The 132118-nt window shown below is 38.8% G+C and overlaps 1 long non-coding RNA gene across 1 annotated transcript; it reads left to right on the top strand.

The window, feature by feature from the left end:
* Positions 1-17142: 17142 nt before the first annotated feature.
* On the top strand, positions 17143-108859 carry LOC121522799. Its single transcript, XR_005993001.1, has 4 exons — positions 17143-17471; positions 90072-90214; positions 90417-90526; positions 108102-108859. It is a non-coding gene; the product is annotated as an uncharacterized LOC121522799 (long non-coding RNA).
* Positions 108860-132118: the final 23259 nt, after the last annotated feature.

Genomic DNA, 132118 nt, shown 5'->3' with positions numbered 1-132118 from the left:
GGCACCTGTGTCCTGTCCATCAACAAAAATATATAGATTTTTAAACTAGCAGGACTTCCAATTAAACTGGAGATATGATACACTAGAGAGAGAGAAGGAGAGAGAGAGAATAACACGGCATTAACTGTGACTGAAAATGTAGTAGTAGTAGTAGTAGTAGTAATAATAATAATAATAATAATAATAATAATAAAACTAATGATGGTGTAGTAGTGATAACATATTACATTGAACTGATGGTAAAAGAAATATAAAGATACTCCAAATTTCAACCGTAAAAGTTCTAAAAATTTAGACACATATGTCAGATTTTCAATGGTTATTTTAATCACAAATAAAGTGCCCGGAGTGCATGAACATGTAAAATTAGTGTCAAATCAAAAAATCATAGAGGAAAACCCGCCAGACCCTGAGGTCTGTACTGTGCCCTGACTATTAGTATTTTTTACTTTGTAGTTATCTCAAATCATCTTCACTGAATTCCTCTTAACATTTCACTGCGCAGTGCTAAAATCCTGTGCTAAAATGACTGAGTAAGCTTGATTGTCTCTGATGATGATGAAGGGCTAGGGTGCCAAAATGGCTAGAGCTTTCCTTTTTGGTAGATGCTGGCCATTGCATTTGAAAGGAGATCGTGCAAAAAGTTTTTTTAAACAGTATTTTGAAGAAGAAGAAGAAGAAGAAGAAAAAGACACCCCCATCTCCACTAGGCTGGCTACAGGCCTTAAATTTCTTTTCAAGCAGCTCCATAACCTAAGCTAGGCTAATGTTATCCAGCAAGCTAACACTCAAATGGCATCTGATGGGGGCTTATGCTTCTTTCAAATGATGTAATTTATCCATAATTTATTTTTCTTATTTCTTTGTTTATGTGTTTATTTGTTAATCTACAAAAGGCTGGATTTTGTTGATTTATCTACTGTCAAATTTAGTTAGAGCAGGAGACAACGTATTTGTAGAGGACTATTTTCAGTCGCGGATTGATAGATGTCAACCTCTGGCTCTCTTGCTGGCAGTACGACAGTGAATAATGGAACAAGAAAATACGCGCTAGGGTGCTATGTGAATGGCAAGGAAGAAACATGTCACCCACAGCATCAGTTTAGCCTGGTTTGCTACAAATTTACACCAACTTTTCAACTTTTAGGCAATAATTTTGTTGGTGGGCGCGTGAGTAGACAGTCCTGTTAGGCGCTGCTAGCATGTCCTAGCAGCAGACTGCAGAGAGCACAGGTAAGTGTTTGAATGACACTGTAAATATAAAATCTAGTTTTCTAGATAAGAATGCACATCTTCTGATTACAGAAACTCTCGAATGTAAAAAGTCGACATCCACACAGCCATCCGTGGCTGAAACCCCTCCTTTCATTGATCATGCATGTTGTCATAGCCTCTGATGCGCGTGGATTTATGGCAGCTCTTATGTGTTAGTGATATTGATATAATTGTAAGTATAATAGATGACTCCCTCCTCTTGGCATGATTTAGAGGGCTTGGCCAAAACGCTGCTCTCCTCCTTCCTCGTGTGAGAGATAGCTCAGTGATGTGAGAAAATCTAAAGTAACTCATACATTACCCCAGCCTTGACTACAATGCTCCAGTATCAAAAAGTATTAGTGCCTCTACCCTTTTCTCTGATGCTCATATGGATTTCTTTCACGGCGTTTTCTATGTGAAATTATGAGTGAATAAATTGCATCTTCATTTATCTTGGAAAAAGCCTTCTGTGCTGACTGCGATACTCAGCTCTCAGCGCTTTACATAATTATATTAGTCTTCTGCTACACCACCAAATTGATTGCCCAAGAAAATGAACCTGGCTTTGCTATAAATTACACCTATGGATCATAAGAAATGTGTTATTTTGTTTAAAATAGTACCTAATATAATTAGAGCTCTAATTCATGGCGAGCTACAAGTGTGCCTATTACAGTAACAGGGTTTGGAATTTAATCTGTCGGCTGGATAAAGAATGATCCTGTGTGGTTTTCATTTGTAATCCTAGACACATTATTCCAGTAAAATAGTCTGTGACTGTTAGATATGAGAGATGGATCGTTGAATGAATAACTATATATTCATAAGTTTCTGTATTAAAGTTAACAATTCATGCAGGGAAGGAAGTTTCAACACCAGTCCAGCCGTGTGTCCAGTGGAACTTTTCCCTTTGAGGTAGAGGCCTTCGTGGATACTCGAGCCGGCTGCTTTGGAGGTCTTGACTCTAGGATTTAAGGTAGATCTCCATCAGTCCGACACATGGGATATTTACAGAAAGGTACTGAAGGCTGAAATACAGCACTCTGAATGAAAAGGTCAATAGGAAATATGGACTTTCTTGGCCTTTGTGGCATTAAAATCAATAGAAAATAACACCCAATACAAATACTGACGCCAGTGGTGTTAGTTTGTCTTTTTAAAATGTCCCCAAGCCTATTTGTTCCAATTGAAGACGTAAAATCTTTACTTTTCTTTAAAAAAACAATGACAGTTGTACAGTTTGATCACCATAAAAATCATAATAAATCTAAAAAACAGCTTTCTTTGTGGTAACTTTCGAAATCTTGCAAAATATACTGTATGTGAACACTCTTTTTTTTGGAGGGACTATTTTCTTTTGCACGTTTGGTTTAAAAGCAAGTATTCACAAAGGTATGTGTGGCATGGATTTTAAATAAACTACTGTTTCCAAATTCATGACCCACTTAAATGCTTTTGTTAGTGATGCAGAGAATTAGTCATGCAAGCAACAGGCAGTGCTTTTCACTTGGCCTGACCATAATGATGCAATAGCACTAGAGCTCTTCTGTGGTGAGCTGGGATGTACTAGGACTGAAATTCAACCCAGGACATTGATGCACGTTTTTCACATGATGCCAAATGTTTGATTATTTCCATGAAAAATAACATTTCATGAAGTTTAACATATGTAAACTCATGCAATTTCTGTATGATTGACCTTAGAAATTATATTGACTCAACCTTATCATGTCTAATTCTACCAAGTTACTTTCCTCTTGCACTGGGACAGCCCACAATACGCCCACCTGTCTTGTCACTGCTGCAGTCCAGCCTCATCAGTGGCCCAGCTCATGGCCACAGAAACCTTGGCTCCTCCATCACGTAAAGTGTTAGATAATTTTGCATATTGTGCATTTTTTTAAGTCCAACTCTCTCAGCAACACCCTTTCTTTTCATCTCTCCATTTTTGCTAGTTTAAGTTTCAAGATGTCAGACTCTGGAAACATGTGCTGATGAGCCCTCATGAGCCAATCAGATTTGGACAAAATTAAGGATCAGTCCAAATTGGAAGGGGTTGCTCATATCATCCCCTCAATATTTGATGTCTTCGGCTTTTCTTTGGTTTCGATCCATACAGCAATTACTGACACTAGAAAGTGAAAAATCAAAACTCTATGACCATCAGCCTGTTTTGGCCTGGAATAGGTTGGCTGTTTGGCAGTCTTCTTGAGTCTCCCAGTACCCCATCCCTGTTGGTGAAAGGTAGCATGGAAGGGGGCTCATAGGAAACTGGAGCTATGTAACTATTGAACCATCCAAAGCTGTCCTGGGCCTGACTTCAGCCATACGAAACACTGGTGAGGTGTCCATATGATGACTCTGTTGATGTGTTGATTTTCACCACTAATCTGGGTTCATGGTTGATTCATGGTAACCTAACAAAGCAGACGGATTTGCCAGACTCCATCCTTGTCTGCCATCAGGCAAATCCATCTTGCAAAGCTCCAATCCAGTTTCTGCCAAACTGAAAACGGATCAGACCAATCGGTGTCATTTGAGGAGAATGAGGCAGCAGCTACGGGCGAGGTTAAGTTGTACTGTAATCTGTTCGCAATGGCTGCCACCAATTAGCTTGGATGTAGTTATAGTATAGCTGCAGCTTTATCACCACATTTCTTAATGAAATAAAGTGCACAGAAAGGCACTGAAAGCTGTTCATGGTGGAAATGATGTTTTTGATTCTGTGCCAACCTGCTTTGGCATGAGTTTGCAGTGTTATGGGGGGTGGGGGTTGTGGTTTGTACGAGTTGGTGTATACTGGTGGTGGAGTGACTAGCTCAGCTGTAGCAACAGTGGCAGTGTTTTTCAGAGCTGGACCACATTTCAAGAGCAAAGAACCAAACGGAAAGCTTTTCATGATGGAAAAGATGTTTGCCTTCTTCTCTTGACCTGCTTGGGCATGAATTTTGGATTGTTACGGGTGAGGTTGAGTGGCATTGTGAGATGGTGAGTACAATAGCAGTGATTAGCTGTAGAAAAGCGACATTTTAATCAGACCCCAACTACATTTCTCTGTTACAACAAAAGCAAAGAGCCACCCTTATAGCTTCTGTTAGCAGGGAGGATGTTTTTGCATGTCTTTGGATAGGCTTCGGCATGACTTTCTACCACCAACAACATGGAGAAATGTACAGCCTTAACGTCCATGTGTAGTGATAAACAATCTTTTATTTTTTTTGGTTTGTTGTATGACAGGCCACTTTGTTATAATCAAAAACAAATTTTAGTCATGAAAAACATCTCTACGTTTATCAAATGAGGTAGTAAAATCTGCTCTAGGATGTTGTTGACAACGAACAGAGAAATACAATCCTCTTAAATTGGGAAAAAAATGCGTCTGATTGGAGTGCAGCTGTCTGGCTCTGTGCAAGAGCAGAGAGGCAGAAGTTGGGGATTAAATTTACTGTTTTCTGGTACAAATATTTCTGTTCTGATACTTTTGATGACCCATAGTCCACCATGGCTGAGCAATTTTGGAAATTTACCTCACAATGAACAAAAACACAGCATGTAGCTTGCTGTTAACTTTCAGTGAAGGCAGTGCCATCAGCTAACAGCAGACTGTACTGAGATGAACTGCTCAGTGATTTTATATTGTTGTAAAGTTAGGGGGTCGGGGTTATTCCCAGTCAAGACCGGTAATGTCATGGGCTCAGATTTTTTGCTCTGCTCAAATTAAACCAAGCCAGGAAAGAGGCGAACACCTTTTTAACGGTCTAAATGCAAAATTCAGTCTCACATAGAGCTCAGTGTTGTCACATGTTCACAACAACCTTATGTTAGACTAACACAAAGGAACAGGATCTACTGTGATACAAAACAATTCCTCATTCTAGCATAAATTCTCTGTTCCGAATCTGGATTTGAATCCTACCTTCTAAAAATACCAAAATTCAAAGACCCATTTTTTACCTCTATTGTTCTCCTACCTACAGCCCCCTGAATTATAATCTAAAATCCAGGAGCACAGTGGCAGCGCGCAGGGTTAAGTAATTCTGCACCATTGAGAAAGACATTTGATTTCATTTGTAGTGTGTCTTGCAGCGGGCGGAGGTGAGCCCACCTTTGGCTGCAGGAGGAGTGAAGCGGCACACATATCTAGTGCTGGGAGACACAAAATTGACAATGCATTTATCTTTGAATAATGTAAATGTCCTGAGAATACGGTGGCAGTGGTCCTGGTGTGTCCACTGAGGGCACGAGGCTGTCAGACGCTGAGCTTTCTGGCCCTGCTGCAGCATAATGTAGCTTCCAGCTCCCCTGGAGCATCCCGCTGCTCTGCTCTCGCTCTGCCTCAGGCCCACATTCCTGCTCCGGCACACTGCACTAGCTCCCCTCTTAATTTACGCTCTGGTAGGAGAGGGAGTTAATGCAGAGAAGGCTGCCAAGAAGAATCTTATCTGGTCTCTCTCTCTGGAGCTGAGCAAGTCTAGAGCACAATAGAGGAGTGGGAGATGATGGTACTTTCACAGCATATCCCTTCTGCTCATTTCTATGTTACATATTCTTTAAATCTAAATTCATTAAGCAGAAAATGCAAGCTTTGCAATGAGAGAACAGTGTTTTCCTGTTTTTTTTAAGCTCCTATTATTCAAAGTAGCTGGCGTAACTTGAATGGTTCTATGAATTCTGTTATTGTTTCCAAGAAAATGTGCAGCATGGTGACTAAAACGTGTATTGTTTAAAATGGATGGCTCCTGGCAGGCTGACAGTGCTGTTCAGTGAGGCAAAGTGCCAGTAAATTGTTTGTCTTCTGCAGAGCTGCCCTATAATTCTTCTGGGAACCGATGGCATTGTGTTTGCCAAAGAGAATAATGATAAATGGGATAAAATCAAACCGGAGGATTTTGGGATGCTCTCTGACCACCAGGCCAAATCTGAATACGTTTTGTTGGGAATTGTTTCTGCCTCTTGTCTGTCTGGGATGGAATTTAATTTATAGGTAATTTTTAGCTGTGTGCTCTTGAGATAATTATTCAAATGGATGCATTTCTTGTCATTTAGAGTTTGTTTAATGTCTGATTTTATTCACCTGTACATTGTGGTGATGGCCAACAAGGGCAAACCTGAGGCAATAGGGCATAGGAAACCGCCATTGGCATATTACCAGAGGGGAAAATGCCTGGACAAAAAAGATGCCATTGAGCTTGACCTTCACTGCCTAGTGACACACGTGTGTCAACGTATACATTCCCCCTTGCACCTGGGCTGCGGCACATCTGGTCCCAAGATGAATCCTTAGCGCCCTACATGCCTTAAAACTTCAAAGAAAAAATGATCTGCAAATATTCTTGGGTGGATGTAAATATACCTGGGCGGCCAACCCATGTGTTATCTATGTGGGAGCACAGACTGTAGAAAGAATTGGACAAAGCCTGTGTGACGTCAGCCGTCTGCTTACAATAGGCAGACTCAAACTACTTTGGAAGCCAATTTGCGGCGGCTTCCACATTGAAATCGGTGTCTCAACTGAACTTTGAATCTACCTAATGGCCTGCCCACTTAGCTCGATTTCCTGTCAGCTAGCTAGCTAGCATTCTGGTTGACATAAATGTAGCTTCTGCCTGTCGAGCTGTCTGTCAATCAAATGAGACACTCCAATCATTGCACAACAAGGTTTTTCCTTAATATAATCTAATGATTGTGGTACAAAAAATCCACCCCCTGTACAGTGAGAGCACATGAAGACATTAGCTAATGAGACACGTTCTGTTTTTTGAACCAGGCTGTAAACCAGTTTATTTCTAGTATAAAAACATGTGTCCAGACAGGACTTCGGTATTCCTGCAGCCAGCCTCAAGTGGACACTCACTGTATTGCAGTTTATTGCATTTCTGCGTTGGCTTCATTTTTCAGCACCGGAGGTTGCCGCTTGTGTGGGAGAGACACTAACAGTTTCTCAAAGCCAAGGAAGGGTCCTCGAACGGCCTTTTTTGAAGGATGCTACGTCATCAACTGCTATCGGAGGACTGTTCCGATGTCGAGGATTCTCAAAATTTTTCCAAAGACTGAGTCCTTCAAACAGAGAATTTCCAAGGATGCACATGTGTATCCTCTGCTTGCAGGAATTACCCACAATCCAATGCGCATTGTTGTCCTTCACTTAAAAAAAAAAAATAAATAGTGTAATATCAGGAGAAAGCCAGGTCCTAGAGTGCTCAATACAATTTTAAATGCCTGATTTCCACTGTAAATATGCTTTCATCATTATTTCAAATCATCAAAATAAAGCTGGATGGGTAAAAGTAACACCATATAATATGATTGTATTAAATAATCAATATATTTATACGATCATATTATACACAGTGCTTAACAAATTTATTAGACCACCTGTCATATTTGTCTCAGAGACATCCAGCATCATGAAGTGCTTTAATGCGGACTCTTTCATTTTCACTGAGCTCTCCACATTTTACCATTTTGAACAGGAACGAGGGATTTCAAACTGAATTCACCCAATTTTGAGCCGGCTCACTGGGCTTCTCTGTGAAGTCAGAAATGAATCAAGCATAACATTCAACCACTAAAACAAATTTTTCTATTCCGGAATGCGAGTAAATAACTATAATTTGATCGAGAAATAATAATGTGCTTTACTATTTTCTCAGGGTTTTTTTGTAAATCAGTAAATTTGAAAATTCATGGATAACAATAATAATTATATTTTAGCATTAAAGATATCATTTTGGTTAAAGAGCTTCTATATATTGGTGTATTAACCATTGCAGAAACATAAAAAATGATTTTAGTAATTACCAATGCTGTTAATTTAGGGCAGCTGTGGCATAAACCTTACTTTGGTTAGGGTTAGGGTGGTCTAATGAGTTTGTTAAGCACTGTATATCATGGTTATATGATGTTGTGATAACTTATTAGATGGCACTGGGTAAAACTTGTGAAAGTTCTTGTTAGTACCCCTCCCATTTTGATTTCTGATGCCGGCATATATATGGGCATCCCTTCCTACGTATTCACACACATCGCTAGCTAAATGTGTGTTTAAGAGTTGCCTGGGAGGACTCTGGCCTCGCCTCCAAGGGACCTGACTCAGGAGGATCCTTCCCAAAGAGGAAGGATCCTGGACTTTGAGAAACAGCTTCTGTTTTCACTGCTATCCTGCCATTTTAACAGCTAAATGGTTCTATTGGCATAGGACAGAAACAGTTCATACCAGCACAGACACAAGCACATCATCCTAACTTCAACAATATTATTTATCCACTGATGCTGTAACAGCTGTATTTAGCTATGTTAACTAAACTGTGCTCCATGTAGATTTCTTTTTGAGTGTTTTTGACGTCTAGACTAGTCAACTTGTCTGAAATTACGTTTTTAAGTAACAAACATTGAAATTAGTGGATAAAAACATCCTGACCAGTCCAAAAGATTAATGAAGAGAATCTGCTTGCACATTCAAAAGTCAAAAACAATTTGCCTTCTTTTTGAATCCGCAGCATATCTTTCAGGTCTTATTTTGGCCAATGCAATTCCTTTGCTGTAGTCAGCCACTGTGCATTATTGCTCTAAATGTATGGGTATCTGACGTGACTGTACCACACTAATATGTGTTGGCTCCAGTGATGCATTTTACTGCTTATAAAACACTAGTTTTAATATCTCTGGTGCTCAGGCGTGAATGTAAATGTGCAATCTGCCTGTTCAAGTGTCCTGTTGGCCCTACAACAGGAGCACATCCCCATCTGTTCCCTCTCTGGAGTGCCCAGACAATACATTCCCCCCTGCCAGACCTTCCCATTTACCGGAGCAGAGGTTTCCCAGCCATTTCTGAGGTTACAGGCAGGATAAACGCCTCCACCATGTGTTCACTGTTCTCTGATCGGAACTAGTAGCTCCTCATTTGCAGGTAGAGCGTGGCTAGTTTTCTGATGCCAAGTTATATTTAAATGTGCTGTCCTTGTCTTCTAAGCCCTGCAGTTGCTGTTGCTGCAGTTCCACAGGATGCGAGCAGAGAAAGATGAGTGTTGGATGTCAGCGGAGTGTGATTTGTTGCAAGCCCAGCCTTGCCAACTGTGAGGCACTGAGGTGTGACCACAGAGATGCCGAACATCTCCAGTTGCCTCAGGGCCAGCCAGTCAATTACACAATACGGCCTACCCAGAGCGATGACATGTGCTAAATAATGGACCAAAGTCACATCTCAAACCAGTTTACACCATTGGCTACAAGATTATTACTATATTTTTTTGTATTATCTGTCTTCGGATGGTGTTGTCAGCTGTTAAAAGGCAAACATTTGGGTCTTATTTGTTCCTATGGTCTTTAACCTTGTGATCAAATTTCAATCTATGAATTTGACTTGGCAACAAAATGTATTGCTTTGGTTTCAGTAATTTTCCCATTTCTGCTATATATTTGGCTGCTATAACCACATTAACTATCTTTTTGTTATGCTAAGGCTGCAGCAAGAGTGGTCTGGTTGCAGACCATATAACTCTGACGGCCACTCTCACAGACCATATATCTGAAACACAGTATAGCTCAAAAAGGAAGTCCCGTGCTTTGCTGGGACAATGTATTTTCAGTTTTAGATTTTTTTAAAATTCAACTTTATTAAATTAAATTATGCATACACTGGTTTTAAATGTAGTAACACAAACAGTGGCTTACTTTAGCTCTGTTAGCTTTAGCTAAAGGTAACATAGCTACACTAGCTACATAATTAATGTTACCACATAAGCCAATGTAGCTAAGTTAGCTTTAGCAATGTGAGCTTTAGCAAATATAGCTAAATCTAATGTAGCAGCATTGATAACCTACCTGCGTAGCTCAAACAGCTGCTTTGTGAGCTTAGCTACATTTACTACAATGCTACTTTAGCTCTGTAGCAGCATATGCTATATATCTCCATCATCTATAGCTTAGTTTGCTTTAGCAATGGAAGCTTTAGCAATCATAGCTAAAGCTAACCTAGCTACGTAGATAACTTTAGGCAACCTTACACCTAATGACTTTTCCTCTGATTTCAAAGTCACAGACAAAATCCCAAAGTCGGAGTAAAATCATGAGAGTCTTGCTAAAGTCGCAGCTTGCACCCATTGTCTTAGTCGTTAGTGTAAGGTGGCCATAAGACTCGATTTAGGCCATTTTAATGTGGTCTTTCTTCAGTCTTGGCACATTACGGTTATTTTAAATGTGTTTGATATTGTCATAAGCCTCAAGTCTGGTCATATGCAAATCGTGTCCCTCAGTTACATGACCGTCCATGACCAATGGGAGCTGGTGTTGCGCGTAAGCACAGTACTACACTTTATTCTTCAAAATATGTCCGTGGGCGTAGATCGATCTAGAGCTGCTGAATGTCCACTCATAACTCAAGAGAATGAAAAACTTCTCTGCTCAGAGCTGCAGTCAGATCTCTGCACCTGTGTGTTTGTGTGCCTTGTCTGTCTATTCATTCCAGGCTGACATGACAGGTACGGTTAACCTCCACTGGGATTTTCAAAGTAAAAGCCTGATCAGTTTATTTCTGTGGTGAGACGACTCGCGTTTTCATACGGTGCTTTTTCCTGAAGTGTTTCTGGGATAGTTCCTCGGTTGTTGCAGTAACGTGCAAAGTTGCTTTGGTGTTTAACTTTCCTCTTGTTTCTACGCAATGTAAATGATTTTAAAACATCGGACTATTAGAGCTATTGACTCAAATGCGATCTCCATCTCCTTCTACATCTTGTTCTCTGCTCAAAAAATGTTGTGAATTTCCGCCAGATGCAAGATGGGAAATATCTCACAATGAATCGTATTCTAGTCTTGTAGGTAGTGACCCACAGTCTTTGCAAAATCTTAGTCTGAGACTAAAAACTCAATGGCTTGCCGACAAATTGTCTTTAGATGTGAGAGGATCTCAGGTGCTAGTCTTTTTAGAATCTTTGAAGAGTTTTAGCAAAGTCCTCTGGTGTAAGGCCAGCCTTAGATATGTAGTTTACATAGCTACATCGTGAGCTTAGCCTTAGCTACATTAGCTGGATACACCTGGTAGACCTCCACAGGGAGGTGGCCAGGAGGCATCTTGATCAGATGCCTGAACCACCTCAACCTGCTCTTGGCAAAGGAGCCAGCTCTATCTCAGCTCCTTCTGGATGTCTGAGCCCCTCACCCTTATCTAAGGCTGAGCCCAGCCCCCTCCTGAGGAATATCATTTTGACTGCTTGAACCTGCAATCTTAATCTTTTGGTCATTACCTAGAACTTATGACCATAGATGAGGGTTGGAATATAGATCAATCGGTAAATGGAGAGCTTAGCCTTGCGACTTAGCTCCCTCTTCACTACAATGGTAGAGTGCAACATCCGTAATACTGCCGATGCCACACCAATCAGCCTGTTGATCTTGCTGCCCATTCTACCCTCTCTTGTGAACAAGATCCCAAGATACTAGCACTACTTCACTTTGGCCAAAAACACCCTCCCCACCCGGAGGGAGTAATCCACCGTACTCCTCGGACTTGGAGGTGTTGACCCTCATCCTGACCAGCTGCAAAATGCCCAACAATGTGTTTTGACAAGTCACCGCTGAAAAAGATGTTTATCTAAAATAGTTTTTTGTGTCTTTTATACCACCTTACCCAGAATTAAAAGAACTCAAAATGACATTTTTAAGTGCTGATCCTTCAGTTTTCTTGTCATATTTTATCACACTAACAACTGAAACAAGACTGATGTCCCTTAAGCGTGATTTCTTTACACCAATTGATGACAAATTTTGTAAAGCTCATGATGAGTGTTTAGAGTTGAAGCTACATTTTGAATTGTGAAATCTGCAAGCATTTTAAACGCACTGGCATTATTACAGTAGCCATATTTTTTTGCAGAACTTGGGAGATACAAATAAATTATGATGGTTATAATTTGCTAATTTAAAATAATTTGTTCCACCTTATTATAGTAGCTACATGGTGTTTGAATAAATAGCTTACATGTATTCAGTTCTAGTCAAATACTTTTTCAGTCCATTTCTAGATAAGTTGTAAGTTGATGCAGTCTTCCTTTTTAGTGCATTCCTCCAAAATTCATGGATATTTCAGTTGCATGTATATTTTTCCACTGACTTTCTCAAAGACTAACATTTTGGTTTTGTCTGCAGCTCAACTGTTTATGAGGACCATGTGTGAGAAACTCCAAGAGGGTCCCCCGTTCAAAGAAACCTGGCTCTCCTTTGTGAAACACTTTATCGTGTGGATGCAGATGTGCTTTTTGTTGGAACCTTGCACCTCATCCATTACCCCCGGCCTGCCAGAGAGATAGCACAGTGAATCCATTCAAAAGGACCATGACAGAGCCGGCTGCCCGGATGAACTTTCCATGAACTAGGCTCCACAGCAGGATCCATGCATCAAAAAAATAAGTAATTTCTCTTTGCTGCTCTGGCCTGTGTTCCATACAGATTGCTACTATCAACACGTCCGACATGCTCATGTATCAATCTGTCAATCTGATATTCTTTTGGGCGCTGTATCTGTCTCTGAAGATTCAATTCAGTAGAGACTAAGAGTGAGCTGGGAGTTTTGTGACTATCATGTCTTGCTGAATCAAGATTTTACTGCACAGGCTGTAAAGATACATAAAACACACACATCGGCACAGCGTGTCAGGGAAGAGGCTAAGATTGTAAAAACAGACAGGAAAAGGGAGCCTTTTACTTGATCTGGAGAAGATTTATTGTTGTATATAATCAAATAGTGGTTTAAAGGCATTTGTAGGCCTTTTAATATGATTATCTTATACATGTAATGCTATTACAACTTAGACCTTTAATGCAGGTTTTTTTTTTCCTGTTTGGACAACTGATAGTGGATAGTAGTCTTACTGTTCTACTAATTTACACAATGGAGTTTGATGCCACAAGATTTTACAAGTCCAACATTAGCTATGGGTAATTGGACATATTAGGATTCACACTTATTTTCTATTTATGTTGTAACCAAGGCTTTCCATAAAGGAGGGTAAATTTTCTGGGGCCCAGCCACATGAACATTAGCAAAAACGCGGTCTCTCCTGAATTGAAGCAATGATCACTAAGTATTATTTTAGAGAATAATTACTCAACTTCACTCACTTGATGAGCAAACATACATTTAAAAAACAAGTATATCTTATAATGGTATGAGCTTATTTTTCCTTTTGTGATAAAAAAATGCCACCTGACTTAACTGTTAGGTAATCTTATTTAGTTTTGGACTCCATATGGCCATGCTGGGACTTGAACAAAAGTGGGGATGCTTGAAAGGAAAACCCCTAGACAATGCTGAGAAAGTCTGGCCTGAAACATCCCCTATTTGAGGGGATTGTGGACAGGCCAGGGCACATATTTTTGTTAGAAAAGTCTGAAAAAGTGATTTTTGCATAATATGTCCCTTTTAAAGTCAAAAACCTGACCAGCAAAACCTAATAACAAAACGTTTAATAAAGCTGAGTAAACAGTCTGCTTAGGGGAAAAAAGCCTCCATGAAAACACTTTAAAAGAGCTAACATAGCCAAGGCTAAAGCTAACAAAGCTATGTCAGCCACATAGGTAACATAGCTGAAAGGTGACATATTATGCAAAATACACTTTTTCAGGCTTTTCTAGCAAAAATATGTGTCCCTGGCCTGTCCACAACCCCCCCAAGAATCAGACAAGTCTGGCCCTAGAAGTTAATGGTAGCCAGGGAGTTGGTGCTAATGTTGCTGATCCATGCTCTTATATTTTGAAGACAGATTTGAGGAAGGCCCTGCATTTGGACCTTGGAAAAAAAACTAAAACTATGTTAAGCCTACTGTCATCTGGTGTGGTGTCTACATATATTAGCCAGCAAAGCTAAAGGGACATTACACATATTTTGGTGGTGTTATCCAGCAACAGTAAATACTCTTTGTTACCTCTTTTTCTATTGATGTTTACATCAATAGAAAAGTGTTTGCTATTTGTTACATTATCGTCAAGGGAGCTCACATTAGGGAGACAGAAGGCTCTGCTTTTATACTAACCATAGTCCCAGGAGACAAATTATGATTTAAAATTACCTTCATTTGTGGTCTCAGTATCTTCTCTGTATTTATCTTTCACATGTAGTTAAATGCACCTCTAGTTTTAAAGAAATGGCATCCTTATCTGTATTTATTTTTCCCAGATATGTTGTAAAATAAAGAACAGAAGTTCCTTGTTTCCTTTGCTAACATTAAGAGCCTAATGTAGTGAATATCTGGAACAAACTCACAGAATACAGCAGGTTTGCTGAGACTCTTAAAGCTGCCTTTTGTTAAATTATTTTAGTACGTTATCTTAATATCTATTTTAACTGTATAACACTGCACTGTTTAAGTGTACATCACCGGAATATATGCGTAAACATATATGAATATGTTTACGCATGCATTTTAAAACTGCCCCTTCTACTTCAGTATTTGTTCTGCCGTTATTTTATCCTTTTAAAATTATTTACAGTGATTTCTTTGATTTGAAGTATCCTCTTTTGATTTATTTCTGTGATTTGATTTCCTTCATTTGTCATGATGCATTTAATGTCTTTAAATTTCCTTGCTGCTGACGCTAGATTAGGGAATATCTCAATAAATGTAGTTCCTCATCTTTTGTACTGAAATGAAGGACAACTGTTCTGGATAACTGTAATGTCATGGTCTCAACCTCAGATGTGTTTTTTTTTTTTTTTTTGTTATTTTTGATTTATTTGTTCTCATTATTAAGACAAAGGCTGTCGTGTGGGTTGTCTTTACAAGATATTTTCTCTTGAAATGTTGATGTTCTTGATTTATAAGAAATTTTTTAAGTGCTACAGAGATAAAGGAAACTGAAACGCTGACATGTGGACTACAAACAAAAAGGCTTATTTTCCTCTGCTCAGTAATGCTAGTGAAACTCTGGCACTGTTGACATAGACCTTGGGTTGTTATATGAAAAGTCCATGGACACAATTTAATTTCTGTCACAAGTCAGGCTCCACAGCCTCAATGGATTTCTTTTATGCCCTAGCCTCTGACTCTCAGTGAACATCTGTGTGTGCTGGAAACACAGCTCCCCTCCTCCACCCACTGCCTCTGCCCTTAAGGTGCATTTCATCCACATAGAAAATGAAGTTATATCTGAACTTCGACCAATAGTCTCACTAGCCCAGGGGAAAGCACTGCAAGGAGGCTGCCTATGACCAGGCAGCACAGACCGCACAAGGCTGCACAAGTCCATCAATCTCCTTCTGCTCCACAGTACCCCTAATGACTGCATACATAACAAAACCATCTCCTCCAGCTGGGAAGTTCTGCTGATGTGAAATTGTGCTTTTTCTCTGGTCCAAATAACGCTGAACTATAGTATTTTAACTGCTGTTTGGTAGTAAGTTGCCTTACTTAATATAGTTGTCACAGAACCAGAGCTTACACTTTTGTAGGGTACTACAAAAGTGTTAGCTCAATCAGTGTATTTCAGTAGGCTACCTATTTTGATACAACTGCTGCAAAAAGTGGCCTAGAAGTCCTACAGGAACCAAACATTGGTAATTTTGTGTTTTTAATCTCTGAAAAATTGTGGATGAACTCCTGCACAAATATGAACCAGACATATATCATGCAGTTACTTAGAAAGATAAAACATTGTTAAGGTAAATGCAGTTTTAAATGCATTAATCCTCTTTGCTTCGCACCTTGCTGATGAATGTGTAGGTTATTTTTAAGCTGTGGCATTTTTCAATAGCATCAATAATTAAAATAATAGTTCTTACCATTTGTAAGAAGGTATGCAAATTTTTTTTTACAACCTTAAGGCCAACCAAAAGGGGAGATATAGTGGAGAGCTTTCTGGGGCCCAGCAAAACTGGGGGGCCATGAAGGTCAGCAGAATCATTGTTCTCTGTAAAGTTAAGCTGTGACAACCATATTTTATTTTTTACCTGAATAATAACCACTATTATCAAAGCAACAGTTTTTCATATATTTATTCCGCCTCGACAAAATTGAAACCCTTTTCTAAAAAGAGATTTAAAATGGGTTAACATGGGCAAAAAAATAGTCTGAAAGTGACTAAAATGGGCAGAAAAAGTGAAATAGAGGACGAAAGTGGCAAAAACAGGTTAACGGAAGCACAAAATTGGCTGGAAGTGGCAACAGTTGGTTTGATAAGGCAAAAATAAAAGGCAAACAGGTGGTTTTAAGTGGCCAAAGAAGGCAGAAAAAGTGGTGAAAATCAACTAGAAGTGGCAAAAATAGGCATAAAACTTGCTAGTTGTATTTAGAGATGGAAAAAAGTGGGCATAAATGTGGTGTTGAAAAGGGGTTAATAGTGACAAGATTGGTTAACAGAGACAACAGGAGGTTCATTGTGACAGATATAGGCAGAAAAAGTGGTGAAAGAGGATTCAAAAGTGGCAAAAAAAAAGGCCAAAAGAGGCAAAAAAGGGAAAAATGGGTAAAAAAAAAGTGTGATGAAACATGATTAAAAAGTTCCAAAAACACTTTACCAGAGGCAGAAAAATCGCCAGAGTGGCAATAGTATAAAGTGCCAAAATGGACAGTAAAAGTGTGTAAAATTGATGAAGGAGCAACAACACTAGCACCAATTCTACACATCCAACACACATATATTGATGCTTTCAAGAAGTCAGGGGCCCAGTCAAAACCTTCAAATGTATTGGAAGACAATATTTAGGCAATGGAGTCAAAAAACAAACAAACAAACAAACAAAAAAAAAAAACAGGCTTTGGGGTAATGGACCTAAAGGGCAACTTATGCATAATATACTTAATTAGAAATGACCTTTCTCAGTTAATCTTAAAAAGTCAAATTCATATATTGGTGGTGTACCAGATGATGACGTCTTTTTTAACAGGCTAACTTTGACCGCTAGGCATTAGTGTTGGAAGTCTGCTAAAGTCGTTGGACAATATTGTAAAGATAATCATTTCTACTTTTGTAGCCGCTAAAGGTAACTATTTTTTCGGTTAAATGTGAACCGTGGAACTACTCCGTGGATTAAAGACCGTGTCGCTTTTGTGATTAAAGGAGAGCTGATGATGTTTGTAGCGCCCATAAATGCTGACTCACTCCAAGGACGGATGCTAATAGCTAACGCTGTAGAGGACTTTCCGTTTTGCCTCAAACTAAGGAAAACGAAGGCAATGGGGTTCACAGAAAGGACATGGACTATCTAAAAGAGCTGCATTAACTCGGTAAGTGTTTCTGTAGTAAGCTAATAATGCTTGTTCAGTGAGCTTAAAGCTAGTGTTCTTCAAACTTTAGCAAACGGCTGCTAGCTTGTAATGTTAGCATGGCAGTGGCAATGGTAAAGTCGTTGGTACCCATAGCTGAGTAAATGTGTAAGTTTACAGTTGTTTTATGGTGATTTTGAGTTGTTTTTAATGTTTCTGGTTGTTTTCTAGCTTTTTATTTCGGTCGTCTAACAGATTGAGTTGTGCTTGTTTGTACGTTTAGTCGATATCTGTACTCAGGTTGATTGAATATCGTTTGTTCTGTTATATTATCATTTGTTCATGGTCAAAAATGTACTTGTACTAATCCCACACGGTTTAACACTTAGACCTCTTGTTCTGAAGCAGCATGCTTGAGGGTTGGGTTATGTCCAAAAGCTTTGCTTATGAAAAATGTGTTGCTGACAGGCTGCATGCAGTAGCTCTTAAAATGTGACTTTTTCTCATTGTAATGGCATGTAGCAGAGGAGTGTGTTCATGGTGACTGACAGCACTCCAGTCAGCTCCGACTGACAGGATAATAAATGAAGGGATTTTCTTCTTGGGAAGTGCTGACATTAGACTTCTTCAGTCAGGGCTTTGAGGAATGTGATTTTCTACTAATGTGACTCATGCTCTGAGCAGTTTCCTCACTGTGGATCTGTGCAGTGAGCTACTCCACATCATATTTTGTGCCATTAAGCATGGATTTGTCATGCCCAATGTACTCTGAGACTGACCAGTCCTGTGCTGTCAGTGGTTTTGATTTCTGGCACCAAGAATCATTTCTAGAGCAGTTAGAAGTTAATAGTAAAAAAAAACATCTTTATGACATGGCCTCTGAATTACTGAATCATTATGGTTCAGAGCAAGTTTTTCAAATATCTTGAAGCCCAGTATTTTGGATTTAAGAGAAAATTAACTACATTTAAAGTGAATTTCCTTTAAAGTGTTGATTTTGACAGAGAAGCCAGGATACACTGGGTGCAAGGAGCTGCAGAATTGATCTGGCTTTATACTTTGCCTTGATAGAAATATATATTAAGTATGGTGGAATTTTTGAGGACACCATCTTTCTAGTCCATAACCAAGTTTTGAAGCATTTGCAATACTGTGAGGTGTTTTTAAAACAAAATACCAAACTTAGATTTAGAGACATTAGAAAAGCAGCAGCAGCAGGCACGCTGTTTTCAGAAAAGCTCTTTAAACGGTTTGTAATTCTCCCAGCAGTAAGTGACAGACAAAGAAAGCCACTAATCTCAATGTTAGGAACATGAGTGAGTGATACAGTAAATGTAGGAGTAGGATGACATTTTGAGCTCACAAGACAAACTGATGCACAACATCAGGTTCACAAGGATGAGAACAAATCACGTTTTACACATTTTTTTCAAGAAAACTGACAATTTATATGACAAGACAAAGTTGTCCTTTACTTGTCAAAAAAATGCAAAACAATACAGTAGAGCTGACAGCCTCAAGTCGGTAGGTCAATTAATTGGTCGATGACCTCACGTTCGACCAAAATCCAATCGGTCAAACAATCGCACGTGGTACTTTAATTGGAAGAATCCATTTTTTGCAGGGGTGAGAAGGGAGACATCATGTGTTTTTATTTTTTCAGTTATCTAGTGTTACAAAATATGATTTACAAAAAAAAAAACTATGAATATAACTATTCAAATATAATTTACTCGTGCCTTTAAGGGTAATTAATTACAGGTTAAATACCCAGAAAGTCAAAACAATGTCACTAGGACCCTCCCACCTTAGAGGAGAGCAAAGCCTATGAAGCAGTTTATACTCCCTTTCCCGTTAATTGACAACATGTCGAAAAAGTCAGCGGTGTGGCAACATTTTGTTAAAAAGGATTAGCCTATTATTTAATTACAACATAAGGTGGTTGTACTGCAAAAAATCATAAGATTTTTAAGTTCATTTTGGTTTCATTTTGAATTTTAAGTACCACTTAAATGCACTGAATACATTGTTAGTGATAAGTTTGATGTAGAAATAACATGAAGGTTTTTTGTTTGTTTGTTTGTTTGTTTGTTTTTGGTCCGTCCCATGACCAATCGATTAGGCTAATTGATGATCTGGTGCGATTTTGGACGAGCAAGTTTTTCTTTGGTTGACTACAGCCCTACAGTACAGGTCCATTTTGGAATGTTTAAGCCTATGATAATCTTGTGATGAATGCCACTGCTATTGTTATGTCTTGTCAAGTCTTGACGCTAACTGTGCATTTTAACAGCACATCTAATCAAAATGCATTTCCATTCTTTTTGATAGTATCTCAGCCTTAACCTTTCACCATGTACTCATTGATACAATTCAGTAATATTGGTACAAGCAGTTAGATAACCTTGAACTATCTTGAATTTGGTCAGGGACATTCATGTCTTAGATTTGACCATTCATTGCAAAATGGAAACAGTTAAACTTGGAGCTTATGGCTATGCTATTGAGATGCTCCCTGATTTAGCTTAGCAGCATGTCAAAGCTTTGCAGGAAGTGCAATGCTAAACCCCCCATGTGAGGGTGAACAAAAAGCTTTAGGCCATAGAAAAGACTAGTACAATTTTATATCAATCTGCAGATCAAGTGTAAACTGAATTAAGGAGCTAGGAACAGAATTGATTGCAGATGAGTGGGGACCTGCTTCTAGCTGCTACACAAACTAAAGTGCTGTGGAAAAGTATTTGCCCCCTTCCTGAGTTCTTATTTCTTATGCATTATATTTTTCACATCTAAATGTGTCAGATCCTCAAACAAAATTTAATATTAGACAAAGATAACCTGGGTAATACACAATGCAGTTTATAAATGATATCATTTATTAGGGAAAAAGCCATCCAAACTTACTTGCCCCCTAAACCTGGTAACTGGTTGTGTCATCTTTGGTGGAAAGAACTGCAAGCAAGCATTTGCAACAACAGGCAATGATTCTTTCACATTGCTGTGGAGGAATTTTGACCCATTCTTCTTTGCAGAATTGTTTTTATTCAGCCACATTGGAGGATTTTCAAGCAAGATCAGTCTGTTTAATTTAATGTCACCGCATCTCATTTGGATTCAAGTTGCGACTTTGATGGATTACTCTAAAACCTTCATTTTTAAGCCATTCAGAGGTGGACTTGCTGGTGTGTCTTGGTTCATTGTTTTGCTGCATAACCCAAGTGTGCTTGAACTTCAGGTCACATACTGATGGTCGGACATTACCTTCAGGATTTTCTGGTAGAAAGCAGAGTTCATGGGTCCATCGATAACGGCAAGTGGCCCAGGTCATAAAGCAACAAAGCAACCCAAGACATCACACTACAGTCACCATGTTTGTTGGTATGATGTTCTTTTTATGACATGCTGTGCTAGTTTTACACCAGATGAAAAAAACTTCAACCTTTGTCTCACCAGTCCACAGTATATTTTCCCAGAAGTCTTAGGGATCATCAAGATGCTTTTTGGCAAATGTGGGACGAGCCTTTGTGTTCTTTTAGGTCAGCAGTGGTTTTGGCTTTGGAACTCTCCCATGATGCCATTTTTGCCCAGTCTCTTTCTTATTGTTGAATCTTGAACACTGACATCAAATGAGTCCAGTGAGGCCAGAGGTCTGTAGATGTTGTTCTGGGTTTTTTGTTACCTCCTTGATGAGTCATCAATGTGCTCTTGGAGTAATTTTGGTCAGCCATCCACTCCTGGGAAAGTTTACTGCTGTTCTATGTTTTCTATTTTTGTGGATAATGGCTCTCACTGTGGTTTACTGGAGTCCCAAAGCCTTAGCAATGACTTTGTAACCCTTTCCAGACTGATAGGTGTGTTGCTTTTTGAGATCTTTCAGTCTACTTTAGTTTGTCAGACAGGTTCTATTTAAGAGATTTCTTGATTCAACAGGTCTGGCAGTCATCAGGCCTGGGTGTGTTTATGAAATATAAGTCAGCTTTCCAAAAAAAGTTCATCACATCTAAAGTGGGGTACACACATAAAAATAATCGGGCTGTTTTTGTCCGATTTTCCCCCTTCCTGACCAAGGACGGCAAACGCCCGATTATCTTAGGTCTTATAAGATTATCTTATAAGATTATCCTGTGGTCTGCGGTGTGTTAAGAGTGAATTTGTCCCGATAATTGGCTCAGAAAACAGTTGGGGCCGACGATCGTAAATGTTAAACTTGTTCAATATTTAAGACCAAATATCTTCTTGTGTGGGGCAAGCCGACGACTCCCGAGTCATGACTCCGTGAATTGTGACGTGGAACAGAATGTAGCCAATCAAGAAGCGAGCTGACTGACAACAACCATAGACATTAATACGTTTATGCATATATAATATCTATGACAACAACTCACCTCTAACTCGCCCAGTAGACTATAAAGTCCATGTCCGCACTGTCTCCAGGATTTTTTCCACAGTCTTCTTTTTTTTTTTTTTTTTGTTCGTGATTTTTTGGTTAAAAATAGTCCCAAGAACACCATCATTCCCTGTTCTTGTATGTCCTCTTCCATGTTGTGTTTTCCGGTTGTCGCTATCAGTTGTTGCCGTGGGTTGTTGCTATGCTTCTTCTTCCTCGTTTTTATTAGATCACATGTGATCACGCAAGATTTCTTGCTTGGAGGACGAGATTCTAGATCGGTGGTGGAACAGAATCAAGATGTGTGTGGTGTGTTGAGATTATCGTAGCATACCACACAGTACGATTAAAACTATTCAATGCCTGATTTTTTATCTTCATGTGTGGGGTCTCTTACAGATAAAAAATCTCTTAAGATTTAGAAAATCCTTATGTGTGTACCCCGCTTAAGTCTTGATTTTACAAGGGGGGAATTACTTTTTCACATAGGGCCAGGTAGGTTTAGATGGGCTTTCCCTTTATGAATAAAATATCATTAAAAACTGTATTTTTTAATCTACTCAGGTTATTTTTGACTATTAAAACTTGTTGGATGATCTAAAATGCTTGAGTGTGACAAATATGCTAGAAAAACAGGAAGGGGGCAAATATTTCTTCACAGCAGATTGTTTAAAAATGGTGGGCGCATCTTCCAAGATAATTTCAAGCTGAGCATCTTGCTCTGTTGTGGTAGCAGCTGATCTGTGCCTTTGTACCAACATCATAAGACAGTTTTCACCTGCACTAGAAATACTGAAATGTTCTTGCATCCCGAGGCATCCCTAATAAGTATGGATTTGTATCTGCTGCATGTGCTTAATTCCACAGATAGTGCAAGTTAGGTAGACACATGTAATTATTTAGGTAATCCATATGCCTTCCTCTGCTACGAACAGGAACACATCATATGCTCACTGCTGTGCCTGTCATGAAAAGAAGGATGCAGGTCTTAGCTTAAGACTCCAAGAAAAAGACTAAACCTAGATCCCTCACAAATGATGGTTATCACATGTTGTTCATCACAGTCTTAACAAAAATTGTACCTTGCTTTCCTCTTAAGGCTTCTCTAGATAAGATGAGCCATGGTGAAGCTTAACAACAAATCAAGAATGACGAATGGCAAACTGTGACAATGACAATATAAACTCAAAAGGCTGACTTATATGCCAGTCTTTTAGTTTGTTTCGTTTACCTAAGAGGTCGGGGGATGGAAGAATTTGCAACTTCACTAATGTGAAGTTTGTCAGGATTCATAAGACATTTGATGTGTGGAGCTATAAAAATCAGTTTGCCTTTATTGTTGGTATAGAGGCATGGGCACAGTTTTGATGCTACAAACTGTGAAGAGAAATCTATGTTGCTTTTTTCCTGTGGTACTGTGAGGTCTCATTAATGACATGTTGCCAACTTTTTCTCATTAGTCATCTCATTATAAATCACACCACCTACCAGCATCAAACTAATACAACCACCTGTGTTGTTGCTGTTTCTTAGATTCAGATACATATCTGTGCATGTAACTGTATTGTCATCTAGTTCCTCCTTATCACAGTGTCTCCTCTCTGTCTGGGTTTTTGTCCAGCTGGCTGTCACATAATGTGGGAGAGCAAACTTAGAGATGACGTGCCCTTTCACATCATTTGTTATAATTTAAGTTTGATGAAATATGGGTCTATTTACAGTTCTATCTTGCAGCTTATAAATAAAACATTGTACTGTAGCAGTTCACACAGATATCTAAAGGAGTGTTTATTTTAGCTTTATGCAAATAATATTTAAAAAAATGATGTGGGGAAAAATAATTCATGAAAACATTGGTTGTTTTTGGATGATTTAAAGAAGCAGACCTTTTCCCATGGACTGATAATTTGACATCATATCTGTTTGTAGAGAACAGCTAGTGTGAGCCAAGACTAGCACAAAGAGACAATGCATGCCCTGTTTGTTAGAGCCTTGAGTCTCTTAGATTATTATTGATAAATTTGTAACTCTGCGTCATCCCCCAACAGTTTCCTACTGAACTAAAAGAAAAACTTTAACTGCAAAAATAATGACATCCATAAAATGCCCTGAAGAAGAATTATAAACTCATAATCACTGCATACACTTCTTCTTTATTATTAATGATAATTCAGAGGAAGCATTTGTGGACACAAGGATTGGATATCCAACTTAAAATATGATTGAAACGCCCCAAAAATGTCCTGTGTTGTATGATATTACTGCCACGTGATTAAAGTTCAAGTGAAGTGTGGCCATTTTGATAGTATTCTTCTTCATTGGTTTTTGTTGCTCTGGCCTGACCTGTTGCCTACAATGCTCAACACTGCCCCCATGATTGGCAGTGGTATTACAACTTTTGGTCCGTATCTGTAAGCTTTGAGAGAATGTGGACAAGTTTCTGATAAATACCTTTGCGCTTTAGCTCACACCTTTTAATCTTGTTGAAATATTTTGCAATTTAAGCACAAATTACTTTTTTTGCTATAATTGCAATTCCATGATTAAAAAACGCCACAAATATTCTATAAAGGCTTTTTTGTAAGATTTTACTAAGATTTCTAATGTCAAAAATAACATACAGCCCCTAATGCAGCAGACTGGAGCAGTTGCTGAAATGATCACCTCTTATAAGATTTAGGGAGTTTTGTGAATTGAATCGTGACCCCAGAATTGAAATTAAATTGAATCTTGAGGTGCTTAAAGATTTATGTCTTTACTACTTGGTAGAAAATTACTACTACATCATATGATTTTGTTGTTTTGATTGTGCTGTAATGAAACCTATACACACATCTGATGAGTAAGAAAGATCAATACATGATAAAATCATAATCTAATAACTAAGAGTTTATGATTAAATCTTGAGTCATGAAGTGAATTCTTTAAGTATTTTTTGCTTGATATGAATATCCCAGGCTCTGTTGTTCAAAGTGTACTTAATGTTAGCATCAAGTATTCTGGTCTGAGTCCTGATCATAATAAACCAGAGGGTTTAGAATTAAACTTGTTAATGAAAAATTCTATTTCAAAGTAAGTTAGCTCTCAATGTCTCTGAGTTTTTGTTTGTTTAATAAATCTTACAAAAGTTTGTCAGGCTCCATGATCAGTGCCGTGACAGTTGATAGTAGTGGCAGATTTATGGCTTTGCATGTAAAATCCATCACATTGGTATGCTTTATTATTTTAGAGAAAAATAACAGTTGGTTGTTGTAAAAATCCATCCAGTGTGGCTGTTTAAAAACCTGGCAAGCCATCTGCTAAAAGACTTTTTGTGTAGTTTAATGATAGCAGGCCAGTTTCTCCTATGTTTGTTATATTTGAATGCTAACATCACTTTTACTGTATGTTGATAGTCGTAGACATGTAGAGTTAATTTCTCGATTAAAGCTAACTCTTCATGGAGCTCATGGTATACAGCAGCCTAAAGGTTTTATGAGGACACATGTTAAATGTAAATTGGCCTCTTAATGTTGTTAAGTATAAAGATAAGTTTTTAAACCAACATATTTCTCATCCTTGATAGAAACCTTTGATTTGGAGCAGGGTTTAAACTACTTAGCAGACCTTCTGTACATCTGAGGTGCCCCAGCTCTGATTATCAGGCTACTGTTTTTTGTAACATATAGCATTTTAATGCTTTTAAAGAACCCTCTGTTTTTTATCTTTCTATGATAGCTAATTATAAATGTTAATAACGAACCAACACTAATTCTCTCTGACTCTAACTGTGCTTTTAAATTCATCTTTGTAACCTGTGATGATGAATTTGCAAATGGAAGAACTTTTATGAGGTGCAAATTACAGGTGAGGGTCATTAAAGATGATGGAGGGTGATCTGATGAGTTTAATGCTCACCTTTGTCTAATATTGGGATATTACCCTCCACCCAACTAGCTTTTTAATGTTCCTGCCTTTCAGCCTTTAACACAAATTAGCCAAACTTACCCTGACCTCAATATCTCTTAATTTGCAGGAGGACAGACCTTCAGTGAATCGCTGCTCACACTAGCTTTTAGCTACATTATAAACCATGTCATATTTAATCATAGTGTGCAGTTTTGTACTTCTTTTGTCTGGAATGTAAAAATTGAACTCACTTTAGGCTCAAATGAGAACAGTTTTAATTTTTTAAAATTGTGCCGCAAAAACAAGTCATTGATTTTATGTTGGATGTTGTATAAAGCATGCTGGAGCTGTTTTGTTGACTTAAATAAAATAAAAGATATCTGAAGTTTTTAATTAAACTAACCGCAAATCACAACAAAAGTTGTGAGCTTTTGATTTGTTAAACTCAGTAGTAAACTGGAAATACATCAGTAAAAAGTATGTGGAAAGTAAAAGGATGTAGAGGCATCATATATTTGACATGGATTCAGCAACATTTCGGTTTACCTTTGTAATCAGCTGATATTGACCTTCATGACAAATATTAAGTGATCTCTATCCTGATGACATACAGTGGCTATTGGAAAACAATGTGCTAAGTTTTATCTGTTGTGTCCAAACTGCTGAATAATAATTTTAAATATATATATATATCTATATATAACGCAGAAGAAATCCCCTGTTGGACAAAGTCTGATCTATTTTTATGGTATAGGAAAGAAAAAATTGGATTTTGGACATTTTGGAGTCTTACATCAAAAGAAGAAATTAAAAAGTAACATTTGTAGTAGTATTGGCAAAATTTATATTTTACATATCGATCATGAGCCTGAATTTTCACAGTGAGTACATTTCTATTAATCACATATGAATAGAATTAAATATGCTTATTTTGTGAAGGAGATGTTAGGGGTGTTTGTAGTGACTAGTTTCACTTTTGTTTAAATGCAAATTTATATTCAGACTACTCAAAAAAAGCACTCAGAAAAACAGTAAAACTGAGTACTATTTAGGGCACTAATGGGCTTATTTTTAGGAGTTGCGTCGCCTTTCTTGTGCATTAACAGAAGGAATGAACAGAATGCATCTTTCTCTCTTTTCTCTCTCATCATCCACTGCTATCTGCAACTACAGGTGTCAGACACTAACCCTCAACATATGTGCTTAGGGGCGAGTGAGGCTAGATTGTTGAATACTTTATTGATCTTTACTGGCAATGTTATACATTTTAGATGGAAAAAATAAGGTCAGCAGATACACTTGGACATAGGTACTGCCTATTGGAAATAGTTGTAACAACATGCATGCATGTAGCAAGATCAGCTGCAAAATGCAGTGTGCAGTGCACTATATCGTCATTTTCTATGGAATATAAAAAGAATGCATTATGTGTGATTTTGCTGTTATACAGCCCCTCAGCATTTTCACTCAGAAATATCAGTAAATTCAGAACTAATACATAATCCTCTTATCCAGTGTAAATGTGCTTTATTGAACACTGGTGTCAATTTAACAGAGGTCCCCAGGTAATACTAATCCCATGCAAACAATTGCTTAGAATCTGACTGGCCTTCCAGAACTGAAATTATAAAGATATGAACTGTTTTAGCAGTATTTATGGTGCCTGCAAGTGAGAGTGAATATGTTTTATTGTGTAGTTACTAGTCAGTAAGTAGTACACACCCTATATTCCAATTGATGAATCCATTATATGCTAATTGTCTCATAAAGAAGTCAAAAAAGATTTACAAGTAGTAGGCCACAGAATTGATCTCATTCAGTAGTGTGTATCTGTAAAGAGGCACTGGTTGCTGACAACTAAACTGGAATATCATGTCCTGAAAAATGCATTTTTTGCATAAGGTTTTGCTTGATTTATAGCTAAACCCTCAATGTGAAATAATAATAAGATGTTGTGAAACCAGTGCCGTTTTTTGAAGGGCCACCCTCAGGAGATGGAAACAACGGGCGGCCCTTGTGTCTTACCTGATAGTTTCCCAGCTCAAGACTGTCCTGTTTGAAGTGCATCACTTGTGTTTGAAGACTTTGTTCGGCACAGAGGCTGCAGGAGGGACTTCAGGATCAGACCCTGAGTTCCTTCATTTCATTTACTTTCAGGGAGGGTGAAGGGTAAAGCTGATGAAACTTGGCTACCCAACTCTCATTATTTGTAAGGCCCGCTTGTATGTGTTCACGTTTCCCTTTAACTCTGAGCGCGGGGGGAAATTATAATTAATCTGTTAATGACAGTCGGGGCTGTCATAGGCTCGGGGAGTGTATAATAAATTGCTGTAATAAAAATTAAGATTGCATGCATCATTGAGGCCTTCAGAGGGTTTGTTTAATGTAGTTACAAAAATGGTAGCAGCTGATGTGGCGTCCACTGCTCTACCAGGAGAACGCTAATTTCTGAGTGACACTTAACCTGCTGTAGCTCAACCACGGCTGAGGGAGGTGAGGGGAAACCTAATGAGTTTTTCCTGCGTTCCATTTCAAGAACCACTGAACTGGATGGCCTGGTTTGTATCCAAAGGCAAAAGAAAGAAATAATAACTTGCATTGTTCAGGGGGAAATTAATTAGACCTTTTGAAATTTTGCTAATTCCTACTTCACATAAAGGAATTCATGATTGCCAGAGAATGATTGGTGATCATTGGTCGGGGCTCAAACTTTGAACAAATCACTACATGCTCTGTAAAGTCAGGTCAGGGTTAAAGGTTGGGTTGTTCACTTGTTTCCCTTCCTCTTAACTGGAACATGAAAGATGTTGCATCATCTGTAAAGTGCTCTCCAAGCAGTGTAGGACTTCCTCTTCTTTGATGAAGACAAAGCGCCCTCTGTGGAGCAGGGTCCAACTATAGGACTGACCTTCGCTGTTCGTCTGATCAAACAAAGGACAATTAATAAGCATTACATTGGAAGATTATTGTTTTGGATCATGCGAGATTAGGACATCCCTTTAAGTGTCTGTTTCTGCACATGCTCCAGTTCAGCTACTGACATACCAAACACAGGTTGGCTGACCAGTTTCCTGTCTAGTCACCATGGCTGTGTCACCTCTTCTGGCCCTTTCAACCATAGATATTAGTCAAGAAGCAGCCTTGGAACCTTATCTTTGCTTGTGTTGTTTGGGACACAAGGGGCCTCGTTCAGGGTTTAGCCTGCGGGCAGGCTGCTATAACGCACTTGTAGCCTGACACCAGTTGACACAGCATAGTTGCCCAGGTCACCCTACAAAAACATGGCTCCCTCTCTGGATGAAGACAGCGAACAATGGAGATATTTTTGTTGACAGACATCTCTTGGTTGCTCTAATTGAGACTAAGCTCACTCGTCCCACAGAGGATGGTCTCGTATTGAACTTTAAAGTGATAAAAGCCTTCCTGTCCCTCTGGTCAACTCAGTAGGAAACTTGTCCTGTGGTTGTCAAACTTTTGCTGTAATGAAGCTACTTCAGATTATGTTTTCAGTGAAGTTCCTCCTGCCAAGTACACACATATATTTGTTTGATAAAGACTTACTAGAGAAGTACACAAAAGCACTTTGTCATTAGTGTCTGATTTATATTGGACAACTTTGTAACTCAAAGATTATATTGAGGTGCGCCCTCTTCATGTAACTGTAGTTTTTTTCTTTCAGCAAAAAATAAAACCTGAGAAGTGTTAAAACAAAGAAAAGAAAGTTCTTCCTTAAAGTGACAGTATTTTGTTGGTTCAGTTTTTGCTTTAGTTTGTTGTTGACTTATCATATCTGAGATTGTTCTCTGACTATTACTGCCAATTTCAGTTTTGATCAAATGTAGAAACTTTACAAAATATCCCAACTTCAGCCAGTTTGCTTTTGCTCCAGCTGCCGATTGATTAAATTGGAAAAACTGAATATTAAAGTGTTTTTTTTTTTTTTGCTTAAACCTGTACTTTCCAAATTGATATTCAAAGAATATGTAGGTATCACATCACTTCTCCCCCACGAGTTACTGGAACCCACAAATCCTGTAATTAGATTTGTCAGTAAATTGACATAATGTTATAAAAGTGAACTGATTGTGTTAAACCAAAACTGGACTTTGAAATATTATACTGTATAAGGATGTTTCAAGGTGTCTATTTCCCTGTTTGGCTTAATGCCCATGTAAAATACATTTAACCAACTAGTCTAAAGAGGAGATCATGCTTAGAAAACAGTCAAACTCATCACAGGGTCATTGTGCCGGTGGTTATATGACACCATGACAGCTGGTAGCGATGCCAGAGCATATCCAGTGGACCAGGAAGCACATACAGCTTTTTTTTCCTCCAATATGAGAAATTTATGAATGAAAACAAACATTGGTTTTCTTTTTAGTAAACAGGCCTTAAGAGGTGTCATTTTTATTGAACAGTCTTCAGTTCAAAACAAGAAGTGGTTTTGAGAAGGAGGCCATGGAGGAGGCAGCGATGAGCGGAGCTTCTCTAAACTTATAGCCTTGTGTAGCGATATCCATGCGGTGAGTTTGGGCGATTGAACTCAAAACCTATGGCAACCTCAAGCTAATACACGCAAACCAGGATGTATAAAAACATTGTAATTTAAAATGTTAACAATGAAATAAAGATGAGTGTAGAAAAAGGTGCATAAATGGTTTGAAAGCTTGAAAAGCTATCCTTACTTGACAAATAAAATGAATCACAGTGGATTGTGGGATATGTAGTTTAGGGCTGAACGATTTTGGAAAATAATCTAATTGTGATTTGATATGTGTTTATTCCTTAACTTTCCTTTACTCCTAAACAAGGGCTGAACACTTCTTTAAAAGTGTCTAATTCTGATGATTTTGACTCGTGTTGCAAATTGGATATTAATTGTTGCATTGAAGGGTTTTTGTCATACTTATATTTAATTTAAAAAAAAGTCCAAAAAGAAGAAGGTAGGATTTTTTGTAGACTGTTCTAAAAAATAATGGCACCTGAACGATTGCATGATATGTCATGCATAACATCTCTGCTGCAAAAAACTTTAAAACTGGTATTATGACATAAATTTCAGGTACAAAAATTATTGCACCTTTTGCGATTTGAAAATTGCAGCAGGCCATATTGTGATGTAATCTAATTTTCGATTAATTGCCCAGCCCTAATGTGGTTCCTTCATTGTTATAGAGAAAGATGTACACAGTCTAGTTCTTCCACTCTTTTTCTACATTTTTGAATACAGGTTTTGCACTGAAACAGATGTTTAATAGTTACGATGATTGAGGTTGAAGGTTGGCTCGGTTCACACTCAGCATGCTTTTGTGATACAAATTTTATGAAATGTCTATGGGGGATTTGAATAGAAAATTTTACCTCCGGAACCAGAGCTGCCAAGGAATGTGGGCTGGTACTGTTTAGCTCTGTAAGAAGTAGGGCTACATCAATGAATGCATGAAATAAATATAAACCGGCTATTGAAAGTGTTGGCAACAAAGTTGTTTATTGATTTGTAGTGCTGCGTGATTATAGTGTCACTTAGTGTGATGTGGAGCAGTTTATTTCTCACCCAGACGGCTGATAAACTGTACTTTCACTTAGTTTAGTGCTCCTCTGATAACAATCTAATAATTAACTGAAATAATCAGGAGAAATATTTATCAACAACTATTTCCCATGATGCAGACGAGCCTTGGCGGTCTAAAAATATGTGTCATAAAAACGTGGTTTAGTTTATGAGACTAGATAAAACAGTAGCATTGGGCTGTTGGACAATTAATCTATGATACCTCACTGTGCTCAAATTTGAGCAGGAGAGGAAGGATAAGCTGCAGTCACTGGGTGTCCGCTCATGAATGAGGGCTGCCCTGAAAACAAGCATTAACAAGCTAACGTTAGCTTGGTCAAGCAGTGAATGACAAATGTCTCCCCCTCATCTCTCTATCCCCACTATCTGTCTGTCTCATATCAGACTTGTATGGTAAATGCTGATGTACATTGGCTGGTTAACCAAACAGCAGGACCTACAATATCAGTGAGGAGAAATATGCATTATTTACAAATAAACTTTTACGCAGAAGTTGCTGCAGAGGCTCTCATTTTACCAGTCTTTACCTGTGATGGTTAGTGCGTAATTAGTGAGTGGTTGAGCGAGAAAAAGAGAGAGAGGGTGAGATGGAGCAGAGGGAAATGGGGTATTATGCTAACTGATAGCCTACTTGTACCTAACTTCCTATAGCCCACAGGCCTGCATAAAAGTCTTGATTCTGAAGCTTTTGAGTACAAGTTAAGCCTGAAGTCACAGCTGTGTACCTGCAACCCACAGACCTCACTCTCTGTATGACTCACTGTTGTGACAAGGTAAAATAACTTTGATCACTGACCAGTCTTCGTGTCATGTGTTCAACGTTGTGTTGCACTCTGCAGCCCTGTGTTGTGTTAATGTTGTGTTTGCCAATGTTTTAAGTGGCAGCTTTGACACACTTGTTGGGGGATGGGTGAGTGTTGGCCAGTTCATGCACGGGTTGTGCCATGATTTAGGGATCTTCCTAGAATATTCTCCCAGATATATATGTTCCTCTTTCTCATAAAAAACAGCATCTCAGTCAAATTCAGTGAATTTCCTCAATATTCTGCGTAGTGATGCACGATATTATCAGTCTGGTATCGGCAGATATCAAAATTTCTGCCAATATTTACATCTGATATTTTGCCTGTGTATTTCAGTGTATATCGCCTGTAAATTTTGTCCATATATACTAATAAATTAGTGGAGTTTTAGGCTGAACCAACAGACGTATTTCAGTTGAGGTTTTTTTCTTCATTTATCCTCATTCTTTAAACTTATAAGTGTTTGTTAAGGACTAAAGTTTGTTTCCTTGGCCATCCTCAAATCTTAAAATGTGTCCAAAGGGACTAAAATTTCTTGTCCGAAAATCATATTTAACTAGAAAAGCACTCGGAGGGTGCCATTAGCCCTATCTCCCAATAGTGAAGAATCCTTTAAAAAATTCCTGGATCTGCCCCCATGTGCCCCCCACCACGGCATTCGCCAATTACTCCCTCCTCAGTGGGGTGAACACGCGGTGAGACAAAGCATTGGCTTCACTATGGGTGGACTGTCATGGTAGAAGCATTGCCTGCCGGTGCCAACAGATGCACTGACGGTCTCACTGGACGACTGGAGGTCATGGCAGAGTGTGTATATTCCTCTGTTCCTCCCAGCATTGTGAGTATTCTCTCCACAATTCTCTGTCTTTCTCTCTGTTACGCTTCAACTCGTCTCCTCGACCGGGTGTGCGTATTTTAGACTATAAACTACAAAACTTTCAATAGAAACACACCCAAAATGCTGCTGGGATTGAAGTTACTCATGTCCACCATCTCCTGGTGTAAAGTGGTAACAATGCAGACCTCCGCCATTAGCCCTATCTCCCAATAGTACAGAATCCTTAAAAAGTTCCTGAATCCAGACAGTGATCCGGATTAGTCCCAAAATCTAATCAGTTCTTCCTTATGCCATTTCTGACATTTCCTGAAAATTTCATCAAAATCCATCCTCAACTTTTTGAGCTATGTTGCTAACAAACAAACTAACAAACGAACAAACCCACCTGATCACATAACCTCCTTGGCGGAGGTAAATATCAGTATTGGCCTAAATGAATTTGTAAATATCAGCATATCAGATATTGGCAAAAATCCAGTTATCATGCATCCCTAATTCTGCAATTATCAGTGGATTTCATTTTTGTTAAGCAATTCTGTATATGATTCTATGAAACCAGAATTCACAAGGCCCTAAAATTAAATAATAAGATAATCCTAACTTTGGTAAATGTTGTTTTGTTTCAGAAAAGAAAGTAACAGCAGAATATTTAACCCAACTTCCAAAAGAAGGGATTTGTTCTAAAATTTGAGTTCTAGCTGAAGCGTTCACTGTCAACGCTGTTATCAGAAGTCAGCAGCTGAAACATGGAGCTCGTGAGCTCAGTCTAATGGGGCCTCAGCGGAACAGAGACTTCAGCAGCAGGTCCTCCTCTGTGATTCATCTCTATTGTTTTGCAGGTTTGTTACCTTTATTTCAAAGAGCCTATGGCTCCTGCAGTTCCCATAACAATTATCACTTAATCGTCTGTCAGCCTGTCTGCTCACACTGTGTTGTTGTCTCCAATTTATATTCTTCTCATCTCTGTATTTACCTTCTGGGCTGTGCCATATTAGTTATATATAAACCTTTGATGCATCACCCACTGGCCATGAACGATAATTAGGGACCAAAAGGAGCAATGGGCTTAATTTTCCAAATTAAGTGAAACTTAATAATTCTTGCCTAAGTGCTGGCAGTGATTAATGGCTGTTAGAGGACTAGGCAAAAATGTTACGTACATACAGGTCAACTGCTTTTTTAATGCTGCATAAACAAAGCATTGTTGTTTTCCAGAATGGTACTGGCTATTAATAGACACATAATCCCGTGTTACAAAGAAAGATTCTAACAAGGAGAAGAAATACTACAGCTATACATTATTTTAGTCAAGTAGTTGTTACTGATGGTTAAAAGTTTCCATTGAGGAGTATATAGGAAACAAAAAGCACAATATATTAGACCAAAACAGCTTCCACCCCCAATGGAGCATCCACTTTTTCATACATTTAGGGAAAATATAATCATTCTTTTTAATTACTGCACCTAGGCACTCTATTAAAATTCTAATTCACCTCATCCACCTCGATTGATCTGTTCACAGTGGGTGGCTGTGGTGAATTGCACTGTATAATATTCATGCTGGTACGCCTTGGTTGTGCTGTGTGTCAGAAGCCATCTTGCAGCGAATCCCTCACCCACCTTGGAGCGCAGCCTGTGGAACTGATGAGGTGAAGAGCATTGCTCTGCAGCTCCATGCTAGTAATCACGGGACTGAAGAAACACATACATCATCTGCCACACAGGTTGGCATGGCGAGTGAAAAGCCTTCACATCACGTAAGATGTTGGACAAATGATGGCCATACGCGTGTTTGTCTCCTCACAGATGGCTGTGCATCTTTAGTCAGGAAAAAAGCTGAGCCTGGCACTTATTCCCCTCCCCCAACCCACTCCTCTCTCTCCCTCTTCCTCTCCTCCTCCATCCGTCTTTTGTAGCACGTCCCTTTTTTCCCCTCACTCCTCTGCAGGAGGTTTGATATTGGCAACACAGTTAGTGCCCTCCACGGAAATAACAGTGGAAAAGATGACATAAATTATTTGCCAATTGTTTGACACATGCAGGGCATTGTCCTTGCTATAATCATCAGCACTCTGTCACCTGAAGGTATGAGCGGTGCCACTGCTGCTTTGTGTCTCTGTGTTAAACCTCTTGGGCTGTGTGGGGCTCCTGCTCTCTTCAGTAAAAGTATACGATGTGCCTATCCTCCAAGCAAGGAGGAAGCATGAATCACAATCAGGCTTTTATAGAGAAGGACTACTGCATTCACATTTAGACCTGTGCAAAATTCACAAAGCCTGTCCAGTTATTTAACAATAATGGCAACTAATGCTGCAGTGATCTTATCGACTGAATGACACAGTTTGCTCATCAGTAGCTTAGTTTCACTGCTTGAAAGAACACTTACTTAAATGTCATCATCTCAGTATTGTTTAAGCACCGCTAAATATTTAATAACATGAACTCATGTGGAGCAGCAGGGGCAGATAGCCAACATGCCTCAAGTGGTATTAAACTGACCCTGCTATATCGGCACTGAAGTACAGGGAAACTTCTACACCTTAATTTCTCTCTGGAGACATTGCTACGAATACAGATTTTCTCTGAACAAAGCCATTTCAAACCCTGAAGTTTGCTGTCTTGTTTTCCAATGTTAAAGGTGTTTGTTTTTGAGTTTATTGAGGGATTCACCAACCATATCCGACATGTACATTTCCCTCATAAAAAGCAGAAAGATGGCTTTAAGTCTGTCTTTATTTTCCCTAAAGTATAGGAAACTATAGCGCAGGTGAGTAGAAAAAAAAATCTTTTATTGCGAATTACTTTGACTTTTATTTTATAATATAAAAAGTAATATTTTAATTTTTTAGGAGCACAAATTACAAAATAAGCAAAAATATAACAATAATTTAATGTCTCTACTGTTAAGGTAATGTTTATTCTATTTTTAAATAATAGAATTGAGATGAATAATGTGAAAGCCTCATAATTGTAATTTCGCATGTGCCATATTTGTCTGATTGTCTCTACATCAGTGGTTCCCAACTTTTTTCCTGTGAGCCCCCCTTACTTGTATCGTAGAGGAGCTGAGGACCCCCAGGACCCACACAAAGAAAAGGTGATACATGGATGTCAAAAATAACATAAAATGTAAATGTTTTAATTGTTCAAATCGGTGTAAAGTAGGCTGACACAAATGTTTTCTTATTAACAGACCTTTGCATGAACTATTCATAAGTGTTTCATCTTGATTTTAGTACAAGTGAATCTAATTTTGGCAATCTCAAAGCAGACAGAACTCCCCCCTGAAATCTCTGGTGCCCCCAAGGTGGTCCCAGACCCCAGGTTGGGAACCAATGCTCTACATGATATGTAAATAAAGTTGCTTCCCCAGTGAAGAACCGTGCTCTGAACAGAAAAAAAAAACCTCCAAAAAGTATTAAACACTGAATGTCAGGAGTTAACTCATTCCACTGAATTTTGCACATTTTCATTATGATGTGATTGTTGTCATTGTAGTTTAAGAGACATACTGTACACTCTCAGTCACATGCTTTTATCTCAACTTACACTGATGAATCTGTCCAGGCCTATTTAGCTGTTCACAATGACTGGCATAAAATGTAAAAACAACATCTACTCTTGTCCCTGCAGGCACGTTTATTATTAAGCAGGCTTTTCATTTAGATAACTGTGTTAGCTGCATTCTTACAAGGGAAAAGAAACAGAGAAAACAGATTTTTAAGTACAGGAGTGTAAAGTTTATTTCCAAAGAGTTCACCACCATCATTGTGAAATACATTAGAGTAAGCCTTTTTAGGATTTTTCAATCTATGGGCCATAAATCAAGTTTTAAGATCAGTATTTTCACATGAGATATTGGGTTAAACAGAGGTAAGACTACATGTTTTCATCACATTGGTGTCAGATCTGACAGTCTGACAGGGTTTCAGGACCTGTCAGCCCCAAAATCCCATAATTTCAGCCTGTGTGGTGTGTTATAGTGAACCTCAATCGAGAATAATGTATGACACCTTACAGCCGCAGAGAGAAAGTCTAGCATGTTTGATTTTTGCCCTTACAAATGTAAACAAACCAAACGGTAAAGCAAAAAGGAATGATGAAGAAATGTTGGCAAGAAACAGCAGACACAACTCAACAACCCAGTTAGTATTAGCATCAGGCTAGCATATTATTCATCATAATTTTTGGATAGGCAAACAAATACAGAAGAATAGAGTAAATACATTATGTTTGTTTACAGTCTTTTTTCTGAGTGTTGTCTAGCCCCACATCTCAATGATTGATGGTGTATGTATGGCTCTGTTATCCCTTAATCTGACATTGTGCATAGTGTTTCATGACTTAGTTATAGTGTGCTACTGCAATTATACTGGACAATATTGCGCTTTGTGATTATGGTTTTATACATAAGTAGTATATGTCAACTTGTTTGGTTATCAAGGTAAATGTAGAGAATAGTGGTTTTGAAGTGTATATTTTTAAACTAAAAACAAGTTGCATAAAGAATACAAAACCTGAAGTTTCTACTTACAAAATAATTTGATATAATCCCCCCCCCAAAAAATGTTTTTCCTTTTTGAAAATAAAGTTATTTCTACAAAATGCAAATACAGTGGCACCATTGTAAACTTAAAGGCCTGTCTGCAGACATTTTTTTCAACTACTATTACTTTATAAAAATAATCACAGCCTTATTATGCAATAGGGCTATTGTGATTAGATAAGTTATGCAGCACTGATAGTTAGCACCATAACGGAGAAATATGTGTGAAATCTGACCTTGGCTTTGGACAGTAATTTCTGTATGGATAGAGCTTATTTTGATGCTGAATAGAAAAAGATGTCAGACTTGACAATGGGAAGTTATTTTTTCATTTATATTTCAGCATGAATTTTATTTAACATAGTGTTTTTTCATTCACAATAGGTAGTTTGTTCACTTATTGACTTTGTGAAGCTGGTTGTTAATAAAAGTGCTTGTGTGGCAGGTGGCATTTGGCCTTTGTGGATGTGACTAAGACCGACTTTGTTTTTGTTTTGTCTTTACATGAAAAACCATTGAGATATAATGTATGGCTTGTATCGCCATTCAGTCCAAAGATACCGAGATATGATTTTTGGTCCATATTGCCCAGTCCTAGTAGCATCCAGTAAACAAGAAACCTCCTAGAGGCTTGTTTCATGGAGACTCGGGCACATTGCATGCACTGTACACAACACATTACAGCGCATGGATATGAGAAATAGTCTTGAATCAATACATGATTTAGCAAGATGAAGAATGATGTGCTGCTCAGTGCGAGAAAATACAACAAGAGACAAAACCGGTCCCCTCTCATGAAAAATGCTCATTATCAATGGGGGAGGTGTTTTGTCTGGATGTAATGAGATACTGTCATGCTGTGGTACAGTGCAGAACAAGCAGAGCCACCCCTATGCAGCCTGTACCATTCTATAATGTCCTTGCCCTTGATCAGTTCCCGCTGCCTTCAATTGCACTGAAAGCCATTATAAATTAATCACCTCGTCTCGCAATTTGCATAAAACACACACAGCACCATTTCCATTCACCTCCATCTATGAACTGGATTAGGAGAAACTGCATTAAATGGCACATTAAAGGAGAGGAAGCCGATCTGTAGCGAAAGGCAGTAATTCGGCAACGATGGCAGCGGAGCAATTCCTGTGAGCGCTATAATTAATGTATGCCTTGCAACCATACATGGGGAACAGCTCAGTGCATTTGGGAAGAAATAAAGAGAAATTTCTCCCATGAGTCCTTCAAGTCCCTCAAGAGTTCTGTAAATTCTTCTGCAGAATAAAATACATATTTGCAGCCATGCTTAATGATGTGTTTTTTCATGCAGAATCACAGAGAAAATCACAAAGTAGTGGCAGCAGAATGCAGTTAAAAATGCACCTGCTTACTTAAATTAAAACAGATTTTCTTGGCTGTGATGTATAATCAGCTATTCAAAAATACAGAGCTATAACTCAGATGTTGAGGAGCCAACCACTAACTGAAAGACTGAAGATTGATCGCAGAGTTCTTATTTAGACAAACAGGACTTTGAGAAACAGGCAATTCGTCTGATCTGTCTGGGTGTTTTTCCCCTATGAATCAGCAAAAAAAACAGGGAGGCATCCCTGACTTAGATTAAAAAAAGGGCATAAATCACGTAATTATGTTGTCAAAACAACATCTGATCTTTGCACACACACCTTTGTTTATCTAAAAAGTACTTTTACCATTGCGCTTTGCATAGATGTTCCTAATCGATCTAGTTTTCACTCTCAACACCCACCTGAATTCTAAGCAGAGCATGAACTCTGCATGCAAAACTAATAATCTGATGCATCAACAACAAGGTAGGATATTTTAAACACCCAATATCTGCACAAAGTGACATTTTTATTCTTTTTGCTGCAGTTTAAATGACAAAATGGTGCACAGGCCTAAATTTCTGCAAAGGGTAATTTCTCTGTCATATCAGTGGATTGAAAAAAGAGAAAGTGCATGCATTCTGATTCAGATCCGGCTGTGTAATGGACATGAGGCTTGTAAAGCTGCCTGCCTGACAATCTAGTTTGGCAGTGAGGAGCCCATATTAACAACACAACAGTAGTCATTCTCCCAGTGCTTCCCTAAATGTCACAGTTTGCATTTGTCAGATTGCAATGTATCACTTAGAGGGGGGTGATGGGAAACCCTCCAAGAGTAACCTTGAATGGCAGCCAATCGGCACGGGACCAATGGCCTCCCATTCCTCCTCTGCTCTGCTGCGCTGCACTGGTGCTGCACTCTACAGTATATTTAAACACACGCCGACACCCAAGAGGAGGAGAAATAGCACCTGACCTCCTGAAACTGATATCCTCGCAAGCAAGGGAGAGGGGAAATTGTTTAATGAAGATGGATCACAGTGATGGCTTTACATTTCATTTCTTAACAGCGGGCATACGGCTTTATTACAGCCACTCCTCACCTTTGTCCTCTCTCTCTTTCAGACGAGGCACTCAGGAGGCTCTGTGCACTCACTTTGCTTTGGTTTTAGTGCCTTTTTAGGGAGTTTTGGCCCACTTGTGTGTGTGTGTGTGATGTCTGTTGCCTTGTGGATGTAAAAATCTGCCTGCTTTTCTGGAACTTGCTTAGCTGGCTAGTCAACGGGGAAAAGTTGACAATTCAGCCCAGTTCCATCTGGCCACATTCTTCCTGGTCTAGTTGCTTTGTGAGGTCTCCTGTGAAATGATGTCCTCTATCAGCAGTGAATGTCACCAGCCCTACACCATTATTGCAGAATAGGATCCCAGTAGACTGTATGGAAAGAAAGGGAATCGACACCTCTTTTGTACCTTGTTCCACTCATTCCCTCCCTTCCAGACCGTAAGGGAAATATTCAAAATGTACCTATGGCTCCATTATTAATTTATGGAAATAATCTGCTTATTAAGGCTGGAAAATGAGTAATACTGATGAGTGAAACACAGGTAGTGATTTTTTTTGTTTGTTTGGACAAGGCTAGAGCCCTCACAATGCGCTGTTGATCTTGTTCAGAATGACCCAACTGATTCCTTATTATAAAAAAACAAGGTAACAGTGAAAGTATAAGAATAATAGAATACACACATGAATAATCTTTCTGCAGTTTTGCCCACAGTTGCACGATGTTTTACAGTCAAGGGTAGCAGAAGTAGCTTCAAGACTAAGTACTAAAACTAGGGCTGTCAAACAGTTCACATTTTTATCATGTTTATTTGTTATCTTGTATCTGTATCTTGTAAATGTAAAATTCCACTATTTTTCATTTAAAACTGTTTTTGTGTCATTTTGGGTTTTTCTACTGTCTAACATCAATGGTAATTGACTTCCTAATTGAATACAGATCTGCTTTTATAGGTAGATCAAAGACTATGGTATGAACCTAAAGTCTGTTTCAGACTGGAAGTGTGACACGCGTGTCTCACCTGCAGCACACCTGTATTTTCAGTTTACCTGTTAATAAGTCAGGCTTTCAGACTGCATGCATGAACGCTGCATCTCACACGTCTGATATGCGCAGCTCAGGCATGGGCAATTTAAAGGTTTAAGGTCTCGCCTATTTTTTCTGGGTGCCGTGTGCGGTTATGGACCATAGTAGACACGAAAATGGTAAATGGAGAATCATATTACCTTGTTGTAGCACATATGCATATCCATGTGGATAAAATATGTGTAGAAAGTGTTCCTTGATAACCCTGAGGAAGGTCAAAAGCTTATATGCACCGGTTCGGCATTTCTGTAGAGAAACTCCTTTCATTTGTACAGAATGCTTTTGTTTTGAATAGTTTCCAGCACACTCTCACTATACAGTAAATCAAGTTGCTCATGGGGGGGGCTTATGAAGAATGACAGGGCTATGACAGCAGGGAGATGTGGCTGACATGCAGCAAGCTCACACCTTGTGTGAAAGCTGAACTGGCAGGATCAGACACGTGCAGCACATGCTAGCAGCAAAACATGCAGCCAGTCTGAAATGAGCTTAACAATGGAAAAATGAAGTTGGTATGGACTGAAAAGTAAATAAGGGACCAGTTTAAAGGTAAATGTTTGATAACGCAATGTATAGTTGACTTTTGACATATCCACTGAGCTGTCAGTGAATTTTATTTTTCTAACCGAAATGAGACATTGACGATCAGTGGTGAACTTAGGCTACGTATCTCATTTTTTTCCAACAGTGTGAACAGCGCAAGTCACACTGAATCTGACCTTTTTCAAATTAGACTCAGGCCACTTTTATATGTGGTTCTAAATCAGATACATATCTGATCTATTGGAAGTTGACTGCAGTGTAAACAGACAAAAAAATCAGAACTGAGAAAAAATCGGAATTGAGCATTAAGACCTACAGTGTGAACACAGCTTTACTTTTCATCTCTGTGGCTGCAGGGAAACACTGCAGTGGCTTAACCGAAGGGTCCAATAAAGCATGCAGTAAAGAATTAATTCTCTAATTGTGGATCTTAGGTAATCGCAATGAATGCAATTAATCTTGACAGCCCAAGGTAAACTCTTGTAACTCTCTAATGGTTGTGTAAATTGGGAACCTTTTTTGACCAAACAATTTTGTGAAGTTACAGACTGTTGGATTAGCTATAATGCCAGAGAGTGGAGGGTGGCGGAAAGAGTGACGCATGATAGTGCTTATAGCTTCCACTACATTAACTCTTCGCATCACAATATAAAAAGACAAAAACAGACATTTCAATTAAGTACACATTTTCTGCATACTGGTATCAGTCCAGGAATCAATTATCATTTCATGTTGACACTAAATCCCATTTTTCAAGAAAGAACTGCAGGGCAAAACAGACATGGAGAGATTTTTACAAGAAAAGTCCATGCGGTAATTGCAATATGTGTTCGAAATAAAGTGAATTAACATTTTAAAACCAGTTAGATTGTGTTGTTAGTCACATATTTTGTCCTCACATTTAGTGTTTGCCAATGTAAATGCGTGAACTGTGTTCACTCCATCAGTTATTGACATAACATTACCCCTTGTCAACTGATAAGCTTCAGTCAGAAATAACAACTGAGGATACAAAAACGAGGATTTTTATTCTTCACTGTTAATGTGTGTGTTCAAGACAGCATAGAAATATAATTGTTACATTTTTATGAAGTAAATGCATTAATGATGTTAAAACACAGTGAAAAAACTTGCCAAATACTTAAGTGTGGATACAATTTGGGCAAAAAGCTTAGTAACTCAGGCTCAGTAACTAAATGCAAAAGATCTAAATGATATTCATGCAACTTGCAAACTTGCCCACTCGCGGTATTTGAAGATGCGGCAGCTACAGTGTGTTTACGTTTTCAGGTGTTCGTGCCTTGCCGTAGTGCTGCCATGGTACGAGATTTTAACTTGACACAGTTTGCAGTTGACTTGTTTCACCAATTTGTTTTCTGTAAAATGTTCCCAAACTTTAGAAGCTCTGGGTTGGCTTTTTGGTGCGTTCTCCGTGCTTTCCGCCATGCTTAACTTCTTCTTCTCAGTTTCTGTGAATAATGTAAACAGTGGGAGCGATACTGCCCCCACCACTTCCTGTAGTGAACTGCAAGTACAGATGAGTCCTTACCGGCCGATACTAGATTTTACCAATATAAAAAACAATAATACGACACATCAACGCTTGAATTCCCGCGTCGACAAATTTTTATAGTCGACACAAACGATTATGTCGACGAATCATTGCAGCCCTAATGAACACTTGGGTAATCAGACTTCAAGCAACTTGGATCCTGTGCCTCTGCGATCTTCCCCCAGACTTTGGGATGTTGATTCAGAGTTTACCTTTACCTGGAAACAGGACTTTGGACCATCGAGCAACAGCTCAGGTGAAAGCTTATGACATCTGTGGTTCAGGATTGGCTCGACACTGGGAATGAGACACCTGTGGCCCATCTCCTGGACATGTCTGTCTTGTGGCTCTAAATACACTGACTCCAGCCTCAGGCAGTTCTTCGTAAAGCTCCTTTTAAGTTCTTGAATGTGCTTTGTTTGACAGTCTTCTGACGGCTGAGCTCATCCCTGTGTCTTGTGCACTTCTTGCTTACATCTTCCATGCCATAAATAGGCTGTAACTGTATTGAACTTCAATTTTGGCTCCTTTTTACATGCTCTATTATTCTACGTGTGTAAGAAAGCACAGAGTTGACATACCTGCTCATCAGCTCATTAACCTACAGAGTAATGCAGTGGATGTCAGAGATGGAGCACAGTCTGCACCTCTGAACCCTGCACCAAAGGTCAAGGGTTCAAATGGACAACAGGACCCTCGGGCAAAAATTCTGAACCCTTCTCACCTCAGAAGACAAAACTTAAGCGCATTGGCAGTGCAATATCTCCCTAAAACTGAGCGATCCTTTGGTTGCACTGAATATTTTTACATCATGTGGAGATTTTAATTCACTTACGGCAGAAAACATTCTGAGGATTTGGAGGCTGTGCTGCAAGGAAATTCAATTTAGCACGGCTGGTAATTCGTTTTTGTCCGGTATACTGGGATAGAGATGGACACACAGGTTCCTCATACTGTAGGAAGTGAATTTTAAATGAAAGTTAGTGGAAGTTTCAGTCATCAGAAAGTCTGAGGAGCTTGCAATCATGAACCAAAGGGAGCGTTTGTCTGGAGTAACAGAGATATATGAGTCTCACAGTACACAGCTCGCTGGTCTTAATTAGGTCGCTAGCATCAAATGGGAATAGTGTCATCACATTGGTATGAGCACCACAACATGCTCAGCCCCTAACCTTATACATTTATGAATTCCTACATTAACAGGGGCAAAGAATACTTAGAGGAATAATTAATGCTGGACTAAATTGAGTTTGAAGAGCCTGTGGTTTACCGTGTCATTGGTGCACACTGTCAGCCAATCGAGAGGCTGAGGGATTGGGAGGGTCAGTGTGTAATGTCCATGCGATGAGTAGTGCTGCTTTACGACTTCCATTTCCTCCACTGCGGGCAGCCTTCCCACTGCTCCTCACTAATGATGCCTCTCTAATGCTGCACAGAGGAGCAGAGGAGGGTAATGTAAGTGCAGATAGGGGAGCCACTTGGGTAAGAATTAAAACACCATAATTGATAATATTTCAATGTAGCTTAACGGCATTGCTCCATATCATGTTCAAGTGGATTATCAATGAATAATTAATAAAACATACACGCATTTTATAATTGAAACTTATGGGGATTCATTGTTGGTCCGCACAGTGCAGAAGTAATGACCAAAGTACCGGATGAAACAAACGCTAACCATGAACATTGAATTATAATTAGGCCAAAAACACAATCACATCTCTTCCTGTTATACACTGTTTATTGTATTTGCTGCTTTTATGACTCAAATGTTATAAATGGGTATTTTTATGGAGATTATCCTGGGTGTGGTTGGATTTAGGAAGTTTGTTTTGTGCTGTGCATAGGGCTGGGCAATTTATTGAAAATTAGATTAAATCACAATATGGCCTGCTGCAATTTTCAAATCACAGAATGTGCAATACTTCTGTAACCCATAATTTGTGTCCAAATGCCAGTTTAAACATTATTTTGTAGCAGAGATGTTATACATTACATATGCAATCATTCAAGTGCCCTTTTTTTAGAATAGGCTACAAAAAATTGTATCTTCTTCATTTTTGCACTTTTTTTCTCATCAAATATGAGAATGACAAAAAAATGATAATTTCCTTGAACGCAGCAATTCATATCCAAACAAGTAAAATAATCAGAATTTGCTTTTTTTAGTGTTCAGCCCTTGTTTAATTTAATATTGTGTTGTTTATAATATGGAATAACTTATTGATTGTATTTGTTGGAAAATACATAAGATGAGGAACATAAGAAATAATTGCACATCTAATTGTAATTGCAATAGTGGGGGTAAAAATCGCAGTTAGATTATTTTCCCACGTTGTTTAGCCCTAGTTGTGCATGTAGGCTAGACTTGAAATTTTGGTTTCAGAAATCTGAAGTAATTCTTAATAAGACTGCACCACCATTGTTTACAATCCATTTCAATTTTACTGTTACTCATACCTGTCAGTCACATTACCAGTGCAGAGGCCTGGAGGGCAAAAAGACCTCAGCAAGCCATGGCACTGGGCATTTTTATTCTCCATCTATTAAAAATGATGCATGTTTACATCACCTGACACCTGCAGGAAAATAGAGGTATGAATTTAAACTGTAAAGCTTTGTCATGTTGGACCTTAATATGGCAGAAAATATATTTAAAAGCTGTCAGTTGGGCATGGATAAGAAAAGATAAACAAGTTGTGACTTTTACTAAAGAGTCGTACAAAATCCGTGCAATGCACTGACAACTCATAAAGTAAATAAAATAATTACGCATGCGAGTGGAGAAGAAACCTTGCGCTGCAGCAGGGAAATGAAAAAAGACATTCATGCTCTGCTGACATAAAACAAGTATATGACTACATGAACTATGTGTAAAACAAAGGCATTTTCTGCCTTTCATTTTGACTGTTGGGGGGATTGTGTTGGAGTGCAGTGGTACTGAAATGTGGCAGCAAAATCTTTGTTTTGATTATGTTTTATAGGTATCAGATGTGTTGGCACCAGTGCCACATTGGTGCTGGAATTTGGTGCTCATCCCTACCCATAATTCACTTTTAAAGCTAATATCTGCTGATACCAATACCATAACAAAAATACTGTGCTAATCTAGTACATACATTTTATCCACAGTAATGGAGAATCCTACTCCTACATGTTTGGGGAGTTAAGGGCAAGAAATTCTATAATATCTCAGCATAGATCAGTGCTAATAAGCTAACATTAGCTCACATTAGCCATTGATCATATTGAGATCACTGTCAGCTGTCAGCACTGTAATGTTAGTTGAAAGAGATCAGGTTTCCAAAAAAGTGAATGGTAGTAATAAGAGAAATCTGTTCAGCACTACTGTCTATTTTAATCTACAGAGATAGTGGGCTTTGTGTAGTAGAACCCATGACTGTCTCCTAATATATAGTGCATCCAGTTGAAAAACAACTTTCTTTCATTCAAAAAAAAAAAAAAAAAAAGAAAGAAAAAAGAGAGAAAATGGCTAAAATATGTAAGCATAGCATCCAAGACATCACATTCTTGGTTTTAGAATCGAATAGGAGGTAGGACTGAACAATACTGCAAAAAATCAGCCATTGCAATAGTTGTTCTTTCTGCAGTATATATATATATATATATATATATATACATTTATTTCTTATAATATAAAAAAATACAATAAAACCGAATAAATGAAAAGCATTTAATCTAGATGTATTAAACTTGGATAATAATGTATAAAATTTTGTCTTATTGGGTCTTTGTCATTTTGAATATCACACTGTGCAGGCCTAACAGCTGCTCTGACACAGAAACACGGGCTGAGGATGAGGATGAGTAGAGATGGAGCAGGTGGACAGAGTTACCCCTTTCTTCATCAACTCTTCAAATAAACTCACCACTGTGTTCCATAGGTGTCATCAACCATTTCAAACCACATTCAAAGTTACTTGAGCCGATATGAGATGGCCGTAGAGTGCAACTGGTTAATACTATGTTTACAGGGTCGAGCTGCTGTGACTGATGCTACAGCATACACAGTTTAATAAAATTAGATTAAAAAATTACATAAAATTAATTAGACCAGGATTTACCATGTTTATAAGAAATTAAATGTAGTTAGTTTAACCGACGACCAACCAATGAATATAGCGTGGGCTATTGACACGCCAGATGGATGTGTTTCACACATTGACTGTGTTTGGGAAAAGGCAGAGATTAAAAAAAAAAAAAAAAAAAAAAAAAAACTTGGATGAATGTTATAACTGTCACATCTTTATAGACCAATTGGGGAAACAAAACAGGTAACATTGTAGGTGTGCACTGCTCCAGAGGAGTAAACTCCATAGAGAACTGCATAACGTGAACCATGGCGACTATAGACATGTCAATACACGACTTTTGTCATTTTTTAAAAGAAAACAACTAAATGCTGTTCTTTGTTCTTCTTTTAAAGAAGAAATGTCGTCAAGTTCTGATAAAACTGACGCTATTGCAGCATCCAAGCTAATGTCTTCAGCCATAAAGGCACCAGCCTCTTGTCACTGCTTGCTTACGTCACAACTCCACTGAGCCCGAAAGTACTGCCCCTTACTCCTGATTGGTCCTGTCACTGTCTTACAGGGCCCACTCTGTTCAGATGGGAGCTTTGCAGGATGGATTCACATTGAGAACCAAAGAAATGAGTAGGGCTGTAGTCTACCAAAGAAAAACTTGGTCGACCAAAATCGCACGCAGGCACCAATTAATTGATTGGTCGTTCAGGTAAAAAAAATGTCATTCATTATAAAAAGTTACCTGGTTGGGGACTAATTCAATCCATCCAGGCTCCTCACTGCACCTGCTTGATACTCTTAATGATCCTAAAATGAATGTAACAAGCGTTTGGAAGCATTAATGTATCTTTCCGGCTCATCACGTCTTACTATATAATATAATTAATTGAGAGACGATCAGCGCGCACCTGCCATTGATCTCCGTGATCCCGGGGCGGTAACTCTTTAAACTCATACATCCTACAAAATAACCTCAGATGATCGTTTTTCATTTGTTTGTAAAGGTAACTAATGACAGGATCACTTGATCCAGCCCGCACTGTGTCATTTACGAGCATAAAGCAGGCAGCATGCAGCGGAGGTGAGAGGAAAGAAGTTCGCTAGTTGGGACTTAATGACCAGCAGACATCGCCTTTTATCACCTCTCCTTTCTGTGTGACTGTAAGAGAAGCTAACGCTAACATGAACACTTTCAGGAGATTATAAAATGAGATGATACTACGCAGCCTATTTGCCGACAGGTAAATTAAACTGACCGCGGGAGTTGACACAGTGAGGGAGGGCAGAGCAGAGACAGTCAGCAGCGCCACTTCAATACAAACAGCCTGTAACTTTGTGACGAGTTGATGTTTTGTTTCTGAGCGTTAATGCTGTAAAATATCAGAAAATATCCCACTCTGGTAGCTTTGTGTGCTTCTCTACCTCTAATTCCAAGAGCTGCATTGCTCCTGTTCCCAGCAGCACTTGTCTCTCTCAGCTGCTCACACGCTTTTGCCCCCAGACCAGCGTCGGGGGGGGGGTTCGCGTTCACCGATCTGGGTGATCTTGGTCGACCTAAAGTTTTCCGATCAATTAATCGACCAATTGAATTGAAGCTGTCAGCCCTAGAAATGAGAGAATTTGTCTGCTTTGCAAGGTCAGTTTATGCATGCACATCCCTAGAACTTAGCACTATAGATCACAATTAATTTGCTGCCTCAGTCACCATATGTACATTTTACCCAGTTGGATGAAGGTCCGTGTACAAATGCCATGCTTTCATATGATTTTCATGCAGTCAGATGAACTTCAAGCCAGCCATCAGCTTACAACAAATTCATTTAGCCTAATCTCACAAGTACTAGATCAATGGTTGAGTCATGGGACCCACCATCAACTTCACAAGGAGAATTGCGACCCAAATTTTGGAGATTTTTTTGATCAGTCAGAAGTATTCAAGAAAAAATAGCAGAGCTTGGCCCTAAGACAGTACAAAAGATGTAATTAAACAATAAAACAAGACAAAAAATGCATGTTTTATAGAGTCTCAAACAATTTGTCGCATTTTTTTTCCCAAGCACACATCTGCGACCCACTGAAAAGGGCTTTGCGACCCACCTTTGGGTCCCTACCCACCTACCCACCAGCTGAGAACCACTGTTCTGGATGAAATGCAATCCCAAGTAATTGTGTATTTATAGAACTTTTAACTGTTATTGCAATGTACAACAGTGTAATACTACATTTAAATTTTCTCATATTATGCAGGTCTCACTCTTACTTTGCTTGCAAGGAACTTGAACATGTTTTGGAAATATCCTAATCAAAACCAGAACTCATATTGAGACACGCTCTAGTTTCTAAACATACCAGGTTGTTCGACCTTAATGATGAAATTATTAAGAACACATGACTCAGCTGCAAGAGAATTATCAGACACCCGGATAGCATCATAATCCGGTGTTCAGGGATGTGAATTATCTCGTAGTAAACTCCATATTCTTAGATTTAAATCAGGATAAAGGCTCCAAAATGGAATCTTTGTGCCCATTTAAACAAAGTCATTGTTAGAAAATAAAACTACAAACCCAAACAAAGGACAAACACGAATTATTCAACAATCATTTTTACATGACCAAACACTTGAACAATGAATTGCTCTTTTTTTTTTGGTTGTCAGCATCTTTTGATTTAATTGTGATTGTTTACTGATTCTTTAGTGATACTGTCTTTATTATATTCACAATAATAAATCTGAATTGAATCATAATTCAGTTGTAATGCAGAAAGCACCTGTAGAAGAATCTGTAACTCTAAATCTTCCTCATAAAGTTAACAATCTTGTTTCACTGAGGATACTTATCTTTTCAAAACACTCAGGCTCAGCTCTTGAGTGCCCACTAACCTGGTCTCTCACGCATATATAATGTATTACTGTTTATCATTTAAATAGTGCCAGCAACACGTGTCCCTCCCTTTGCATAGGTGTTCTCTTTTAAAGGTGTACTAAGGAGAAGGTAATGGGTTAATAGACAGCTATAGGTGAGCCGGCAGAGCCATTAGAGTCCAACCCACAGTGTCATGGCGCTATAGGCTCCGGCCGTGTTGTGCTTCGGAAGTAAAATAATTGCAGGAAGCGAGCGACCTGGCTAAATCATGCCAGTCTGGGGGGAGAGAGGGCAGCCGACAGGAGCTGGACCATTCAGCCGTGATGCCTTCGAGTGCATTTCCTCTGCCGTGCCCCCTCTGATCCAGCTGTCCCTTATATCAAAGATGTTCTGTTTGTGTTTGGAAATCAATTGATATTGTGCATGATGGATGAGCTGTTGGCAGACCTGCCCTCGCTTTGCAGTGGAGTCAGAGGTGGCCTGGTTTAATGGATAGCTTGTCGGCCTCGAAACTGAACGTACAACTATACTGAAACATGAAATATACAGCTGGTGGGAGGTAGTTTTAGATCACTGATATGTCATGACATCTATAGTGACCATGAAAATGATGAGTGGTTTCAAGTTGTCCCTCCTTGATCTCGTGTCTTAGAGGTAGTCTTTTTTTTATAATTGTCATATATCAAGTTGTGAATATGAAATTGGACTTAGCTTTCGGCTTTCCCCATTGTAAATGCTTTCACAAACACAAATGCCTATGTAGACAGCTAAAGATATGCAATAGGGGATGTAGGACTGTGGAGTGATTTTTAACTGGCCTTCTTGTGCTTCTGCTTTCAGATAGTGTGGGAAATATAAGACAGATAGGTGGTCCAGATTAGATAAAGCTGTGTGTGCCTGTGTGTGTCTTCCCCGTCTTATACAAATAGGGAGAGCTCAGCAATAGTCGTCGTCTGAACGTGCACTTTCATCCTGGTGCTTTTTCTTGCCTCCAGCGATGGGAGTGGATGACCTTTTACTGTCAACTTCTAACATGACAAATTACAGAGGCTGGATGACCGTGTTTTTTAGGAATGCGAGAGTTCACCGCCTGGTCAGGCTGCTAGCGGGGCATCGGACCCCTACAATTGAGACAGATGTATTAATTGATAGATAATAGTCATAGATATATTGACTGGGGGGAGTGCTCCGTATTACGGGTACAGAAATGTGATAGCAAAGGAAGCCTTTAAAAGGGTTTCTCTATTCCTCATTTCCCAAAGGGGAGGCAGACCTGCACAGAAACTAGATCATGTACCAAACATCAGCTCACAGCACTCCTGGGATGAACCTCCGCTGTGCTTCTTGTGCCTTTTTCTAAATAGAAAGTCACATAAATGTGTAAAACATTCTTCTGCACTGTTTTTGTGTGGGTTTATTTCTTCCTAGGCTTGTGTTGGAAGCTGAAGGTGTGTTGTGACATGTCTTGGCTGCTGATCCAAAGGTGGCTCACATGGTCTGCACCGCCGTGTGATGTCAGCACCCGGTTTAATTGGAGATCAGCCAGGCCAAATGCAGCCAGAGCCATGCTTTCTGACCTCATTGGGTCTAATCCGTGCCATCCATTCAGCCCACTCTCTTACAACCACATCAGTCACCCTCCTGTCAGTTCCAACACACAGCTAGTAAGTATTTATTGCACTGATTAGGTGTTCTTGCCAAAGATGCTCACCTGATGCTTACCTAATTTACAGCACTTCCTGTGAGGTCATTGATAGGTTTAGTGCTGACCAGTCTGAAAGATCAGGGTCATCCATGATGCACAGTGAGGGCTTTTGTTCCTCTCATCAGATGAGCAGCCATGTGGAAACCATTACATATTTACTCAGTGTTCACTCTGTCCCTCACAGATTGCATCATTACATGTTCCTCATTTACTCAACGACACTACTGTATTATGCAAATGCTTATTGTAATGGATTTACTCCCATAGACTCTGGCATGGTTATCACATATTGCAATGTAGCCAACAGTTAGTGAGCTGGGAAAATAAAGCAGAAATTGCCCAACATCCCATTCACATTTATAGATTTGAGCGCTCAGCTTCATGGTAAAAATGATTGTTTTATCCCCCGGGTTTTAAAACACTCATAAACAATCCCACAGCTTTCTGCACAAGCAAAAATTCATGTCCGCTGGTTTATTAACTCAGGTTCTGTTGGGCTTCAGTACAGTTATTCTATTGGAATTAATTATCAGAACATAGAGCGAGTGTTTACTGTGTTAGCCATCGCTGCAAATTTCATTTTACTCATTTCTTCATCATAACAGCTTTGCAGCAAATGCAGAAAAAGTAGATGCCTTTATATTTTATTATTGCTGTAAATTTTAGCTGTAGTAATAAGAGCATAAAGAACACAGCTACTGAAGACTGAACACATCTGTTTGCTATTTTCACCATTGAACTGGAAAGAGACACAGTCCTTGGTGCTGGGAGAATGGAGAAACAAATGTTTGGCTAATAAAATCTCCCATGCAGACTGAGGGGCTCAGCCACACTGTAGCAATACCACTGAAGGCTACCTAGATTCATGGCTAGTCCTCCTATAAAATAAACAGCCAATAAAACATCAGGCTCGGACTCCCCTGACAGCACTTTAACATCATTACACTTTCAACAGGCTTTCATTGAAAACTTGAATATATATTTGACATGTCTTTTATGGCTGTCTACTTAATATCACATATCTCAGTGCTCCGTGTAAAGCGCTGCAAGCTCAGTGAGCATCTTGTGGGGAGATCTGGGGGCCGATTTGCGCTCAACGTTGCTTACATAAACTCCACTTCCACCTAATCACTCTGCCCTGACATCAGTAGCCGGAGAGCATATGGAGCATATATGTTTTCTTTCCACAGAGGAATTCACAGACTTTTAGTATCGCACAGGGAATGATATTACTCAGTAATAATAGTTATAATAATATGATTACTCAGTGGTAGCAGATTATGGGAGAAAAACATCCTATTAAACAAAAAAGAGACATTAATTTGTAGTTATGCAAATCTAGACTAAATAAACTGCACCCCTGTTTGTATTATGCTTTGCAAAATTTATCAGAGAAGCCAACTAATTAGGAATAGTGGCATTTTAGCTGTAATGATACATGACATTTGTATTATACAATAGACAGAACTTGTATTAATCTGCAGTTGTAATAAATTAAACAGCCAGCATCAATGATTGTTGTGAAATTTAAGCCATTTTTATCTGCAATCAAGCCAGCCCTGAACCAGCTCTACATTTCTCCTTTTTGGAAGCCCCATCGTATCACTTTCTCTAAAGGGTTAATCCTCTTCACCTTTGCTGTTGCTACAGTGTTTAACCTGGCATGTATACAAAGGCTTTCAAGAGGATTACGGAGGTCCTTAATAGGGGATTAGCCAAATCCTCATGTTGTCCGTCTCATTTTCTTTTACACCCAGGGATTAAACTATCAGTAATAGCTGAAGGCAGACGCCGGGTTAAGAGGGTGATTTTAAAGACAAGTTGCTCTTCTTGTTTTAATTGGAGTTAAATGGCTTGTAAGCTTCACAACAAAGTGTAAAATGTAAAGGCTGTGAACCACCTCCAGTCGAATTTCGCTGAACACATGGGAGGCATGAAGGACGTCACAGCAGCAGAAGCTGAAAGATGCTCTTTCTGCTCTCTCTTTTTAACTCTGGAGGTTGGATTTTGTTGGCAAAGTCTGTAATTACAAGCTGATGACAGGATTGCCATTCCACCAGTGTGTGGTCTGCTGTGTGTGTATTAGGACTGTGTGTGTCCTGCTGGTATGCAGAGATGATGCCAGACTCCCCCTATAGGCCTCCAAAGGTACTTCAGCACTGCTGCATATATGAGGGCTCAAACTACCTTCATCAATAATGAAGCATTTATGAATAAGAAGGAAGAATCAATGTGCTGATTTTGTTTATCTATGGTAATGTCATTCTTCTGTTGTTTTGAACATTTTAGCAAATCAGAATGTAATATAAATGTTTAATGTTTTGTTTATGTGCAGTAGTGTTTACTTTGTGCAGCGAGGAGTCACCTCTGTCTCTGCTTTTAATGAAAACTGAAGAACAGAGGCTAGGACATCATATTTTGGTACAAGTAGCTCACTTTTATGCAGCCTTCGACAAGTGACCCACAACAGTTCCTACATTTAAAAAAAACTTTGTTTGATTTTGATATTAGTGCTAATTAACCTTATGAAAATTGAAGATAACACAGTTTGTGATCCTGCTAAAATGTATGATATTATACAGAGAGGTATTGTAATATCATGCCCAACCCGTTTATATTGATAAAGTTATTCATAATATTCTGTATTCCTTACTGATATCAGTGTGGTATGGTTCAACAGTAAAGCAATTTAGTAAAACTTTATAAATTCAACAGATATGAACATCATTACTTGAATGCTCCTCTAATCTAATGCAGGACAGTAGAGGTGGTTGATATGGAAAAAAAACTCATAACACGATTTTTTATGGCTGGACCACAATCTCAATTTTATCACAATTCATTTTAATTCTGAATTTTAAGGCACCTTTTTATGTTACTGACCCAAAAACAAACTTATTTTCCATGTATGTAGTTTTTTAGATGCACAGACACACTGTGTTAAAAAGTATACTCTAATCTCTTTTTATCTTTTTTCTTTAGCAACAACCTGTAATGCATGAAATATTTGAATATTTGAAATTTTTTAGTTGGCATCACCAGGTCAGGGGGTGTCTAGAGGTCTTTTTCCAAATATTTTAAGCACCTAACATTTTTTATATACGCATTCAACCTGATAAAAGCAGATGAAATGATGTTGTTTAATATAAACTTGATTTTTAATCATAAAGGGGTCCAGAAACAGTAACATTATTGTCACACACCTGTCTGCTGCACACTTAATGAGAAAGATCACTGCAGGATCACCTCGAGTAGCATAGATGTAAATTAATGCATTGGAATCAAACATTATACTGTCTCAACCTGTTTGCAATAACGACTGATGCCCAGACCTCGCATACATCACTGCCTCCCTCCATAAAAAACACCCCTCTGGTATTATAAACATGCACTCGTGATTCAGTTATTCTGACAGGTTTAGCCTCATGTGGAGTGGTGGAGGGATTTGTAAATTACTTGATAAAACACTAAGAAAGCAGAATAATATCAACCCAGATCTGCCTCTGCTACACTCTCTGAGATACATGGTCATGTCATGACGTCTGCGGTGCTAACTGCAGTGTCTCTGTCTGGAATTCTTTTTAAAGACTAAATCTTAACTCTTTCAGCCAGAATCACCATTCTGCTGAAGCAGAGAGGGGGCGGGGATTGAGTAGACATAGATTTAGATTTCTCAGCTTTAGCGGCTCGCCTATACATTCTATTTGTTTATGATGCCATATCATCCTATCGTGCACCCCTACAGGACACTAACATTAGTGTTAGTGTAAAGGATGTGTCCTAATGAATTGGGAACAAATTGTACGTCCCATTTTCAGTGTTTCCCTCAGAATGAAACGGTACAGTGTTTGGCTGGTTGTGATGGTCTTCCTGATTAGTCTCTAATTTCTTTGCTTCTGCTCTTTTGACACTTTTCGTCAGCAGTAGGTCACACAAAGATGCTTGACATCTCTTGTCTTTTGAAGTATTGCTCTTGATAATCATAGTAGGTGAGCTACATATGGTATAGGAAAACTTACTGTTGCTAAGATACATTGCACACATCTTGGGGCAGGAGTACAGGATGAACTCCTAGCTTTTCTGTTTTTAACAACATGGAACCTCAATCAGTGCATTTACAGGAGAGATGTAGTAGTGGTGGCCTCTCTCACAAACATAAGTAGTGACTACAATATATGCGTTTTTTTTTTTTTTTAAAGGTCAGCAAATATACTTTAATGGTTTTTAAATGTAGCTGGGTGGTCCGCCTAAGTACTGTAACAACACTACATTTTATTCTGTGGAAAAAATAGTTTGACACTTAGAAAAAACAGAGCTTATTATTTAAGGCTCAAAACTAAAACCTTCTTTGAACTATAAAGAACTATAGCTAGAATATATCAGACAAAGAAGCTAAATAGAAAAGGAACTAATGAAATGAATGGCAAAGATTCACACACAATGGTTTCATGATTATATACTATATAGACAGAAGTATTTGGACATCTGACCATTACACCAACAGGGACTGTGATGACGTATTTATATATATATATGTACTTAAATATGGAGTAGGCCCCTCTTTTGCGGCTATAATAGCCTACACTCTTCTTGAGAGGCTTTCCACATCCCAAAGGTGCCCAATGGGGTCGAGATCAGAGCTCTGAGCGGGCCAGTCAAGTTCTTGCACTCCAAACTCATCGAACCATGTCTTTATAGTCCTTGCTTTGTGCACTGGGGTACAGTCATGTTGGAATAGAGAAAGGCTTTCCCCTAACTGTTGCCACACAATTGGAAGCATAGCATTGTCTAAAATGTCTTGGTATGCATTAAGCATTAAGATTGCCCTTCACTTGAAATAAAAGGCCCAGTCCAAACTCTGAAAAACAGCCCCATACCATCATCCCTCCTCCATCAAACTTCACATTTGGCACAATGCAGTCAGGCAGATATTGTTCTCCTGGCATTCGCCAAACCCAGACACTCCCATCTGACGGCCAGACAGAGTGGCGGGATTGGTCACTTGACAGCACACATTTCCACTGCTCTGCGGTCCAGTGTTTGTGTGCATTACACCACTCCTTCTGATGCTTGGCATTGGACTTGATGATGTGAGGCTTGCTTTTTGATTTCACATGGTCCTCCGCTTCGTAACTGAGTTACTGTTGTTCCTTAAGGCTTCCACTTTCTAATAATGTCACTTAGAGTTCACTGTGAAATATCCAACAGGAACAACATTTCCTAAACTATCTTATTGCAAAGGTGGCATCCTATCTCAATGCCATGCTTGAAGCCAATGAGCTCTTCAGAACAACCCATTTTGTATCACAGTGGTTTGCAAATGGAGACTGCATGGTTAGGTTATTGATTTTATTCACCTGTGGCAACAAGTCTGATTGAAACACCTGAATTTAATAATTAACGAGTGTGGCCAAATACTTTTGTCCATATAGTCTTCATGGCAAAATTTGATGGCTGTCACCAAGTCAAAGCTGGTGAGATTGGTAGATAACTAAATTGTCTGAATGGCCGTTGGGCTGGTGCCAATGGTTGATGATGTTTTTTTTTAAAGAATACAAGATATTATTGGCATGATATTGGTATCTGCAGATGTGAAAAATTCTGACCAGTACACTGGACGTAAGTTTTGGCCTATATCAGTTGTAAAATTTGTCCGTGTGTTTGAATATATTTGTGCAGTATTAGTCAGAATGAGTAGACCTATGTCAGCTGGAGTCTTTTTCTTTCTCTTCATCCTCAAATGTGTTCCAAGCACTGAAGTTTTGGGTCTGAATTTGGTATCGATTTCAATATTTGCTAAAAAATAAACTATAAATTTCAGAATATTGGTAAAAATCAGATATCTTGCATCCCTAGTTTTAATAGCAGTCTTTGTTGGTTTTCTGTTGCGCTCTGTATTTTTAAGTCTAAACCTCTCAAAGGCATCATTTAGGCTAAAACTGCATTGGTACTTCCATGTAAGAAAGTACTTTTTCTGGGACTACAATCTAGATACACTTCAGGAGGGGTGAAAATATTTCTCAGGACAGTTCAGGGATTTTCAGAAAAGTAACTCTGGAGCCCTGGATTGAACAAAACAAACATGTTTCATAAGACATGCAAAATGCATGCATTTTATTTAACTTTGTTCCTGTTGATCATGTAAATTTTGTTTGTGGAGATCCTGAAAGATTAACACAGGACCATGGGAAAACCAGCTTTGTTATTCCAAGAGAACAAGAAAATTAAGTCAAGATCTTCATGCCAAAAGCAAAATATATTAATTATCAAAGAAGTTACAGTAAATATCCGGACCCACCAGTTGAGACCCACTATTCTAGACCATATATGGATAAAAATATTAAGACACTCTAACACAGCATTGATTGCTACAGTAGAATAAACAAGAAGCCACAAAAAATGCTTTGTATCTGTAAATTTTGCATAATTGAACTCTTAATTTAACTTTTGTGTTATCATATTAGATTAGACATTAGACATTAACCAAAAACTGGTAGCTGAGTTCGTCTAGGGGAGCAAATGCAGAGTCCGCAATCTCATTTTTCATAACACTTAAAGACCCCTCCTCAACCTCGACACCTCATACTTGCCCTCCACAAGACACCATGAGGCCACTTTACATCTCCCTCCATCTCAGGCTCTACTGTTTGTTTGCATGCTTGTGTGTAACCCAGACCAGAGGGGAAACCAAAAGCCAATAAGCTGCACTCTTCACATCATGTTCTTCATTGTTTCCTCCTCAAGAAAACACAAATAACCCAACATGTTTTTGCTCTTTTTCTTTGCTGCGTACATTGTAAGGCATCCCACTTGTCAACAGATATTTGTGGAATTTGGTCGAGGGCTTTGCAGTGAGCCTGAGCAGAGACGTGGGGAGGCTGACAGCGCTAATGGCTATAAAGATAAGTGGAAGAATGTTGACGCTTGAGAGAGCCACAGGCAGCGCAAGAGGATGAAAGAGAGAGTTCAGCACTTAGACCACTCCCTCACTATAGGGGGACACAACTAGTATTTATCAGCTCTCACACTTCAATTTAGTCCCTCTAAATGCTGCTGAATAAATAAAGCTGACTCATTTAGTCCTACACAAATGATGGGGTTTGATGCATAGTATATCATACTACGTTTGTGAGTGTTTTTGGCCTCATGCCTGCTGTTTTGATGTGGATACGCATCAAGGCATAAATTACCATAGAGAAAATGGAGATATAGTTGAGAAATGAGATGTTGAGATAGTCTGCTCCTCTCTTCCTCTGTCTTTTATCTGTCTCTTTCCCTCCCTCTATCTGCTTCTCTCTGAGGTACAGCCAAAGTAAACACCATGTTCAGCGCTCTCAATCACAGGATCTCTCAGAGGAAGGGGGGTGGGCAGTGCCCGGGCACAGTGATGGTGGCCATGCAGGCGCCGAGAGTGGAGAAAAGGAAGCAGGCCACTGCCTTTAGGAACATTCGATCATTCCAGCACCAGCAGGGAATTCACATCTATCAGAGCATGTGCTCGCACACTCAAGTGCTCCTACTCGACGTAAATATTTGCATGACATGGGCTGACATGGGAGATCCTATCATAAGTCATACAAAACTCATCATAGCCCATTACAAGCAGCACTCACAGTGACCACCAAGACAGACAGTGGCTAAGTAAAGAATAATGGCTGACTCCTGGGTAGGCGGCAGCTACAGTTACAGAGACCTGGGATCATTCTGTCATCACGTTTTTAAACAAAATGTCATCCCTGCTATTAGATTGTCATTTTTAGCTTCTCTGTCAGGGCCCTGCAACAAGTCCGGTGACTGATAGCTCTCCTACCACATGCCTCTCGGCAGTTACGTGCCTGTGCTTTTTCCCACGTACTTCAACCTTTGCCTGACTGCAGCACACATCACTCTCAAATTGTGCTTTGTGTGTAACGGCACGAGGAAGAGCCTCTCTGTTATTTTTAGAGTATGAATGTGTCAGTGAGGTGATGTGTGTTACAGGCAAGCCTATTCATTTTGCTTTCGTCCATCATTGCCTACTGTATCTCAAAGGAAACGCCAGCTTTCTTGCAGCAGCGACATGGGTCATTCTGGGTCCATGTGAGCATTTCCTTAATTCATACAAAAAAGCAGGCATTGTGACACCATCGCTGGCTTGTTTTCCCCTCTCACTCTGCTGCTTTGATACAAAGTGTGTGTTACAGATCGCTTTGGCGGGGGACCAGCGCAGTTTGCCAAGCAGGTTATCCCGCTGTGCTCTTAAACATAAATCTACTGTTAAATAGTCACCACTCGACATGCAGACAAGTTGTTCTGAGTGGCCTGAATTAAAAAAAAACACTTAAGGGATGCTGGGTTGGTGTTAGGTTAACCATAAGGGACTGAATAGAGGAACAAGAAATGTTTGCAACATGCATGTAACTCTTCAATGTGTCTTTATCTCAGCATGACTCTCTTTATGTGGTAAATGATTATTTTGGCATCAATCCTTACATGTAAAGTCTGCAGGTCCTTAAATCTTCAATACAGATCAACTGCCTTCATACAGTAATGAATGTCTGTGCGGTCAGTTCATCCCACTGATTAAGATAAGATTATTTGCATGCACTGCTATAGCGACTCTGCAGAGAATGATCACTGTCATCTTGAAACAATGGAGTTGATTTATGAAATATGACAATACTAAGACATTCATGATTATTGATTGGTATTGTTAGCAGCTTTAAAAGAGCCATATGTCTTCATCTGCAGCAGTGACACACGTATAACAAATAAGTTTACCACACAGTGTGAGTCCCAAAACCCAAAGGCAACATTTTTAGGGTTCTGATGCACATCACAGGGTTACTTCATTACATCTTGTGTCATTATAGTGAGTTTCTTGCATGAATTAGCAAAATAAATGATTAAAAACCTTTGCTTTGACAAGCACATCCATAAAATACAGGAGGGGAAAGTTTGTTATTGAAATACAAATGAGTTTCTTATTTGACAGGTGTGCACTTGTATTGTAGTAAAAGCAGTATCATAATAGACTTGTAACAGGTACAGTGCAGCTCAGTAGAAGACACACAGTTTGTGCTTTTAGAGTCCATGCATCTTAGTCAAGCCAGATTCCTCCTGAAAATGTGTTTATGAAAATAATCTATTTGTTTTGGAATGTCACAGACACTAGGTTGTTGCTTCCTCTCAAGGTTAGCGAAGTTGCTCAGATGAATGGTTGCTTGAGACTGTGCTCGTATGTCAATGTTTACCCCATTAGTGACAGCTCCAAGGCAGTAGGCCACTTAATATTGTCTGCGTAGCCCCGGACTGTCCCCGGCACACACGCCTGGTTCAAAAGTTCAGCCACTTCCTCAAGGGGTCTCATCAAATTCTTGCCACATCTTGATTTCCAAAGCTACACAAGGAGACTCGACCTGTCAGGAGAGATAGCACAAAAAAGCATGATGGAACACAGGTGCCCCGTCAGGCCGACAAAGCTGCCTGCTGGCTCCTCTGGTTAAAGAGGCCTGGACGATGGAGCTCATATTAAAGGCTGTGTGTAGCAGTTGCCTGCATCTAGGTAGAGGAAGAATTGATTGTTCTGGAAACTGATGAAGCTCAGGCACAATTAGATTGCACCACAGTGCTGTGAGGTGAGAGAGCGGCCTGCCTGCCTCGCCGTTGATTGATGGTAAAATAATAACCGCTGCGTATTAACTATAGAGTTCACCATCAGGTTAAGGTGGGCCAAAAAATTGCTTGCTCTTATTAGATGCCGATATGGCTCACGATGTGAAAAGATTATTTTCATTTTGTCATTTTGCATGCAGGGAGGTGGTTTCCTACAGTATGTTGCTGTCAGACATCAACTTGAGAAGTGCAAGTCAGGAGGGCAGTGGGTCATGAGGAGTCAAACCAGGACAACAATCCCTGCCTGGAAAAATATGTGAAGCTTATTCAAGTACAATCACTCGCACTGAAGGTCACACAGGGTGGCTTTATGTTCTCAATATAAGCACTGCATCAATATCCTTTCATGTAGCCCCCAAAAAGCTGAAGCTCATCAGTCCATCACGACTTGATTTCAAGATAAATATCCTTTTCGTGCAGATGTCATGCAGCAAATCACAGCCGTATTAGAATACATGAGCAAAGAAATGTGCTGCAAATGTAGAAGGGTAGTTCTAATCTCTCCACGGTTTAGATAAGGATTAAAAAGGCCAAACAGTCAAACAGAAAATGCATTTTTCTTCAGCAGTGTTTCCTCATTGTGCTCAGCTTACAAAACAATTGCCTTCCTGCTCAAAGTGTGTAATCCTGCTGGTCATTTGTTAGCCTGCGCACCTCCCATGTGGAGGCGAGGCCCGCTGGCTGGCTGAGCGTCGGGGTATACAGGAGGTGAGAGCTTATGGTAGCATATCAGAGCTCAGGGATTCGCGCTCATTTATCTCCATTTCTCGCACACGGTGTCTAGTAATAAAGGCTCAAGTGAAAATGGTGTTTATCATTGGAATGACAACATCTCCCAGATGCTGCTGCAGGAGAAAATCGAGAGAACAGATAACACATTACAATAACAAGTCCTTACTCTGCGGAGAATCCAATTAGGAGACTCTTACATCATGATAATCTAGCGGAGGTGGACTGGTTCATTTAGACGGCTGGATAACAGAGCACAGGGAGGTCTGGTCCAGGGGTTCAGGGTTAGTTGCAGTTAGACCTGCTGCATACATCAGCAGACATCTAGTGCAGGGAGCTTAACCCCCTAGTGGTTTCTGGGAGAAACACAAGCCTGAGCTGCTTTTAATAGCCATTATGGAAAACACATTTAAAGGCTGAATAGAGTGAAGACTCCCACAAATAACTGGATTCTTCTGAGTGGGTTTTATTTCATTTGTAGGCACATTTTAAGACAATTTTCAGCTAAAAAATATGAATTGTGTAATTAAATCTGCACTGCAGCACCAGCCAGGAAGTTTTCCTATATGTGCTTGTTGTTGCAGATGTTTATAAGTGCATGGGTGATGGTTTGTTGTCACGTTGTTGTGGAGTGGGTGCACCGCTGGGCCGGTCTGTTCTGGATTGCTGGTTTCCTGCTGCTCAGCATTTCCCGGGCCCCTCAGGGGGACACAGGGGGGACATATGACTGGGCCCTGCAAAGCTGAGCTAGTCACTCCTATTGCTCCGCAGCAGACACATCCCTTTGGCGTCCTTCTGGCTCCTCACTGTCAGCCCCCTCCTCAGCATGGTGGCAAACATGGCATCAAGCCTGATGTTCCTCTTCGTGTTAGTTAGAGGCTTCAGATTCCTGAACTGCAGAGCAGGTGCACATGTTGCCACAAGGGCAACATGGACATTTCAGCACTCCTTCCTCAGCAAAGCTCTGTGCTGACATTACAATTTACCACCCACCAGCACATGCTATGTTTGGATCACTCTTTAACATTTACATGTGCACGCAGTGATTTATTGGTGCTGTGATTATTCTTTGTACAGGGAAGGAAGGTATGCTACAACATAGAAGAAAGAGAGAACCTAGAGAGCACATGTGTAGTTCATTGCTCTTTTTAAATTAGGACATTGGTATTGTTTTTACAATCATATTCAAACACTACTGATAGAATAGGTTCAGATTTTATATCAAAGTTGATATTTTCAGTAAAATGAAGCTTTGTACAGCAAGAAAAAACATTGCACAACTCTATGTAGCCTAAAAATCTGTGGAAATAGACAAAAGATGATTAAAACTGGTTTAATTTTTTAGCAGCTACTTTATATTTCTGTCTGTTTTTAGCAGAAAATACTTATTAGTTTTAGTCAGTCTTTACCCTGCATTGTGTTAGTCAAGGTTTAGTCTACAAAAACCTAGGAAGACGTTTGTTCCATTTTAGTCAAAGTAAGAAGTAATTCCACTTTGATTATTACTTTTAGTCAGAACATTTCCCTTTTTTGACTTAAATAGCCAAATTGAAAATTAATAGTATTGTTAAATACTCTTATCAATGCACTTTCAATACTTACACTGACGCCCTTATCAGTCTTCCCTAATGTTCCAGTCAAAAATCTCAATCAATACTTTTCTGTTATTTAAGGGAGATATGAAATTATTGTTATTATATTATGTTTTTATCAGGACTTATACATTAACAGGGAAACAAGCACTTTAATCTTCCAACCAGTGAAATTTATTCAGGTTCCTTTTAATGTGTTTAGCCTTTGAATGAATGAATAATTGATTTTATTTGGTTACACAGGTTAACAGAACAAGCATTTAGTAAGATAACTTTACATAAAATCCGTCATTCTTTTATCCAATCAAATCAACACAGATTTTCAAATTGAATTGCTTCTTTGAAGTGATGGGAAATGCCACAAATTTGGGGTGGTTACCAGGGGTCTAAGCATTGCGCATAGCAGCAGGTGTTGTTGATTGAGTTTGTTTGACACCAAATCTGCCAAAGGTGTCACATTTTAGTTTAATTTGATGCAAATAATACATCTGCTGTTCTCTGACAATCTTCACAAAACACGGCCAGCTCCTCCTGCTCAGTCACCTCACTTTTGCTTGTATTTTGACGTATTATGAGCATAAAAAAGGAAGTATACATTTTGACAGTTTGAAATCCTACAACAACATTTTCATCTAATCTTGTATAATTAACATTTTGTGTTGGACACCTGTGGCAAAGTCGACCAAGGGTTCCCAAACATTTCAGCCTGTGACCCTAAAAATAACAGTGCAAGAGACTGGGGACCCCACCACTCCTGGAGGTGGTAAAGGTTCTGATTATGCACGAACCATCATGTACACATTTACATTTCAAGGAGTTTTTGTACAAATTGTGTACATTGAAGCACAGATCTTATTTAATAACTATAGTTTTATTTTAAAGTGAACTAATTTAAGGATATATAACAACAATGGATAAAATACACAACTTTAGATTCTTTAAATTTTCTTTGGATTTTTAAATTCTTTTGGAAAGCATCTCACAACCCCCCTTTCAGTATCTCTTGACCCACCTGGGGATCCCGGCCCCTCTTTTGGAACCCTGCAACAGGCCAGTGGATAATTTCACTCATGGTGTAGAAGAGATGCATCAAAAACAAGTAATCCTCCAGAAACTTGAGCAAACAGGCAACATCTTAACACATTTAAACACACATAAATAACACATCCAAACACACACACACAAGGGCATGATGGAAAAACTCCACCCCTTGATCTGAAATGCAGTGGGCAGAGCTTAGATCAAATGACTTCCTACAGAGTTGGTCTGACACCGAATGCATTAACAATGTTGAGTAACACTGAAGACCATTTCACTCAGAATTAGGGCTGTGCAGTTAATCACAAATTAGATTAAATCACAATATGGCCTGCTGCAAATTTCATATCAAAGAATATTTCTTTATATTGAAATTTGTGTCAAAAGACCTGTTTGAAACTGTTTGGCAGAGGCGTAATGCATTACATATCATGCAGTCTTTCTAGTGGCATATTTTTAGAATAGTGTACAAAAAAAAATCCTTTTTTTCTGAATTTTTGTATGTTTTTCTTGTTAAATATGAGAATTATATAAAAATGATCATTCCTTTCACTACAACAGTTCATATCAAGTTTGCAAAATGAGTCAAAATGATAACAGTTACCTATGTTTTCACAATTATTCAGAGCTAGTTTAGTCTAATATTGTGTTTGTTAGAGTATACAATGAATTATTGCTTGTTTTTGTCTGAAAGTACATGAAATGAGGAACTTAAGAAATAATTGCATATTAAATCGCAATTGCAATATTGGGTAAAAAAAAAAATAACAATTAGATTATTTTCCCCAATCATTTAGCTCTACTCAGAATGGAGTTAAAATTGCCCTTTGGGGGTTTAAATCAACTCTGAAACATTTAAGACTAAGATTTTAACATTCCAGTTTTTGCTGTGTAAAGTTAAGTCAAATGACAACCAAAATAAAATAAAAATATCTACATGCATATCATAGCTGCCTTGATTTAAGACTGAATGCAGTTTAGCTGTTTGCATATCACAGCTGTGTCCATGTTTTGCTGATACAACAGTAGTTAGTTTGTATATAAATATGATACATTATTTTTAATCATTTTTGGTAATGCATTTATGGTTTAATTACGTGACAGAAAGGTTACAATGAGATATCATTAAAAACAACACAAGACAAGCTTATGGTGACACCCGAGCCACTGAGTTTCAGTCATGATTAACCCCGTTCAACAAAAGCAATGGTAATATAAGTAGTATGACTTGTTCACATTGCTGTTCGAGTGTCTGAACAGAATGTTAAACTTAAATATGACACTAGTAAAACAAAATTATACCCATGCCTGTTTTTATACCCTGCAAACAAAAACAGAAGTCAGCAATAGCCAACCCACTGTCTACATTACATAAGTACATAAACAACATTATGGTGCATAAACATTTTGAACATACTTGTGCAATTAAAATGCAGTTAGGATAGTAACTAATACATTGGCAGGTATCTGTTATGTTACTGAGCTGATTAAGTCTGCATACTGTGTGCTGTATAGACTATTAGAATTATGTGTAAGGCAGACAAAATAAATCAATTTTACTGTGAGTTTTTATACAAAAAGCAAACATATAAAACTCTCATACAAAAGTGACGTAAGTACATTTGAGCACTTACATAATAGCTCATATGAGCAGCCTATGCTGACTGTGTTCTCTCTGTACCAGGGGTAAAGCAGTGCATTGTTTGTGATGAGCATGAATGCAGACCTTTGGCCTCAGTGGTGGTCTCTACAACCCCCCTGAAAGTTCACAGGAGGGTCAGAGAGTCCTTGTGCTTGCACAGACACTGTGTTGATGGAAACTCCAACCCCCATCTCATCTCGCCACCTCCCCTGTCTTAGTCAGTCAGTCTGTCTCAGTCAGACACAAACACATAAACACACACTCCAAAATAAACCTGGTCACAATATGAGGATTGAGATCTGACAATGTTTGGATTTTAGATTATTTATTAACACTTAGACAAATAATAGGATGAAACATAAAAAAGCAGATGGTTCCTATTAGATGAAATCAAAGAACTAAATCTGAACTTATTTACATATGTTTTCAAAAATGAGGCCTATTGTGTTTCTCCGCAGTGATCAATGATCTCCTCTCATAGCGAGTGTCACAGTGTGGCTTTCAGGGCCTCAGCTGCCAGGCCAGATTCATGCATTCCCCTCCTCTTTGTAGCTTCAGGCGCAGCCACAGGCGACCAGGGTTGATGCTCATCACATGAGATATCACATGCTGCTAGGCAGAGCATTCACCATGTCCTCTAGACATAAGATACACTGCTGCAACATGGAGATCATTTTCGTTTTAGAGGAGCCATTAATACGGCAGATCTCACACTCAGAATGATTTCACTATGTAAATCATTGCACGTGTGTGCTCCAGGTTTGTGATAGGTTGTTTAGGGATCAGATTAGGCAGCATGTCATTTCATGCTAGAGATGATAATAATGGCCGCCGCTGCAGAGATGACTGTTGACATCATTACTCATGTGTTCTGCCACATGCATCAATCTTCACATGGTGTACAGACGCTCCTGAGGTGAATGAATTTTTCACTTTGGAGTTCAGAGCGGGGTCACGCAAGCACATGGCCTCACGTATGAGAGCAGCACAGCAGGTAAATGGAAGACTTACAACAACAGCAGTCCTTCTCTGTATCAGGTTATGTCTTTGATTCTGTTCCTCTAGCAGACTGATTTGTTACTGTTCATGATCCTGATGCAGATGTTGAGCATAATATGCAGACCATTTTTCAGCTCTTTTGAAGAATTTTGCCCTAGCTTTCAAACAGATCTCCTTATAATTGCACACTTTCTTCCTTTCATAGAAGGTTTTTTTTTTAATACAGTGATAATACAATCTGTAACCCTGCGGTGTTAATGCTATGCTGTACCCACCAGGCTCAACAGGATAAGCAGAGCTAATCCCCTATGAAAGATCAGGCCTCTGTGGCTGCAGATCACTTTGTAAGATCGTTTACCCCCCCCCCCCCCCCCCCCCTTTTAAATCTCTGGAGTCCATGAGAGGCATACAGATGTAGATGTGACGGTGTATCATGTTTTAACAGAGGTGTCCTCCTCTGACAGGTGGAGTGAAGGTGTAAAGAAAGGCAGAATTTACCCTCCTAAACTGCGTGCTGTCATCTCTACAAAGTATGCTCAGGCGGTGTGAAAGGGATCATTAGTTGTTGTGTGGCAGCGGAAGCAGCCGTGTTGTCAGCTACCTGCTATTTACTTCCCCTCATTACTGTAACGCTGGCTGGCGCTGGTGGGAGTGTCAACATCATTAACATGACTGTCATTAGTCCTGTCCCACACTGCATGGAGGAGTTAGTCCTGGGGAGAAAAATGAAGCAGCTTTCACCACCAACCTCTGCTGCCTGTGCTTTGAACGCCTCCTTTCAGGGGGACTTGATAGAGAGTAAGCTGCTGGAGGAGATCTAGAATCAAGATCAGGGTTTATTTCTAAGAATGCACATAGTTTAAAGAATATATCTTTGTATTTTTGTGCTGAAAATAGACAGTAAACCTTTAAATAGTATAGATGTTAAAGAGAGAATGTGTTTAGTGCAGAAATTTGCAGAACTTATTGTGCATTACATCTGCTTTGCAGTCCAAATAGAGACAAACTCATAATTTTGATAACTATTGGGAAAGATACATAACAGCGCAATAGACAGTCTTGCAGAATTTTAGTATGTATTGCAAAACTTGACTTGTTTTCATGTAATATACATAATTTTTGCAAAATTCCTGATTTATCAACCTTTGCATAAGAGCATGATACATCTGTGGATTACTGATGCACAAAAAAAGCTCAGAATCTCCATTCTAACTCCAGGATTGCACCTCTGTTGTTGTAAACACCCACAGCGTCTCCGTTTTGCGTTGGCACCTACAGCAGGACTAAAACAAACACCCTCCCTCACACCTCGTCATCTGCCTGACTTGGCTGGATGTTATTGTAGCCAACTTCAAGGCCTCAGCAGCAGCTGCAATCACTTATGTCAGTCTGCCTCAGCGCGGCCTTTCCGTGCCCCCTCGACTTAGTTTCCCATCAGCCTTGAGGGGGTAGAGTCCTCCTCGCACTCTGTTTCAACCCTCCTGATCTCTGTCCTGCCTCGCTGAGACCTCCTCGACCTCTGCAGAGGTGACTGGAGAAGTGGAGCGACGGAGAGCGTAGCAGTGCAGAACGTGTCCCCATGCAAGCTAAATTTAAGTGGATCCACATACCGTGTTTCCACATGCTTTTTGTACAGGCGGGTCGAGTTCTTAGTGGGTTGGGCTTTTTCAGAGGCTTAGTGCCGTCCAATGGGAGAGCTGGGATCTCTGTGTGGCTCGACTGATTTACGGTACATCATTAAGTCAGCGCATTCCTTCTCCCTGCGGCCCAGGTGGCTGTGGGGCCTGAGGACCAGACTCGCAGGGGCTGGATTAGAGCTTGTGGCTCTCTGTGAAGCAGAGCACAACCAGGAGAAGCAGCTGCAGACCAGTGGATCCGGCTCCAAACAACAGCCAGTCCACATGCCCTATAAGAGACAGTGAAATACATCACAGGATCTTCTGTATCTATGAAGGATATTTGTCTTTTTATTTATAGCTCCATGGTCCTGTTTTTAGTCAACCTTGCAACTAGAGAAAAGGTTTCTGATCCCTAGTTTTTAAAATTATATGTTCATTATTAGTCATGTCATCATGTTAGATAGTCTCCATTATGTTAAAGATGTAGAGTCTGAAAAGTACCAGCTGTTGTGATTTTCATTCATATTTTTGATAGGGGCATGAATGAATGATATTATTGCCATGATGCTAGTTTTGGAAGATTAGAGATTAAAATGTTTCTTATCAGTAGATATAAAAAGTTCTGCTGGTGTTTACAACCAGAATATCAGCAGTAAATATTGACCTATATCATCTGTAAATAGTGGCCAGACAAGACCAACAGATCAAGTCAGCTGAAGTCTTTTTTCATTCAGTTAAGTTATAATTGTGTTCTAAGGAGTGAACTTCTAGGTCTGAATTAGGTTTATATTGAAATATTGATATTGGTATCAATCAAAATGAATTTTAAATACTGGCATATTGGATATCAGAAAAAAAAGTGATGCATCCCTAAATCTTAACCCAAGCTGCTGCAAGAGAAGGAGAACAGAAGTGATCCAGTCAGATTGCGGGTTAGAAAAAGTAACATAGTCCTCACTGTAAACCCCCCCCAAAAGTTACCAGAACTGTTGATTGCCTTGCCTTTCCTTGTCCAGTTCTTTTTCTCCACAGCCCAGGTAAGACGCTTCAGGAGTGGCTTGACACGAGGAATGCCACGTTTGTAGCCCATGTCTAGGATTGGTCTGTGCGTAGTAGCTCTTGATGCACTGACTCCAGCCTCAGTCCACTCCTTGTGAAGCTACCCCATATTCTTGAATGGATTTTGCTTGACAATCCTCTCAAGGCTGAGATTGTCCCTTATGCTGGTGCACCTTTTCCTACCACACTTTTTCCTTCCACTCAACTTTCTATGAATATGCTTGGATACAGCACTCTGTGAACAACCAGCTTCTTTAGCAATGACCTTTTTGTGGCTTACCCTCCTTGTGGAGGATGTCAGTAGCTGGGTTTCCATTACAGTTTTTTTTTTTTTTTTTTTTTTTTTTTTAGCAAAATGAAAGCGATATTTCTTAAATTTCGATTAAAGTGCAATTGCGCTTTGAATGCATTTCCATTAGATTTTGGGCATAGGCCTTGCAATTTTCGTAAAATCTCATCTCGTGTGAATCCGCTGCAGGGAAGCTTGACGCTCAAAACCGGTTTCGTGTTGGTACGGTTTTTAGTTACACCTACGGCGTTGATAATTTTGAACAAACGGCGAAGGAAACAGATGATAGTTCAGGAGCAAAGTCCGTATGTATGGCAAAAGCCCCATATAAGGGTATAAGTATGATGTTAAGAAAAGTCTCATCTCCTCTTCTGTCCACACGTCCTGTGCCATGTTGTCTGGGAGTGACTGGTTATGAGACACCATACGTCACTTCCTGTGACTTGTAAATGCGGAAAAAGAGTTTCCATTACGCTTTTGCGATATATTTCTGTATCAAAACGTCTGAAAAACTTAATCAGAGTGTAAAAACTTTTTTGCAATATTTGAGGGGTTTTTCGAAATTCAGGTGTTTCCATTACCAGTTTTTTAATTGGGCTATTAAGATTTTGCGCTTTTCTAAGGCTAATGGAAATCCAGCTAATGACTGTCTTCTGGACATCTGTCCAGTCTGCAGTCTTCCCCATGATTGTGTAGCCTACTGACCCAGACTGAGAGACCATTTAAAGGCTCAGGAAACCTTTGCAGGTGTTTTAAGTTAATTAGCTGATTTGGGTGTGACACCATGACTTTCTAATGTTGAACTTTTTCACAATATTCTAATTTTCTGAGACACTGAATTTTGGGTTTTGATTATCTATAAGACATAATCATCAACATTTGAAGAATTAAAGGCTTGACATATTTCACTCTATGTGTAATGAGTTTATATAATATATGGGTTTCACTTTCTGAAATGATTGATAAAAAAATATTGAACTTTTTCATGATACTCTGATTTTTTTAGATGTACCTGTATGTCCCTTTCAAACAGAGCACAGAGAACGTGACACTGTCTAAACTGCACAACAGTATTACCAATGCAGTTGTGCAGTTATGACTGTGTTCAGGAGTTTGCTTGCCATTTTTGGCGATAAAGGACAAAATTACCTAAAATAAGGTGCATTTGGCTTTTGTTGTTGTTGCTGTGATATCTAAATAAGCATCAGTATTATTTGATTTTTACTATTGTCCTATTGAAGTTCAAAGTCTGTTGTTATGACAGCGCTATTGCTGCTATTTGACCTGACGTGTAACAGGATATGTCACATAAACGTAGCCATATATAATGGCTGTTCAAAAAGAAGATCCTGTCTGGCCAAAGGAGATTGTTCCTTCTCACTGTAGCCAAGTTTTTTCCCTTTTTTGGCACTTGTCTTCAGAAGGAGTACAGTCTAAATGTGCTCTGTATATAAGAAGTCATGATAATTTTAGGGGGGAATTGGCTCTGAATAAAAAGTAATGATTGATGATTCCTTTAAACCTGAACTCTACAGCTTTAGTTAGCTGGAAAGCTCTCATTGAGGAAATGAATCTGCTTGATCTTGTAACAAACATTCATTTTATTAGGGATTTATGTCTTATATTACATGTTGTAATCAGTAATTTACACCCTTGTTTATGAATGATCTGCCAAACAGTCTTTTTTTCATCTTCAATATCTCAGCAGCTACAAACAACAGACCCTGGAATGAGTCTGCAGAGATTTTTGGAGCTGCTTTGCCCTCTAGTGGTAACTTTCAGTGACAGAGTCCACAAAGACTCAAACCCCCACCTCCCTCCTCCCCAGCACGAGGCAGCCAGATCACCAACCGCATTCTCACAGTTAAACTCTTTGAACATGTAATAAGATGACTCGTCAGCCTGCGCAGGATTTCACATCAGCAGCTTTGTAATTTCTTGCAGACTGACAGTAAAAAAGAAATTAGCTGTTAGAGATTTCAGCACTTTATGAAACTTTACAAGCAGACTTTAATATTTACAAGGCTATTTAAAACACTGGCAGGCCTTACAGCTCTGACCCAGGCATAAGTGACATACTGTGGTTTATGTTGGGGAAAGAGGCAGCTTACAGAAGCAGGCGGTACGACTGTTTGATTTATCAGTTTTATGGTTTGTTGTATGACTCAAATATACATGTGTAAGTGAAGAAGTTAGCTGAGACTAGACATGACTCCAGGGTGTCTGACATGCACAACACAGAACTCAAACAACCACTATTTGATGGTCCATTTTTTTTTACTCAGCATGCAATTTGTTTCTGTGTAAGAGTGTAGTTGAGAGCAATGTTTATCCACTCAAAACAATTCAACGCTGCAGCACAGGGAAATAGAAACACTGTGGTGATAAGGTGCTTCCTGTATGTAGAGTGAAAAGAAATTGGCATTGGTGTTGGTGAAAAGCCCCTCACCCCCCTTGCGCTCACAGTGGTAACATGAGACAGACAGTGGACCATTTGCTGCGTGTCTCACTCTGATGTCTTGACCTGGCCAACTGGACAGGCCTGACTCTGCTCTGGTTTGTCTCTCAGGCACAGCATTGGTCACTTCACACCCAGACACTTAATCAGACATGTTTGAATGGGATCAGTGGGACTGCAGCAGGTCAGCATGTAGCATTTAGTAACGACAGAGTAGAGAATACGCCTAAAGTACAGAACTAATCCTAACTCTGATTTACTGACATATTAAAAAGCATTGTGTGTGATAAACTGAGTAGTTAATGAGTCATGTGAGTCTAGATTGGTAACTGCGGCATAATCAATGTACAAGTACATTTATAGCATGATATTAGCCTTTAAGCTATCTGTGGTATTCAAAGAGTGTTAATTTTGACAGCCATTTTTCATTTTAGTCTTAGTCTTTAGATAAAACGCATATTAGTTTTAGTCCCATTTCAGTCTAGTTTTAGTCAACAAAAAACATTTCAGTCTAGTTTTAGTCAACAAAAAACATTTTAGTCTAGTTTTAGTCGACAAAAACATTTTAGTCTAGTTTTAGTCAACAAAAACATATTAGTCTAGTTTTAGTCGACAAAAACATTTTAGTCTAGTTTTAGTCGACAAAAACATTTTAGTCTAGTTTTAGTCAACAAAAACATTTAAGTCTAGTTGTAGTCGACAAAAACATTTTAGTCTAGTTTTAGTCAACAAAAACATTTAAGTCTAGTTGTAGTCGACAAAAACATTTTAGTCTAGTTTTAGTCAACAAAAACATTTAAGTCTAGTTTTAGTCAACAAAAACATTTAAGTCTAGTTGTAGTCGACAAAAACATTTTAGTCTAGTTTTAGTCGACAAAACATTTTAGTCTAGTTTTAGTCGACAAAAACATTTAAGTCTTGTTTTAGCTGACAAAAACATTTTAGTCTAGCTTTATTCGACAAAAAATTTTTTGTCTAGTTTTATTTGATAGTAACATTTTAGTCTAGTTTTAGTCATCAAAAACTGAAAACATTTTAGTCTAGATTTTTTTTTTCCATAAATAGTCCTCACTTTTAAATCTTAACTTACAGTTCAAGCATTTATTCTCTTGCCTGAATCTGGTACTAGATCATGGTAGTTTGTAGTCTGCACCCTGCCAATCCTGGGGTCCCTGCTTTCTACAGCTGAGAGACTGAATGGCTACAGATTCCCTGTATTTTGACAGATTTACCCACAGTGGAGAAATATCATGGATTATGAATGTCTGACAAAAACTACATTATATTTTAGTCTTATTTTTTTTAGTCTCATCTTGACAAAAACGAAACTTACTTTTTGTCAGTTTTAGTCATCAAAGATATATATTTGGCTAGTCTTAGTGTAGTCTTTCTCTCTTTAGTTCTGACTCTGGGGACACAGAGCAGACCTGCACCAGAAGACCTGAGTGGTCTGGATGGTTCCTACTGGACTAGAAGGTCTCTGATGTATTTTGGACCTAAACCATTCAGAGCTTTATAAGCTAACAGGAGTATTTTAAAGTCTACTCTCTGGGAGACAGGGAGCCAGAATAGAGGAAGGCATATTAATGTATGTATATATATATTAATGCATATTAATATATGTATGCATTCTGGAATTAACTAAAATGCTTTCAAGATGTCTTTAAAAAAGGGGGAAAATAAATCAACAAACAGTAAATGTACTCCAATCTTTTGTGTTTCATGTTATATGAGTTTTTATGTTATCCTGTAACAACAAGGTGTTTGTGGAATGAGACTATGTGAGACAATCTGATCCCCAAGTCCAACTTTAAGGACTGATGTACTGTCGTAGGGAGGGCATGACATGACAGCCCAGTGTTTTTTTTTTGTTTGTTTGTTTGTTTGTTTTTTTGGTATTATAGAACCCTTCATTCTTAACCCTCGGATGCTTGTAATTTTTATCTGTCCTTGTTTGTCCTGAAAACGGAAATGCAGAAAGGTGTTGATAAAATAATCATATTTCAACTTTTTTTTTACTTTCATTGCTTCAGATCTCTTTAACAACTTCAACCCTGACCACTAAAAAAAAATTGTTTTAAAAATTCAATGTTACACCCTTTTTATGCCAGTTATTGTACATCATGTCACTGCTATTTTTTATGGTTAAAAAAAAAAAACAAAAACAGCATAATTCCCATATAAAATGATCTAGAAAAAACATTTTTTTTCAATAAATAGAGTCTGGGCCATGCCAATGATGAGTAGTAAAATTGATTTTGATACATTGAAATTTTTTCTGTAGTACCAATATCCATATTTTAGCTACATCTGTCCTTGTTTGTCCGAAAATGGACATGCAGAAAGGTGTTAATAAAATACTCATTTTCAACCTTTTTTTTAGCTGTCACTGCTTCAGATCTCTTCAACAACTTCGGCCCTGACTACTGAAAAATTTTTTTTTTTAAATTTCAATGTTTCACCCTTCTTATGCCACTTACTGTACACTATGCCTATGACTTGGATTTGTCCATGCTAAGCAGATGAGTCCATCCATGCGTAAAACACGCCAGTTTTACCCTCCTTTTCTCGCTCTTCATTCTCTACCAAATCATATGTGAGCAAAGGCATTTGTTCATGTTAGGTTTATTTTATGTACAGGCATAAAGAATCAGAGGATATATGTAGGTTATGAATCATGAACATGCGCATTTTCACCTCTAACCAAAATGTGACCACAAATATGCCAACTATGCGCAGATATAAATTTACTGCATCTTTGAGATATGATATTTTCTTACATATTGATCGAAAGAACCCGTGCATCCTCATGCATGTAAATCCACTTGCTATGAAGTGAGGGCATAGTTGAAATTGTCCAAATGTCCCTCTTTGTTAGTCCCAGGCTGCAGAATCCAAAGGGAACATCTCCTACTGTAAACACTCCACTTACAGCATGTCCGCTTGTAAACATACACACAGATTTGCACCCGATCACACATATAGGAGCATACAAACTTTTCCTTACACATGTAGCCCACTCTCAGACATCCATATCTAGTGGCATGAATCGGTTCATTTAATTCTGATGATGTTTTGCAGGTGAAATAGCGCTCCAAACAGTCTGAGCACATGGAAGGTAAATCATGTCTGCGCTGCTGAAAGGGTTAAAATGGTGTGCTGGCACCATCCGCTGGATCACTGTTGAATGGTGAAATTTAGATCCCTGGTGATCGACTGACTGCAAAAAAAAAACAGTTGCTGTAAGTTGTTTTGGTGCCCTAGACACACAGTCAAAAAACGTGTTTTAATGGAAGTCTATGTGTCCGATTTCGGACAAACAAGGGTAGATGGAGCTATTTCGCGTCATGGGCGTTCTATGTGTTTCTATTTTTTTTTAATATGAAGAAAAATAATAACTTTGACCAAATTTGATACCTCAATCTATAAAAATGTGACTATTGACTCAAAAAAACGCTGATAAAAATGATGAATGTCCTCAAAATGGACATAGTGGCGTCCGAGGGTTAACAACACTAAGACAGTGCATCTGGTGAATTATGCTGCAGTTTCCGCCCTTAGTATACTGTGAAGGACAACAGTTGTAGAATTATACATGCTCCCTCATCAAATAAACTTAATTATACAATGATTTAAGAACAAAATGCATAATTGTTTGCAAGAGTCATTTTTTCTTTTTTTGTGCATGCTTGATTTCAAAAGTCAACACTACTGACATTAAAATATCTGCTTTATTTTTCCAAATGTATTTTATGGATGACAAAATTGGTGTTCCCTACTTTACTCTGTGTTTTGAAATATATTCTATTATGGGCTAATATGCTAGTTAAACTGTTTCCTATAAGCATAAGTGTCCCTGGAGAATGTAAACAAACAGCTCAGTCTTGCTTTGACTGCAGCCTGGTTTCAGAGATGATATAAGGCAGCTTATGGTTTTTATTTGCTTTTTAATATCAACAAAACTGTCTAACCCTGCTCTAAAAATCTGACTGATATCTGCAAAAGCAAACAGTGCCTTCTCTCAAAAGAGTTGCTTTAAACATTATTAAGTTTACAGACTGATCAGAAGTTAATAATTAGGCCAAACACGCCGCCACATATCACAAAAACAAAGTAAATAGATTAGATGTGATCATGGTCCTTTTGAGACCAGTGTTTGGTTTTTTTTTTGGGAAACACAATAAACCCTAAGCCACTTCAAAAGTCTTCTCTGAGCAGCCATTAAAACTTTCCAGCAAGAGAAACACCTTGACACACACCTACACACAAAGCCCAATCCTGTTTGCTGACACAGTAAGCCCACACCCGTCACACAAAACAAATGTTCCGCCCAATAGGAAAGCAATTTTGCAATGCATCACGTTAAGTGAGTGGACCTCTGCGCTGCGGCCAGCGTCTCTTAACCTTTCCTTAATTTGTCTTGTCTCGTTATGAGCTCTCAGGAAACGACTATGTGTCCTTTCTTTTACAAACTGTGAGCGCTCAGCCTGCGCGGAGCTGCATGAAAATATGAGTGGAAGGCATCGCTGAAGTCACAATTTGCTGTAGAGTCGATGCAGCTGTTTCCTCTCTCATTGGCTCTTTGAAGACGCACAGAAATACTGCATCCCCACATGAGTGTGACACTCTGGCCTGTGTGCAGCTTCCTGTTGTCAGAGCGCCATCATTAGTGCGTCCGAATGAGAAGTTAATAAAGAATAAGTTACTGCAACTTTCACTGCACTGTTGATTTACTGCCACCACCTTTCTGCAGCACACAAACATCAAACACTTCATTTCAACAAGGAGCTGATAAGGAAATGTTATCTCAGTGTGAAGGAGGCTCTGACCTCCCCTCCAGCTTGGATGAGGTTGCATGAAAATGTCCAGCTTCCTTTGAGTATAGCTTGTTCTGTATGGCTATAGTTTGTGAGGTGGAGCTTTGCACGGTGTGGTTTAAATCTAGCAAGTGCTGAAAGAAAAGTCTCCATACGTGCTTTAGTTTCATCTCAGTATTATAAAATGAAATCTCAGGAGTGGTGCTTTCCACTTGCACAGGACATCATCACTCTTGTTCAACAACCTGACACATATTTTGGCGGGATTGTCGCCACAAGAAGGAAGTTGTAAAACAGAGAGGCTCCCAGTGCAGGAAACCTCCTTTCATTGTTGATAATGTCACCTTGAACACACGATGGTTCTCTTTAAAACCTGCATAGAGACTTGGAAAAGTACTCGAAATAACATGCAACTAATCCAAGAGTTTGCATGAACAAACCAGTCACTAACGGTTGCAAGCAGCATGTTTTAGATTGGCAAGTTTAATTTTTAGGACTTGTTTATGTTGTGTTTATTCCCTCTCATTCCCTGGACACTTTGGTAACTCCAACCCTTCATTAAGCCTTATTACGCACACCACTCACTCCACATCTGGCTTGGGGCTCCCAGAATGGCTCATTTGCCGTTGCTTTTTATTGCAGTCATATAGTTGGAGTTGTAAATGACTGTGTGGCTGTGTATTGTCTTCTGTTGTGGGGAGAGCTCAAGTATTCTTACCAGCCACGTGGAGTGTTAATGTGTAGTTGCATGTCATGTTGGAGCTCTTAAATGCAGGTTTTTCCATGGTAGAGAATCCTTTTTATCCAAAAACATCAGAACATTTTTTGAAATACAGCTCTACTAGAAAGAAAAAAAATCCATTAGCAGCGTCATTATTTAGACTTTTGTGGAAGTGGGTTGTTCAATTTAGCCCCTGGCCTGTGATTGGACGATGGTCAGTTGAGTAAGAGGCATGCAGTGGAGGGATTGGCAGCTCTATAACTCCCTCAGACAGGTTTGTCATTTGTGTCAATGACCCACCAGGGAGCCAGCCCTAATATCAAACCCAATGCTGATGGATGAGCACAGGTCCAGCTGTTAGAGCGCTGTCACAAACACACTCCTCCATAGCCTGTCATTTTGTGTGTTTGTGTATTTGTGTGTAGTGTGTAACATGGTGGGTGAATTAAAAAGCTATGGTAAATACTTATAATTGTATTTGAGTAGCACGTTTAAAAACAGATGTTTACAAAGCACTTTAGCAGACTTGGCAAAGGCATGAAGTCAGGAATTAATAAATAAACATTAACAATCAAACCAAACAAAGGCAGTAAAATAAAAAGGAAGAACCAAAAAGTTACACAAGGTCTTAGATTAGTGTAAGCATTGGGGCAACAAAATTGCCTCATTCAAATAATGTCACACAAAAGCTTGTATTTACCATACACATAAATATATATCTGTACACATTCACCCACGTACATACTCTGTCTTTCTGTAATCAGCTCTTTCTAATAGTTTTTTTGCTAGCCGCCGTTTCTAGTAGGTAGGTATCATTCCAAACCATATGGGTAATGTCCAAGATAGAGGGATGTAAATGTTCTGATAGTAAAACCCAAGATTTCTGAAATAATTGCTGCCAACTCCCTCTGAATGAGGGAACCCAAACAAATTAAGTTTGATAGTCAAACAAAAAATCAGAACAAAGCGAAGCACAAAAGTCAAGAAAAATTCACAGTTGAACGGAATGTGAATGACTCAAAAGATCTTGAAAGGCTGTCAAAATGATGGAAATATTTACAAAAAGACAATATGTTACTTTATGACATGATTTAAACAGAAATAAAATAAAATAGAGACACAAACAACATCACATCATTTGATAAGAGTACTAAAAGCAGATAAGAAATAGAACAAGCAAGTGAATTAAAAACCTAGGGTGTATTGGCAGCAACAGAACGATAAGACATGAATAAATAGAGTAAGAGCAGCAGAACAAATTAAAGAGAGATAAGATTAAAATAAACCAATGGTTTATGGATAAATCACATAAAAGCAGTTGTGTAAACGTTAGTGTGAAGGAGTGTTTTAAAAGACATTACTGAATCTGCGAGCCTTATCTTCTCGGGTAGGTCATTCCAAATTTGAGGTTTTTAGTCTCAACTTTGGAACAACCAGGAAGCCCTGGCCCGAGGTTCTGAGGCTGCCTTTTGGCTCATGAGGGGTCACAATCTCAGAAATATAACCCAGGGCATTAAAAGTGATCAGTAAAATCTTAAAATCAATCTTAAAGGAGACAGGGAGCCAGTGGAGGGAAGCAAAACTTCATTTTGTCACAGTTTGACAAAATGAGCTGCAATCCTTAGCACATTTTTAACCAAATTTCACTTGAAATATTTGTATTTAAATAGTGTCAGGATGCACTGATTGTAAAAATCAGGGCCAGTGCCAGCATTAATTGCTAGGATACAACAAATACACATTTGCAACCGAAACATGAACATGCACACATTATTCTCTGATGTTTGTCTTGAGCCTTGGTTCTCAACTGGTTGGGCATCGGAACCCCCCCACCCCTCACCTCCCACCTCCTGAAAAGAAATCCTAACTTAAATGTTTATATCATTCTGACCACATGACTTTATTTGATAAAAAACAGAGCAGTTTGGATGCCAAATAGAGCAAAACGTCACTGAACAAAGAGACAGGATAAAATAAACATGTATACAGAAGGACATGCATGCTTACGTCTTACTTTACTGCAATTTCCAGAGACAGCATAAAGATCTGGTAATTTCTTGAGGAATTTCCTTGTTATCTTTGGAAAAAACAGCTTTGTATCCAGTGAAAAGGAGATAAATGAGTAGAAATCTTGAGACAAATATTAAAATGTACTTGCCATCATAAGAAAACCTTTAAAAAAATACGTGTATGGATTTTCTATATGTCTACTTAAAGCTTCTGTACTTCAACTTTTTGCTCTTTTTTTTCTCCCTGGCCAAGGCTGCCCTAAGGAGTGATAAAGGGGAGAGCTTTTTGAGGCCTAGCCATAGGGGGGACCCATAAAGGTCAGAAAAATCATGGTCCATTATGAAGTTAATCTGTGATAACCATATTTTATATTTATCCTGAATAATTATCCCTCTTATCAAAGACACAAAAATGTTTTTTTTTCTTTTTATGCTATAGTACAATATAGCCTTTTTCAAAATGTAAACAGAATTGACTTCCTCTGATTTTGCTAATGGTAACAGTGTAGATGGGCATATTGACTAAACCATTTGGAAATTAATGTCAGATGTACTAACCTTGCAAAGCAGAGGGATTCTTCCATTTCTGTGTTTCTCAGTGGCGAATCCATCTTGCAAAGCTCCCGTCTGAACAGTCTCGGCCCAGTTTGGACCAATCAGCGCCGAGGGTCAGAAGCCACCATAGCCTCAGTTAATGGCTGCTGCTATCATGTCAGAACGTTCCCCTTGGTACTGCGCCAGACATACAGTATATAAGAGAAGCTTAGCATTTAGCATGTAGTAGGCACAGCTCAGTATGATGTATGCTTTTAGAAGTAGAAAATGGAAATAGAGTAGTATTTGGGCTGTAGAGGGTTGAACTTGCTTATAACTGTTGAACCGAAGTAAAAAGAGGCAACAAGAAAACACAGTATTAATCTGCAGAGTGGAATGAAGGCTGGCAGAACCAGCTGCTGATGTTAGCCATGCTCCACAGAGTATACTAGACTCACATCATACCTGCTGCCACAATGATCCTGTGATGAATGTGACTGTTATCTAAGTATTTTCTCCTCTTATTTTTATTTTAACTAATTATAATTGCAAAAGGAATAAAATGTGAAAATTGGCAAAAAGAAAATTGGTTAGAAATTGCAAAAATTGGAAAAAAAAAATTGGGAATGGGAAATGGTGAAAAGCAGTTAAAAAGTGGCAAAAAAGGGTCAACAATCTACCTGATTTGTTGTTTTTGGCATATTCCAAACAAAATGTAAATATTTGACTGAGAAAGAACTTGATTATTTGATGGAACATTCAGGAACTTCTATGTTGTCATAAAAGAAAAAGAAAAATATCGAACATCATTTTAAAAATATTCTTCACTGAAATTGATTCACTTTTAACACATAATATCTGCTGTTATAGAATGAGAGCTTTTACAATGATTTTGAATCAAATTTAAGTCTTGAGTGAATTGAACACATCAGTGTGTCACGGACGTAAAGGAAATTTATGCAACAAACTGTAAAGAAGGGGGCTGTCGATGTCCTACCAATCAGGTCATTTCCCATGTGTTAAGGCGACAGTCCTTCAACCAAGTAGCCCATGTTTAAGTGTAACCTGTGGCTTCTTCCCTGTATGTCATTCCCCTCTCTTTCTGCTTTACTTTCTGTGCAATACACTGTCCTGTCTTCTTTGAACTAAAGTAAAATGCCCTGACATTAATTTAAAAAAAAGAGGAAGAAAAAACCTCAGGAAGGTGTTAGTGACCATGTCAAGTGTCAGCCATGCTTCACTCTGTCACCTCTCCCTACAGTGCATGCCTCATTGTTTCATTGTTCTGCCTTTCTCCTTTCAGCAAGCGTGCTTCATAGTGGCTCAAGTGTAGCCTACAGTACATCACAGGAAGGAAGAGGGACCTGATGGTGATGGTGTTGCTGGTGGGGGGTTGGGAGCAGGATCCCAGACCATAAAACCTGGCAGCCGCCCTCCTGCATTGTTCACCCGGCTCAGTTTTTCTGTGTTTTCTCCCTGCGCTCTGTGCATCCTGTGCTTCCAGAGGCAGTAAATGTTGTTGTTCAGCAGTCAAACATGGATCCTGAGTCCCAGGCTGCTCGTCTGCCTTTGTTCTTAGACTCTCGAAGGCAGGAAGGAAGGTTGTGCTCAGAAAGCAAATAAATAACCTGCTTATAAAGTTTAAGTGTTTGAGCATCATATGGGTCCAATCAGACACATATCAGGTCACATGTGGCTTTCATTACTGTACAAAAGAGCTAAATAAATACATAAATACAACTCCAGCCTTACAGCAGGATGTTAACACGTCCAAATCTCCTCTTATAGCACCACCTTGTGGCCAGACGTAACCCCTTCTTTAGAACCTTAATCTGCTGCAATAACACTTTTGTATGTATCAGATTTAACACTGTAACTCACATAGAATTATTAAAAAATAGAATTTTATTTAAGGGTTATATTGTAGAAAATGTGATCCTAAAATGGCGAGCCTGCATCTGCAGGTTTCTTTTGCAAATTTAAAATCAGTCTTCTTTTTAAACATCACTTTAAACTTTTAAAATATAGTTAAATTGGCTTTTTATCTTAAAAGAATTCCTTATTCTCATGTATGCCGTGAAACCTCCAACATGATCGCAGCAGGAGTGCACAGCTTTGCTGGAATGCAGATGCTTCTCTCTCAGTCTCTTGATGTGATTTAAGGCTGTCAGGGAAGCTGAGCAGCAGGGAGGGAGGGAGGGCCCAGGTCCAGACGGGAGGCTGGACATGACAATGAAGCTGAGATCCTGCAGAAAACTGCTCCCCCTGCTGGACGGGCAGCTGAAAACACCCAAGGATGGTTTTAAGCCCCTGTTTAAGCAGGAGGAAATGTGATCAATGAAAAGTATGTAGCTATGCAAGCATGCTATTGATCTACAGTGTAGTTATTTGACAATGCTGCTAACTAAAAATCGTACTGCAGATTTTTTAGGTTAAATGTAAAGCTGTATGTGGAATGTTCTCAAAATTTGCATAATTTTTAGCAATATTAAATTAGTGATCACAGCTTTCCAAAACATATCAGTCATCAGTATAACTATGACTCCAAAGCTCCTAAATATATCTTTGCATATCATGCCGATCCATCCCAGTTACATACATGTTTTATTCCCAGTTCACCCCCTCTCCCATCAATCCCTCCACTTGTCCGTCTCTTCTTGGCTCAACCAGAACTGTAAACACTTGGCAGAAAACGCCTCTATGATCCCAGCTGCAAATAGAAAGCTGCAGACACGGGAACGTCATTTTTTTTTACCACTGTACACCCTGCTCTAAATGCTGCCTTTCTGTGAGATCAGAAGGACTGATGAAGCCTGTCATAATCATTTCTATGCTACATTAACACGGGCAACTCTGTAGTTTGACTTGGCGTGGGTGATGGTTGCCGCACGGCCTCAAGCATTTATAAACTGCAGCCTTCGCTCCTGCTGAAAGTGAAGGGTCCGTGTCTGTCTGAGTTTGAGGAGTTTCAAATCAGGAGCACTTAGAGCTGCTTTTAAAAACTTTTTCTGTGTTTTTCCTCTGAGGGAAAAGTAAATATTGCTGGTTTAATTTGAGCCCAGTTTAATTTTTTTCCAGGTGTTTGCAAAAACCACAAACTTCTGCAAGTCTTTCAAAACCTAAATTATTCATTGTGTCTGAAAATCAAAGATTTTTTTATTATTTGGGGTAACTATATTTTGTCCTCCGTTATCAGATCAGAGACCTCCTGGGAAACTCCTCACAGTTTCCAGCCTCACAGTTTTGTATTTTCAAAATCAATTTCTGTCTCACACTTGGTTGCGATGCCACTGAAGTCATCAGGGTCACACACCTCCCGCCGCAGTCGTTTGCCAGCAGCTCACAGCTGAAAAATGGAGCTTTCTGGACTGGAGGGGTATATGAACAGAGATAGCTTGACACAACCATTTGTTTGGCTCAGGTGAATACAGGCAGACAGCAACAAGAGTCCCTGCTCTGCAGCAGGGCTCGCACTCTGGCCACATCCTACTGGACACTCATTTCTCATGGACGCTCTGAGCTCCTTGCAGATTACCTGCTACTGTAATGTACTGTAAAAGGACAAAACTGCTTCTTTTCTACATAATATATTGTTTTCTACATGTGTTTGTGCAGGAATTAAAAATAGGGACGCACAAAATTATGGCTGTGATATCAGTGTTGGTAGATATTAGCATAAAAGTTGATTATCATTACCAGCAGATCTGAAAAGTTCTTATTTTTATTACAATTTGGCTGTAAAAATCGACCAGACAGAAATATTTCTGTGCCGTCTTAGGCATCAGCATACCTCTGTTAACTCAGGATCAAGATCATTTAGCTTAAGAATGAGTTGGAACACCAATAATCCAAGCTGTTGCTCATTTTGACACTGTGTTTTCAACCAGTTTATCCTCTTCCCATCTGTGCAAAAATTTTCTGTGTGACATATGAAAGCACTGTAAATTCATGCAGCATTTTCCTTCATTATGCGTGTCAGACATGACTGAATTACATATTTTGCCCATGATTCCTGCAAAGGCATGTGGGAACTCAGACCTTATTGAACTATCTTGGACTTAGGACAAGCAAAACTAAAGTTTAAAGACTTTTAAAAGGTACACTAGCTGCAGCGCTACTCCTATGACACTGAGTCAAACCATGAACAGAAATATATCTCGCACACTGCAGGGCTCCAAAAATATGATAATTTATTGCACCAACGTGATGTTTCGAGCAGAGTTGCTCTTCATCAGATCTGATTTAGAGCAACTCACTGGCTCCGCCTCTGGAATACTATCAGTACTGCTATTTGCTGCTGGAATCGATCAGGGCGTTGTAAATCTAGATATTGTTATTATTTTGGCTACCAACATGGTTCTATTTACAGTGTTGTCTCGATGAAATCATGCAAAATAACATCAGTACATTATTCTTATCAAAATGTTTGTTTACAGAATTATTATAGTAGCACTGCCTTGTGCTGAAACTAAGAAGTACAACACAGTCAAGCACAAGCCTCACGGTTATAATTGGGTCATGTTTTTTGGGCCATTTTATTCTTAGAATGTGCCGCCGGCCAATCAGAAATGGACCGCAAGCTGCATTTGGCACTCTAGCCAAAGTTTTGACTCCCCTGCAGTGAAAGTTAAAGGTTCTGCAGTTTTCTGTACCAAATAGGGCTGGAACAGGGGATTGATACAGAAATATAGTATTGTCCTGGCGGGTGTCATATAATTATCGCGTACCTGGTGCCAAATGGTGAAGTTATGATTTAAAAATATGGTGTTAGGGTGCTGAGTGCCAGCAATTATGTCAGTTCCCACATGTCTCTCCCATCTTCACCCCATTAGAGCCATAAAATTAAATCTTTACAAAAATAGTATAAAATAAAATAACACCAAACATGGAGCCTGGGAAAAGTATAGAATTATTGACTTTACCTCTGTATTAGAGATGCACTGATTGTGAAAACCGATACCAATGTTTAGAAGAACAATTTAGCTGATTGGCCAATGGCGATCTATTTTCATAACTTCTTTTGGTGCAACACTACGTCTATACCACTGTGTTCTCTCATGTTTGACCATGAAGCCAGAGCAGAATTTGTCCAACAGGTTACACCTCTGCCCAGTAATGAATCTGTTCTCTGTATCAGCTGTTTGGTGTGCATAATGCCAGAAAAGAATGAATACAACATAACGGATAAACATCTGCTAATGACATTGATTCATGCTGGCAGACAGCTGATGTTTGTGAATGGCCTGATATTGGCCAATACCAGTGTTAAACCGATGCATCCGTGTATCCCTAGTAGTTTGTCTGCTCAATTTGTTACTTCATTTGATCTTTTATTGTGATTTATTATTGATTGTCTTCTTATAAAACAGTTGCTTCTAAATCAATCTATCATGACAGTGATGCCTCAAGGGCTGCATATATTTGATATGGTGTGGTGCTGTTTCATATTATAGGGCTGCTTTGTTAAGTGTCGTGTGTCATGAAATTAACAGCTCATATACTTAAATTTGAAAAAGTAACAACAGTGTTGCGGTTGTCATATGATAAGGCCTGCTTTTGTTTTACACAACCAGGGTGATATTACTGAATCTGTAACATTGCAGCATGTTTAGGCCTGAGTATCTACCTAGGGTCAGCAAGGACCCTGTTGTATCCGTATGCATCATTTTTTTTGGCTGAATAGTTGCTAATTTGGGGGCTTTTACATGCTAAAATAAACCTCACTAACCTTTCTAGAAAATTGCCCCCCAGTTAAAAAAACAAAAAAAAAACCAAAAGTATTTTGATGGAGCCATGACACCATCAAGTATGAGCTCTACAGGGCTAGGAGACTGTGCAAGGCTATGTGCATGAAAATCGGTGCACATATGTATCATGATTAGATGAATAAAAAGGTCTCTCAAGCCGTGGAAGTGATGGAAGTGTCAAATCTTTGCATTTTTTTGGTGATATACAAGTTTCATATTTTAACAAACCAGTCTGAGGGATTTTAGCCGATTGACTCCAGAATGATTTGCTCATACTTGACAACTTGGAGATCTAAAGTTGTACCAACTACGAGTTTTCACCATAGGGCGAGGCCATGACAAGAGCCCAAACTTAAAATACTTTTTGTGCATTTTTTGCAGTAAAAATACCACAATAATGCCTCTCAACTTTTTGATGCTAGTATCAATCATCACCAAACTTCACAGGGATGATCACACATTGATCCTGAGTACATTTATACATCAATATCATTACTTTGTCACAGCGCCCCCTTTTGGTAATTGAACATTTCCACATCTGATATTCTGAATTTTCCACTTAAACATTTAGCCCAGGCTTATGATTTTTGGTCCTCCTATGGGTCATCACAAGACCTACAAAAATGCCTCTTGGACCCATACCCAAATCCCAATGGGAAGTCCTCCGGCTTCATCTCAGTTTCCAAATAAGGCATTTTTGATGGTGCAAAATGACTTTAACCTAATATAACTTTAGTAAACAATATTCTGTGATCTTCTGCTCTTTCTTCTGCAAGTCAACAGTATCACACTGAACACAATCACAGCAAGCATCTCATCATAGCACCCCCTTGTGGCAAATGTAAGTGACATAAATGAGTCATATCTACATTCCTCTTAATGTGCTTAGCCTATTGCGCTTTGATCTGAAACAAAGACCTCAACACATATGTTCCAATGAAGGATATCTCACAAGCGATGGCAAGAATTTCAATATCTCGCCAATTTGACAGGAAGTATGTGCAAAATTCATACCAAACATCTGATTGCCTTCAAAATTTCACATGCAGGACCAAGATCTGCCTCTCGACATATTCAAGAAACAGGAAGTAACACAACTGGGTCATTTCTTTATTCTCAAGCAAGTCATTATTAAACCATCTCACAGGAAGTCACTGTAACTCTCATACTTCTGATTTGCATCAAATCTCACATGTATGATTAGGGTCTGCCCCTCTACATATTCAAAGGTTAATTTCATCATTTTGATGTAGCACCCTTACGGGCGACAGGAAGTGACGCAACTGGGCCATTTTTTTATTAGCAAGCAAGTCGTTATTATGCCATTTAACAGGAAGTCACTGTAACTCTCATGCAAAGCTTTTTAATTGCATCAAATCTCATATGTATGGTTAGAGTCTGCCCCTTTACTTATTTAAATGTCTATCACATGTTTTCACTAATGCACCATGGCGTGCTTTCTGTGCTCTGCTGCAACACACAGCAGGGGTTGCTTACACCCAATTATTCCCACACTCCTGCAGTTGTGACACACCCTGAAATGTGCAGGGGTGTGAGGACCCTTCAGTCTTACTTGCAGCTCAAGTTGATATAATGTTCTTTGAGTTTATTTCCCCTGCAAAGTTGGGCTGTTTCATAATGGCAAAAATCATTATCACAGTTAGTTTGATTTATATTAAAATCATGGTTTTTAGAGGCAATTAGTCTGTGATTTTGCAACACATGCACCTATCAAAGTTAGACACTCCTGATATTTTGAAAAAGCAATTAATGAAAAAAAGATCAGTGAAAAAATATCAAAATGATGATAGATTATAGAAATAAATCAACACATTACAGATCCTTTAAACAAAACTGCATGTTGTATAGTAATAATCTTGATTATCGTGATCTTATTTTCATGATCATGGGAAGCTATAACCTGATGAAAACCTCCTATAGATGGTGTTTGGGAAAGGACAAAGCCTTTGAAGAATATGGGCCAGTCAGGGCAAGAAAACACGTGAAGTGGTGTGAGTTGCTACCGAGGAGTAAACTCCATAGAAAACTGCATAACACGAACCATGGCAACTGTAGACATGTCAGTACTTAATAATTCTACAGTAGCTGAGCTTGTAAACTTAAAAACTTACAACAATGTATCCATTTAAAGGACAAAAGTCTATAAATACAGATGCCATTGTTGAATGTAAATTAGAAATAAAGAATTTATCTTGGCTTTATTCGTCTAACCTCACACCAATGCTTCTTTGTTTTTGGTTCACCTCAGTGGAAATTTTTTTGACGAACACCAAGCAGGTCTATGAATTTAAGAGACAAAGATATTGCAGTCAGATATACAATCAGCTATAAATAACATCACAAGAGCCAGACTGTGTTGACAGTGATGTTATCACATTCATTCCTCCTGTCTTTATTGACTGTGCCTTGTGCCCTCATATAAAGACTTTTGCTGTAACTCTTGCTCTGACTGTCTCACTTTCTCAGTAATATTCATGGCTGCATGCATACGAGCATGAAGAGAGCAGCAACAGCCCCAGCACCTTGAACGTAATGAATTTGAATGTGTGGCTGATGCAGTATTAGTCTGGGTTAGTGCTCAGCCCTGCAGGAAATGAATTGCCCTTTATTTAACATTACAAATTACAGGTGACCCACAGTGAGGGGAGCTGTGAAACTGAAAGGTGCAACAAATAGATTTAGAGGGGCAATGATTCTCTGCTTGATTCCTGTTGTGCAAATGTGAGAGATTAAATGACAGAGGACATTAGGAAATAATTTGTGATTCCCACTGTGATAAACGTAATGCAGTTAGGAGGCAATGAATATGTCTGTTTTCGTCACGATTCAATTAAATTAGGTATTAGATTGCATTAGGTTGATTTGTTGTATTGCAAATTGTCATGTTGACGGCGTTAGCAGAAGGCAAATGAGGATATAGGGTTTGCATTGCTGCAGGGGTGGACGTGTTTGAGGCTATTATGTGTTGGTTGAAGTGCTTCAGTTCTTATTAGACATCCTGGATCCTTTTCTGAGGACTAAATCCACACTTTTAAGTCAGTGTGGTCTTTCCCAAAGCTGATGCTAGCAAGTAGTAAAACTACAGGCTGTACAGTGAAATACTGTTGTCAGCATGGCAGCTGAGTCATGCACTGGCTGCTTTTAACTTTCTCTCTCAGATATTTCTCAGCCAGGCTTAACCACATCTCTCACATGGTAAGATCATGTTCCATCTGAGATAAATCCATCAGTCCAGTCACTGACGTATCGAAGCAAATGTCTTCAAACCACGCTTTACACATTTCAGGCTCCCTTCTCCAGCTAGTGACTTGGCCTGTTGAGTAATGAAGTGTTGGAGTTCAGTAATGAGACTGTTTACAGGGCGTGCTTGTTTCACATGAATCAAGCCCAGTGTGTGGTTAGATAAATACCAGCTTGGCCCTGCACGAAGCCAGTCAAGCCTTCTCCTCCACGCAGGAAATGGCAGCCAAATTCCTGTGGAATGAATGAAGAGGAAATCTGCAAGTGGAAGCCCGCACCACCAGATCGCTGTGAAAGAAGAAGGGTGGAAAAGCCGAGGCCCTTTCCTTTGGCATGGAGCTGGGGCCAGGGCTCACTAGGTGAGACTGATGGAATAATAATACACATCCTGAGTGTTCTTTTCATTAGCAGCACGGTTCCATGTTTTTCATCATCCTGCTGAGAGAAATGGAGAGACCCTTATTTCTGAGCTGGACAAATTACCCTTTCCCCTCTGGGAGATGCAGCTGCATTCAATATCGTGTATGTGTGTGTGTGTGTTTCTGTGTCTGTGTGTTTTAGGTGGGGGGTGCGGCTGGATACAGGGATTTCCTGTGGAAATAATAATTAACCACAACATGCACACAGGGCCTTGGCTCTCCCTCTAAATATTGTCTTTTACAAGCAAGCAGGTAAGTGGATTCATCTCATTTCCTCCATGAGATTTAGATGTTAAGCTAACATCCATTAGGATAGAAGCAGTTTAAGTTTAAAGCCATGACCTCAAGCTGTCAGTTGTGTAAACTTATCAGTCCAAGCAGTTTGAACTGAAGTGACAGCATGGCCGCTTGTGTTTAGCCCACATTAATGGTGATTCATATTAGCCCTTAGCATAAGCAGCCCCTCCATTAACTCCACCTGCAAACACCTCATATCCCTGGTGACCTATTTTCCCAATTACCGACGCCATCACTCTGCACTCGGTTGCCACATCAGACATCAGCAGACGTCCAGATTAGAGCCGATTTCATACAAACTCCTCTCACTGCTACATTAGCACACATTTTTCTGCACTCTTATTACAGAGCACAGAGACGAAGAGTTACAGCGCCTCTCAAACGAAACAGGCTTGAGTGATAAATCTTTGGCGCTAATGCACACGCTTAAGAGTTTTTGACTGTAAATAAAGTCATGGGAGACAAGCTGTACTTACATGGGAAAAGCCTGGAGGAAATGACCGCCCCCCAGAAAGAACATATGGGTGTGTATGTCTGCAGCCAATCAGGATGCAAGATGAAGATGGGTTTTTTCTCTTTGAGCCCAGACTAAGGCTTTATTGTGGCTTAAGTCCTCATTTCTGTGGTATAATGTCACTAAATATTTCACAAATTATGACCATACCACATTTGCATCATATTGATTAAAAAAACTGCAACTTCTCCACCTAAAAGAAAATCCTTCTTTACAAAATAAAGAAACAACAGTACATTCGATTCTGGATCAATGTATTGCTTTTCACCATGATCATCAAATTGTCATCCATCTCTCCACACAAGCACAACAGACACTTTAATTGCTTCTAATAATGCATTCATCCTGTCAGAATCATCGATGGCTACGCCACCTTAATGATTAAAAAATGTTAGACACCTCTGAGGATAATCAGACATGGAAACAACTTACCTTATTGTTGGTGCTTGTTTTCTTTTATCCTTTTTCTTTCAGTCACATAATTCTCTACTTGGATTGTAAGCTGTAATCCAAACCCAAACAGCTCATATGGATTCTATGACCAATAACAGACTACATTTACACAGATACAGATGATCATTTTTGAGCAAATAAGGTCAACTTTGCACCCACATCAAAACAAAAATAATAGTTTTCTGTTCATGTTCTTTCTATTTTCTCTGACACAAAGGGCGCATTCACACCAGAGCTGTTTGGTCCGCCTTAAACAAACTCTGGTCCGCTTTTCCCAGATAGTCCGGTTCGTCTGGAGTGGTGTGAAAGCTCACACAAACTCTGGTGCAGACCAAACAAGCGACTCTGGACCCCCTGAAAACAGGGGGTCTCGGTCTGCTTCCAAACGAACCCTGGTGCTGTTCGTTGGAGGTGTGAAAGCCAAGCGGACCAACTTGTGAACCAAAGACAGGAAGTGGCATAAAGCTTAATGATATAAGGATTTGTATGTGATTTAATACACTCAAATACATGTCGGTACCTTGCTTGGCGTCTGTGTAGCCATGGCAACATGTAGTCTGTGCTTATTTATTCGTCTCATGTAAAGAATGACAAGTTGGACAGCTCACTGTCTCGCTGACTGCTCCTTATGCCCTAGTGCAAGAGCAGAAACCCCAAGACAGCGTAAATTCTGTGGTTTTTTTTCATTGTTTATGTAGAAAAAAGACCGGTGGAAGGAGTTGGATTTCCCTGTTTCGTCTTCTTGTACACCAGCTTTTCTTCTTGGTCACCGTTTGTGACGACAGCGCCCCTATCGGGCAGATGTTGTAGGTGTTCAGACTGTTTGGTCCGTTTAACAAAGAGCAGTATGAATGCAAACCAAACCAAAGGAAAGTGCAACATTGTTGCAATTTCCGTTCCAAAACAGACTGAGTGCCCCGGACTATCAGGTGTGAAAACGACCACAAAAAAGGAAAGAATGTGAAAATTAAAACAGTTTTTGTTTAGTATTATGTTTTTATTTGAACATTTGGAAATCCCACAATGCAGGAATTCTTCTGTAGGTTCTTTGCAGATGATGTCACACAGAAGATAACACCCCTTGGGAGGCCAGAATTTATTTCTGCATAGACCAAAAAGGTTATGTTACAAGCTGTTTACTGCGCCGCGAAGCATTCAAAGTGTGAAAATATAAAGTAGTGAAAAATTCAGTCAAGAAATTAGAAAAAGTTTTAAAAAGTCTCAGATAAATGACAGCAGGAAGGAATCTAAAAAAGTTTCCGCCTAAAGCCTGGACTAGCCGCTCCTATGTGGTCTGTTTTCACAAAGTGATCCAGCTTGGTTCACTACCGTTTTGCTATGATTTAGCACATTAAACTCTGATCTTACCCATGTTTCTTCAGCTGATGTCCATCTCACCAACCTCCATCCTTGCTCGATGTGACAGGAAGTCTGTCTCTTTTCTGAGATCCTGATCATTTGGCTCAGCTCAGCAGAGCTGGTTGTTCTGCCCCCAAATGGCTCTTCATTTGGTGCCAGTTTAACTTTTTGGTTTTTTTTGTTTTGTTTTTAAAGATTTATTTTGGGGCTTTTTGTGCCTTTATTTGATAGACGAGGACAGTGGATAGAATCAGAAATAGGGGCGAGAGAGTGGGGAGAGATGTGTGGGAAGGGGCCACAGGCCAGATTTGAACCTGGGCCGCCTACTTACATGGGGCTTGCCTTAAACCACTAGGTCATAAGCGCGTCCAGCTTAGCTTTTAAATCTGGATTAAGAACAGCAAAGTATGAAGGAAAGGAAACTGGCACTCAAACGGGAGCTAACGGGACTACAGCTAACATAAAAAAGCCATTTCGTAGCACAGGTTTATTTTTGAACAGCTCATAATTACTCAGTCACTCACCCAACAAGGTCTGTTCAGCTGATAGTAAGTGTTTGTGATATGAATCACCTCCATGCTTTTCTGATGGTAATTGCAGCGTAGAGATCTATTTAGTGCTGTTTAGTACCAACTTCCCTCCATTCTTTTTCGTTCTTAATGGCTGTCCCCCACTTTGTCACCCAGAGATCTCCTCTTTTTTCAAATGTCTTCTCCTCCAGGTGCATTCAAGAAATTGGAAGATCCAGGGCACAGGTGGCCTAGTGGTTTAAGACGCCCCATGTAGGTGGACGGCCCGGGCTCACTGTCCTCTTCTATCAATAAAAGGCAAAAACATGCCCAAAATAAATCTTAAAAAAAAAAAAAAAAAAAGAAATCGGAAGATCCTTCATCATGGTTGAGGGAGAACAATTTCCTTGTCAGTCCTTGCAAGGATGTTTAATGTAGTGGGATGGAGTCCAAGACAAATTTCCTTACAGGGTTATTCAAGTCTTTCTAATCTTATCTTAACCCTGGCACACACTAAAATATCTTGAAAATCTTTCCTGATTTTTGAACATGAGTGACTACAAACAATGATGGATTTAACAGTTTTGTTCTTATAGTGTTTGCTGTGCAACAAGATGAGGAATACTGCACTTGTCACTAAAAGATTTATTTATAGACTACTAGAGCCTTAGCTCTCAAAATTAAACTCTTGTATGGCCAAGTGCAAGTGTGCTTTAGAGCAAACAATCGAAATGTGGCTAGTGTGGCAATAAAAAATGTCAATGTTTACAATTTTAAGTCTTCCAAGTAGATTTTGGAGGGTTAAATCTCTCTGAACACACTTTACACCACAGAAATATAATCAGGCCTTTGCTGACTTTGGTCAGAAGGGGGCAGTTGGGCCCAAAAACAACCAAAATCATCATTACAGTATGTATGCACTCTTAAAGTTATCCTTAAAAGGACCTCATTGAGAAACAAGAATGTACATAAAGGAAATGTCAATATGTTATAAGACACACTTGAAAATGTGAGTGTTAAATATGGCAAAATTACTTGGATTTACAACGGTACATGTACGTAGCTGTTGAAGTGATCAACATTGGGATATTTATGAAGTTTCCACAATCAACAACTCATAAAACAACATCTTTGATGATGTTGCTGCTCATGTGGGAGTAAAATGTTGAATTTCTGAAACTTAAGCTCAAAGATATGCTGGCTGGAGACATACTGGCTATTTAGATTAAGTCTCACTGGAGTGGAAACCACCCTCACGCAGACCATCAAGTGCTAATTGGTTTGGAATGGAGCAAAGGTATCCAGGAACAGACTCCAGATGACACACCACTGATGGGAACGTCCTTTAAGTAAATGTAGCAGTCGGCTCTGGCGCACCGCACCATGCTTCATCTGCTCGGGACGTCTGATTACACGAGCTCCGTGTGCCAGCTGAAGCACAGAGCTCCTCTGAAGTGTAATCTTTGCTTTAATGAAGTGCACTGCTGCAGTTTGCAGTTCTGCTCTGGATCTGTGTGAAACTTATCCGCCTGTATGTGGGAAAGTATCTGAGGCAGCAAAGTCCCGATGGGATGCAGTACAGATGGAGCAATTAAAGGCGAGCCAAAACAATTGTCTTTTTTGAGCCAGACATATTGGAAAGTGAGTTGGAACAATGCATCGCGTTTAGAATATTTTACAGAAGTTTAGAGAAACAATATAACTAGCCACAGGAGGATGGAGAATGCGAGGCTGAAATGGAAATAGCAAGAAGTCTCTGTTGTTCAGGGAGTCTATATTTTGCTATCCATGAAAGGGAGAGTGTGCGTTTCAAGGTGGAGTGTGTTGATTCTATATCAGACCTGTTCTCCATGTTAAACCATGTCAGAATAAACACAATGCACCCTCTCATAAGGGAGAGCATTACACCTCTGTTGTCCAAATTCACATTTTAGTCCTTCCGTCTGATTGCATACTGATGATGGGAAACTGAAACACTGCTGATGTGTCACAGGTTCAATGTCATTTAGGTTATCTAACAAACCACTACCAGGTACCTGTTTCACGATTGGTCAGCAAATACAAAAAAACGACCAGTAAAAATAAGTTTAATTATTATCTTATTTCAAGTGAAAACAAATTGTTTCATTATCTGTTAGTTGCACATTTAGGTAATGTACCACAGTTGTCCTGACCCAGCATGCACTGGCCTGTGCATTACCCTTGTGTGTGTGTGTTGGTGGGGGGGGGTGGGGGGGGGGGGTGATTGTATCCTTACAACTCACAACCCTAACCCTATTTGAGCAATTCTCTGGTAATAAGGTGGTATTTACCAATTAATTACTTAGAAATAAGATGGTAATTATGTGAGTCCTACCTGAATAAGTTTCTTCCTAAATAATAAGTAATTTTTAGGGTTAGGGTTAGAAGTTATGGTTAAGTTCAAATACCACCTAATCCAAGAAAATTAACACTATATTTCATGGATTTACTTAATAATTAATACTTCCTTAATATGGGCTTTTACCTATTAATAACTTGGAAATATGCAAATAAGCATTTACCTTGCAATTGTATGTTACTTATCAAGCAATTCCTTGTAATATTATGACAATTTTCTGGTAATTAGGTCATATTTTTCCCCTAACCCTAATCTGCCAATCCTTACCCTAAACCCTAACCTGAACTATAACCCTATCCCAACCCTAATCCCCTAACCTTAACCCTAATAATTACTTTAAAAATGTTCAGGAAGGACACACTTTAATTCAGAGGGCCAAAATAAAGAACTCACCTGTGAATTATCAAGCAGCATACATGGGAATTTTCCATCTTATTTTGAAGAAATTGCTTGGTAAAATACCACCTAATCACCTGACAGTTAGAACTTCTGCAATATTACAAATATTTATTTAATAATTATTACATAATGAAACTAGAAAAGCACTCAGACCTGCACCATTAGCCCTATCTCCAATAGTACAAAATCCTTTAAAAAATTCCTGGATCAAGATGGTGATCCGGATCACTCCCAAAATCTAAACAGTTCTTCCTTATGCCATTTCTGACATTTCCTAAAAATTTCATCAAAACCTGTCCATAACTTTTTGAGTTATGTTGCTAACAACCAAACAAACAAACTAACTAACAAACCCTGCCGATCACATAACCTCCTTGGCGGAGGTAAAAAAGTGTTACCAGAATTTCAGAATGGTAGATTCTGAAGTTTTGTTAGCAAGTTATTTACCTATTACAGATTTAACATTAGATGAGAATTAACTATGAAATTTGAAAAATACAGTTGGTATGGTTTAATGCTAGTATTAGCCCTGGTTAAATGGCTCCTAAAAGGTTATAGAATATTGTTTTAAGTTGAACTATGACTCTAATATATCTCAAGATTTTGACAATCCAATTTTGTTTCTGTTGTTCATTGTTTGTAAAAAATAAAAAGAATAGTTATTGTGATATATTTTATATTTGAATGACTTACAACTTAAAAATAGGGCTAGGCAGTTAATTGAAAATTAGATTAAATTGCAGTATGGCCTGCTGCAATTTTCACATCGCAAAAGGTGCAATATTTCTTTGACCTGAAATTTGTGTCAAAATACCAGTTTTAAATGTTTTTGTTTTTGTTTTTTTTTCTTGGCAGCAAAAATGTCATTCATGACATATCATGCAATCATCCAGGTGCCATTCTTTTAGAATAGCCTAGAAAAATCCTAACTTTTTCATTTTTGTACATTTTTCTAATAAAATATAAGAATTACAAAAACTCTTCAATGCAATAATTCATATCCAATTTGCAATACAAGTCAAAACCATCAGAATTAGACACTTGTAAAGAACTGTTCAGCCCTTGTTTAGGAATTAAAGAAAGTTAAGGAAAAATCACATATCAGATTACAATTGCATTATTGGGGAAAAAATGTAATTAGATTATGTTCCTAAATGATTCAGCCCTACCTGGAACACAGCAGTATAAGATTACAACATCAAACTTTCCACACTTGCACTCCTCAAAGTTTCAGGGGCTCTACACCTGAATCTTCCCTTGTTGCTTGTTTACTCTTCACCCTCAAGCAACAGATTCTTGTTATGATGAAAGGTTTTTTTCTCTATCAATGCTATATGGAAACAGAATTTTTGAATGAAAGAGTCCAAACACTTTATTTGCAAGCAGAAACAAGCAACTTTACTACATCCACCAAGGTTGCATGCTTGTCTAAGGATATACTGTTAACCTCATCATCCCTGCTTCCCTTTGGTTTACCAAATTTCATGATGGCTGTAAAAGTCCAGAAACAATGAGGAAATTTTAGAAAATTTTCAGCAGTTTTGTGCATGCCTGAAAAGGCTAAGAAAGAGCTTCCCCCTTGAGAATTGCATCTGCATTTATGCTCTGTAATCTTGGAAAGAAGATGTTTCTCCTCCCCCCTGTATCCGTCAGAAAAGACCGTGAAGAGCAGACTTTCTGTCCTGGCACATCGACCTCCAATAGGCCGTCTCCTACACGCAGTGGGAGAGGGACAGCAGCAGGAGGGGGTTGTTGAAAATAGTATTTTCTTTCTCATCATGGGGTCGTCTCACAGCTCGCTGAGCTCTGGAAATGGAACAAGGTTGATGATATCAGGTTATAATTAATACGGAAATCAAATTCCACCCACTTTGCATAGGCTGTTATGAGATCATTTTTGTTTGGACTAACATCATATAGCACCAGCTTCTCCATGTGTAATATGATAAACTGGTTACTGTCTGTGTTTCACCTCCTAAAAATACTTTAGCGTAAGGATGCAGTCGAAGAGTTTACCTGTGTCTCATAAGGACTATTTTCTCACAAAATGTTTGAGGACCCTGGCTTTCTAATAATCATGCTTCAAGTCTGTTAATAGTTTTTTCATCCATTACCTCTCTGAAATTTACACTAGAGTTGTGGTTGCCGTTAAGACACAGATGGTTCACACAACAGTGACACAGCACAGCATTTTATTATGACGATGACGAGAGTACCTGGTGTGGATGAATGGAAAGTAGCTGGCTTTACTACAAAATCTGGCTTAAAACCAGTCATTCAGTGAGTCCTTTAGACCAGTGGTTCTCATTTGGCAGGTCAGGCCCCAAAAGTGTGGTTATAGAGGTGGTTATAAATAACAGAAATTCATGTGGCAATTTCTCATCAAGGAGTACCCTACCACACAACAGCCAAATGACATCCTCCAGAAACCAACAGACCATCACAATAAAAAGCTTACCAGCAGTCTGTTTTCATCAGACACCATGTTAGAACTCAGCATTTCAAATGAAAATGGAGTCTTACCATACAATATCTCAGAAGCTGATAGACTCAACACCAGCTGTTGTTCACTTAAAAGTATAAAATCCAACCATGGTGGTTCATTTGAAGTTGTGAAAGAGGGAGAAAAATGCCCATTGTATAGGTTACTACTGAACTGTAGTTCAGTGGTTCTCAACTGGTCTAGCATTGGGTCCCACCACCATATCCTTAAAGGCAAATCATAACCCAGTGTTTTGCATTCATATCTAAATGCTTTTAATGGAAAAATGGTGCAGTATGGATTAGAAACAGAACAAAAGATGTAGTGAAACAAAGGAGCTGAGGCATATCCTTCAAAATAAAAGCACGTCACAGTGTGTTTTTTTGTTTTGTTTTGTTTTTTTTTTGTTTTTTTCCTCTTTTTTTTTTCGAGGCACATTTTGGCGACCTGCTGAAAAGGGCTTTGTGACACATCTTTAGGTCCCAACCCACCAGTTAAGAAGCAGTGCTCTACTTGATGGGTCTTCAGCTAGGCTCATGTCTGCTGCTTTGTGTTTATGTTGCTAAGCGGTCTGCAGTCCTCCTGGTTTAGTTTCATTATATCCACCATTGATGATGAAGTCAGAATCCATTCATACTGTTATTTCCCTAGATAGTTTTCAGTCATTTTAAACTTCACCGCAGACAGTTTTTGGCATAACGTTCTCAGTCTCAATCCCATGAATATTTGCTGCCTGAATTAGTACATAATAATGTGCAACCTACATGTGTAGGCCATATGTTAATGCCTGATGCTAAACTGTGCTAACACTCCTCTGTTCATAAATTATATCCAGATTGAAGCTTTCACTAGCATACTGTGGCTTAGCAGAGTCAACTGGCTGTGTAAAAGAGGCTTTTGAATCAAAATGTAAAACAGTTTTCCTTTTTGAATTTCAGAGATTCAACACTTCCATAGACTAAAACGTGAGTAAAGTTGTGGGGGAATATATGCTTTCTTCCAGAGACAAACATGTTTATGTCTGGTCAATATGAAGCTATTGCCAGCAGCCATTTAGTTTAGCTTAACATAAAGACAGGAAACAACAGGAAGCAAATACTGTGTAATAATGGAAGATATCTATGAACTACCTCTAATTTTTTCAACAATTTACAGTTTTTCCTTTTTTTAGTAAAGACCTAGGCCTGGGTGATATGGCCTTAAAATCATATCACAGTATTTTTTGACAGTAACGGTATTATATTGCAATATTGCAAATTAAAAGACATAATGCTTTTCAATCCAAATTCATCCATCTATCCTGCTGAGGTGTGTATAGCTGCTAATAACTTGAGCACGTTTCCTGAACACGACAATAGCGTTTCAGAAAAATTACAGCCACAGACTTTTTTGTGGAGAGCTTGACAAAAGTGGTGTGTTTAGCATTGACTTAGCTTAGCTCTGACTGCTGTACCGGTGAGTTTTAGGAGCTTTTCTGACCTCATTTAACATTGCAGCCTGGATCTTTGACTCACGATGGACTTAGAAAAAAAGTCACAGCTTAAAAACACACCTTTAAACAGTTGTTTAAGCCATTGTAAGATGAATAGCTGCAGCACTAGGCCCTACCGAGACCAGCCAAAGCAGCGCTTAGCTTATGTTAAAGCCCCAGGCAGGCTAACAGAGACGGCACACTGACTTTATTGTCGTACAGCGATCAAACTTTGAGAGGAAAGAACACGCATTTTGCCTGGTAACTGTGCTTAGTTACAGCGGCAAGAGTGGGTGATGCCCGATATGTTACCTGACTACACTTACTGCTAGCACTAAACCTGCTAGTGACTGGACTCAGCCTGAGCTGTCCGTCACCAATCACTCGCTCCGCCAGCTGTGGGAGTGGATATGCCTCGCCCGTGCATTACAGCACAACGTAGGTATTTAAATCGTTGATGACGGTGTTGCAAAAATCCATTCGCATTGCAGAAATTTTATCAGTCGGTGATGATATTAATACTGGTTTACTGCCCACCACTATAAAGACCTCTAAAAAAGCTTTGTTTAGCAGGAGTCAGTGCTAAGCTCCCAACTGCTTGCTATAGTACAGTATATTAAATGAAATCACAAAAAAGGCCCAAAATGAAAATATTAAAAAATAAAGTTTTGACTTTTCCCCTCTTTGTTAGTGTATAGTCCAGTACATGACCCTTAGATTCACAAGGTTTATGTAACATTTAAATTCTCTTCATGACTTCATGTTTGCTAATGCTGCATACAGATCCTGATCAAATTCTAAAAGAATGTCAGCCATTTCCTACAAAACAAAAGCCAGAACACTTTAATGCACAAAAAGACCAAACTCTTTGTACTGCTGTTTATAAACGATACAGAAGTAGCTCACACACTGCAATCACCAGGATCATGAATGGAGAACCAGGCAGTTGTAGCTTTTTATTTTTAATTTAACTGTAGTAAGTTTGACAAAGACTCAGTAAACACAACTATGTCTTTGGAGAAAATAATCTAAAAAGTTCTTAAACAATGGCACCGCTCTGCAGCAGATATTTCAGCTGTATTGAAGATACAGATCGCTATATGACAAATGATTATGATGATTTTGATACTTCCCACAGACAATTCTACTTTTTCATTTCCTGCTAAATCGTCTCAGCACCAGTCCCGCCCTGTTGGGCTTCCCCCCCGGGTCCCGTCGTCCATCTGTGGTTTTATTAAAGCTAACATTTGTCAGCAGGAAGATGGTTGATATGCAAAACCTGGTGCAGCTCACACCTCATGCTTGAGTTTTTGTTTGACTGTTTGAGAAATGAGATACGAGGAACGCCCTGCTACCACACAACAGATAAGAAACATGAGTAATGTTCAGAAGATGTGGGTGTTATTACTCTTTATTATATTTCTCTTATTTGTACCTGAGTGTGTTTTAGGAATGATGTCACTGGAGGGAAAAATAAGGCATTGATTGTTGGAGTATTTGATTTAAAAAGTCCTAACAGGGATTATATGTGACCTAGATTAAACTCAATACTTTGTACATCTACTTGGTTTTGTCACACGAGTATGGATTTTTTATGTGACCAAGGAATGTTCAACATAAAACCCAGATCAAACTGAACTATTGCACTATTTAGATTTTGTGCATTTCTAAGGGTAATGGAAACGCAGCTAGAGTCAGATTGGCAAAAACCCAGGTGACAGTACTGTACCTTGGCAGAAGATATGGTTTCATCACCCCCTGATGAGTGGATTAGTGCTCCCTATACAACAGACAAAATCTAAACAAATATAAACACAGTTGAAACTAGAAAAGCACTCAACGAGTGCAGACCTCCGCCATTAGCCCTATCTCCCAATAGTGAAAAATCCTTGAAAAACATTCCTGGAGCCACACGGTGATCCAGATCACTCCCAAAATCTAATTCACTGATTACTCCCTCCTGGTGGAGTGGAAACACAGTGAGGCAAAGCATTGGCTTTGCTACAGGTGGAAGTCATGGCAGAAGCACCCATGGTCTCACCAGACATCTGAAAGTCATGGCAGAGGGTGAATATTCCTCCATTCCTCCCAGCATTGTGAGTATTCTCCCTACAATTCGCTGTCTTTCTCTCTGTTATGCTCCGACTCGTGTCCTCGACCGAGGGTGTGTCGTTCAAACTCTATTAACTCCAAAACTTTGAATAGAAACACACCCAAAATGCTGCTGGGATTGAAGTTACTCATGTCTGCCATCTCCTGGTGTAAAGTGGTAACAGGGCAGACCTTTGCCATTATCCCTATCTCCCAATAGTGCAGAATCCTTTAAAAAATTCCTGGATCCAGACGGTGATCCGGATCACTCCCAAAATCTAATCAGTTCTTCTTCATGCCATTTCTGACGTCTCCTGAAAATTTCATGAAAATCCGTCCTTGACTTTTTGAGTTATGTCGCTAACAAACGAACAAGCAAACAAACAAATGAGCCAACCCACCCAATCACAAAACCTCCTTGGCGGAAGTAAATATCTAAAAACACATCTCTGCCCAAGGGCATGATGGGTACATTCTACCCCTCGGGTTTGAAATGAATCAACACTGTCAAGTAATTCCAACACTGAAGGCCATTTCACTTAGAATGGAGTTAAAATTACACATCAGGAGTTAAAATCAAAAGTGAAATGTTCAACACAGACAATTCAGCACTCTGGATTTGTTGTGTATGATCTTGAGTCAGAGTGCCTTTGATAAGGTCAGAGAGGGAAAATGTCATGACAAACCACAGGATAATTTGGCAAGATAATCTAAATAACTATTTGATAATTAGGGCTTTGCTGATTTTGGTTTGTTGGGAGGATTCAGCTCAGCGATTATTGTATAGTGTGTTGCCTGCTTTGTAGGCCCATGGTGGGCACTTAATTCCTCCATATTGTCGCTCTAAACTCCACTTATATTAATATCTTTCCACAGACACAGATCTCTGGTTTCACAGTTGAAATTGAATCTTTTTAGCAATACAACCCAGAACATCCTCCCAACGATTTAGGCTCACAGTTTGCTTCAGCTGCACTGAACAGAGCTCTTGGCTGCCCCAGAAACCCTCCACAGAGGTGCCGGGTGAAATCCACCCACTTTCTTTACACTTCACTAAATGGAATACTCAGAAAAAAAAAAAACAACTTATAAAAAGCACAGTAAACTCTGATTGGTCTGGGGCAAAGAGTGGTTGGTTCCTGGGGTAATGTCTGTTCAAAGCAAAGAAAAAAGTTTTTTGATGATATACAAAATCAGATTTTACAGGATATAATTTACTCAAGATTTCCTGTTTTCAGTTACCATAATAAACGTGAACTTTGGAAAATGGGCCAAGCTGGTGATTTTAATCTATTCGTTTTTTTTTGTTTGTTTGTTTGTTTTTGTTTTTTAAAGGCGTGTTATTTTGATAAAAAAAAGGGACTAGAAATTTAAAAAGGGTAAAAAAATCCTTTTTGTTCTTGTACCTTATACCTTGGCTGATGTGTATGAGCAGTCACTCCCAACAGTCCCAAAGAGTCTCATTTTGCCTGAGTGTTTATGTACAATCACAAATGTGCACCATGCGTACTTTTGTACCTTCCACATGATGAAATTGAAGCTCTCAGGTCACTGTATTAGGTTGAAAGGAATCAATTCAACACCTACATACACAGAGTAACATGAATTCCCTGGACTTCTTTTCAAAGTTGTTTTTTTCTTATTTCATGGCAAACTCATTTGATCGCCTAATTTAAACAGTAAGTTCTCTGCGATGTGATGGTGTGAATGTTTGTTTAATGCAACAGTTTATCAGTAAATTACAATTTCATGTAGCATTTATAAATATAAAGAAGTCTATTTTAGTCCCTTTGACTCTTTGGTAGAAAATAGTGTATTTTAAAAGCAAAGACAATTTCTCTGAATATAATTTCGGCTGGCGACAGAGAGCAAAAGGAGCATGCTGTGTGAGGAAATTGTTCTGCTAAGTGACTCTTCCCCTCACATTGCCAGGCAGCATCTCCCCATATAAATGGCCGTCCGGGCTATTTGTCAGGAACACACATCAATCTTGCTGCGTATTGCTACAGAGCCGGGAGGCGACTCGGTGTAGGCTGCTGTTACCCGTCAAAAATGTGTTGAGCTTGTCTCCTCGGGCCATCCTCGCTCTGTACAGGAGAGGAAGCCGAGCTGCAGCCACTGTTCTGAAGACTGCTCGCTTTCATTAGAAAAGTCATTAAAGGGATTACAGGAGCCCTGTCAATGATTTTTTTTTTTTACGTGGATTATTGTATTTGGATTTAGTTCAATTCATCAAGCATATAACTGATGTTCTGCAGTGATGGTTGCAGAAAATGTGTGACTGAAAAGGAAGCGAGAGAAAGAATTTCATGTTTTCTTTGCCTCAAAATGTGAAACAAGCCAATGTAGTCCTTTGTTTGTGGTCCACTTTTGACAGGAATTACAAAATTTGAATCTGCTGTCCTTGTGATGCAATTGAGAGCTAATATAATAAAACCTGTCACTCACCAGGTATCTACACCTGGAGCTTAAAGCTTAGGGGCTAAACTTTTGCAAAAGTCCACCATTGTTTTCTCAGAGATGTAGGAGCTACTGGGGTAAGGCTCCGCATAGAAGCTGCTCTGATGTTAACTGCAAAGACCAACACTTGTCTTTCCATCACACTATAGCCACAGCGGACCTTAGAGTGATAGCAGGACTTTATTTTTAATGGAAACATCTCATCCACAGTCGAGAATGACTTGACCATTAAACTGTTTTACACACAACTGCCTCAAAGCTTTGTACACTGCAGGACTGGCCAAGAAACTCTCCCTGAAGGATGGGTTAACCAGCATTTGGACCTTAATTGCATACTATTGTCAGATGAAGACCACAGATAAAGACATTTCCGGCAAACATGTCCAGCCGAAATTGCCATGAATAAACCATGAATAATGACACTCATTTTATAATTGCCCTAGGAAGCATTGATATAAACTGGAGGTCATTTGGCTTCCAACCTACTTTCTTTGTGGGGCAATGCTACTTCCTGTTCAGTGGCAAGTTTTTTTCTCTACGTTACTTAGCACATGGCTGAGTTAGGCTGTAAATATTGATGTGATCCAGATAGATGCCGTCAAATAAAGCTTATCTCAAGGAGTTCAGAGCTACTAAAAACCTACGCAGGAAAACCACCAGTAAAGACAGCATTAGTAAAACCTGATAATGTAGCTGAAACAGGGGCTGCAGACAGTTTAGTGACACACTGTGAACACTTAGGCAGCATGGGCCAGCACTGAGTAGATAGTCACAGTGGATTTCGAAGAGTGGGGTAAATTTACCTATAGCTGATTATCAGATGCATGTCGTGCAGAACATCATGGATTGTTAGGGCTGGTGGTGAGAGCACCATCTCAGTTATCCAAAGCTAGGAGTGTTTGCTTGGGGCTTTCTGGCCCTGTAGCACCACTAGCAGTGATCGTTAAATCAGCTGTGGGAAACAGCCATCGACCAGAGGACGGTGGCACTGAACTAGCCACAGTGGACACCATTCTCTTTCTTCAGGACTACTCCATATAAACCATGGTGGTTGGAAGGGAGCAGTGGTTACAGTTGAGTTCATCAGCTTAGAAGGATTGAAAGTGGAAAATCTTCAACAGTAAGGCTTTGATTTCATTTGACATGGGAAGTTTTAATGTGATGTCTAATGTAAGAAAACTCTTGCTATTTGTTGAAACACTGGTTGTGCCGCCTGACATATGCAACTAATGTCAAATAAAAAGTCAAACACCCAGACACATAATGTTACTTTTGCTCTTGTTGAAAGTGGAAAAATGCATCTGTAGATAAAATGATGAGTTTTATGGTGAAGTAAATATTTAGTAGTTTTAACTGAACCACCTGAAAGTGACAGTGCACCTGCCCATCCACTCTGAAAATAAATGTCTTTATCTATACTTGAAAAGGATCAACAAACCATTTTACTTGGTCTTGAGTGTCCAGAGTCCATGATAGATTATTGTACAATCAGTATTCATTTCGTTGACTAAACTACTTTGTCGACAGCCTTTTTTTCCATGACAAAAACTAGACTAAGACTAACAAAAATAGATCTGTGATGACTAAAACTGACAAAAAGCAAGTTTCCTTTTTGTCAAGATGACTAAAACTGGACTAAAATGTAACGTAGTTTTTGTTAGACGTTCGAAATCCATGATATTTCTCCACTGTGGGTAAATCTGTCCCAAAACAACACAGCTTTAGCTATTCTGCCTCTCAGCTGTAGAAAGCAGGGACCCCAGGTTTGGCAGAGTGCAGAGAGCACAGTACTATGACTTGGTACCAGATTTAGGCAAGAATAAAGGCTTAAGAATAAAGGCCTGAACTGAAAGTAAAGACTAAAATGTGAGGACTTTTTATGAACTAAAACTAGACTAAAATGTTTTTGAGTTTTCGTCGACTAAATCTAGACTAAAACTAAAAGGATAGAAATGACTAAAATGGGACTAAAACTAAAAGACATTTCATCTAAAGACAAAGACTGAGATAAAAATCAAAAATAGCTGCAAAAATGAACACTGACTACAATCTGTTTTTATCACTTCATTTCAAAATAAAAGTCCCATAACAGTTGTGACACCATGACATTGAAAAATGTACAAAACTTTAAAGTGACACATTTTAATAGCACTTTTTTATTTAAGATTTCAAACATAATCATGCCAATGTATTCTGATTTGAATTTCTCACAATTGTAATTTAATTTTAATGTAATTTTCAACAGTGTCAGTAATCTGTATTTACTTGGAGGGTCGTGCCACATGACATTTCCATGGTTTGAGATGCCAACATGAGAATTACATTATTCAAATATACCGAACATGTTTTCAAAAAAGGCTTCATATGCCACCAACTGATAGATTTTTTTAAAGGGAAATGATAAGATTCAGACTTAAAAATATGTCTATAGTCTTCCTCAGAAGAGTCACATGATAATCAGCAACACAGGAAAAAACACTTTTCAGTGTGAACAGTTTTGGACAAATTGAAGAAAGATTGAACCTTTTAGCTGAAGGTGAGACATCAAAAATATATTTTATTCTTCTAATACAGAGCCTCATCGGGGGGTCTGAGAATTGATGAATGAAATGTAAAATATTAAATATCACTGTAATGCCAGGATCCTCCCTCTTCATGAGAAGTAAGTGGAAATCTGGGGAGATTAAACCTCAAACAGCTATTAAGTACATTATCCCTCTAAAAATTAAAAATGAATTCAAATGACTTGTGCTTTCACAAATACAACCTATTGCATGCTTCAAACCTGCCTGATTTTAGTGTAAAATAATTTAAACAAAGCAATATATACATGCTTCTTTGGTTATTTGTAAGGGTTTACTTACCTGACAATAATCAGTCCACATAACAGTGCCACATCTGTATGTGGATTTCCACCCTTTTCGTCCCTCCACTCATTTTTCATGCTTATACTGTCATGACCTAGAAGAAGAAGAGTGTGTGTTCAGGGGGATGTTTCTGATTTCGTGTCCTGAGCGCTGGAATAATGTAAGAGCACTGGTGTGTTGCTGCTGTGGCTGGGGGAGCGTGTTGCCATAAAATATTAATGACTTGGAAGCCCGGCCACATGACAAGATGAATGTAATTGGCCCTCGCAGCTCTATCTGTGCATGTTAATGAGATGGGATGGTATTTAAATCAGTCGCGCCCCAGACGCTGTGGCTGCAGCACGAGAAAAGCACAAACAAAGACGCAGTGAGAGAGCACGGATGCAGCCAGATAGATACAGAAAATGTCACTTATTATGCCGTTCCTGCTGCTTGAATCTCTTCGTGTTAATAATTGTTTTTATTTGTTTGAGCAGATAATATTTATAGCTCAGCTTTTGAGGGACTCCTGATCAATCTAATGCTGAGATTTCTTTGTTTTTCAGGAAACTTGAGGCGAACAGAGAAGTTGAGACACTATTTGGATGAAATCCAGACATAAAGCTGAGGTAAAGGTGTGCATCTGCACAACACCTGTCCCGCCAAGGTGCTGAGGTCAAGCCCTGCCTGTCAGCAGCAGACTGGAACAAAGCTTTAGCCTCTGAAACAAAATGTGACCACCTCAGGAGAAAACACAGGGCTGTGTTACTGCAGACAACAGCTTGAGTGGGCTCCTCTGGGAGGGGGGGCACAACTCAGGAAATTGTAGCAGGTAGAAAGAAGATAACCTGAATCTTAAAGGGACAGGAGGCCAGATTAGGATATTTTTAGATTACTGAATAAAAAGAGTCACTTTCTTTCATGATTCTGACACCTTTACACTGCACTCATGTCCTCATGATGCTGCCCTGGCAGTGGTGTGATGTTTCAAAGCACCACCAGCTCAGACAAAACAGTCTGAGTATGCTGCGTTTGTATCTCTGTGTGTTTCCTGCAGACAGGGAGAGACCTGACGCCGAAGGGGTGGGGGAAGTGCAGGCAGGAGGACAGATGGTCTCCCTCATGGTGGCTGAAATAAAAGAGGGAATTAGAGGACTCCAAGGTGTACACTCTGACGGCAATTACAGCAAATAGATTGGAAGTGGACCTGCAGGCACCCGGGGAGGCAGCTCTGCGGGGGAGAGCTCCACCTCACTGCATCTGGCTCACTCACACATTCTGCCTCTCCTCTGACCATTAACATACCACAGAATGTGTCAAAACATAAAATATCTCAGAATAAACTTCATGTGCACTGTAGAGTTTGAAATGGATTTCTATATTAGCATTTTTCTCCGTTTTGGATCTGTGTGTGAAGGATTTGCAAAAACCAATTTCAGACATCCCTGCGAGCTGTTTTGGTTAGTTATTCCGCCGCCTGCAGGAGTTTGAAAACAGTCAATTATTTTTGTCTTTCTCGCTTCCGCACATTGATTCTCAAACGATTTTCACTGCCCCTCCAAGTAAGGATATGCAGCGATTGAATTAAATAAGCCCGCCCAATCAATAGAAAACACGAAACACATCCACACTCCCCTCTTATAGCCCGTGGTAACAGAGAATTCATTGCAGATGAAAATGCAAACAAACTCAAAGATACTTTTATGGATCTATGAAGGCGGTTATGAAGTTTATAGATGGCCATCAAATATTTGAATATAAAATATTTAATGGGTTACTTCTGGCAATATTTGTGCTGAGAATTTCTGACAGAATTTGCACTGCTGTCTGTCTTTTTGAGGACATTCATAGCAGTGAGGATCAGCAGATGCTATTAGCTTTGCCCCGTGGCTGAACTAGTGAAATACCATTTAGAGAATGGGTCTCTAACCCCAAAACCTTTTGTTCCCATCAATGCATAAATGATAAAGATGCAAGCTAATGAAAGAGAAGGATCTCAGCCAGTCGCCCATAAAAATAGCTTTTGGGAGAGAGAGATCTTAAGCTTATCCATTAACCTCTGAAAAGTGTCTTTACTTTCACACCCACTCTCTGCAGTCTGCAGTGCCAAATACTCTTAAATAAGCAAAAGAAAGCTGAAGTGACTCAACTGCACATCTCAGTTATACTCCATTTGACAGTGAGAGTTTTGAAGAGGTAAGAAAAAAAAACACAAACTCAGTGGTTCCCAACAATTTTTCCTTTGCCCCCCCTCTGTGCTCCATTCATATCTAAGACAGGCGAAGCCCCTCCAGGACCCACTTATAAAAATTAAACTAATTTTTACAGTTTTCATTGACAAAATCCCAACATTGTTGCCCTGCATACACTTGTTCTTGCTAAGAAATCTTTGCAGAAACTGTTCATTATTACAATGGTGTATTAGGGCTACTCTAAGAAATAAAGATAATCTGTTAATTTTCAAAAAAAAAAAAGAAAGAAATTTTTAGGTTCAAAAGTCATAAATGTATCAGGAAAATAAATAGTATTTTTTTGCTTTAAAAGTCCTAAATTTCCATGAAGCAAAACTTAAAATTTTTGAGACTATAAAATCAAAAAGAGCTAACTGTGTTTAAGAAGGTCAGACCAGTTTTCCTTTCTGAAGTCCTGCAGTTGAGAGCCTATTGAAATATTTATTAATATTTAATATTTATTAATATATAAAAATATAATATTTATGAGTTCATGATGTCAAAATGTACATCTTTTCAAACTAAAAAATTTATGTTTTTTCTTGTAAATTTAACTTTTAAGCTTGGAAAATGTAGGATTTTTTGTCTTGCATTTTTATGACTTTTTAAGCTTAAAAGTTAGTATTTTCTTCTAAATTTACAACTTCTAAATCTTGGAAAATGTTTTTTTTTTTTTTCTTTTTTTTTTTTGTGAATTTATGAATTTGGGAATTCATGACTTTATAAGCTTGGAAAATGCCCAGGTTAATTTGTATGTTTACAACTTATTAAACGCATAAATTCTATTTTTTTTCCTCATGAATTTATACTTTTTTAAGCTCGGAAAATCTCAAGTATTTCTTCTAAATTTTACAAATTTTTTTCAATTTTTTTGTATATTTATGACTCATTAAACTCAGAAATTTAACATTTCTTTCTTGTAAATGTACGATTTTTTGTTAGTTTGTTTCTTGTATATTTAAGCATTTTAGGCTTGTTTTTTTTCTTGTCAATTAAAACTTTATTTAAGCTTAGAAAATGTCCTTTTTCGTATATTTACTACCATTTAAGCTTGACAGATGTAAAATTTACACCTTTTTAACCTCGAAAAATGTCAAGTATTGTTTCATAAATTTACAACTGTTTTAGCTTTGAAAATGTCCATTTGTTTCTCCTAAATTTCTGAATTTTCAAACTTAGAAATTCTGAGTTTGGTTTCCTGTAAATGTACTACTTTATGATCTAAAAAAAAAGTTGCTTTAGTTTAGGTCAACACAACAGCTAATGGCACAATGTAAGCTACGTTGAACGTTTTCATGTAAGCTGAACATTTACTCAGCTTTTTATTTTAAGGGTTTTAGCGTGTATTTCCGTTCTGACAGATGTAGCGTCTAACAGTAAAGGTCTATGAGATGGGGCGTCTGAGAGCTATGGTCTGCATCAAGACCCCTCCCCACTGGTCAGAAAATTTACAGCTGAAGTATCAGCATGAAAACATAATTTTGATGTTAAATTGCTTAACAACAGAGAATAATGAACCAATTTTTTGTCCTCTAGCAGGATTCTCCAGCTCAGTTGTTCATTTAGTAAAGCTGGTATGAGTTGTTTGCCCAGCACTCTAACCAAACAGTGGAAGAGCATCAACTGAATTTAAATTGTTGCGATTATAAAATTGGACATTCAGGCGTTTATAAATGTAGCTGAACACAGTGTAACATTTTAACTTTCTCATATTATTGCCTATCTTTATCAAGATGTTTTAAATGTGGTTATAAAGAAGTGATTGGTTCCCAGTGCTGATGTTTTTCCTTGCAGCTTTCTAAAAATAAAAAACTCTGAATTAGCATTAAAATTCATACAACTTAAAGCTCCTGCATTGTCTTAGTCAGTTTGCATTGACATTGGCACTCTTGTGGACAGAGTCGCACTCCTTGTTCTTGGCTGAATTGGTCCTGTACGTGCACTTGTAATGTTACAATAAAAATGTCATCACTCATTGAGAATCTTTGCCTTGGAAAGAGTGAAGACCATGTAAAAACAGACTGCTTTCTGCAGCATGTGGTTAATCATTTCATCGGACACCTTCCCCATGGTAGCAGTTTAAGATATAACAACAAAAAAGGACGGGTGATCAGTCTGACTCCTGATGATTTCTTTTGCTTTTGTAGGTTGGAAAGAAATCCCATCATTAATTTTAGTGTGTTTTATGACAAGCTCAAACCTTCTCATGGGAGCTTTAAGAAGGTTTATGTTGATCATAAACATCAAAAATAGATAGAAATACAGAGAATAGTTACTATAGAGGTTCCCCGTTGGCTACTTCTGAGTAAACTTGTGCAGCCTCATATGCTTCCATGAAGATTTACACACCAGGCTTAAAACAAAATGAGAAATCAGGTTTGTATTGTATACAATGTAAATAAGGCCGACTTTTGGCCTATGAGTTATAGCCTCCAGAACTGGCTGCTTTCCCTTCTTGCATATATTCATGAACAGTAAATCACCAGCTTCAGGAAAAACAAAAAGGATAGAAAAAAAGGAAAGAAACCAATGCATAAAAGATAATTAGGCAGTGAACATGTGTAACCAATCAAAAAGTTTGTGTGAGTTTAGTTATTTTTACCCACATTATAAGAAGGGAAAAACTCAAAACAATAAATAAAACATGGTTCGTGCCTTGGCTTGCGAAATAAATTGCTTTATTGAAGCTTTGGTGAGTAAAAGCATATAAATTACAATTAAAATGTTTAAGGATGTCTTGATTGTTACACGCAGAGTTGATGTAAAACATGTTTAAAGCTTCACTGTGAGAGAAGACGTGAGCTCAGTGGAATAATAGAATAATATACGACAGACTTGAGACCTGGGGGCTTATCATAAAATATAGTTAAGTTTATGGAGAATAACCAGGGACTGTAGTATGGTAGGAGGCATTGTAGATTAAATACACTACAAAGAAAAAAGAACATGTGACAGTCTTAAAACCTGGGTTATCTCACACTTTTAGTTTTCTTATCCAAATTTAACCTGTACAATTGGATCAAAACTTAGGAACGGATTATTCCAAAGAAAAATCTGTTTATAAATTATGAACAGATCCATGTATTCACTCATTATAGGCAGAGAAAACCACCAGTTCGTGTTGGTCCAGACTTTTAAGAAGGATTGGGATAACTTTGAGCCAAAAATATCCGGATTTCCTGATGCAAGCAGAGGGTTGATTTTAGTTTTTATGTCACTTGAGGTTTAGAAATTCTCTAAACTTAAGAATGAACATACCGAGTGGTTTCATTGTCCTAAAGGAAGTTTAAAGCATTTAATCTTCAGTTCCAGCTTTTAAAGGATGTCAGTGCGTCTCTCTGAAAGTATTTCACCTCTCTTTAATGTACTCACATCACTCTGTAGTCCGGATTTCCTCCTTTTTTTTTTTTTTTTTTAGCTGTTCTGTTTATATGGACCAATCAATCTGAAGTTTTAGGGTGCACTGACAGCAGGCCGGTTGCCCCGTGCCATGCTGAGGCATGACTGTCCCACTTCCTCTTCCCCTTCCTCTTCCCCTGATGGCCTTTATCCACATGTTGCTTTTTCTTGTTAAAAAATTTATTAAATTAAACAGCACTTTCAGCTCAAACCTTATCAGTAACAGTTGGTTGATAGAGTAATAGCCAAGCAGAGGTGTACAGTAAGTTTGCAAGACAGAACAACAATACAGAAACAAGGCAGAACAGAAACTACAACCCAATAATCTAACTCAAGAGAAATACGTCAGACAGTAAAGCAATTAAACAAAATTTTTTAAAAAATTGAAATTAATATACAGTATGTACAGTGCTTAACAGATTTATTAGACCACCCTAACCCTAACCAAAGTAAGGTTTATGCCACAGCTGCCCTATATTAACAGCATTGGTAATTACCAAAATCATTTTTTATGTTTCTGCGATGGTTAATACACCAATATGTAGAAGCTCTTTAACCCAAATGATATTTTTAATGCTAAAATATAATTATTATTGTTATCCATGAATTTTCAACTTTACTGATGTACAAAAAAACTGAAAAATTAGTAAGCACATTATTATTTCTTGATTAATATGTCAAATTATAGTTATTTACTTGCATTCCTAAACAGAAAAATGAGTTTCAGTGGTTGAATGTTATGCTTGATTCATTTCTGACTTCTCAGAGAAGCCCAGTGAGCAGGCTCAAATTTGGGTGAATTCAGTTTGAAATTCCTTATTCCTGTTCAAAATGGTAAAACGTGGAGAGCTCACTGAAAATATTTCAGGTGGTCTAATAAATTTGTTAAGCACTGTATATTGAATTGCAAAAAGTGACTGGTGTGCTTCAGTTTCTTCTTTGGATCCATATGAGAAGGAGCCCATTAAATCGTCTTGTAAAAGTCTTTTCAGAAAGCACTGACCTCTATCTGTAGAGGGTCTGACCACAAGGGACTCCTTTACCTGCATTGCTAACATTGCAAAGCAGATGGGTTGGCCAGATTCCATATCTGTCATCAGGCAAAAACATCTTGCAAAGCTCCAATCTGAAACAGTTGAGCCTGGTCTGAGAATGGACCAGACCAATCAGTGTAATTTGAGGAGAACAAGGCGGTAGCTATGAGCGGGGTTTGGTTGGAAGCTGATAGCAACGGCTGCCGCATGTGTAGCACTGATGTAGCTACAGTATAGTGGCAGTTTTATCAGCGCAAAGATCAGCACTGAAAGCTTTTTATGACAAAAAAATATGTTTTTGCCTTTCTCTGGACCTGCTTTGGCATGAGTTTGCGATAGTTACGTTCACGGTTTAGTTGTACTGTAAGCCAGTATATACCATGGCTGCCACCAGTGTAGTGATCAGCTTGGATGTAGCTATAGGATAGCAGCAGCTTAATCAGAACAGGGGCACATTTTCTTATTTAAACAACAACAAAGAGACACTCTAAAAGCTTCTCTTTGCAGAGAACATGTTTTTGCAATTCTCCCAATCAGCTTCGCCATGAGTTTTATCCACCAAGCTCCACCGTTCTTAAACTACGGCAGTCCCTTGAGCTTAGGTTTCTACCAGAGCTGCGCATGCCTACTACCTTAATTTGTCTTGTCGCTCTGATTGGCTTGTAATGAATGTGATGGACAGAATGTTCGTCCAATCGCCCTCAAAGGATTTCTTGAAAAGCCCTGCCCTTCCCACACCCATCTATGGGAGGTTTCCCAGATGAATGTGAAATATGGCCTATGCAATTGATATGAAACAGTTTATCAGGAGTGTCAGGTTATCACATTGCCCAGCTGTAAACCTTAGAGACATACACAGACAGTATCTTTACCAACCCTGGGGCTCATTTAAGTTCTATACAACTCGAGAGGCCTCCACCCCTAACGGGATAGGCAGTATAGAAGATGAATGGATGGATGGATGGATGGGTGGACAACTCAAGAGGGGTCTGGCTGCAGATTATACATTTCTGATGGCCACCCTCACAGACTTTAGCTCTGTTAGTTTTAGCTAAAGCTGACAAGCTTAACAATAAATGCTGGAGAAGTGCTCTGGAATTGAGGCACTGCCAGAGTGCAGAAAAAGCCGACTATGGACATACATCTTATCGTTACTACATGCGCCCATGTAGTAAAGTTAGCTTTAGCAATATAAGCTTTAGCCAAAATTGCTAAAGCTAACGTAGCTACATAGATAACATAGCTACAGTAGCTACATAATTATCATTTCTGATTACTAAGTTAGCTTGAGCAACATGAGCTTTAGTAAATGAGTTTAAGCTAACTTAGCTATGCAGGTAACAGATACATAGCTTACAAAGCTTCTTCAGATTAGCTTCAGTTCCGTTAGCTACCCTGGCTATGTAGCTCCATTATCTATGTAGGTCCATTATCTACATAGCTAACGAAGCTTTGCTGGCTCCATTGGAGTGTTTTCATGGAGGACAAGCTTTTTCCTGTAAACAGACTGTTTATTTAGCTTTAATGATGTTTTGTAATCAGGTTTTTTGGGTCAGGTTTTTAACTTGATATTTTAACCCTTACCCTTAATCTGTTTTTTATTTTTATTTTTTAAAGTTTTAGCGTGCATTTCTGAAGTATGAGTGTCTCAGATGAACCATCTGTGAAAGCGGCCGTCAGAGATGAACGGTCTGTAGTCTCTGTCTTGTGCAACGCTGCCATTGTTTGAAATGATTGTCGAGATGAACAGTCATATTGAATATATATCACATGCATGTTGTGCGCCCGTGCTTGTGTGCATGCATGAACAATTGCACAGTGCCAAAGCACATTTTTTTCCATCCTTGCAGGGCAGAGAAGGGGCGTTCACACTAGCCAATCAATGGACTTTAAGGGTCAAACTGGCTGGACATAGTATAGCTCTCCTGCCATGAGTGTGTCCTTGATAGAGCAGCTTCCAACCCTACTAAAACTGAAACCATCTAACCTCAGATGTGTTTAACTGTTTGCTTATATGATTATATATAAAAACTTATATATAAAACAGGCTAACATTACAAACTCAAAAGTTAACCCAGGCTGCACGTGTATCCTCCTTTTGCTGATTTATTCATTCTTTTAGCTTTGCATGGGTTAACAGTGTCTAGAAATAAACCATAGGCTTTCCATAAAGAGACACAAAAACTCTAATTCAGGTGGTAAAAGCTTATTGTCATCGTTTGGTGCAACTTGAGAGCAACTTAAGAAGTTGCTTTTCATTTTACAGCCAGTGCTGTGTGGCTTGAATGTATTTTATCTGCAAATATCACCTTTTCCTTTCCCACAAATTTATGTTTCCCACTACTGCTGTGGACAAACAGCAGCTGCAGGAAACTCTCAGCCTGACAGCACAAACATGCTCAGCTCTTTTGGAAATTGCAACAAAAACATACTTTAGCAGTGAACCAAATACGCTCATTTATTTTACTGTACTGTATTTCTTCAGTGAAATTAAGCCCAACTTTGCCGAGCTTGTGCCAACTAAAAGTGGATGCTGCTATTTTAGGTTTCAAAGTTATTAAAAGTTATAAAAAGCTCTTATTTGGCATATCAAGTGTTTTTCATATTAACTTTTGAATCTGTGCATCTGAGAGTGGCAGTAGATCTGATTGCACTGACTTTTCCCACAGTACAGATTAATGATGGTATTTCTGCATTAATTTAGTGTGATCACAGAAAGAGATTTATGTTTTTATAGACACACAAGACTAATAATTAAACATGGCTGCTATAAGCAGATGTCTGTTTCCTTTGTCTTCGCTGTAAACGTCATAAAAACGTTTCATGAAATGAAAGTAAATCTTATCAGATATTTGAAGTCTTTAAAGAACTATTCAATATCCTCTGCGAATGATTTTAATAGAGCGAGTCATATTTCAGGTGGCCTGCTTTTCAGATTGTATCACCGCTCAACATTTGTCACCTGTCAAATTATTTTCCCCCCACATGTCATGTTCATTTGTCAAAAAGAGCGTCGTTCAAAGTTGCCCACTGCTTCCCCGATCCAATGAAATCAGATTTGAGGAGGGAGGTTTATTTGGATGTCATATTTATGGTAATGTTTGAATAATAAAATTGTGCAGGATTCTAAATGCCATTTATCTAAGTCTCTGTGTATTTAAGCCAATATGAGGACTAATGACTGGACTATGAAGGGAGCACAAGCAGTTGAATTTTTCAGTGAGAACATATTTTATCAGTATCCAGGCTAGATGCAGTGATTCTGCCAAACAAATGCTGCAGTTTTCAGAAACATGTCTCTCTTTTCTCCCCAGTTTCTTTCAGTGTAAAGGCAAAAATATGCTAAATAAGTGGAGCAGGATTTGACTGAAGCAGTGACCAGAAGGGGCAAAGGTGCAGACTTACTGCTGCCTCTTTCCATAGTTTTAACACTAATATTTCTGCGACGTCTGATCAATACCAGTGAAAAACCATTTCTTATCATTCTTCCTGCTACTTAGAGCCACGTCTGAGTTACGGTCGGTGTATCCGATGCACATTTATTCTTCCCTCCTGACAGCTTTATGGAACTCATTATCCGCTTTGTGGCCATGGCTGTGAATGGAGAACCTGTGGGGGTTTTATGTGTAGCCAGTAGCTCCTCCGCTGACCACATTTAATGTCCTCCCAGAAACAAAAAAACAGGCGGGTTGAGTCAGGGAGGCGGGGGGATCCAGGCTCTGCTCACACAGAGTACCAGTGTTGGATCTGTTGATGTGAGGGTGAGGGAGCACAGTTTTATTTACCTCAGGTGCAGCCGCTCATTATAATGGTGTTAATGAGGAGCAGATGTAGCTGAGTGATGAAGAAGAAGGAGAAGGAGGAGAGGGGGTGGGTGACTGGAAGAGCAAGGTGTGGCTTGTCCAGAGCAAACCTACATGGAGGTCCTGTCCAGGGATTCCTAAATCCCCCCTCTCGCCACGAGCAATACAGCCGTGCTTCATGTGTTAATATCTACTCAGCAAGTGCTATTAGCAAACAGTGAAAACTGCAGAGTGCAGTGATTTAGTGAGGCCCGCTCACTGTTGGCTGAGCTAAAAGGTTACAGGGATATTACTGTAGTCATGAATGATTTAGACCTAGAGGAACCTTCTTGTTTAAGTTCTCTCTGTGAGGATTTAAAGACTTTTTGTTTTAGTTTCTATGTTTTTAGGGCTCAAAGTTGTGTGTAATGCACAAAAAATGCCTTGCTCGACTAATAGAAGAGTTTTGTTTTATGATTTGAGGAGTGAAGAAAGAGTTGTTTATTTTTTGAGGATTCTGTTCAATAAGAACTTTATTTTAATTCATAAATTTCTAATAATGAGAGACAAATGCACTTAAAAAAGCACTTCTGGGGTTTGCACTGAAAGAGATGCTAGAGCACATGCACATCCTGTGACTGCTTTCTGGAAGCATGTTTTTCAGTGCGTTTCTCCCCTCGTTATCAGAAATCTATGAATAAAGACAAACTGTTGGTTTTCTGTTTAGTAAATATGCCTTATGAGGTGACTTTCTTTGAACAGAGTCCTCAGTGCAAGACATGTAGTGATATTGAGAAGGTGGCCACAGAGGTGGGCAATTCTGAGCAGTGCTGGTCTCACTGCTCAGCAAAATGATAAGTGTTAACATTTCAGAGTTGATTTATCTCCTAAGAGAGTCAATTGATCTAAGCTCTGCCCACTGCCATGTCAAATCTGGGGGTGGGTTTTCCCAGCATGCCCTTAGGCGGAGTTTTTAGATGTTTTTTTATGTGTGTGATGTCTTAAGATGTGTTACGATGTTGCATTTTTTACAGTGATTACTGCTGAGATTCTTTTGCTCATGTTCCTGGTGATTGTTTTTTTTTTTTTTTAATGTTCAGAAACTTTTTTTTCCTTCAATTTCAATTAGCTTACTGACATGAACAGATCAGTTACTGCCAAAGCAGTGTAAAACATAAAAATGCATAAAATATTTACACATAATATAAATTTGCATGTTGAATAATTCAACAAATAGTCAATGTATAATGACATAAATCTGATTATTAGATAAAACAATAAGAAATAATAATAAAAATGATAGAAATAAAAATTAAAAATAAATAAAATTCAGTGTGTTTGTGGGGAAGAGACTGATTGGTTCTTCTTCTTCACTTCTCCAACTTCTGCACCATGTGTGAATGCATCCACTGAGTTAGTGAATTTGCACCCGTGGTAAAGGGTAGAAGTGGGAATCTTTAGGCACCTCACGATTTGATTACAATTCATAGGGCTACAATACCATTCGTAATCGACTGTTCATGCATTTTGATGCACTTGTTTCTTTTTGGTTACATTTCTATTCTTACTTTGTCAGACATGATAAAAACATTACATTTGTGTTTGGAAAAAAAGAGATAAATGACATTTCCACTATTCTCTCATGGAAGATGTGTGTAAACTAGAAATTTAAAAATCTACTGTAACAAAGGTAGCAGCATCCTGTCCTTGCAACATATCTGAAATTACAAACATAAAAATGTGTTTTTGTGTCTGCTATTTCACAGTATTGAATATTTAAATCATTATTGATTATTGGACATTTATTAACCGATACAGAATCTTCTACCTCCACATCACGATGCATCTAAGAATTATTTTTTTCTCCCACCTCTAAAGAAGGGTATTCTTCAGGAAAGACTGGAGGGCTAGTTTAAACTAAAGGGTGTTTACCAGCTCTGCATATGTTTCTAGGCACCATCCCTGCCAGGAGACTCTTGCCTTTGCCACAAGCTGGAAAGTGGTAATCTGGTGTTAATCTCCACTAGAAAAGTACTCGGACAGCGCAGAATTCCGCCATTAGCCCTATCTCCCAATAGTGAAAAATCCTTTAAAAAATTCCTGGGTCTGTCCCCATGTGGCCCATACCACGGCATTCACCAAGACTCCCTCCCGGGTGGGGTGGACACACGGTGAGGCAAAGCATTGGCTTCGCTATGGGTGGACTATCATGGTGGAAGCATTGCCTGCCGGTGACAACAGATGCACTGACAGTTTCACCCATGGTCTCACTTGATGACTAGAAGTCATGGCAGAAGGTGAATATTCCTCTATTCCTCCCAGCATTGTGAGTATTCTCAGTACAATTTGCTGTCTTTCTCTGTGTTACGCTCCGACTCATCTCTTCGACCGTGCGTGCGTCTTTCAAATGCTATTGACTCCAAAACTTTGAATAGAAACACATGAAAACTGCTACTGGGAGTGAAGTTACTCATGTCCGCCATCTCCTGGTGTAAAGTGGTAACAGCGCAGACCTCCGCCATTGGCCCTATCTCCCAATAGTACAGAATCCTTTTAAAAATTCCTGCATCCAGACGGTGATCCAGATCACTCCCAAAATCCAATCACTTCTTTATGCCATCTCTGACATTTCCTGAAATTTAAATCAAAATCCACCCACAACTTTTTGAGTTATGTTGCTAACAAACGACGAAACCTACCCGATCACACAACCTACTTGGCGGAGGTGATAAAGTGTAAAAAAGTACAATGCAATGTACCAGTGATTATAGTATTTAAAACTTCAAATTTACCTCTAAAATGAAAGGACACATATTAAAAGTACATGTTACAGAGGTGAGTGTGGGAGATTGAACTAGCTGCCTATGGTAACATCCATAAAAAGATACATCCTGTTTAAGTTGTAAAGATTAAGAATTTCTCTTCTCTGAAAATTTTAGGAAATATTTGAGATACTGTAGAATCTCAGTTAAAAATTATATAACACATGAAACGTCACTTGAATATGAACAATTTAATTCAGAAATTCTTCATATTGTATCTTTGAGAAATAAATCATATGTATCAGAAGATATTACATACCAGTGTATCATATGTAAAGTTCAATATAAAACAGAACTCATTTTTATTCAGTGTTCTTCAGAGCTCACTTCAGCAGGTTGTCACAATGTTGTTTGTAGCTCTTAAAAAGGCAGATAACGGTTGGTTTGATGCAGGTCAAAGTACATTTAGCAAATAATCCAGAAGTAATCTTCAGAAATTAGCTACTTTTTTCCACCGCTCGAATCGAGGGGTAAGGGCTGCATAGCCCTTGAAACTAAGATTTTTCAGGACCACACTTGAAACCAAGGGATATAATACATTTCCCTCCATGCACTGTGTTCACTTGTGAAATGGCACAACTGACAAAATGAAGGAGTTGCATAATTGTAGAAATATTTTTCACTTTGATTCTAGAAAATACAACAGTTGTGTTCTAGGGTGGGAGTTTATTGTTTTTTTCCGTATGTAGATGTGTAAACCAGGGCTATTAACTGTATAAATGTACGGAGAAGATCAACGCAGACATCCATAGTATAACTGAGATGGTCAAAGCTTTATAGTCACCCCTGATGATGCACAGTTTATCGGCAATGTGTGATGATGAACAGCAATCAAGTGGTGTCTCAATTCTTAAGAGAAGGTTTTCACCCCTTAACCTTACCACTCTGTTTTGAGGCATAAGGGGAAGAAATGGGATTAACTCTTCATCTATCATTCATTATAGAATCAAACATTTGTTTTATGTCTTTTTATAGAATAAATAAGAGGAACAGTGAGAAAAACTTTAGGAGGAACAGAACTGTTCTAATACAGGAGAGACTTGGTGCTTTTTCATATTAAAAATAAATATAATAAATCTTGGTATCAATACCAGCATCACCTACAATCAGCTGAAAGAATATTGGCATATCAGATATGAGAAAAGTGTCATCTTTTGTGTCCCTAGTTTAAGTTAGTACTACTATCAGTACGTTTTTACTGATTCCTTTAGTCTATCCAACATACAAGCAACACAGCACAGCAGACAGTGTTTTATCAGCACTTGGAGCAGATGAGGAAGAAACAGATTTGTACCATTAAATCACATGATGGAGCAGCATGCTGCACATTGGGACATGTATGGTAAAACCCACTAACATAGCACTGTAGCTTTAAATACTAGAGTATCAAATGTACATGAACCAACTACAAATAGAGCCCAAATAATAACTTTTTATTGTGTTTACATCTCATTTAAAGATGGAAAATAATGCTGCATTCTGCTACAAGCCCAAAAACATCAACAGATCATGAAGAAATGTTACTTTCATTAAAAAAGTAAGGATTTCTTTAAAACAACAAACTAGTTTTATTATGTCATTAAAACTGGAGTGAATAGTGGGTTTTTCTGCTGCTGATGAATACATATAAAAGCACTCTTGATACAGTGTTGTCAGTCTATACTTGTTTAATATAAGCATCGCACATATGAGTAATGGATATGAATCTAATCCTGGCAGTACTGCCACAGATGGGGGGAAGCAAACAAAGAGTAAAAATCCTGAACTCAAAGTCCTTTTTCAGAATTATAACAACTTGTTTCATAAAACCAAGATACTGCTTTTGACTCTCTGTTTATTTGTCCCTAAATGTCTCCCCAGAACCCTTCAGGACTCAGAAACACACCCCTCCATCAGTGACCAGCCCCCTTTCTGCTGCTGACAATGGAGCGGCTTCAGCTTTGAGTTTGCCATTGTGACTTTCTCCTCTGACTGAGCCATGGCAGTAATGATCTCTGTGAGCCCTCTGTGCATGCCAATGGTGGGCTATAACCGTCTTTATTCACCATGAAACCTCCACTGGGAGCATCTCCCCCGTCCCCGGGACAACAATGCTGGCAGCCGAGCCCACAGTCAGCCGGCTCGTCTTTTACGTTTTTATGGGCTTGGCCTTCCCCCTACTATTGAGGCAAATGTAGGCCATCAAACACAACAATTTATGACCCAGTCTAGATTTGACCTTGGGCCTGCTGAAATGCCATTGCCCTCAGAAAATGGAGAGACCCTGTGAAGAAAAAGATGTTGTTTCCCTCTCTTTTTTCTTCATTTTTAGTGTGATTGACATTAGAGGAGAGCATGCACTTTTTCAGATTTGTTCCAAATTGCTGCACATGAAGGATCCTGCACAACATGCTGCTATGTAATAGAGAATTTTATGATCAAAACCCACACATTAGAGATAATAGTGTTGTCCTTCATGCCTGGAGCGGAGAATGACTGTAGTTTTACAGCCTGACCTCAACTATTTCTCTGCTCTTCCTTTTTTTTTTTTAGTTACTGATGCAACAGTGACCTGGTCGACTTTTGCCTTCTGGTTTGTGAGCAGAGCCGCAGGGAATTCCTTATTTACAGCAGGGGTGTGCCTTGCCTTGTCTTCATTCAGCAGCACATGTTAAATATCTGTCTCTCGGCCAAGCGCAAAGCTTCAGTTGTTTATGGCTCTGGTTGTTTATGGCTCATCCTTTCTAGGAAAATCCCTGAGCTGCTGATTGTGTCGCTCCAGATTTTTCACATTCTCCATCTCTATAGCTGCCTCTGCTAGTTTGGTTTGATCTTTTTTGTCATAAAACAGCCTTAACATGTGTTAGATGTTACAAAAATATAAGAATAGATGAGAAAGATTAATCTTGCAAAATCAAAGTAGACATCAAACAAATAAACACAAAAAAGCAAATGCCCTCTCTGGATATGTGCACACATTTGCTTGTTTGTTTTTTTGTATTTGCTGTACAGAGTAACCAAGAAGCATGAATGATACCAGATGAAATCGGGGCTCTCCATCTCTGTATGTTATATGGATTCTTCTCACGCATTTCCCTCTGAGACAAGGGCTTCAGTAATCTGTATCCTTTAGTGAGAGAACCCCATGGAGATGCATTAAAGAGATAAATTGGTATCATCCCCAGTGTGACAGACTCCTCATCTGTCTCTGCTCGCCTCCATTGATCACAATTTATTTTATTTGTGTTGTTTCATTATTAGGCGGAAGAAAAGCATTACATTAATAAAGGCCTGATTATAAAGTTAAACAGAAATGCTATACTGTTACACAGGAAGCCGAGGTTAAAGCACGAGGCTCCGACACGTCTGCCCTTGTATCTCCTTACACAATAAACTGAGATCACGGGCGACACTGATCATTCACTGTAAGTCTAATTCATTTCTAAACGATTATCGGCTCTCCAGGAGTGGACACACTTCTCTAAATGGATCACTAAAATCCGGCGTTTCCCAGAAGTCCCGCCATATCCAAGACAGAGTGCTCACACAGACTCTTTAGCGATAATTTTAATGATGGACGTGACAAAGATGACTTGATTAGGTTTGTTGTTGTTGTGGATAGTTGAGTGTAAGAGAGATGCATCCTGGTAGTTGAGACTGTTTAACCAGATTAATATCAGCTTCAGTGTTCTAGTTGTGCCTTTAATTATTCGGATGTAGAATAAATTTTAAAAAGTTATGTGATGTCTGATTTGGCTGTCAAAAATAGCATTTTTCTGATCATGATTAATATCTGAATTTCTATACTTAATTGCGATTAATCTCTTTTTTTGTTTCATTGTGATATTCCACAATTCTGCTTTTTTTTAGATTTATTTTGGGGCTTTTTATGCCTTTATTGACAGCGCAGGATAGTCAACAGAGTCTCAAACAGGGGTGAGAGAGCTGGGGAGATGCATGTGGGGAAGTGCCACACACCGGAATCAAACCCGGACCAACCGCGTACATGGGGCATACCTTAAACCACTAGGCCCCCCCCACAATTCTGATTTTAAAACTGTTTTTGCTTCATTTTTATTTTTTTATTCTGTCTTGAACTAAGGGTAGTTATCTTCCTGTTTGGAAACAGTTCTGCTTTTGTTTTGAAAGCGAATAAGGAACTGTGGATAGGTCAAATATAGTTGCATTGATTTTACCTTGGAAAAGGAACTTGCTATGGATTGAAAAGGAAATAAAGGAACAGTAAAATGGTAGATGTTTAATAAAACACATGTTGCAGATGACGTTTGACTTGTTCAGCAACAAGCAGAGGTGGAAAAAGTGTACAACTATTGTACGCTAGTAAATGTACAGTTACTGGTTAAAAGTTACTTAGGGAAAAAAACAATCACTGGTCTATTACTCTAATCAATTTAAAGTTATAGGTATTCATTTTACATTTTACATTTTTTAAGTACTGAGTTCTACTGTGGAGTCGTACAATAAAATATGATCTTTCCTTGTTGGCAACAACAAAGTGGAAGGTGAGTCTCCTCTGAGAGTCAACCTCATAGCAAGGTAATGCATACTGATAAAGAATATGCCCTATGTGTCCTTTTGGAACTTCTAGTCACTGGCAGCAGCTCTGACTCGGTTGATAGCTTCACTCATGGTGCAAATGTGTCTCACATCAAAAATGACAACAATCCATCAGAAACAGCAAGGATCACTGTACAACAAGCCACATCCAAACACAAACACATCTAACACACTTCTAAACTCTCTGCCCACACATCACCCCAGATTTGAAATGGGTGGAGTTTAGAGTTGAACTATCACTGGTGGCTCAGCAGTGTTATATAACTCCAACTCTGAAGAGCATTTCACTCAGAATTGAGCTAAAATGCCACATTAGGATTTAAAATCAACTCTTAAATGTCTAATCTTGAGATATTGATGCTCCAGGTTTTGCTGTTTTGGGATGTGATGTGAAATTGCTCTCTTGCTCTTTGCTACTGTGTAGTCAGCAGAAATGGAAAAAGCACGGGTATTGTACTCAACAGTAGTAGCTCAGTCTGTTAGGAGGGTTGCCAGTTCAAGTCATGGTTGGACCATATCTGGACTTTGGCCTGGTAGAGAGGCGCCAGTTCACTTTCTGAGTAGTGTCAAAGTGCTCTTGAGCAAGGCACTGAGCCCCCCAAAAAGCTCCTGGCTGCTCTTCAACTAGAGCAACAAGGCCACCACTCTGACATCTCTCCATTACTGCAGTAACCTTTTTTCCTAAGCGCACTCCCCCCTTCTCATATCTAAGAACTGCTAACCCCCCCCCCGGGTCTCACTATGGAAAAATAAACATCAATTTTAATTGTTTTTTTTAAATAAACAAAGTCCCAACATAATAGACCTACATACACATTTCCCTAAATAAAGATCTCTGTTTAAATAATCTATTATTATGATTGCATATTAAGAACACTGTAAAAAATAATTAATAAGGAGGATCTGTTCCTTTTCAAGAAAAAAAAAATCAAATTCTCAAGTTTAAAATTTTTTTTTACACAAACAAAATAGATTTTTTTTTTTTTCATTTTAACATTTATAAATTTAAATGAACCAAAACTTTTTGAGATTTTAAAGTCAAAAATTGAAACACCAGCAAAAATGTTTGCCTTTACACTATTGGATGTTTATGAGCTTAAAAACCTGAAATTTTTGAGTATCTATTGTCAACATTTAAGACTTTCTAAACTTGGAAATTTCAAGTTTTGTCTTGTGAATTTATGACTATTTAAACTCTGAAATTCTGAGTTTGTTTTCTTTGAAATATATGACTTTTTAATCTCAGTTTTTTAAATTATTTTTTCCCAAAAATGTTCCCTTATTTGGGGGGGGGGTTCATTTTCAAAAAATATTTGTACATCTAATTTTGACAAGGTGAGAGCAGATCGGCTCCCTCGTCCCCCCTGAAGTATTTGGCGAACCCCCAGGGGTACCTGGACCCCAGGTTGGGAAACAGTGCATTAGTGCATGTCCATGGGGATCCTGTTTGTGCATGTTTGCATGTAACTCAGACTGTGTGTAATATGTTCAACAACGGAGTGTAAACTGTGAATTTCCCTTCAGGGATTAATAAAGTATGTCTTCTTCTTCTTTAAGAGTACTGATAAAACTTATTTAAGTAGAAGTCACATTACCGATTTCAAAATGTACTCATAGGCACACAAAAAAACTATTCAATATCAAAAATCTGAATGTAATTTGTTACTTTCCAGCCCCTGATAATTCATACATAGTCTCCACACCTCAGTGTTGGAGTTGCTTAGCTCGGAGGTATTTGGCAGAAGCAGCCACCCTTAGGTCACCAGTTCACTGTAAGACTCATTTTTCTCTCTCTGCCCAGCGAGAAAGATTTAAGGTCAATTTTAAATCAAAGGAACTGAATACACTCTAAAAGCTCCTTTATAAAAAGAAATAAGTGAAGGAGTTAATATAAGTAGATAAATAATCAGATAAATACAGCAATGTTTGATTACCTGTTTTTACTACAGGATATTGAAGAAATTATTGTCAATAATATTCATGCAATTGAAAAAAAAGATAATATTGATGAATTTCTCTGACGTAGAGGTTTTGGGTACACACAGCTTGTACCAAGATCTTCCAGGTGAACTTTTGGAAGTTTTTTTTTTTAGCTTTGTTCAAACATGAACATTTCTCAACATTTTAGTCTGTCTGGGGTGTTTGTTCACACATGTCCCTCACAGTGGGAGGTTTTTCCTGTTCAGGAGAGGGGGTGGGTAGGCAATCTGTAACCATGAAGACAGTCACTACCTTTATACCAGTACTATTTGTAATTTTAGAAACCTGAAGTGGTCTTAAAATCTGCATGGAGTTCATGATGATTCTGTTTCTGCTGCATCAAGCCTGCCTCCCTACTACAGCTAATTTTCTGATTTTCGTACATGCTCACACATCAGTCCAACCTGAGTACAGACATTTCAGTAGGGGGCTGACAGGAAAAGATCTGGGAAAACTCATCTGAAAAAAACTTTTGTAAATTTTCATCTTTTTCTTTGGGTGTGAAACAAACTTCAGACCCAGCTGAGCTGGTAGATGTACCCCTGGGTACTGTTCTGTTCTTAACATGAACAAGCCCTGCTGTTAATAATAATAACTGCATTAAGGTTGGAGCCTTGTAAGTGTGGCTGCAGGTCATAGTGCAGTGGTAGAGCAGCAGCCAGTCCAAACAGTGTGGTTGAGGGCAGGGCCTTGTGCTGTGAGCTCTGACTGTATGTCATGAGGTGATGTGGCAATGTGCTGACAGCACAATATTTCAACACCATGTTAGAGTGACCTGACTTCATAATTCTACTTATGGCTCCTTACAATTCAACATCAACACACTCAGACAGACAAACCCGTATTCAGATGAATTCTGCTCCGTTTATATTTTCAGGTCATTTTAGCTTGTTAAATATTCAATGTGAAGTCATGTCAAACAACAGTACACTTGATAGAAAAAAGCTATTAAACTTTTTACTAAAAACATTACTGTAAAAGGGAAAAAACACACATAATTAAACAATAATTTGCCCGGACTGTGTATCTTAGAGAGGCATATCATGAGGGAACATCACTGAGACTCTTCATAATATGTGTCACTCAGCCTCAGTCTGGAGCTCTGTAAACTTTTAATTCACATTTTTACCTGGCAGTGTTTTCTTTAGCAGTCTCATTCTCACAGGCAGAGCTAAAGCCCCAGATATTCTCTCAAAAGTGCTAAATCTTTTTGGTTGTTAAAGCTACATTTACATTTGTAGTGGTGTGACACACCAATGGGAACAAAGGAAAAAAAAATCATAAGTGAATAGACCCTGGCAGCCAACATGGAAACTGACAAAAATATACTTTTAAACATTGTACTAGACAAAAAAAAAGATTTTTTTGTACAAAATATTATAGTAATTATTATCATATTATCTATTAGTAAATAAATTACACAAAACAGTACCAAACATGTATTCAATATAACAAGAAGAAACCAGACTCTCCAAACATGAAAATGTAAAGAAAAATGTAGAGGGGAATACTTAAAGATATTTCAGTGATTTTAAGTTGAGTTGTATGAGGAACCTAGCAGTAGATGTGGCATTAACCTCCAGGGATTTCAGTGAGCATTGCTCCTTAAGGCCGGTCACACACAGGATTTCGACACTAATTTTAAGACATTATGATCAAATTAATTTCTTTCAACATACGAGGAATTCTCATATGAAGTAACTGGTCTGTAGGAACCATGAACACAGAGCAGTGAGACTGGAGGATCTCTTGAGCTCAGTCAGAGTGACCATGGGGTTCTTGGTCACCACTCTTACTAAGGCCCTTCTCCACTGATTGCTCTGTTTGGATGGGCGACCAGTTCTTGGAAGAGTCCTGGTTGTGCCGAACTTCTTCCATTTGAGAATTACGGAGACCACTGTGCTCTTCAGGGTAGCAGAACTTTTTTTGTAGTCTTCCCCAGATCTGTGCCTGTCAACAATCCAGTCTCCGAGCTCTGCTGGCAGTTCCTTTGACCTCATGGTTTGGTTTTTGCTCTGTTATGCATTATCAGCTGTGAGGCCTTCTATAGAGAGATGTGTGTGCCTTTCCAAATAATGTGCAATCAGTTCAATTTACCAAAATTTGATGCTGCAAATGTTGCTTAGTTTATTTTGATCAGAAAATGATCTAAAGCATGGGTGTCAAAGTCGAGGCCTGGGGTCCAAATCCAGCCTGTGGTACAGTTGTGCCTAGCCCGCAGGATCATGTATTTTTATTATAACTGGCCCACCGGTATGAGGTTGGTAGATTTCCTCCACTATAAAAATGTAAATTTAACCTTGATGATTTAAAATATCCTTGTCAAGAAAAACTAAAGAGTAAAAAATGAATTTGTGTTTTCATTTTATACTTTTGATACTAGGCTACATCTCAGAATTATGACTTAAACCTAAAATTTTGACTTTTTATTTCATATCTTAACCTTTTCAATTTATAATTTTGACCTTTATCACACATTTTGACCTTTTGGATTCACAATATAAATTTTTAAGTCATATTTTGACCTTTGTAACTAAATATTTCAAATTTCATCGCATGTTTTGACCTTTCAATTTCCTAACTTGCTCATATTTTTACCTGTAGACTCAAAATTTATGATTTGAACTCATATTTTGACCTTTTAAACTCATTATTTTGACTTTCTATCTCACAATTACTTATAAAAACATTAGTTTAACTTTCATAATCTGTTTTTATGTTTTTAACTCATTCATTTAATTTTAAAATCTCAGAGTTAGAGCTCTTAAACTTATTATTTTGACTTTTTAAATTTAAAAAATTTTTCTTGCCCATAATTTATCACTGGTGAAAATGAGTAGACAGTTTATGGTTAAATGTTGACCCTGTTAGGCCCTCAGGTTAGACCTGAATTCAGAATCCGGCCCCTGTGATTGAGTTTGACACCCCTGACCCGAAGTAATAACTTTAATGCTTTAAAGGCCATCTCTAGAGGTTTTCACTGACGACTTTCCTCTTTTGGCTCACTTTCTTGATAAAATGGAAAAGATAAGATCTTAAGCTGTGCTGTAAAGGTATAAGTGCCCACTATTAAAACAACCCAGGATGTTAATTCCTCTCACTTCAAATCAAACAGCTTCTTTGGAACATTTTCACATTATTAAATCTGACAAAAGAAGCCATTCAGAGTCATTTGAACCACATAAAATAGGCGGTGAGACATGAAATAATGGTTACATGCCCTGTGAGGTTTAGCTGTGAATGTGTGGCAGCCTCAGTGTGACAGAACTAGACTGGGCCGCTCTGGATACACACATGTCATGCTCCTCTCCACACAGCAGCTCCTGTTCAGGTTATTTTTACTCGGGCACCTGGAGGTGTTACAGACCTGCTCCGGCCTGCACATTTCTCCTCCTCAGCACAAATCAGGTGTGAGAGCAAGTGATCTTCATTCCCTGCAATTAAGATTCTGCCTTCATCTTCTCCTGGTACACAATTACTGCTCGGCTGCTGTTTGCTCTAATTGCTCTTTCTGCGGGGATTGGTGGGGAGCCAGTGATGGTGATGGGTAGGGGATTATCTCCTTTCCTTTACTCCTGCCCCTTAAAAAAATCATTTGTAAACTCCCCGGTGTAATTACCGGGCCTCATGATTAATTGTCTATTGAAATTAGTGCAGGCCTTGCTTTCATTTTTACTGCAACAAATATTAATTAATGTTAACTCTTCCCTTTGCGTTCTTCACCCCTTTTTCTACAACATGTCTGTTGAATATTCATCATGGTCTTGAAAAATGGGCTCAAGCCAGAACCTGGAGTCAAAGAACTGACACTTGGCTATCACAGAAAAATACATATCTGGAATTAAAAGATGTGTTGGAGGCCATAAATAACATACACACAGGGTCGACAGGTGAATAAAGCGAGCTCTTATTTAAATCACGTCTCATCTGTTAGTCCAGCCATGTCAGGGAATATGCAAAGCAGCATCTCAGCTTTTGTTTTCCTTGTGAGCGCAGAGAATGGTCACATTTAATTCAGTTTGTGTTTGTTTAACCCTTGTGGCAAATGACAAGTTGAATAAGTGCCATGTAATCACATTCAGCATATTGTCATACAATAATGTATAGAAGGCAATGTCACCTTGAATAAAGCATCCAGCAGGAGAATATATTTGGGTAATAATATGGAAATTTACACTAAGGTCTGAATCAGGTTCACATTAGAATATCTCCATATTCTATCAGGGAGGAAACGCTCTCATTGGCTCAAACTGACATCTGAACGTCCACAAAAATACACAAATAATCTGATGAAATAATATGTCTCATTTCTTTACATAAACATTTAGATTTTGATACTTGGTGACATCAAAAATTACATAGCCTTTTTTGGCTCTGTGAAGCTATTTAATTTGCCATACTATGCATATGTGAATGACCTTGCCTCGCTAATAGGTGACATATTTTTAGTACATTGAATATGGCTGCTGTTTGTGCTTTTCTATTAAATATAACAAATGGCAGTTAGAACTAATGAGGGGGGTCCGGCTGCAGACCACATCTCTCTAAAAGCCACTCTCACAGACTGTTGATCTATGACGCCATCTGTTTCAGGGTAGAAATACGCACTAAAACTTTTAAAATAAAATTGGATTAAACTTCCATTTAGGGTTATGGTAAGGGTTAAGGTAATGGTTAGGATACCAAAAGTCAGAAGTTTAATCCTGACCTGCAAAACCTAATTACAAAACGTTAGCTGAGTAAATGTTAGCTACTTAAGCTCCTGAGCTATCGTTTCG

Source organism: Cheilinus undulatus, linkage group 15, assembly GCF_018320785.1.
Source record: "Cheilinus undulatus linkage group 15, ASM1832078v1, whole genome shotgun sequence".
In the NCBI taxonomy this organism is placed as follows: Eukaryota; Metazoa; Chordata; class Actinopteri; order Labriformes; family Labridae; genus Cheilinus; species Cheilinus undulatus.
The sequence above is the reverse complement of the archived record's forward strand: the minus strand, read 5'-3'. Positions and strand labels throughout refer to the sequence as shown.